This window comes from Meleagris gallopavo, chromosome 5 (assembly GCF_905368555.1).
Source record: "Meleagris gallopavo chromosome 5, MGAL_WU_HG_1.1, whole genome shotgun sequence".
Classification (NCBI taxonomy): Eukaryota; Metazoa; Chordata; class Aves; order Galliformes; family Phasianidae; genus Meleagris; species Meleagris gallopavo.
This window is the reverse complement of record NC_139408.1, coordinates 3,089,311-3,233,489: the sequence shown is the minus strand read 5'-3', so window position 1 is coordinate 3,233,489 and position 144,179 is coordinate 3,089,311. Positions and strand designations below refer to the sequence as shown.

At 36.5% G+C, this 144,179-nt stretch overlaps 1 protein-coding gene across 3 annotated transcripts; it reads left to right on the top strand.

Annotated features, from left to right (window-relative positions):
• The first annotated feature begins 23,091 nt into the window (after positions 1-23,091).
• LUZP2 (leucine zipper protein 2) lies at positions 23,092-140,122 on the top strand. Of its 3 annotated transcripts, none has more exons than XM_085223904.1 (12): positions 23,092-23,388; positions 74,275-74,380; positions 75,427-75,497; positions 77,310-77,391; positions 84,156-84,218; positions 94,573-94,635; positions 96,471-96,533; positions 107,672-107,746; positions 110,687-110,851; positions 132,136-132,222; positions 138,866-138,943; positions 139,448-140,122. In XM_085223904.1, exons 1-12 carry the CDS (start codon positions 23,327-23,329, stop codon positions 139,550-139,552), a joined length of 1,020 nt encoding a protein of 339 aa, XP_085080030.1. In that variant the 5' UTR covers positions 23,092-23,326; the 3' UTR covers positions 139,553-140,122. The 3 variants fall into 3 exon arrangements, with proteins under 3 accessions (XP_085080030.1, XP_010709007.2, XP_010709008.2); XM_010710705.4 differs by having other exon boundaries at positions 23,093-23,388; positions 74,275-74,392; XM_010710706.4 differs by lacking the exon at positions 23,092-23,388 and adding an exon at positions 67,564-67,826 and having other exon boundaries at positions 74,275-74,392.
• Positions 140,123-144,179: the final 4,057 nt, after the last annotated feature.

Genomic DNA, 144,179 nt, shown 5'->3' with positions numbered 1-144,179 from the left:
ATTTTCATTTTGTCTAGAGTAAATCCTGATTACAGAAACTGATACTAGATTGAAGGAGTCTTTTGCTTCTATAACTCTACATGACAAAGTATATGAAGCCTATTTTTTATACTGATAAATAGGTGAACTCTTGTGTGGATACAATCACGGTACTTATGCACTAGTTCCAGTACATCCAAATCATTTCATGAAGAGTAAAGAAAATGACTTTTTTCTCCTTACCTGACATAATATTTAGGTTATTATACACTATGCAATATAGGCCATGCTGTTGTCCCATCTGATCTACATAGATTTTACGGAAATTTTTAGGAATGAGGTTTTAGGGGATGGAGGTTTCTTCTCATTTGTTATTTAACTTATTTTGTCATCTGGCAAGGGGCGAGTACCAGGCCCCTTCACAGGACCACTTTTCACTTTGGATTGCATATGTCAGATTAAAGGCAGCAGCATTATGGCACAGCAACAGAGGATTTAGCATTTGTAATGTTCTTCTTAAAGGAGTAGGGATCTCATCAGAATCTCTGCAGTATTTTGATGGTTGTTTTGTTTCACTCTGTTCAGTGACAAGACTTCACACATGTCAAAATTAGTAAGGATAATTGTTTGCTTTTCATAACAACTGTTCTTATTTGTTATTAAAAAAAGAGCTCTCTGGTCACCTATGCCCATAGCTGTCAATACCTCCTATGAAAAAGAACTTTCTTTCTTTATCTAAATTGTATTAGCCAGGTGAATGTAGGTAATCTTTTAATGATCCTGTCATTTAATTTTAATGGTAACAACCAGTTACATGCATTCCATAAATTAAAACATAAGAGTTCTCTTTTCCTGACAAATATGCTTATTAAAGAAATCAGTTAGCATGGTGTGTCCAGCATCAGTCCAGTTTTTGGCACAGTTCCCAGCAAAAGAGAGATGTTGTTGGAGTTCTTTCATTTTGTGTCGAGTGGTACAAAACAGACTGAGAGAACAGGTAATCCTTTGCTTAGCAGAGAAGTGGCTCTTTTCTCTAATTTGGCACCTGAGTTTCATCTGCCATCTCAAAAGCCTATCACCTGTGGTGAAAACAGTGTTGGTTCTCTGCTAAATTCATTCTTAATGGAGTAATTGAAATATAATTCCTATAGAAATCTATAGAGCTTCTATTACAAGACTTCAGTAATCACTGGATTATATGCCTGGCATTTTTATCTTAATAAAAAATAAAAAAATAAAGGAATCACCACTTGCATATGAAAAGCAGAGTGTATTCTTAAAAAAAAAAAAAAAGAAAGAAAGAAAAAGGCAGCAGTTCAAGGTAATTGAGCATAAACATCTTCTTGAATGAGGAATTCATAAGCCTTGAATCGATAAAAATATTTCTCTGCTGTGTTATGCTGCAAGGTATGTGAATTTTGGCATCAAGTTTACTATGAGTCTGCAGCCTATGAATAAGAGAACAGTTGTGAACTCTTCATTTATTTCATTATTTTAGCAGGTTATTTATTTTAAAGAGTGAGGGACAGGAAAATAAAAGGGTGCTGAATGGAAGTATGGAAATATGGAAGTGCAGTGCCGTGAGGAATGGGGTAATGAGGGTATTACTCTGAATTTCAATGTATAGGACTGTAAGAAAAGATCACACACTTCTGAATCCCTACTTGCAGTTGTCCAGCTGTTATTTTGCTTTATTGTCTCTCCTGGAATGTTCACAATAATTAACAATTTGTTTTAGGCAATCACGGCAACCTTCTTAGACAACCTTCTAAGATCCAGACATTCAGTACTTGCTGGTAAAATACCCGTGCTTATGCCTATCTTGAAACAAAGTCCCACCACTGCCTAGGCAGAGAAAACATGTCGCTGAGGCTGGGGATGTGCTCAGCACCCAAACACATCTGTTTTCTACCATCTACCAGCAGAAAAATGTAAAAACAGGCCCAAGACCAGTGTGTGAGTTGAAAAGAAAGACTTAGATTATATCTTTGTAGTAAGTGGGATATCTTTTTGTGCCAGTGGTGCTATTCTTAACATCCTATCCTAAGTGCTTTTGAGGAGCTTCTTTTTCTCCATTAACATTTCCTTCATGTACTTTCTAAGTAGAGATATAAGTTCACCTTGTCTTGTTTTGACCCTTGGGAGTACTACCAAAATGTCACTTCAGGTCTGTAAATTCTTTTGTGGATCTTAGCCTTTGCTTTTAAAATGTCATGGAACTGAGAGCTGACCTTATCACGCATTGATTCTGTCTGGTGTAATTATTGATGCAGTAGTTGCAGCATTTGATCAGAAGTCATATTTTAGAAAGTTTGCAGTGGTTTCTCAACTCAAGGTGATATCACTCTATTTATGGTTGAGAAAGAAAAAAGTAAGAAAAAAATGCCATCATTCATTGAAGTGATGGTATAATCAAGTATATCTGATTATTTTAATGCATCTGCATTTCTATCAGTAAACACGTTTCTAAGTTCTGTTGGCTCAAATCCAGGCATTGCTGAATTTAAAGGCATTTTTGCTATTAATTTCAACAGAAAGTATGTTTGTGCCTAAACTTTTTTTCTATAAAAATTAAATCTTGTAAAAGGTTTATTCTAACAAACCTACAGCAGGAGTAAGTTTGGTCCCAAGAATGTAAAGGATTTGACTTAGCAATAAGTCTTCCTCTGATAGATGCTATTACATCATGAAGTCAGTGATAGTTGTGAGAGTGAATCTTATTTGGGAACTTCTGCTTAAACAGCTAAGAGCCATACTATTGCTTTTAAACTGTTTCACATTTAGTCTTCTTACATGCATAACTATAACTATGAAATTAAGAGTGAAATTTTGTTTACTTCAAGTTATTTAATGTTTACTGCGGGTTTTTTAGCTTTTCTTAATCTGCTGGTTTTTGTGAATGAAGCTGGGATAGTTCTAGTGTATCTTCTTGAGCACTGGCTCTTGGATTTTATATTGTATGACAGTATGACAGAACTGATTGTTAGATGTATCAAATGAGATTTTCTGCTTGCAGATACTAAGACACCTCTTCAGAAAAAAAAAAAAGATAAAATAGTTTTACTTGTGCTACTGTCCTAGAAAAAGAAAGTGATCATACTTCAAACCAGAGCCAAAAGATGAACAAAGGAAATTAGTGAAATGCAAAACCAGTTCAGCAAAATTAATTAAGTGGGAGAAGTTATCAGACAACTCCTGGCCTTAGGTTGTGTGGTTACTATAGTATGCTGTGACAGTCAAGAGAAAGGAAGTGGACTATGAATACACAGTAGACTCTAAAGTGCTGTAAATAGTATTTTTGTTGTCACCAGCAATTAAACTGAATAGTTTTGGTGACTATTAATGTGACAGTAGTTCTATAGCACTTAATAATACCCAAATCTGAACCTGTTTGAAAGGGCTGATCTTCCACAACCGAGTTAAGAGAATATTGTATCTCTGGTACACACTGCAAAATTTTTATTTTACCATTCTCTTCCTTACAGATCTCTCAGTCTTAAAAGTCCTGTAGTTAGAGTGAATGATTCTTGCTTCCTACGAAAGAAGGTGAAAAACTCTTGGTTTCCAGGTGTGAGTATACCTGTAGTTTTATGTCCTTGGGTATATCTAGGTGCTACTGCTAAATGAATTATTCAGTGAGAAAGACAAATTAGTATCCAATCAAATATACCAGCTGTGTGCACTTGATGAGAATACAGGGAATACTAGTATTTAAATGCTTTAAATCACAATTAATTGTACAAAATATTGAGACATTTTTTTCTCCTTAAGAATTTGTATCCTAAACCTGTCTCTGTTCCCTCAAAGGGTAATGAGAGGACAAAACCAGGTATCTGTACCTAGGAGATTGAAATCGATTTCTTGAGAGTCAGTCTGCAGTCAGGGCAGGAATCAAACCTTCATCTGAAATTACTGCTTTTACTATCAGGGCACCTGCTCTCTTGATTCCACTAGTAATTTTCTCCAACTTTGTGGACTATTTCAAAGGTTTCCTTGAAAGTTAACACTCTTTGTAGCTTTGACAAGATTTCAAGAAAAGAAATGCTGAAGGAAAACTTTAATTACTGTTCAATTAAGTTTGGTAATGACCCCTTTAGATTTGAACAGGCTGTATTTAAATATGCATGGCAAATAGATCTCCATCTGCTGTGACTTACACAGAGTCAATGAGCTGGAATAGATGGCCTCTATAGGTCTGTTTCCAGCTACAGTATTCTTTAAGAATCTTTTGGGTAAATAGTTAAAACTCTGAAAATGTTAAGTGATCCTGCAATTGAGCCTTACCTTTTTATAGTTAGATGATGCATCTTTAGGAGGAGCTCCTGTGATGTAGTCTTGAGTGTTTTGTATTGAGTGTACAAAATGGCTTGGCTGATTTACTCATTTTCTAACGTAATTTATATGGAATGACTCTGTGGTCTATTAATTTTTTTTAAATTGTCTGTTGAAGTCTTGAAGACTTTCAGAGTCATTTCAAAAAACAACCAAAACTGCTTGCAGGCAGATAAACAGTTTGATCAATCTTGAAAGTGAGTGCTAGATGGGAGAGGGCTACCCTCCTCCATGGGAATGATTTTGCTACCTAGTTCAGAAACAAGAGTGAACTGAGGAGAACTGTGCATCAGAAAAATGCACAGAGCAGAACATCCTTATCTGAAGGATATGACAGATACAGCTTTTTAATCTTAAAGATTCATTGACAGAGCTCTGATCTTTTTGCATTGTGGGTGCAGAAGTAAATGGGAATGAGTGTTGAAATATTCTTCCAAAGTCTTTTCTTGATTTACAAGATGGTCTGATGAAAAAGGTAGCTCTTGATTGCTTGATTTTCTTCATGCTGACAGTTTAGTCATAAATTACTTGTGTGGCCGATCAGTAGTGAAAGTTTTCTAGATACCTGATGAGCTAATTAAGAAGGCTACCTTTAAATTGACTCACAAGTCAAATTTAGTATAAAAGAAAGGATGATGCGGTTTGGCAAGCAAGGTGCACTGCAGAACTAAGACAGTCATTGTAGATGCTAACAACCTTTTATACCCTCTTAACAACCCCTTGATCACATGTACTCGCCAGGCACCTCATGTGCATTTAGGTCTGGCACAAGTAGCTGCTGAGCTTGTTTACTCATTTGCGAGGTCTGTTGTTCATAATGTCTTTGTTTGCCCCACATATCCCTCTCGTTATTAGTTTGAACAACAAGCATGTGGTTGATTGCCTTATTAATATAAAGAATATATACCAACAAACGTGCAAAAACTGAACACGTTAATCCACGTCACCTTTTATACCTATGGTCCCAAACATTGATACTACCCATCAAACTGACCCCATGAGTTTAGGAAAGTAGCTTTTGCCCAGTAAATAATTTTCTGAGGTAATTGTCTCATTGCTTGATGTTGACAGATTGGCTGCAGTATCCTCATCTCCCTGATTGATTAAGATTTGTAATAAACTGGTTGGGCCTACATTTGAACCGTTATTTCTTAGTCTCACATTGGGTATACATATATTAAAGAAACTCCTCTCCCTCCCATTAGAGCGAGACAGCACTCTGCATTTTTCCCCTGCTAATTAGTCACAGTTGCAGTGTAAAAGCTACACAGCTTGGATGTCTGAAAGTGGGATCTCTTTCTCTCTATTCCACATTTCATTTTTTTTGGTAGAGTAGTACAATCTAAGTCAAGTAAATGGTATGATTAGTACCTAGTCCTTCTCCCCATCAATTATACAGGTAGCTTCTGTCCTCCACTTGAAATCAGACAGTTTTCAAGGCTAATTTCTGATTGTATGGCTTGTTGGCATGTAAATAAATCAAAATATTAAAGGCTTGTGGAAACTTGATGGATGGTCTAGATTAAAAAAAAAAATAGCTGTGTCAAGATATGCTGAATTTATTTCATTCTCTTTGCATTTTCTGAAGATGTGGAAACCTAATATAAAAACATGGCAAGACGTATTCCGTTGAACAGTGAAATACTTTATTTAGCACAGCTGGCTGGCATGGCTTCAGATTTACACCTACCTTGTTATAGTGACCCTCATCTTCACCTTCTCTGTGTGAAGGTTTTTAGGCTGGCAATGCTGTCCTGAGCTTAGTGGTGGGAATGGAAGAATGGGTGAGGAGCACAAAGCTGGATTCTCTCAGAAGTTCTAATTAAGGGGAGGCATATGAACCAAGAGGCCCCACACAGTTACATTTCCTTCTATAGGATCTCTTTGTGGACAGGAACAGCTGCTTGGATTTCTACTCAGCAGCTTTACTGTGAGCTTTTTGAAGGGTTCTTGGGCTCCCTCATGTACATCCTGAGTATCAAGCTGGAAGGTTTTCTGATAAGGTTAATGAAATGTTGAGAGTGGATACCAACAGAGAATAGAACATTTGAATTGAATGTGCTGTGGAACAGGGAATAATTGGAAACCATGTATCTAAATACTTGTTTTCTTCTAGCAAAAAAAAAAAGAAAAAATATTTCTTATTTCTCATGTTGTTCCTCCTGAGAAGTGGAGGATCCAGTCAGGCAATTATAAATAAAACTGAGCAACTAATAGGCTATATTATTTGAAGAGAAATCAGAAATGAACATGATATAAGTACCTTCCTGGCCAGTACTTGGAAATGTTTTTCCTTTTTCCATCTTATGGCATTTCTAAATGTAGGAATAATACCATGTCTGTTTACCCTGCTTCTCAGTCTCAGCAATGCCCCATATCTAACCAAAGAGTACTCTTGGATCTCATCGATCTGATTAATGTTTTTTTGGTATTCAGGTAAGTTTACCACAGTGACAGTTAGCAAGACTGTACAAGAAAGCAGAGGTGAAAGACAAAGGGATAATTGCAGAAGATGTTATGGTAAATAGTAAGAAATCTACAAGCAACAAAAGGTCAACATGAAAAAGACAGCCAGGTCTCTGTTTGATAGCAGCAGTAAATTACTGACAGAAGAAAGTAGAGGGCTAAATGAATTCCATTGCAGTGCTTGCAAAGGAGAACCAGGTTGACATGCCAGAAGTAGTCATAAAGTTTTCCAGAGCGCAGAGCAGTAGTGGATAAAATAGAGGTTGTACCAAAACAGTGCTCTGGAAATTAGTGTCTGATCCAGAGATTGTACAGCTGAAGGTTGTGAATGGAACAAGAGATTATGTTGGAGAACTGAGCTTGATGGCAGTGTGACAGGAGCATTGTGCTTTGTCCTGCTGATGCCAAACTTCTTATTTTTGAAGCAGAAGCTTAAACTTCTGACCTTTGCAATGTATGTAATCGTGTTCCTGTCAGTTATGTAGAAGTGCTAGAGCTTGTTCAGGGCTAGGGACGCTGTAGGAAATGAATTGTTTATGTGAGAAGCCAATCCTCTATGCATGGCTATTTCCATTGACTATATAATTACAGCAAGGCCGTAGACACAGCAGTAGGTTTTTACAGTGTTTCCACTGTGTCCATTGAGATAGGATGAATATCACAGTGATAGATCTTTGTGGAATAAGAGGAATGGAGTCTGCCTTGCTTTTGAAGCTACCTTTTTATTTTTATTTTTTTTTGTAATGACTACCCTGCTTCACATAGGTTGTGTTTCAAGATTACTAAACAGATGTAGCAGAGGATTAAGAAGAAGAATTTTTTCTTCTGTAGCACCCTCACATCGAGTGAAACCACTTCTTCCCTTCCTGTTTTTATTCTTGCACTTGGATTTTTCTCATCTCTCTTAGTTTTCTTTCCTCTCTGTTCTTTTTGCCTGTTTTCTTCTCCTGCCCCTTACTGGTTCTGCTTGATGGAACATCTGAAGAGTTATTTTTAATCAGTGAGGATCTGATAAATAAAATGCAGCCTATTCTTTGCAAAATCAAACATGCGTATGTGCCATGAAGGATGTCGCTGGGAAGTCTGTGGATGCTATTTCAGTCACTTCAATAAATGCAGCTTTGTGTGCAGCTAGCAAATAGCTTGGATTTCCTTCTCAGTGCTGCGGGGGAGCTGGGGGGTTGGGGTGGTTATTGTACAGTGTTTCTTCCCCCAAGAACAGCCAGAAGACCGTAGTATCTAATATTTCAACTTTCTCATCACAGATGCTTAAAAGCTCTTATATTTGATTTGTGTTATTTCGGATATTGTTTTCAGTAAGGAAAGATTTAATCCATCTCTGGTTTCTAATACATTTTCTGTTTTGGCAGCTGAGCTCAGAGTTTCAATTTAGCTTTGACAGCACTGATTGGGAAGCTGCTGCCCCTACCACATACTAATGTCTGTCAAACACTCAGTTTATTCTGTGGCTTGACAAAGTTGGAGCTCTGCCTGTGTGCCAATGTTACCAGAGCGCTGTGAGTTCTCATTCAAAGGAGCTGTCATGCCACATGCCATGTTCAGCTCTTGTACATCCAGCTGCATCCCTTGTGATCGTCTCCTTTGAGAATGAGCTTCCAGTTGGCAGCACCTGTTCCTCAGCACCAGAGGCTCCGCTGAAAGAAAGCTGGCAGTGAAACATTAGCCAAGAATTTTAAATGCAGAAATCACAATTGAAGAGCAAATTGTGCTTGGAGAAGGAATATACTGTTTTGTTCCAATGCAAAAGCTTTACTCACATCCCTGTGGAAGGTATTAGGTGCTAGTTAACTCACTTGAAAAAAGTACAATATACAGGTCAGCTGAAATAAAAACCTGAGAAGATGGCTGGAACTTTGCAGTGTTACATGCTATCGTGTCCAGCTTGCAATTAGAATGTAGAGACTTGATGGAGCTGACCTACAAGAAAGGAAGAAGTGTCATCAACATTGGAAAAATCCACCTTACCACGATACAAACTTCTCGTATCCACCTGAAAGTTCTTAATATTAAGCTGTGATAGATGGTCTCAGCAGAAGATGCTGTTAATGTGTTGCCAGGCCTTTTCAGAGCTTGCCACATGCAGTAATGAATAGTAAAGAATAATCTCACTAGCTTTTTAATCCTTAAAGCATTTCTGTGGGACTTAATTGCTTAAGGCCTGATCCATTGCAATAATTATTTTGGCAGATTCAGATGTTGAGCATATTTGTTGATAATTTTTTTAGCCTCAATAAAGGGTCTCAAAAGTTTTTTTCAGTAAAGGCATCACAGAAGTGTTAAAAATATTACTGCATAATAATGGAAATGTTCTTTAAGGTTAATCCTATATTTGAATTCCTCAGTAATGATAAATCTCTACTTAAGTAATGACATTTCTCTACTTATGTAGGGAGGAACTTCAAAGCAGGTTCATTTATCTCTGAAATTGTCATTTTAATGACAGTAAGCAGAAGGGCAGAGAGGGAATATTAAGGATAAATTTCAAGCTTAGGACAACATACCCAATAAGTTTTTTAAATCTGGTGATAGCAACTTTAATTTGATGATGCCAAAAAAGAAAATTAAGATGCTGATTAATGATTTGGCAGTGTTCTACTCAGGAATGCACGGTGCTGAAAATATGTGCGCCAAATCCTTTTGAATCTGGTTGAAGAGCGAGCTTTGATTAATGAATGGGGTTATTTTATTAATTTAACAGGAGGTCCTTCCCCTCTGTCTGCTTTTTCTTCAGCATTGCTGGCCTTAGTTCTCTGACTGGCATGTTGTGAGCTGATAGCATTGAGTGAGGACAGCAGAGAACTTCTGCAGAAGCTGTGCATCAAAGCTGTCAGCAACTTCTGCATGGTCCTTTGGGAGAAAAAAGAAACCTCCCTAGTAGCTTTCAATGATAAAGAAGGGGTATTTTTGTTTCCTACAGTAGATTTTCCTCCTCTCCAACTTATTTAGTGAATTAAATAAGTTACAGTATTCCAATGTGCGAGGCCAGACTGTCTGCTTCAGTTTGCTTGCTTATGCCTTTATAAGGGCTTAAAATATGTCATCTCTGTTTTGTTTGATATCTTGGATGAAAAAGGCCTAAAAATAGTTCTTATGCTGCCAGGTCATGTCTAGAAGGACATGGCTCAGTCCAAAAAAAGAAAATGTGTTACTAGGATGTAAATTTATTGTGAGCAGAGCTAGGCAGTCACTGCATTGAGGAGAAGCTGGACGTTTCAGTGTCATTCTGACAGTGGGTTTTCAGTTCTGTCTAAGGAACTTAAAGGAAGAACGCCTGTTGGGAGTCAAATCGAGATTAAGGTGTATCCATCTTCTCAATACAAATATGGCAAAAAGTGCATCAGCAGTGATTTTGTAACAAGTCTAAATAAGGATATAATAAGTTCTGATGATTGCTGAATAATGTGTTAGACTAGCTGGATCCCTCAGAATCATTGCTAGATTTAGGCGAACTAATTTTAAGCAAAATTTTACTGTCAGTATTTCTTTGCAACCAGAGATGCATCTATATTGTAATTAGGCACCTTGCTTTTTTTTTTTTTAAATTAAGGTTTTATACTACTTTAAGTGGCTCTGAGAACACCAGTTGAAACCAAGAGCTTTCTTCAACTATAATTTGTACTGGTCGTGCTATCTATACCAAGTGAATCTATACCATGCTATGGTATAGTGCTATCTATACCATGTGAATGTGCAGCTGACTGGTAGAGTCAACTGGCTTGCTATTTGTATGTAGCACGCTTTAATCTATTCCTCTGTCATTTTAAAGGCAGCAATGTTATGATGAACCATACAAGAAAGAAATAATGTGGCATGTATCCCACATAAAAAAATAATGATACCTGAGAGTTGTTGTACATTGCCTTCCAGCATCTTTGATTTGCAAGATTTTCTCAGCAAGCTTATCCCTTGTGACTACTAACACCAGTGTGCTTAGGAGGTACCATTTGATTAATGAAGGCTTATTTTGAGTTATTCATTAGATTTCTTGCCTTTGAGACTGTTTTAATTAGCTAAATGCAAAGGCCCTCCTATCGGTACACAGACAGATTGTGATATTTTAAAACAAAAGTAGGATGAAAAGGATGCTAATCATGTTCAAGTAACTAGTGAAAGGATGGCAGACTGTTCAGTGTGTTATACTTTTGGGACACTTCGTTCCACATAGCTCTTCTATTTTGCATAACTTTCACATAAAAGTGGTTAAACACGGTAAAGACATTTGATGTATCAGTCATGTCCTGGAAAGTTGGTGGAAAAAAAATGGAGTGTGCTTGAAATGTCTGGGGCTTTTCCAAAAATGGAACCAAATCTATGACTGGTCCAAATCTTAAATCCTAACCTAGGGACATAAAGGCAAATTTGACAAGGAGTAGTACCACGCTTTTCAGTATTGCCAGTGGGATGAAGGAAACCAAAATCCAATTCAAGCGGATAACAACCTTGACTTCATGAGAAAGACTAGGGCTACTTTATTATTAGGTTTAATTATGTTTGCTAATTTATTTTGAATATTGAATCTAGTCTTGAAATAGAAAAAGGTAAAGTTGCTTTTACTTGATGTAAATTGCTTTTTTTCTTTTCATATTGAGGGTGGGAGTAAATTCCTTAGGACAATGCAGAAGTGAAAATCCACAGAAGTTTTGAAGGATCTTGGCATTTCTACAGTCATCCTATACAATTCTAGTGACATATCCAGGCATTTAAGTAGCAATTCTGATTTCCAGGCATTTACAAGAATGTGTACAATACAAGAACCTTGACATAAGTCTTTATCTGCCAGAAGAACTCTTCACCTTGACTGGTTTTTTTTTTGGTTTTACTGGCACATGCTATGAGAAGTGTCTGTATTGAAGAATCTTTAATTCATTGCCACTCATACATTGCTCACTATTCCCTCAGCCATATTTTTTATTTTACATCATGCATCAATTTTGAACTCAAACTGGTATAAATGTCTCAAACACATTTGGTACGTTGCTAGTAGCTGAAATCACTTTTTTTAAAATGGATGCATTTCTCTTAACTTAAACCAGTTTTATTTATTTCACAAATACATGAAAGTGTGCCAGAAATTTGAGTGAAGATTCTGATGAGCTTGCAATTTACAACCTCAGTTGAACACTTATTCTGAAATCAAAGGCTTTTGAAATCGTTATCATTGGAAATGAGAGCAAAGCATTTGCTGCTTTGCTCTTCATTAGGCTGAGGAAGTTAATCTTCTTTTAATGACTTATCTCCTTGGTTTTATCTCTATTTGGAGCTGGAAGAAAGGCAAGCTGCTAGACATTTTTGAGGCGTTATCACCACCTTTCTACCAGTAATAATGCAAAAATAGTACAATTATTGGCTGTACTGAATGTGGTTGGAAGAAGAGTAGGCACTCTCTCGTTGCAACTTTTCTTAAATCAGTTGCATGGAGGTGCAGAATGTATACAGTGGAAATACTGTTTTTAGTCAGGGAGGTTTCAGTCAGTGCTGAGTTCTCGGGGGATGGGAGGCATCAACATCAGTGTCTTGTTTGCTTCCCACCTGTCTTACTCCAACAGGAGGGAGAGGAAGTTCTTTGATACATGTATACCCAATGTGAGATTAAGAAACAACGGTTCAAATGTTGATCCGACCAGTTTATTACAGATCCTGATCAATCAGGGAGATGTGGAAGGGGAGGACAGTGACTATTACGAATTAGGGTGATGGGGAAGGGAAAGCGGGCAATAGGAAAGATAGGAAAGAAGCAAGAATTACATAAAGTGGGGATAGTCACCACCAAGATCCAGCAGCATCCTGTTGCACACCAATCTGATGGTTCAAGGCAAAAATGCAGGGGGAGAGCTGCAGCAGAGTGGCCAGCATTAGGCAGCAAGCAGGCAAGCAATAGAAGGGAGAAAAGTGACAATAATGCATTTAACGATAAACTATAAAATGGTTCCATAGACTTATAAGAGGTCAGTAAGTTGTGGAATTAAAGGATAATTGCAGCAGAAAGTACACTAATCATTGGTGACAACTCTTTTTTATCCCTGTTATAGTTGTAATTTCCTAAAATTGGCTAATGATTTTATGAATTAACTTCAGAAGATCAGACTGGAGTCTCCTTTACTCAAAGTATTTGGAAATGATAAGCTTTCTTACTGAAGGTGTTTGAGACTGATGAAGTACAAAAGGAAAAATAAACCTTTAGGTATCAGAGGACTGGAAAACTAATGAAAGTGAAATTAAAAATACAGAAAGGGTAATATACTGAAAGTGAAGCATAACAGCAAACCTATAGTGGTTCATGTAGCCATGAAAGAAATATACTGACTGTCAGAATCCAAGGTCCTTCAGGAAAAAAATGTAGAATGAAATAGATTAATAATTAGCAAGGAAGTCAGCAAGTGCTTTCCATCTGACTTTGTAAAGTCTGCCTGACTTTCATATAGGAATAGAGAGAAAGCTTATCTTCATTAGTCTGAAATACCTGTTGTATTTTATTATGTTATCTCACATTCTGCTATCATATTTAGTAAATTAGTTTTCTTCCTAAGCTCATTGCTGCTGGCTTTTTTTTTTTTTAGGCCCATCTCCCTACCTTTTCCCTACCCTCTACTGCAATGTATTTTCTTCTTCCCTAGGAAATTTATTATTTTGAGAAGTAATGGCTGAGACTTTCAAACAAGCTGTAAAGTACCCATTTTCCCTTAATGTAACTTTCAGTGTGGGTGGAGTCATGACCAAAACCACATAAAGACTTTGAAGCCCTCAGAAAGTCTGCTCTGGATGAGGATTATAGATTTTCAGGGTTAGCACGAAGCCAGCTACTTCGTTTCACTGATAACAAGTAGTGAAAAGAGGCATTAGCTTCATTTAAATAATAAATATTTAAAAATATCCTAAACCTATTTTCTTGGATTCTTGGATTTTTCATTATTTGTAATTGATGCACAATAAGCTAATAATAAAATTTGTCTTATATGAGGGCTACTCCAGAAGTAATGCCTTTTATTTTAAGGTATTTGTCCACGATGTCAGAGGTGGCTGTGGCAATGGCAATAGAGGTTGAACTGTCCCAGTGATACTCCCTTACATGCTGTTGCTGTGTGATAGATGGCAGCAGAAGGGCAGTCTGACAGAATGGTGTCTGACATGAAGTGCGTAAGACGCAAAGGATTGTCACTGAATTCTGCCATGCAGGAAAAAAAAATGATAATTTACAAGTACACATTGTTTACAATGAGATCATTGTGACCAGAGATCTATGGCTGTGCTGAGGAAGCTGCACAGAAGTGTTTATTTCTCGCCACCTGCTGCTTTGTGAGTAGCAAGATGTAGAGCTGGTACATGGCTGAGGAGCATGGATGCCCCAAAAGGAGAGTGATTACAGAAGGAATACATAAAGAATGTGAATCACATGTTATGTCATCAGTAACATGCCAGTTGGACTGGAAAGATGTATTGCAAGGGTGTGGGGAAAATACAAGCGCTATCACTTTGTTTAAAATCAAATATTTCAGTCTAAATTTCTCTATAGAGCTTATTAAGTTAAGGCAAAAAACGCCAAGGTTTTTAATGTATAATTTCGAAATGCTTATGCTTTCAGATCACTCCCCAGAGATTTCTGACCCTCTTTCTTTGCAAAAAAAAAAAAAAAAAAAAAAAAAAAAAGATACACTCTTATTACAAGACATAAGATGCTTTTGACTGTTCAACTGTCTAATATATGGCACAGTTGTGCCAGTTGGTTTGTTTGGAACTGGGGCTGCTGTTTTAGTGGGCGTGGTACAGTACTGGTCTAACATGCAAGTATACAGCATCTGAACCTCTTCCTTGGGCCTGTCTGCTTCTAGCAAGAGCTATACTGAAATGCAACTTGAGCACTTAAAGTCCAGCAAGGCACTGCTTTACCTGTGATGGGAAAGTAGTTGTTATCAAATCTGAATTTTTAGAAACTTGAGGAAAATAGATGTCTTCAGAAAGTGATTTTAGGCTGGATAAAGGTATCCAAAGGTATCAGACCTAAACTGCAGATGTTTGTACTCTAAGTCATGTTTATCTATGTGTTCTGTGTATTACTCTCTGTATGGGAACTGTTGAATCACAGCCTGAACTTCTGATTGATCACCTGAGACAAGCAGGGAGTCAGCCCTGGGAGCACAGGTGAAGGCAATTCAGCTGTGTGACCAGAAGGGGTGGAGCCTGGCTGCGCCTCTCAGACCCTATTTAAGGGCTGACTGTCCCTGAGGAAGGGTCTCTTTCTGGAGATTGCTCCCTTTGGAGTTTTTCTCTGAGCCTGGGACGTGGGTGAATATTTTCATTTATTTCTGATTATCCCTTTCCGCCTTGATAATCCTCTTAGTTATACAACCTGTAAAATACCACCCTAATCATCCCATTCTGCTAATTGTGTACCTGTAAATTTTACACTCTATTTGTTAAGAGCTGGATTAGTCATTGCCATAGATCAGAGTTTTGTGTAGTCCAACAGCTCAGGAAATCAGAGAACTACCTAATGGACCTCAGTTTTTTTTCATTCTTTTGATAAGCATGGTTTTTTTGCTGCTACTTTGAAAATTATATATATAGATATATATATTTATATTAAATTAATTAAACGTGAGTGCTTCCGTAAAAGGGAATAGTATTAAAAGTAGGATTTGATTGTTTTCTTTATAAGGTGTTATAATCACCCTTAGTATGAGTATAGATAAAATAAGTGCAATAGTTGACACACGTTATATGAAAGCTACGGTGGTTACCTAAGCTATATAATATTTACTTGCATCACAGATACTGCAGTCAGACTCCGCAAAATCTACAGAAACTGTAGCTGTAAATGTTTGCACAAGTTTGGGAAGAAAAGGTAACGTACTATTGAATGTGAGGATAATCTGTGGAAGTAAAAATGTGGGTCTAAGGCTCTTGTGCTCAGTGCTATTAAAGATTCTGCAGCAGGCTGAATAGTTGGAAGGATGCCAATGAGGAGAAGTTTAAAAAAAAAAAAAAGTATTGAAGAGTATAAAGGTCAGTATAATTCTATATGGAAGATCTTGGTAAAGGAAGGGACCTTCCCTGGACTATAGTAAGCACAGAATGGAAAGCTTACTTCCCCAAACCCTGTATATTGTGGTTGTTAGTCGTGTAGTCTGCTATCAAATTAACCTTTTGATGGGCTTTGTGTGACTGGTGTTGATGCTCTGCAAGATTGTAATTAAAGACAACTATATGCCTGCTTTCTGTCCTGCAAAACCTATTGTTGTTAAAATACAAACCTAAATGAAGATACGGTAAGAATATTTCACACCATCGAACACTGAAGTTAATTTAGCATGAAAGTATAAAGGTCAAGGAAATATAGGAAAACTATCAGAGGGGATTTAACTACTTAATGTGGGATGGTATATGTTGTCATTTATTTATGTGAATGAGTAAATGTAAGAAAACAAAGTATTAATTTGCATTTGGTAGATACATAATGCTTTCTGAAGATATTCACAGCATTTTCAGAGTGTTCCACTGTGAAGTATTGATTTAAAAAAGAATAGCACTTAAACACGTCAGTGTCACTAGCTAATGAAAAGGAATCAGATCAAGAATGATATTTAAATTCTTTGTAAACATTATTTATTATACTATAGAGGGCAGCCCTTTAAAATGTCATTGTTTGTCCTAGGTTAGTGAGAAATCTCAGTGGAGATACTGTAATAATGTATTGAGTGAGCTAGCTGAGTGCCTCAGCCCACTACTTTCCTGTTTTCTAAAGATAAAAATGGAAAAATAATCTTCTGATAAACCTTCCATTACAGACAAAGTATAAGGCTGAAAGGTAAGAAGAAATATGATTTGACTTGTAGACAGTGTGATCATCAAATATAAGGATGAGAGCAACTACAAAAAGCAATTTACCTCTAAGGGTTTATCTTACCTTTCTTAATTTAATTTTCCCATTTTAGGTCATTGCTACAGGCCAGCCTTCTGCTGGTTCCTTGGCTACTAGTAAATGATAAAAATATCTAGAAAGATAAAACAATGTGTTACCTTTAATTTAGAGGGATTTGCTCTCTGAGAATCTCAGAACACAACCCTATAGAGTTAGAACTGGCAGAGAAGTGCTTGGTTTTGTTTCATGTTCATTTTTCTAGGGAAGTTTACGTTGAAAAGTCAGTATCAACAAAAGCATGGGTGAAAATGGATTCAGATATTTGTGAATATCTGATTTCACAGTGGTATGTTTTTTAACTTGTAGAGAAATTGAAACATGCCTTTAAGCAGAGCTTTACAAAGCTTGCTATTAATGAACTGAGTATATCACCTTCAAAGGTCTGTCCGAACTTGTTCAGTCTTCATGTCAGATAGCTTATGCACTCAGTTCCATTGCCATACCTTGATAGTATTTTATATTGTGGTAGGTATCATTAGCTGGCATGTCTTTTTTTCAGCTTAATCCAGAATGAAGATTTGGTTTTCCTGGTGAAGTACGCTGCCAAATGCTTTTCCTAGTGGTTGTTATTGAAATGTAAGAGTGCTTGGGGCCATGTCTGCCTATCTCATGCAGAGTTCAAATAAATGGCTTTTCCATAGAACACACTGCGGTTAAAGAGAGGGATTTGAAAGGTGCACATGTGGATGCCATCTTCTGTGGTGTGCTTTAATGAGTCCATTGTGACCCAGCCTGGATGTAATGAAAGAATCATATCCCTTTTCCAACCTTTTAGGCAATGGTAATAAAGATAGAATAGCTGTTAGGCATATTGGCCATTGCAAGAATTCGTGTTTCTCGAAAGAAAAGCAGTGATCACCCAGCCATAATGTTAAGGTTTAGAGCTTCTCTTTTACTCTGTACCCTTACACAGTCCTCTGTCACTCTTTCCCTCTGATTTAGCTTCACAGATTAATATTGATCCATTTTCCTTCTACTAGAAAATTAGGTTAGAGCAGAGAGGTGGGAAAGGACAAAGCATCTGTAGAGATGAGTGTTGCACTATTGTATTACTCTGCAGTGACTTACACATGACCATTTGTACAGATATTTCTTTCAAAATCTGAAATATAATACAAGAATATGTGCTAACTCATAATTATGAATGGAAGTAACGAAGCAAGAGTTCCTCTGAATAGACTCTATGTATTTAGAGTGATTTATTTTTCTTCTATATGTTCATCTAAATGGTAATCAGAGTTTGTGTTACAGTTATTGCATCCATTTAAGTACAAGAATTGCAACAGGATTTGGGTATTTCGTCTACTTAACTTTTCTGAAGTGAGTATGCATGAAAATGTGTGTTTGGCACTTGTGACTGCATTTCCTTTCTGTCCTGAAACAAGCTGCATGCAGTTCTTTCCTTTGCCTTTCTCAGTATGAGTCTCCCAGATCAGTCCTGTAGGTTTTTCCATCTTTTAAAATTACTTATTTGCTTTTTAACATCTTTTCTATTTATATGAACACAATTTTGTATTCTACTCCACCTAAAGAATTGGGGACAGTGTATTGGATGCCTGTTAAAACCTCTTCCCTTCTCACCTTTTTAGTTGGAGAGACAAAGAGGTTAAGGAATGCAGCTTTAGGATCTGGACTGTGCTGAAATACAGTAATGGAATCAAGGTCTAATTGAGGATAGGTTTTCAGAGTCAAATATGGCATAAACTAGATTTGACCAGATTCTTGATAGTGAACTTTACAAAATGAAAAATGATGCTAAAAGGTAAACAGAACGTGAAAACTTTAGGTGGTTAATTATGTGTGCATTAAATGTTTATACAACTAATACCAGAAATAAATTTAATGCTGTGGCAGACTGACACAACCCCTTCAGGCTGCATTTACTTTGTTTAGAAGAAGAAAGTGCAATTGTGCCACTATAATATAGGATGTACAAGAATTTTAAACTATGCAATTATAATATACTATCAGCATGACAATCTTACTGCTCATATAAAGTTTTTCTCTGAGTTTCCATTAATTCTGTATTAATAACATTTTAATACGATCTTGATAGTGTAATTCTAACGCATATCATATTTAATAAAACTTGAATTAGATCTGCACTTAGCTTTCAAAAATGAGTTTTTTAATAGGGTATAACATAAAACAATTTGAAATATTAGGAAAATCTCATTATTTCATCAAGGATATCCAGTTATTGCTCAGTGCCTTACTATATTCCTGCGGTATTGAGAGAAGTAATGTAGACTTTTTTGAGGGACGGGATGCCAAGGCACTTCATCACTGGTGCAAATGAGATCAGGCAATGTTCTCTACTGTAATTCTGTGGAAGGATGCCATGAGAAATTCTCCTTTGTTCACAGTCTATTGCGGTATCCTCTATTTGATACATAAAAGCAGTATAACTACCTGCATATCACAAAACAACACAGTAAAACAAACCAAGTACAGAGCTAAGTGGAGAACATATTTATGATGATCATAAATAGCTGTTAAGTTTCAGAATGATGCAATAAATGTATGGTTTATGCATGTGCTTTACACACTGCTGGTAATTATATTGCATGTTATTGGAAGATCCATTTATACTTCTTATCATGAGCAGTCCCTGATGTGTCGCATGAGGCTACAGATACTAAGTGTAATGAGGAATTCCTCGTGGAGAATCTTGTCAATAGCATCCTAAGTGTGATTCACCCCACACCAAATGGATGTAGATGTCTCACATCATGAGTTCCCAACAGGTAAGTAGTGCTTAAATTGTGTGGTAATCTATCAAAAACGCATACATACTTTGCTTATACAAGTTTCAGTAGTACGATCATCTTTAACGTTTGCATCATTAGGATAGGGATATTTGTAAAGACAGAAATATTCTAATGATTTAATTATAATAATTCTTTCTTGGATCACATTCAATCTCATTAGAGCTTTAAACGTTGAAACACTATTCAACTCATCTAATCAGATTTATTTCTACACACAGCTTTCTTTTTTTAAATTGATGATGAGTGAAGATCCAAATATAGTACTGGGAGAGGAGAGGTGTTCAAGGCTGGATTGGATGGGGCCCTGGGCAGCCTGGTCTAGTATTAAATGTCGAGGTTGGTGGCCCTGCATGTGATGGGGAGGATTGGAGATTAGTGATCCTTGAGGTCCCTTCCAACCCTGGCCATTCTGTGATACAGGTAAGTGTGGGTAAATGAGTGAAAACTGATGCTCAAATGGGTCAGTGCTAACTGAATTGATGCTCTGCTGAGTTGGTGCTCATTATGCTGTATTCTAATCAAGGAAAGAATTCTTGAAAACTTTTTGTTAACAAAAACTGTTCTGTTCTTTAACAACGTCACCCATATTTAATAAAAAATGCATTGTGGAAATCGTCTTGAAGTACAGACAGACTTAAAAATGGACGAACATTTAATTTAAAACATGAAAGATTCTTAAAGCAACTCAGCATACTTAAGTATGTTGAACCTGATACCTGGAACATGTTATTGTTCTATAAAATGGCTCAGTCAAGACTTTCTGTCACTTCCAGGCTTACTGCAGGTCTAATATTGCCTGAAATGTAGGCCTGCAGAGTGTAACTAAGCTGGGTGGACTGGATATGGTAACTATGTAATAGAGAATGATTGCTGTTTTGAATGGTGGAAAAAGAGGTTTCACAGAATGATATCAAACTATTATTTCTTTTTAACAATCATCTGGGTGACGCTGGTGTGATGTGGCACTTCTAAGGAAATACACTATTTTTGAAATACACCATAATAGTTCCATTCTTGTAGTCTTGCCTATACTTAAGATGTCTTTGTATGTAGAAGTGCATATATATTCACCTTAATTCTTACTAAACTAGGAATAGTCATATACTTAGACTGTCAATGAATTCAAGCAAAAAAGGGAAAATGTTTCACTGTGTGAAAATACAATATTTCTTGATCTGTATTTCTAATGTATTTGTAGAGAATATTTGTATTCAAAGTCTTAGAAGTTGCTGTTTGTCAATATGTTCTCCATTTAAGAATGCATAGACACCAAGTAAATTATATACAGCTAAGAAAAGTTGTAAATATTCTTTCCTTTTTATAGGAATTGGATTCTTTTCTGAAGAAGCACTTCATACTCTTTAAAAGTCATCTCTGCTTTAAAAGATAAAAAAAAAAAAAAAAAAACCCAAAATCTCCAAAGCTTCAGATCTAGGTAAGTTAGTTGTGAGGGGTAAATGGATGTCTTCTCACATGCCTTCAGGCAAACAGCTTGAGCATAATAATGCTGTCAGTCTTGAATGTTGAAGATTAAGTGCCTAGTTCTTAATTGAAGAACTTAGTCTCTAAAAAATGCAATTTTAAGTCCTACCTTCATTTACAGCTGAGTATTTCTCTTAACAGTAACACAGCTCATCTGTGCATGTGGTAACAATATTAGTGTTGTGATCTCCTAATGGCCTGGAAGTGTACAGGCTTTGCCCAAATGGATTGTTACCCTCCATTCCCATACCGTGATCTGAGATGGGAAGCTTTACTTTTTGAGGTGTTCAGAAGCTGAGACTGAGCTGGGGCCATCTGACTGGAGTATTCATATACAAGTGAGACTAAAGGACGAGTGTTGGAAAAGCTTAAAGAGTTTGTACTTGCTGAGTCAGTTCTGATCAGAGTGAGGAAAAACTAGGGGAAAGGGGCGGGGGGGAGGTTAAGGTGAAGTCTGAGTGCAGCAGAGGTAGTTCAGGTTGGTTGTTATTAAAAATTTCTTCCGTGGTGGAAGAGGCAAGTGGAAAAGAGTAACAGCAAAATTGAAAAACAGTTACCAAAGTTGCAGAGTTCTGTGGGATTTGTTGAACTTGCACTGTATAATTGAGCATAAATTACTCCTTAGTGCCTTCTCTTTGTCCCTTTTCCACCCTGTATGGGTGCATATAAGGAAAGGATGGAAGAAGGTGTAGCTGCCAATAGATGGCTGGAAGGTACCTGGGAGAGTTAGTTGTTTTTTTTTTTTTTTCTGGAAGAGGAAATAAGAAACTGACTGCACTTTTTATGACCTTTTTACTGTTCTGCCATAAGTATCCATGGCAACACGACTGTTTCTGTTGCTGGTACTGTAGCATCAAAATAACAATAAATGCTGAGTTAAATTACTGTGGTCAAATACAACTTGCTGCCAGGTGTGCCAGGAAAATAACATAGTTGGGACGCAGAGTTGTTTTCAGGCATTATTTTAGTCGTCTTCTGTACATTCTTTTTCCTATGTATATTCCTTTTCTTTTTCTCCCTTTCTCTCCCTTCCCTCTCTCTTTATGGTGTTGTGTATGTAATTTATTCCATCTCTATGCCACATGAAATCTTAATAAGGGTCAAATCTAATTTCAAAGAAGTTTCCATTTCTATTGGCTTTGATACAACCTGCATGTATTCTTCAAACAGTTGAATGCAATGATGCGCCATACTAGAATGTGGAAACTTTTTATTTTATGCATGTCTTGTGTAGTTTCTGGATGCCTTTCATTTAACCTGACAGGTACACAGACAGCCAGAATTCTGTCTTCTAATGATCAGAGCTCATTCCTTACTCAGAGGGTGGCGAGGTGTTGGCACAGGCTGCCCAGAGAGCTGTGGGTGCCTCGTTCCTGGAGGCAGTGAAGGCCAGGCTGGGTACCTGGGCAGCCTGAGCTGGTGTGGGAGCAACCAGTCTATGGCAGGGGCTTGGATCTTGATGATCTTGAAAGTCCCTTCCAACGTAAGCTATTCTATGATTCACTTGTAGACAAGTTTGTGGGTTTTTTTTCTGTTGCATAGAAAGTTAATTTTTGTTTCAGTGTTCTACGGCTCTATGATTTGCCGACTTCACTTGTGACAGAGTAAAGAATACTTGGATTTTGAAAGCATTTTTGGTTGACAGTGCATTTTACTTATATTTTTACAATCGAGGTCAAGATCAGATGAAACAAAAACACTTAAAGCAGAAAAAAGAGTCTGAGATGCTCTTGAAGACTTCTGAGTTGCTTCTGCTAGTGAAGGGTTTTTAGAGATGACATCAATATTTCAAAAGTATTTTTTGGGATCTGTTTCCCCTCTTCCTTTCAACTTGAAGTGCTAGTGGGGTGAATTAATATCTAATTGACATAATGATTTCTGAATTCTTGCTGTGCAGAGGTGATACCTCTCCAGCTCCAGTCTGTCAAGCTGATTTGCTACCTGCTGCTTGCTTCTAGCAAATCCTTTGTACCACAACCTTGTATAGATGCATTTTGAACAAATGAAGACTTTAATTAGAAAATGATGTTATTTTCATTCCATCTTCTTTTTCCATGCGGAATCCCTAAGCCCTGCTCTGCTACAACCTCAAAGCCAAGCACCAGCTGCTGCCTGCCTGTCCCTCCCCATCCACCACTACCAAACCCTCCAGGACGTGGCTGGAGGCAGCACGCTGACTGATCGCCTCAAGCAGGCTGTGGGCTCGCAGCAGCAGCAGCTCGCTGCCTCTGACATCACTCCTGGAGCTCACGTCCCACTCCGAGCTCCCTTCGTTAGTCGGTCTGTCGGTCGGTAGAGGAGGCAGGAGACGCTGCGAAGAGGATCGGTGAGGAACAGAACGAAACAGAGGGGCTACATCATGAAATTCTCCCCTGCTTATTACTTGCTGCTGCTTTTTCCTGCACTGGTCTTCAGTGCTAGGTGAGTACAGAGAGCTATTTTGCTTGCAGTTCTGTTTGCTATTTATTCTTTTAGTCTAGTAATTGCGAGAGGAATAACACAGATTTCAGCTTCTGCTGGGGTAGGAAGTTTAAAGCATGGGTATCTTTTCTGATTCTTGTTTTCCTCCTCCCCCTTCTGATCCTCTAAGACGCACTGAATCTTTTACTTGTTCTCTCTGGGCTTTTATATGCTGTTAAAGAGCTGCTCCTGTGTAAGTTGACCCAGAGCTCAGAAGGTGAAACGAGACAGTTATCAAATATAAGCTTCATATACACAGCAGCAATAGCACATACTGTGCTTTATATGAAATATGGAAGACTGAAACTAAGGATGTGCTAATATATCCTCCTGTTCAGTGCAGGAAAATAAACGCTTAGATAATCTTATCCCAGCTCAGGCTTTTGCATCTGAACCTATGGCTTATCCTCTAAGACCCTGAGGTTTATGGCTTATCTTCTTGACTGTGAAATACAGGTGAGATGTTGCAGTGTTATCTCAATGCCAGGTAATGTTGAAAAGTTGCTGCAATCCAGAAGCAGTACAGCATGTTGCTGAGAAAGTGAACAAAACCTTTTGCAGCCTGAAAATAACAACTACTCTGACTGTTCAGTGCTCTGATAAAATAGTGTTCACTTGCTCAGAGATGATGTTTTCTGTGCTGTGGGCATGACACGCTCAGCCAAGGAAGGACACAGCTGCTACACTCCTCTGAACAAGACAATGGGATGAGTTAATGCTGGCTGCTGAGTAGATATGTCCTAATGACACTGCTCTCAGTCCAGGCTTCCTAAATTCCCATTGCTGATTAGAAAATCCAGATTTAAAGCATTTCTCTGCTTGGTAGTAATAAGTACACAATCAACTTCTAAACCTGGAAAGCATTTTCTCAGAGCATGTGTGTTTGTCATGAAAATGTTGGTTACTTTAGTCTTCCTCTTTTGTAAAATGCCTGTCTTTTTTTGTTTTTGGTTTGTGCTTTTTTTTTTTTTAACTTTTTGCAGGAAAAACAAAACATTTCAAGCCTGAATTTCTTATGGACTTTTATAAAAGAAAAAGTCTGTCTGCTAGCTATTCAAAGTGAAGTGTACCAGGGGCATATCTCAGTGCATATGCAAACATGAAAATGTTAACTGGAAAAGCTGGGTGGGAAAAGATCTGAATGCTGGAAGAAGTGAGGAGTATCACAGTGTTTCCATTATCTTCCTACTGCACCTTTTTGAGGGTGTAATTTCTATTTCTCTGTAACACTTGTGATTTAGAGACCACAGTGCCAGTCAATATATAGAACTCCAAGGCTCTTGAAAACATAAATCACAAGAGAATCGCAGCATACAGGTGCTCAATAGCTTTCATCTCTGATTGAATAAGTCTGAGGAAACATTCACTAGCGGCCAAGAACTTAGATTAATAGTTCTACTCATTTAGAAGTGATATATTCTTCACTAAGAAACAGTTGAAAAAGGGAACAAGTGCCACAACAGTTTTGTCAGATGCAGCCCATCTTGCATGGGTTTGCACAGATGAAAATGTCATGAGAAGAGATGCAGAAACTGCTTGAATTTTTCAAAATTTGCAGTTTTCATGAAATGTCAGATCAGTAACTTCTTTGTTCAGGAGACTGAACTGGAACAAGACATGCAGTGTAACACCCAAAAAGCAGGTGCCTCTAATCTTCATGAGAAAATATTTTTTTTTTGTATAGAAACATGACCTGTGGTCATCCTTTATAATAATAGTAAAACTCAGGTCCCTACTTTCCTTCAAAGATAAATGGACAGAATATGAGGAAATTGAAGCTGACCTGTGAATGCAAACTGTGAATGTTTTGACTTGGAGTGCGTATATTCCTAAGAGTATAACTTTTGCACACAATTTGTATTATTTTCTAATTGAGGAGTGAAAATTATGAATGTGAGACAGTCCACTTAAAATTCCACTTGAGCATACCTTACGTGTTAGAAAGTGAAGCTTTGATTATGATATATTTTGAATGGTCATCATGTTCCATAGGACGCTGACCCTCTCCTACAGTGTTAGCGATTTATAATTCTGGAGGTGTTGTACTATCCTGGTCAGCAGCTTCCTTCAGTCACTTAATTTTTAACCTTGTAGAACATGGAGTAATTTCTCAACAACTCATAATAGAAAGTTTAAAAAAAAAAAAAAAAGTTACGGTGCTATCAGTATGCTGCCTATTGGAAAGAGATGATGCTTCATTCTCCCTTCAGCTGAAGATGGTTCTGTCTGCAGCAGTAGTTTTTTTTGTTTTTTTTTTTTTTCTTTTTGGAGACATAGTTAATGCATTTGCTGGACTGAAACATAGCAGGCTGTCAGGAGCAGTGGCGTTAGCACAACGCAGGGTCTTATATTGTGGTATGTGAAATTGCTTAGGTAAGGAGAAGCACCTGCCTTGTGGCGCAGAAAGTTTTCCTCTGTGATTTGCTTTTTACATAAGTTATTAGAGAAGCGAAGTATCACCATTTCATACATTAGTGCTGAAATGAATGTATGCAGCACTTAATGGAGCTGTGGACAACAGGAGTTTTTTCTTCCTTATGTCATGTTTTGTCTTTGCCTTGTGTCACAGTTTTATAGCTTGAGATGGACCTCGGCTTGTCTTCAAGGAGAACTGCAAACAAATATGAATTGATGACTTGAACTATATTGATGCTTCTTATTTTACAATGTTGTTGAAAAGAGAAATACACAGCTATAACTTGTAAGGTTGTGTTCGTAATATACAGCCTTGAAAATCAGAAATTAATCACTAACATCTCAGCACAGACTAAAACAGTACAAATGAACTAAACATCTATTAAACTACAGAAAATCCATATTCTAGAAATGGATGCTTGTCTGTATTACTTAAGCTTGATTTTGATGTGGTTTCCAATCTTGGTTATTACTCTTAGTCATATTTCAAGCTTCTTTGTACTGCAGATGTGCTTAGAAGATTGAGTTATATTAGTCTGTCCAGGTAATGGCATGTTTGGAGACAGAATTAGTAAAAATTACTGCTTGGAGTCCCATAGAAAGTTAAAGAATAGATTTTTTTTTTTGAAGGTGAAATGAACTTGTTTCAAACTCTTCTAAAGCTTGTGGTTTCAGATTTCCTCAGACCATTTGGTTTGGGCAGATGTTAAGTGATGGTTGTATATGTGCTAGTATCTTTTCACACTACATTGAAGACACCTACAGAAACGAGTCCCACTGTATGATCTCTCAGTGAGTGCACAAAGCGTGTAATAGGTAAAGGGCCTCATTCTGCCTGTGTGCTTCTATGGATGTAGATGTCTAAGCCTTCTGACCGGGGAAAATATTATTTGCAGAAGGGAATATCTGCATGAAATTATTCATCTGGGTCAGTAACTGAGATCTGCAGTTCTGATTACCTTGTCAAATGAGACTTGCTTGTTATTAGGCAGAAGGAACCTCTTCTGAATAGTAATTGTTTCAGTTGGAAGGCTAGCTACTGAAGACTTTGGTCACCAACAGTTTTGTTGTCTGAATGGTGAATATCTAACTCCTTCACAGAGCCTTGTTGTGATGTGAAATTTGTCTTTTCATTTAAGTGCTTAAAACAAAGAACTCTTCTGTCCGAGCATGAAATTTGCCAGATGCAAAATTGGATTGAAATAGAATGATATAGTTGAGAATAGACCCAGTAGATGCATTTTAATACTGGTATTAATAATACTAAACAGTAAAACATTAAAAGGATGTATAAATACCAGGGTGGTGAAAGGCAGAATTTACCTTCATGGCAGTGAAATGGCTGACACTTTTTTTCCTAATAGTACAATTCAGTGTCTGCCTTATGATGCTGATGTTAGAAGACAATCCATAATTCAGGTGTTAACCTGCAGTTAACAGCAGGACGAGGGGAAGTGGTTTTAAGTTAAGGGAAGGAAGATTTAGGTTGGATGTCAGGGAGAAGTTCTTTACAGAGAGAGTGGTGAGTTGCTGGAACAGCTGTCCAGAGAGGCTGTGGATGCACCGTCCATCCCTGGAGGCGTTCAAGGCCAGGTTGGATGGGGCCCTCAGCAGCCTGGGCTGGTATTAAATGTGGAGGTAGGTGGCCCTGCATGTGGCAGGGGGTTGGAGCTTTGTGATCCTTGAAGTCCCTTCCAACCCTGGCCATTCTGTGAAATGCCCCCTTTTGTTTTATATCAGGAGAAAAGCAGTATGGTCACTTTCTGGTAGGTGGGTGCTTCATAATGAAGATATGGGACTTGGTCTGGTGCATGCCTATTGTTGGAAGAAATGGAAGTAACTTCAAACCACTTGCCATATGAAAAGTAAGAACTTGACTCAGAGGCTTGCTTTTTCCTTGTAACATATTTTTGAGGACAACTCTCTTCTTTACAGCATTCTTTTGGTTTTGGTATCTTTTTTTTAAGTGCACAAAATATGGCTACTTTCTCTCAGATAAAGTTGTGTGAAAGACTTCATCTGAGATTTGATGATGGGCAAAGGGGAATGTACAATACCAGGGTTTGGGAAAACAAAAGAAATACTGAAAGAAATCCTCGTTTGCTAGTTCTTGTACTCCTTTTCATCTCAGATGCACTTCAGGCTACAGACAGATGTTCCAAGTGACTGCTATTGAGATTGACAGAAAAGTAGGAATCCTGCCCTTTGCTGGATTTTGAGGTGGAAAAGTGAGAATTACTTGTGGTAATAACCCCACTTGTAGCCATATTGCTGCTATGTGCTCAAGCAGGTGGCCAAAAGCAATCTTCCCTTCTGGGATTTTAGGCTGAGGTCTAGCAGTGTTCTTCCTTTTTCTTACGTCTGAGTGTGAATTGTGAAAAGTGGTAGTTTGATGTGCAATGCTTTAGCAGAAAAGAACATGGATTTTCATGTAAGCTGGATAGACAACAAAAACAGTTTTATTATTTTGCTTTCTGAATTCTTCAAGAAATGTAGGGCACTTATTCAATCCTGTGTCTCCTGCTCAGAATTTGTGCCTGCTTTAACAATCTGAGTTTCCTAAATTGTGGAAATATTCCAGTTTTTATAAAGCTTGGATGATTTTTCACACTAGGCTGACATTTTGCAAGTGCCTGTTTTGTAGAAGTGTCTTTCAACATATGGCTTGGGATGTTGTTATACCTGAAGAAAGCATGAGCTTTGCTGTGGATTGTGTTTAAAAACAAAGGGACAAGTTTACTTGCAATATAATCTAGCTCTAGGAATGTATTTGGCTTAATTTCTCTATTTTTATGCATAGATGAGAGTCTAAGCCAGCAACCTGCTGGGTATTGCTATTAGGTGAACCAAAGTCTTTTCCTTTGAGAAATTTTGAGGTTTGGTTTTATTAAAAATAATAAAATAAACTTGAAAAATGAATAAATGTTGGGAAAAAACAAAAACAACCCACTGATAATCCTGAAATAGCAAACAAGCCAACAAACTCCCCAGCACGCTCTAATATAGTGCAGACATATTCAAGGTAGTTTTTAAATAAAGGAGTTGGGGCACATCCATCTTTCATAGAAAAGTAAAGCAAGACCTGCTCCGGATGGAGTTCTTGGCATCAAAGTGAAATTGCTTTAGGTTAATTAAGGAATCCCTGTGCTTGTGCTATGGTTTACTCTGTAGATATATCCTTGATGTGTGCAACAGATTTACATCTCCATGTTTGCAGTTTATTTATAGTGGGACAACCACATGTTTAATCAGTTTGTCTCCCACTTGAAGAGAAGGGGTGGGAAAGCAGTAGATTCTTGTCCAAGCTTAGAAATGTAGTGGTATTTTCTGCTATGACGTGGGACTAGTTTCTGATGAAGAATGATGACCTTGGAATTAGTATGCAGTAAATGTTTTATCTCAGACAATGATAACATGGTGAAATGCTCCTCAAAGTTAAGCCAACCAGCAAAAATTAGAAATCTGGGTGGTAAATCTTTTGTAACTGCAGCCAGAAAATGAATTATTTTGTGGTACTTGTATATAAATGTTGAATCTGAAAAGGAAAAGTAGAAAAGATGAGGGGAATGGAAGAATGGGGAAGAGGGTAGGGGGTGGGGAACAAAAAAAAAATAATCAAAACATGTCATTTTCAGGAGAAACTTAAATTATCTGTAGATTTGATCAAATCAAAGTTCCATGTAATAGCTGTATCTCAAGGCTTCCTAGGATTCAGTCTTAAAATTATAATAGAACGGTTGGACTTCTGCTTATTACACCATGCACAATGCATTTCTGCTCAGGACAATTGGAATGGAGATACTTCTGTACTTTTTAACGTATTCCTTGTTTTCAGGGAAATTATAATGCTGACATTTCCGTTTTTCTCATCTCCTAGTTCAGCCGAATGCAAGGATATCAAACTAAATTTGAAATCTCTCCTACAAAAATGCATTTAACAGCAACCTGTTCCCAGACAGTGATCCTTTTGGTATACCAATCTGCAGACAAATTTCTTATGCAACTTGTCAGAAGGCATCGCTCCTTGTTGTCTGTTTTTTGCCCAGTGGGTTCACTGAATGTCTTGTAAGGTCAGGTCTGTAAGAATGGAAAACAAGTTGTGTTTTTCTCTGAAAGAAGATAGTTCAGGCTATCCTTCAATCTCAATATTGCGCCAGTGTTTAAGATGCATGTTGTTATATATGCTATTTCAGTCATATTAGAATGTCAAATGACTTTGAGAAGTGGAGTGGGATAGGATAAATTGAAAAATTTGTTGTTGCATCAAATAACATCTTAACTCCAACTCTGCCTGCTTATCTTCTTGTCCTGTTACTTCTTCCTTTGCCCCATTTCATTCCTATGTTTGTTAATCTTTTACTGCATATTAGCAGGAACACACACACACACAAAAACCTTCTGAAATCTCTGCTGTATTCACTGAAACAGTCTATTTCAGTGAATCACAAGAGCAATCAATGCTGATATTTTTGAGCTCAAGAAATAAGCTGGTGTGGAATTCATCAATATCTTATTCACTGGTATTAATTGATAGCTTCCATACAAAGTAATGCAGGGAAATGTCAAATTCCTGATGTGCTCTGTCTATGCCTGCTATCTGAAGAAGGTGAGGTCAGTATTCTGCCTGCTGCTGTATTTTGCCTAAATGGTTAATGATTCCAGCTGTTTGAAGCATACTTCTGTTGTTGCTTCTAATGAATGCTCGTGTTTTCAATTTATGTTCACAACTTCCCTGCAGGATATGTAGATAAGCTTGTTTTTCATTTACGTAGTAGGAAAGTGGAAGCTGGTTTAAAAACTAGCCTGATGGTCAGACAAGTAGAAAGGAAAGAATGCATGTCTGCTGAATTCTATCTGACTGCAGAACTGACACCTTTCCCTTGTAGTTGGAGATAGTTCTCTGCATGAACTTCATGAGGTTACCATGCCAAACACTGTACCACACCATAGGCTTTGCTACACCTTCAAAATACCTTCTGTTAAAGGACTTGTGTTTATCATACTGTAAACTCCACGTAATCTCATTATGCTAATAACTCTTTAGGATCTATGCAGTTACTGTTATGAGCCTTTGTAAAAATAAAACTTGGTTGAATAACAGAAGGGGGTAGGAGGGGAAAAAACTGCCAGGCATTAAGGTGATCAGGGGGCTGGAGCATCTCTCCTATGAAGAAAGGTTGAGGGAACTAGGCTTGTTTAGCTTGGAAGAAAAGAAGGCTCTGGGGAGACCTCATTGTGGCCTTCCAATATTTGAAGGGAGTGCATAAACAAGAGGGGGTATGACTGTTTATGAGAGTGGGTACTGATAGGACAAGGGGATATGGTTTTAAAGTAAGATGGGATGTTTAGGTTAGATATTAGGAGGATGTTTTTTCACTCAGAGAGTAGTGACAGACTGGAGCAGGTTGCCCAAGGAGGTTGTGGATGCCCCATTCCTGGAAGCATTCAAGGCCAGGCTGGATGTGGCTCTGGGCAGCCTGGTCTAGTAGTTGGCACTGCCATAGGCACATGGCAGGGGAGTTGAAACTAGATGATCTTTGAGGTCCTGTCATAGTTTTTTTTTTTTTTTTTGTGTGTGTGTGTGTGTGTGTCTGTGTGTCAGTATTCTGCATTATAACATCAGGTAAAGCAGTAGGAGTTAATGTTTTGGTTCTGTGGACTGCCTTTTTTGGGTATTTGGTTCTTGGGGGAGGAGGGGGAAAGAGCAAAATTCCCTGGAGGATTTTGTGCCCACAAGAAGAAAGGTGGAGCACCTGGTAGATCATGAGTGTCTGTCTCTTGGTTCGTGGTGGATAAGCACGTGGTCCCTCTGCAATCTATAGAGTAAGGCTTTGCTTTTAGATGCTTCCTCATTCTGTTTGGTTTGTTGGCCTCAGTTTCGATAGTATTGTGTTGTACTATCTTGCGTTCTGAGGTTGTACTTTGTAAATTAACATTCTTCTTTAGATTGTTGCCACTGCTCTGTTTTTTGTTTTGTTTTTTTTTTTGACCCATCTACTATCTCCTTACCCTTCTCCCTCTCACCCTTTCCTGAGGCATGGATCCGCAAGTTCCCTGCTTCATTAACCAAATTGCTGGGCCGGTCTGGCTGTAAAGAAAGAAAGTGAGACTCACTGAAAAGCAGATGAGAAGAGAAATGTGTGTGCAAATGGAATTGCTGAGACTGTACTCTGTATGGCATCCGGAGATGTACTCTGGATGGCATTAGATGGAATGTAGAACAAGTTTATTCCTGCTGATGCAGCATAGTGAAATGTGTGCTAATGATATGCTAAGACTTATGTCTGTCATGACATAGGGTTTTTTCCCTCTAAATGGAGAAATAAAATGAATTTTACTCATACCTGCCTTACACCTTTTTCTAAGAACAAATACTTTTTAGACAGAATGAAATTGAGCCATGATACGAATCAAACACCTGTGTTCAATAAATAGCTGAATTTTTGAGCAGCTTTGCTGAAACTGATCAGTTCATGATTAGTTCTCATCTTCTGTACCCAAGTACTCAATATAATTGCTGTATTCTTTCTGCTAATTAGTGATTGAGTCCATCAGTCCCACTGCAGGTCTACTCCTCTATTTTTGCAGTGTGTGTTCCTGACACGTTCTCTCCTGAAAATATGCACTGTGGCTTCTTTTATTCCATGTGAAGTGAGACAGCTTTTGTCAAGGAACCAGAGATTTTGAAAGACTCAATACCTATGATCTGCATTGTATTTTCTTTAAGTGTGCGGAATGAGTCTAATCTTGATGCCTATTGAATTTCAAATGGGGGACAGCATGATGGCTCCACTAACACTCTGAATATCTGAGATAATAAATAAATGAAATCTATGCACTTAAAAATGAGACAGGTATTCAGCTATTGAGTTATATATTCATGTTTGTTAGAAATCCATTCTGATAGCTTTCAGAAAGTCTAGCTTTGCAGCTTTCTTTGTTTCTCTGGGAGCTGAGGAATAAGGCTGTTTGGCTAAATCTAGAGGTTAAGGCCTGGGAAGTAACCATGGTGCCCCATAACAATGTGGTGAGAGGGCTCTCAGAATCCACAGCATCCTTGTGCTTTCCTTGTGTTGCCTTCATTAAGCATCTTTAAATGTGTGATCAGTACAGCCTGTACTACTTAACTTGGTGGAAAACTCAGGCTCAAGTACTGTTTGCTGTGAAATCTCTGTATTCATGTATGACATGAAAAAAATAAACTCAAGTGTGTAGACAGTGAATAGACACTTCACAGTTGCTCCTCTATTTACTTGGAAAACAAATATCTGCTGTTTAGTATTCACAGATGTTGCTCTGTTTGGTTCAGAAAAGCTTATGAAAGCAGACATAAAATTTAGTATCTTTAACTCATACTTTCCTTTTTTCCTGTCTCAAATATTCTAGTTCTTTCCCGAATTTCTAATTCACTGGAGGTCTCTTATCTCAGGGGGGATTGCTTTTCTGAGTCCATTTGAAGAACTGATTAATAATTCCTTAAAACAGATCTCACTACTCAGTTTTTACAGGAATTTATTTTTATCTGTTTCATGACAGTATTTGGTATTGCCCCTTTCACGTGTAACGAAGACAGGCAAAATGCAAATAGTTTCTGAAATCGCTAAGAAATATGAGAAAATGCATATACATGAAGTGAGTCCTTAGGGAATATAGAATACTTTTATCTGTGATTTCCACAGCACTTAAACTCTCTGCATTAAATAGACGATGTATGTTAGCTGACCCTGAAGTCAGGGTCAGAATGTTACAATTAAAACACATTGACTCCTTACGGTAAGGGCATCACATGTTTCCTTTACTTCTTAAACTTGATGACTATATCACATGTTAAAAGCATTTTAAATGTAGTATTAAACCTTTCTCAGCAATGTGTCGTATTCCTGTAACCAACAGAAAGTTGCTCTGTTCATAATGCCATTAGTTACTACCATAATGTCATGGGTCTAGCATTCCTGAAAAGGAAACTTGAGAAATGTAGTTACATTAAGTAAGCATTCAAAACTTTTTTTCTGTACTGTCTTCTAGAAATGTTGATTTATAACTGTAACCTGTTGTAACTTGACAGTTGCTGGAAGCTATTCCAAAGCATTTCTAAAATGCACATGAAACAAAATGGGTGCTGTTGTGTGCTCTCCTCTCAGTTTGCCCTGCAGCTTTCACCAATGCTGCATGCTAGGTAACTCTCCCATCCTAATTTACAGAAAAATCTGAATTGTTTTGGCCCTCAGATTCTGAATCCTTTTGTGTCTCCTCTGGGTGATTTTTCTCTGGGACGTTCACTTTTTTTTTTGTATTATGTTGATATAAGTTGCAGCTTGTTACCTTGTAGTGCGTTTAAATATTGGGTATGTCTTTGCATTGAAAAGATTAGGAAGGTTCCTGAGACTTTATATAGGTAACCAAGATTCCAGGAGCCTTTGTATGGAAGGCCTCTGAATATATGTGAACTGAAGACCTTATTGTGCAAGGTATGTGCGATAGGAGGAGAATGTCCCCCATGCATCCAGCGCTAATATTAAAGAATGTATACTTCCTAGCTCTCCAGTTTGAGTCTTAAAGAGTTTGATTGCTTGTGATACTCAAGGTCAAGTTGCCTGGTGTCCTCCCATGATTAATAGGTTCGTATGATGTTCAATGACTGAGAATTGAATACAGCTTTATGATGTTGGAATTGCTTTCTCCTTCCAATACTCGAGCCTTTTTAACCCAAGATGCAGTACTCTGTTCTCGAAGGGGGAAAAAATAAAGGAAACTTTCAGTTAATGATTAGTGCTTTACTTACAGAAAGTGCTATGATTAGAAGCTATTGATCTTGTATTGAACAGTAGTAATGCTACCTTATACAAGACAAAAATCCAAAGTCAAGAGTGGTCATTCTCTAGCCACCATTCTTGTGCCTTGCAATTTCGTTTTCAATAGAGATAATTCTGAATGAAGTGTTCTGCTATGGTTCAAATTTATCTCTCTGAGAAGGAGGAAATTTTGAAGACTTATATTTTGCTTGCCTTTAACTTATTTTTTTTTCCCCATCCAAAACCATTATGGAATCTAGAACATAAATCTTGGTTAAAGTAGAATAAAGATGCAGTTTTCACTGGGGGTGGGAGGGAAATGTGATGTGGATCTTTTTGACATTGTTTTTATCAAGGGTGCTTCATTTGGAATAAAAGAAAATCACTGGTGGTTTTAGCACGATTCTGCCTAAACTGAACAGAAATTATCCCTGGTTAAACCCATGCAGTGAGGAATTGTGCTTGTTGCTACAGCCTAGAATATATAGAATGAGTGGAGAATACTTGTGAAATTTGGGTTGTTTTCCACATGTTGAAACAGGAAAAATAGAAAAGCATTTCAGTAATATATGAGAAAACACGTATCACATCAAAATGTAGTATTTTCAAGATTAATATTGAGAGAAAGTAACCTCTAAAAATGAAGTGATCACTTAGATACAATTTAGTTAGAAATGTGTCCTGAAAACTTCATCTGTTAATGTTTTTCACGAAATATTTTCTCCATCTCCAATGTCTCCTTTAAATTAGGAATATAATGTAATTAGTTCTTGTGTATGAGATAGTACTTATCTTTTCTGAATGTACTGCTTTGAAAGAAAAAAAAAAATTGAAAAAATTTTTAGTAATTATCAGAACATTACCTCCTCATTGCTTAATGATTGCTTTGGCACTTGAACACTATGGTTTTATAAACACAGCCTGAAGTTTTCATGTGGATAGACCTGTTCCTATGTGATACTTGGATGAAATTGATTTGAGAAGAAGAGCATCTTCAGTCCTAAGTGAATCCATTTATAGATCCTCAGAATGCCATAGTTTTTTTTTTTCCCAGTTCTTTATTGAATTACTGTTTCTGTGATACAGAAACCATTCCAAGCACTTGCAGCACCTCTTGCATGGGAGACTGAGGGTTTTGATACCTGCTTTCAAATGTCAAGAAGTTTCTCCATGATAAGAAAGAGCAACTGATTTGTAATAGTCTCTATTGCAACAAGGCAAGACCGTGAGCTGCAAAATAGCTTTATAAGGATTCTGATGGTTTTGCAGTCTTCATGGACATTTGCCTTCTTCGAGTGACCTTCGGAATACTGAATGACTTGGCAGGATTCCACTGGAGTAAAACTGGAAATGGTCTGTAGCTTTAAAACAATTATTTGATCACTTTCAGTCATGGCTAAGAACGGTCTGTTTATCACTTTTGGAGTCATAGTCCCATCCACAGAATTCACTGAATCACCATGTCTCAGTGGGATCTTTACAGCATCTATATTAGCAAAGAGAGTAAGAAATTGGGGAGTTGAAGGATGGCTCAGTTCAAAACGATCTGCCTATTCTGGTGGTTGAAGTTATGGCTGAAACTATAATACCAAGAAAGGAAGGAAAAAATACTCTCAATTTAAGAGCCTCTCTCTAAGGTTAGTGACTACACAGCAGTGTGAAAATCAGTGTTCCCTACCAACACATAAAGAAATGCAGTACTATTTCAGATGGAGCCACCTCAGACCATCAGCTGGCGTCTGCATCTTTATTTCTGCTGTGGATCTGGCCATGCACCAAATGGAAACATCTTTTAATTGTGAGTATTATATCTTTGCCAGCTCATTTCTTCTTTGTGCAGAAGACATGACGATGGAGAAAATTGTGTTTATATGGGGCATAAGGTCTATTTAATATATCTCTTTGCTGTCACTCACTGTTTTTCACTAACAAAGGAAATTGATGTTACTCAGTTGGATTCTTAGTTTATGCAGACTGCAGTAACTAAGCTTACTTTTGTGGATGATGCTTTCCTTTTGTGTTTACCTGATTAAATTAATTAAAGGGTTTAAGTACTTGATAAATCTTAAAAATAATAATAGTAATGGTTAGCTCGTCAGAATTATTCCTGGTAAGTGTTAGGCACTACTGTGTTGTATGCTTCGAGTCCACAGGATTTGGGAAGTTATGGGGAAAAATGGTATTATAACACTACTGTATATCTTGGGAGCTGTATTCAAAATATCTGTTCCAGCTTTCATTCCAGGATGAAAGGAACAGAGGTAGAAAATGAGTTCAAACTGAGAAAAGAGAAGACTGGAAATGGAGTGAGAAATCCCATTAACTGAGCTTGAATTCCATTTATTTCCCTCAGTGCTGTGATATGCTGATGTATAATATATAAAATATTAGTGTCAGCAAATATTCTCAAAGTTTCCTCAGATGACTGGCATATTCTGACATGAAACATATAACTTCATCTATGAAAGAGAGACTAAAACTGTGGATTTTAATTCCTCTATGAGCTGAAGTGTGGCTTGTTGTAGAACTTGGTAAATGAGGCACAACTGAAACAGTGGGACTGCAAAGGGAAATGTCCTGTTCATTGATCTCCTGTGTCCTCAGCTAAATAGTTTGTGCAGCTCTGAAGGGAAGCAGTGTGTCTGGAGCCTGTGCAGTCAATACTTACCAGTTTTGACTGGTAAGTGTGAAAGGTTTGCTCAGCTGTTGCCTGGAGAAGGAATAGCTGCTGGAAACTGAACTTGTAGAAACTTGCAGCTGTCATCACAGAGTGGAATTACTGTTTCCAACAGCTAACAGAGTGCAGTGGTGCTTCTGGAGGGACAAATAAGTAGAAAAGGATGCAGATTGCTTGACAGAAATAGATATCTGGAAAGATGGGACTTGTAATGGACTGAACTTATAATACTGGAGTTTCCTTAGAGATTGACTGTAACATTGAAGGGAGAAGTTGCAGAAATAAGGTGGAGAAAGAACTGAAATGTGCAATACATTTGTATGCAATACAAGCATACATCTTTCCAATTCAGACAGTGAATGGCTGTGGAAGTTTTGTCGTTTTCAGGCAAAATAGCTGAAGATCCATTTTCTGCTTTTCTTTTCTAATATTGAGATATTAGACCAAAGCATACCTGTCTTTGCTACAGATCCTTGTCTTTGTGACTTTATAACACAAAATCATGGTCGTACAGCTGTAACTGAAGGAACTGCATCTCGTTCCCATGCAGTTGTTTTCCAGTGCACTGCAGCTGGGCACATGGTCTCAAGTTTGTCTGCATCAAAAACACTGTTATTTTTGTGATATTTAGTGTAATAAAACTGCTTTCTCCTTCAAAGGTACTTCTAGGAAGAGGACATGAGGGTGAGGCTTTGAATGAGCACAGTATGCAACTTTATTCCAAAAATTCTGAGGGTCATATGCTGATGAAAATGAATTATTTTTCTCTTGGACTATTCCACTGGCCTGAGGAAACAATCTTTCTGGATGCTTTTCAGTAAGCATTGACAGAAGAATCTGAGCAGTTTCATTAGAGTTACGCTTGGAGGATAAGGAGCAAAAAGAATGGGACTTGTAGAGAGAGACATAAAAAAAATTATGCTGCTTAAAAGCAGAAAAACGCTTTCTTCAGGAGAGGAGGGGAAAAAAAAAAAGTGAAATCAATATCATGGAGTAACAACTTCACCAGAAAGGTGATTCAGACGTTTGGCAGTACCATCAGGTAATGCCTGCCTGGGTGAGATGCTACAGAGAATGGGGCATTTGCCACTTTGAAGATGTTTACTGTGTGCTTGCTTGCCTACTGTGTTTCTCAATATTATACCTACACCCAAAACAAAACCCACTTTAGTAGCAGATAGACTTTAACTCCATCCTCAATCTAGCACAGTCAGAATCCCCTGACAGAACAACTGCTGCACTTGGTCATGAAAGCCTGCACTGTAATTGAAGGTATTAGTTTTACTGTCGATGCAGCCCTCAGAAGGCTTTTGCAGTGGTTGAGTCAGGAGAACGCTGCAGGGAAAATGATGCAGCTGAAAGGCTGTCTTTCAGACTAATTACTGTTTAGCTGGTGTATTTGTAAAGGTTGGCAATGTATTAGCTGCTTCTACATTGCCTCAATATTTTCTTAGAGATTTCTAGTTCAAAATCGTATTTCTGCAAGATTTTGTGAAGCTATTAAGAAAATCTACCCATGTCAAGTCACTGCACCTGACTATTAAAAATTGAATATTCTGTTAAATAAAGGAATAAAGGCCTTCTGTGTAATTTCATAAATTTTTTAATTGTTTTTTTTAGTAGAAAATACATGAATGTTTCTGTGGGGAGATTCCTTAAGCAGCTGTGTAATGGATAAATAGAAGTTAACTAGGAGGAATTGAGACCTGAACCTGTATTGATCATAGCTGTTCTTATCCTAGTCTAAAAATTGTTGTTAAAAATGACTTGTTTGTACTTTCAAACGAAGGTGTTTCTGTTTTATGCATCTTTTCATTCTCTTCATAGGCCCTTTGTTGAAGCTTATGTTCTTATCATGAAGATTGTGCTATCATTATCATTGTTGTTGGTACCATTTTTCAGGCTTCATTAATTTATTTTTTTATCCTTTGTTTACTCGATCATAATGAAGACAATACTTTCTAAGGGTGAGAAAGGTAAACTGAAAAAGAAAACCTTGAAACAGTAGCAACTAGTAACACTTTGAATTTGATAGGTTTATTTCTAGAGGAACTCATAGGCATCTGTAAGCCCCCTTAGGTGCATGAGTAGAAATGGCAAAAAATGATGAAAAGGCACTTAAAAAGTAATACTTTGTTTTTATGTTTTGTGTACTGAACATTGTTACTACTTGAAACGAAGAATGAAGCTGTACCATTATTTTACTGAAATCAGTGCTTGTGCATGTCGTAAAGAACTATTTTTAAACAGATAGTGAATTCCTCCAGAGAATAGGTGAGTAATTACAATGTAAATGCTTGTTTTCAATTTTATTGAAGACAAAATAAGATTTCAGCTCAAGATTTCTCCTTTCTTATGCCATCAAGAGATGTTTCAGACAACAAAATTGGAGTGCTTCATTTACTTTGCTGTTGTGTTACAGTCACAGAGTTGAAAACTAAAGAATGCTTGCATCCACTCCCAGTGGGGGGGGAAAAAGAATTGACCATTATTGCTATCTGGATTTCAAGCAGCCTTGATAGATGCAAAATGTTAAAAGGTTCCATCAGCCTTGCTAACCCTTAATGTGAGATAGGAGGTTACTTTCTAAATGTGAGCGTATCTAACTCATGGTATTGTTCTACAGTCTTGAAAAAAAGAGTGTAGCAGGTCTTATAATTCATCTGGCCTGAAGTATTTTTATACCCTGACCTAGTAGAAACAAGAGTCAGTTGGATCAAAGGTTTGTTGTTTTACAGTCTCCTGTTATATCCAGCTTAAGAGAGATTTTCTATAGATGGGTCACCAAGAAAAATAGTAGTTCTTTTAAGTCAAACTGTTGTATTTTGGCTACTAGTTGTATATAGTTTCCAAGCACTTAGAGATCAAATCTGCAAAAATGTAAATGTTTACTTTTACTTGTTTTATTGAGAAATAGTTTTCTGCAGTTAAGATTTTCCCCCCCCCTTTTTTTTTTTTCCATTCTGTTTGTCATATGTAGTGATCTGTGATGTAGTAATCAGGGTCACTTTCCAATGAAAATGCCAACTGGATTTAATATTTCCTCGTTAAGAGAATTTGCCTATGACTTCGGGCAAATCTGGCTGCTCTGCTCCTCAGTGTTCTGACAGTAAAACTGTGATGGGAACTACCTTTCTTTGTCAGCATCTTTTAATTCATCAAGTCTTTGTTTAAAACTCGATGGAAACCAGTGCTCTTTCTGCATGCGTAGTGGTGAGATCCAGCAATCTTACATCACATGTAGTTCCATATGCTGTAGATTTGCATGAAATACACTTGTTAAGTATCCCTTTAGAATGATTTTGACTTTAATTACATACTTGGAAGGTAAGCCAAATGGCTGATAGTCCCATAGATTAGACTTCACATTGTAACCCATTTCTGCCCCTTGTGAAAATAGAAAATTCATTTTTAGTTCTCTACCATGTCGTAGTTTGGCTACAAAAACATTATGAAGTTATGAGAAAAATTACAGTAATTATAAGTTAGAAAAACTGTTAGGTGAGAGAAATTACTGTTTCAAAGATTGACTAACAAAATGACAACATGCTAGCAAAGTCTACAGATGCAATAATCACGTCTGTGCATAAAGACAGTAAAATTTTTTATTAATAGTGCAGATTCAGACCAGTGACATTGCTATGGATGTCAAGTAGAGGAAAAAATACACCCACAAACCTGTCAAGCTACTATTTGTGCTGTGCATATAACCTGCCCAGAATTCAAGCTGCAGAGAGGACAGGACAAGCCTCTTAAGTGAATTTACAGTGAAAGAATCTGCCTTTTAATATCAGGAATTCAACAGTTTTTAAATCACCCACTCACTCGTTGATTTTAATGCAAATACATTCTGGTAAAATAGCCAGTGGTCAGATATTTTCATAATGTCACATGCAACAGTACCCAATGAAACAGCTTCTACTTCGTATAGGCTGGTTTGCTTAGCAGTAGGAATTAGTGCATTAGTTTAAAAACCAATATATTAGTTTAGCTAAAGGAAACCATAAGTGATAGTTCTAAAACTTTAGATAGTTAGTTTAGATAGTTCTAAAACTTTCAACATTTGTGGGTGAGCAGTCCTTCTTTTCTCAATTTTGCACTGGGGGCATAATGATTTTGCCTCATGAGAAATACTGGTGTCACAATAGAATACTTTTATCTTCTGCCTTAAAACATGCAAGGACATTTTCCTTGGGTTCCACATACGTTGTTTTTAAAAAGTGGTTCACTATGGTCTAAAAAACAATGGAAATCTTCCAATCTGGGGAGAAGTGAATGAAAGTGAGTCAAAGAGTTCAGTGATGAAGCTGATGGTGAAAAGGGGGAAAGAAGTAGGTGGGCACTCGACTACCCTGAATACCACTGAGCATGCACAAAGGGACATATGAGACCTTGAAACAGAGTGAATATATATGGTAAAGTACTGCATATATGCCTTTTCTGTATAAATGTACAACCTGAAATCTGAGAGCATGTGCTTGCTTGTCAAGTTGCCTGGTGTGCGTTGTGAGGAATAAAGGAATGCCACTTTCTAACACCACATTGGAGATGGAGAGTTTTCTTACCAGATTTAGGATGGCATCCTGCTTTAAGTAAATGGAAAAATGTAGTGATAAAAGCAAAATACTGTGGATACTGTGAATTTTCAGGCTGCTATGACACAGAAGAGTGGCCCAGACCCACTTTACTTGGTTTTCAGCATTAATGGTTATGGATATGGGATAGTTAATGATCTTTACAATGTGTAGTGCACTGGAAGATTTTGTTTGAATTAGTGAAATAATTCATTTTCCTGTAGATATAAAAATATGACTTTAGGTGACTATCCTATAGAAATAAAGGATTGAGTAAATATGAGTAGTTTTTTCCTTATTTCTTAATGCCACATCAAAGCTATTCCTTGTATTTTTCCTTCCAGATGTAATTCTGAGCTGTAGTTAAATTTGGCAGGGAAAAAACCAAAACTTTAAGGAGAATGATTTCTTATTTTCTTGACTAAAATGCCACCAGACTAAGAAGTTATACTTGTTCAGTAGAAATATATACTCACTGTTGAAAAAACAGTGTGAATCACTTTTATTTTTTCCTATTCAAGTGTGGCCTTAAATGATCCCATACCAATTTTGCTTGATTTTTTTATCTATTGGAAAACACCAACTCCTAGAAAAATTAGTGAATGATAAATGACTCTATGAAAAACTTTCTGCCTGTGTCATAAGCGAGCGAAGTCTTCTGTGTCTGTTCTTGGTGAATTTAGTCACAGCTTTAGTATAGTCAAGGAAGTGACAGCAGTATTTTTTGCTTTCAGTGCATTACTCTTTACAGCCACTTCTGCTGACAGGTGAAGTATGTGAGAGGACTTTTTCCCAACTGCAACTACAAAGCTACATATATTGTGACCAAAAGTGTCCAAGTCATGTCAGCAGGACTGAATTGGTCTTGTATCTGTCTGTACAAGATTTATATGGTTTGGGGAACAGTGGAAGGAGGATGTAATGATTTCAGTTCTTGACAGCAGCACTGGACTGGCACCTGAAATATATCAAACAAGAGTTGTCCTCCTTAATGTCAAGAAGAAGAAGCAAAGAACTTTGCAATGTGATTTTTACTTCCTGTTGTTTATGAAAGAACACAACCCGTAAAACAGACAAAAAATTATTTGACTTGCCAATTAATTTAACTCGCTCATAATTATCGATGATGATCGTTTAATAGGATTGGTTTTGAATAGTTTAGTTTGTAGATCTTCCTTAACTAGAACTAATTCTCTTCACTGTGAACAGGCTGCCCAGAGAGGCTGTGGATGCCCAGTCCATCCCTGGAGATGGTCAAGGCCAGACTGGATGGGGCCTTGGGCAGCCTGGTCTGGTATTAAATGTGGAGGTTGATGTCCCTGCAAGTGGCAGGGGGTTGGATCCTTGATCCTTGAGGGTTCCTCCAAACCCTGGCCATTCTGTGGTTCTGCATGACTTTTGGCTGACCTTGAGCTGTTTTTCCCCAATTTGGTAAATTTCCATTGCTTGTTATGCCACAATGAATGACTTGCTTTGGGTTATAGTGCACCAAGAGAGAAATACGTGTGAAATGCAAGGCAAAAGTTCCTGCACCTGGTGAATGCAAATATAAAAGAAGTCTATTGTGATTCAATGCCTTTGTGAAGGCAGGATCGTTGAGAAAAACAAGGCTGTTGACACACCAAGCAAAGCTGAATTGGAAAATTTTAGAATGAGGACCCGCTGGTTCCTTTTGCTAAACTAATATATCGATCCTTACGCTAACACGCTTATCCCTATTGCCAAACCAGCCCATATCAGTGAGATGAAAATAATAAATGAATCTGACTGCTTTCCGCTATATCCGTTTATTTCTGAGGCTTTCAGCTTGTCTGAGGCTGGTAAGGAAAGCATTGTCTCAAAACCACACGACACAATCAACAACTCTTTGTGGACGGTTTTGCATTCGAAAGCATTTCTTCGGAGCTGTTTGCTTTTGAATGGGAAGGCTCGGGAGTGTTTTGCTGTTGAAGACTTAGCCTGGAGCAAATGTTTCAAATGGAGGAAAGGCTGGGAGATGATACCGCTGTATCCTGTGAAGGCAAAATAGAAGCCGGCATCTCTAGGCTGCTTCTTTTCTATGCTGATTTAAATCTGCAAAGCCTGGAAGACAGGAACCAAAGATTTCCTGCTGAGCTCCCCGAAGCTGTCATTCTAAAGAGAATGCTCAACCACCGTGGGCTCTAGCATAGTATGTATGTCCGTCGTTGTTAGGATGCTCTCAACAAATTCATTTGCGTTATTCCTGAGTCTTGCATTACTGTATCGCGATAGTGTCCCCTGCTGACTAGGGGAGACACGACTCAGGAAGCAGAAAAAGATTGACCTCCTTGAAATCCGCTGAGTAGGATGAGACACAGCTCTCTCTCAGGACTACAGGAAACGTGGGAGGTGGCTGGACCGAGTAGGACTGTGGAAGTTCTGGACAGGATGGTAGGTTACTGATGTGGGAATGTGCCTTGCTATGAATCCCAGCAGACCTGAAATAGGCTGGAGAGTTCATTGAGAGGTCTAATGAAGGAGGGCAGGAAAATAGTTTTGTTGCATTTTGCTTTTCCACAATTTACGATTCTTAAAGTAGATTCTTTCATTTATGGAGGTAAACTGCGTTAAGTAACATGCAAAGATTTTTTGTGTTGCAAAATATACAGCATATATGGGCATGCAACAGAGTCAACAAACGGTTAATAAAGAATAATCCTAAAATCACTTTTTTTTTATTATTTTTTTATTTAAGGTAGGAACAGACATAGCTGAAAAACTTCATGAATAGTTACAGGTGCTTCCAGTAGTGGTGGATATAATTGTGATGTGATCATTGATGGGATTCTGTAGTACCCCAGCAAGATACTGGTACATGTGCAGTGGTGATGTCTAACGATGCTAGTGTTTTTCATATCAGATGAATGTTTGCCTGGAGATGTATATAGTGAATGTATGTAGGAATGGTTTACACTCACAGCTGTAGCTGAATTAATGTCAGTGGAACAGCGATTAGTAGGCAGACAATTTGTAACTTGATAGAAGAAAAGTATTTGCTTTATAGTTGTTCAGAGCGTAGTTCACATAATTTAAGCTTTATCTTGGAAGGAACAATGACAGTGTGCTTGCTCAACGCTGAATGAATGCAACTCATTTGATTTTGTAGTAAATTTTTTTAATCTCTGAATTGTTTCTTCTTTATGGGAAGAGCCGCCTCAATTCTTTTGCCATAGGTGTATTTTTAAAGTTGATTCTTCCTGTATTTATGAGGCTCTATTTATCTTGGAGTGTTTTCTTATTCATGAACGTTTTGTTCTCGCAATAACACAGAGAAGATCTTGGAGGTTCTCTAGTTTGTAGCATTCTCTTTAAAGAAGAAATATTTTATGCTTAAAAATGTCTGTATTAAAAAAGAAATGCTAGTGATGTTGAGCATTAAGTAATTGAAAGATTCTTCTGAGAATCTCTGATATTCTTTTAGCATTTAGTACTTTGCTCTTACTTCTTCAGGGTTTTGGAAAGACTCCAGTAAAAAGACAAGTTGCCATTCTGTGCTTTAATGGGCTGGCTCTTCTGAGTATTTTGTGTGGGAATGGAGTTAGCTTTCTGCGTAGCAGTTCTTATAGTGCTGTAGAATCACTAAGATTGGAAAAGACCCCTAAGATCATCAAGTCTAGTGCCAATCCATTCCCACCATGCCCACTGACCACGTCCCTCAGTGCCACAACTCCACAGTTCTTGAACACCTCCAGGAACAGTGACTTTACCATACCCCTGGCCAACCTGTTCTTATACCTGTTTTTGCTGCTGAAACAGTGCTGATAGCCCACTAATGTTTTCATTCTTGTGGAACAATACTCGCAGAGTGCCAAAACAAAGTTTTTCTTTTACCACTTGGCCCCAGAACAGCAGTCGTGTCAGGGTTGTGCAGCACAGCCAGGGTTGCTGTCCTGTATTGCTTGAGATATTTCATGACATATGGCATGTGCTGGTGTCAGTCCCCTCTGTCATTGCCAAAGTGTGCATCCTGCTCAGCAATGAGTAAGGCAGAAGTGGAGGATGATCTTGCAGGGCAGCTGTTGCTTGGGAACTGGGCATAAATCTGCTGGTGGAAGGCAGTCAGTGCATTGCTTTCCTTTGCATTGCATTCCATCAACTTATTTGTTTTGTTTTCCCCTTCTTTCCTTGACCTATTAAATTGCCTTAATCTTGAGACACAGGTTAGTCAGTTCAGCTTTTTCTGTTCACCCCGAGGACTGACTGTGGTATCAGTCCACACCACAAGGATAAGGACAGTCTGAACAAAATGCTTGCAGTCTGAAAGCTTCAAGGTTTTATTTAGAGACAAACATTTAAAGTGAAGGCGGAAAAGAAAAAAAAATATATTAATATTTCAGGAAATTGTATATCTCTGTATATCTTTATTCATATGCTGTAGCATTTTACTCTGTGATGTTATGTGTTGTTTCTGTTCTATGCGGTATTCAGCAAGGCAAGTGCTGCCTTTATAAATAAGAGACAGTTTAGTGTCAGAGTTTTACTTATAGTCCACAGTCTATGGATTTCTTTTGGACCAAATATGTTTCTCCAAGCTGCTTCATTGGGACGAGGTGGGATCTGGGGTCTGTGGGAGACAAGTTTTTTACTGAGGACTTTTTACTTAAGGGCTGGCAATCCTTGTCAGCTGTATTCTGAAGAATTCAAGCTCAGATACAGTAGGTGCTCCTTTTAAGTTGTGCTAAATACGAAATTATTCCTATTGTAACGTTTCTTTCTTTGTAGTTGCTCAGCAGCTTTTCTAGGAGCAGTGTGCTAATTAGGGCTAATTCAGGGCTGCTTATAACTTTCTCTTTACTGGGAATCAATGATAGGGAAAGGCCAACTATACACATTGTGATTACATTTACTTGAAAGTGTCTGCGTGATATGTATATGTCTGTATTTATATTTTTCAAACCCAAATTGGAAACACTATTGGGGAATTAAATTATTGTCTGGAAAAAATGTTTGCAGGATATAATGATGAAACTGTATCTCAGAATTTGAAAACTCCTTGTAAATATGGTGGCAGAGGGTATTGTCTTGTAGATTTTGTTGAAGTAATTTGATTTTTTAGTATCTTCCTGTTTATCCCTGATTTCAACTTGCTAGCACAATATTGTTGCAGAGTTGAAAGGTTCAAGCACAGAAAGTGTACAAAACAACCTGTGGATAAAGGAAAACCAGACAGATGTTTTTATCCTAGTCATATCATGTTCAACTCGGTAAAACTTTATATTTAACATGAGGTTGCTTTATTTATTTATTTATTTATTTGTTTTTTGTTTGTTTGTGAAAGATCTCAGATGCACCTTAAATTATACCTTAAATTTATTCCAAGACGAAAATAAGTTTTCCTGATTTTTTTTTTTTTTTTTAATTTTGATTTAAGTAATCTTCTCATCAGGAAGTTTTTTGTTGTTTTTTTTTTTTGTGGTTGTTGTCATTCTATATTGGAGCACACAGATACAGTAAGGAACACTTGTAACTCAGCTAGATAAAAGTTTCTAACGCGACAAGGAATTATATTCCAAGAATGCAATGATATTTAGCATGTAAAGAGCAGTATTTCAGAAGTCTTTGTTTTTTTTCTCCTGTCATATTACTTGTCCTTTGAAATATTTGTAGTAAAACATTCAAGTGTAATGAGTACGTGGTCTTATTCTGTAACTCCACAGAATGATTTGCCTGTGCACCGCCGTCTTGCAACAAAAGTATCTCAACATCTTTGGATGGAGATAGATAGGGAGGAATGACTGTGGAAAAGACTTGTTAAAGAGGAAAATGTCTTTCTCGAACCATTTTCTGTGGATTCTAGCAATGGAAAGCCCTTCTTTTTCACACGTGTTTATCTTGGATCCATAACAGAAATTGCATCTCAAATTCCAGTGATCATAGAATCATAGAAAATTTGAATTGCTTAAAAAGCAACCCTTAAAGGTCATCTAGTCCAGCTACTCTGCAACCTGCAGCTTGACCAGGTTGCTCAGAGCCTGGTCCAGTCTGACCTTGCACGTCTCCAAGGATGAGGCATCCACAATGTCTCTGAGCAACCTATTCCAGTGTCTCCCCATCCTTATTGTAAACAAACAAACAAACAAAAAAAAACCAACAAAAAACTTGTTATATCCAATCTAAATCCCCCCTACTTTAGTTTGAAACTATTTCCTCTTGTCCTAGTGTATGATATACTCTAGTTACTGTCAAAGAAGCAGTGTAGTAAGATTTTCAAAGTGAGGAACTATGTAAAAATTTGCCAAAAAATGATCAGATATCAATTGAAAATACAGAGCTTTTGCATCTCTAAAGTGGGATTGCTACTGATACAAAAACTGCATTCTTCTGCTTTTAATGCAGAAGATATCTTGAGAACCACAGTTGCAGAATTATAAAGTGTATTACAAATGACTTATGTAACTTGATATATAGTATCTGAGATCAAATCAGAGGGTTTTCCACAAATATTTGCTCTTAGGATTTCATTAGATACCGGTTCTGTTCATGCTATTGTGTAGGAATGTAAAATATGCATTTGTAATTCCTCCAAAAATAATACAGCCACTAAAAGCTTATGGAGTGGGCAGGCATCAAGTGTAAAACTAGATTTCTTTGCACTAAGTGTGCTTCCAGAGTAATTCAAACATTGTCTGAGAATCAGGAAATCGCTTAAAGAGGTGCCAGGATGTATTTGATTTTAAAGTTCCATCTAAAACTGCTTGAGGCAGTTTGTAGATCCGTTCTCACATGAGCATATATTGGAATTTACTTTATACTATAGTTTTATTGCAAGCGTGTGTCTGTTGTGGTGTCTTCCTGCCAGCTTTACTGCCTCTCACCTGCTGTTGTCCAGTGCTGTGAATAATGGCAGTCACATCAGCCTTAGGCAGAAGTAGCAAATGAATGTGACTGAAAGCATCACAACATTTAATTTCTGTTAGCTACTAGAAATTTTAACCAGCCTAGTAGAACGACTCTTCAGAACATTATTATGTATTTATCACAGTGTCATTTAATACAAAGCAGTTATTTCTGCTTTTCCTCTCCCATACTGTTATAGTAGGTTCCTTTCTTCAACCTCGTATCAGAGGCGATAGAGGACAACAGGTGTTTTTGTGATTCTGCAAAACATCTTTCTAGGAATGTTTTGGTATCTCAACAAGAAAGAATTAAGTCTGACTTGGCATGTTATAGATAAACAGCCTTGTTCCAACATGTTTTCATGTTTTCTACTCAGGGCTTAGTCATCTTGCCAAATGCCTTGTTTAATTTTACTAGTGTTTCCTAGTTGTTAAGAACACTTCCTGGGTTGCTGAACCCTCCTGAGATTAAAATGTAGTTACTTGAGATTAAAAGAACCCAACCAACCAAAAAAAATAAAATAAAATAAACAAACCACAAACAGATGTTAATCCTTCGGTTCGTGGATTATTATTTGATTTTTGGTGGATTTACAGGGCTGTGGGTTCTCTTTGTTTTTGTTCTGTTTGATTTCTCTTGATTTTTGGAGGATTTTACTCTATATTGAAGGAGAGTTTGCTGTCTGGTGATGGGGAGAATGTTTTGCTTTCTGGATGGATTTTGTTGTTGTCATTCATCCTTATGAAATAAATGCTTAAAAAAAAGATGAAGCTGAATAATTTTCTGGTCTTTAAAGGTAGTAACATGAATGGCTTCTGGAAGTGATCTAACTCCTGGAAGGTATGTTTACAAGTTAGTACAAAGGCAGTATACTTCAGGCCAACTTTGCAAGCTTAAGCACCTTGACTCTTTTGAATTACTGTAATTAGGTGTGAGAGTAGAAATGAACTGCTCAGATACTTCTGTTAATCCAGCTCATTGGAAGTGCTAGAAATGTTCAGCAGTACTCCTGTCATGTTTCTCTGGTGACATTAACCAAGTTAGATTTGGCTTTTCATGTGAGACTTGACCTTGTTTTTGTCTTCTGAGTTAGCTTTAATTTAACCACAAAAATGCTCTACTAATATGACATGCACTTAGGCTTTTAATATCATAAGTGAGAAATAGCAGGAGGCCAGCCAACCAGTTTTGCTTTTATGTGTATTATTCATTGCGCTTTTGTTCTGCACTTGCTTTAAACAACAGTGGATAAAATTTACTTCATAGAAGACTGTGAGCATTTAAACCTCTTAAGATAATAGCACAGTACAAGAAAAACATCAGACATTCCACAAAGGACGTTTAAAAAAGCAAGATTTATTCCCAATTCTACGTTTCTTTTTCTGTAATCTTGTTTTCTTTCTGCTCTCCTCTCTCTAGTTCATTAGACTGTGTGGCTGAATAATGTTTGAGCATTCAGTAGCATTACTAAACCAGTCAAAGTTCTTTACAGGGGAGAGAAAATATGCTTTTTAGCAATACCACTGAGCTTAGTGGGTCAGTTGAAAACTGAGCTATAAAACTGCCTGAAAGATAGAAGGCTACTTCGAGAACTGAAACCAAGTTGCTGTTAGGTTCTGAGGTTAGTCTGAAGTCTCTACATTACTACTGCAGGAAAGCAGACATTTCTCATCCTGAACCCACTCTCAGGACTTACAGACATTGTTTGGATTGAAATACTATTGAGAATGCTGAATAAAATGGTTAATGGTTCTCTTCATACACAGTGAACTGAGAAACAAAGTGCCACCAGGCTTGATGGCAATTTCTATTTGCAATTACCGCAGAGCAGACTGCCTCCGAAACTCTTTTTAGGTAGTGTAAACTCTGTATTACAGGGTCAAACCAGCATGTCAGAAAATGTAAGAAGTTTATGCAACAATACTTGGCAATGACTCTGTATGAAGCACAGAAGAATATGAAGTGTAAAGCTGTGACACAGACATTTCAGGAAGAAAAAGTCAGTAGTTATCAAATCAATGCAACAGTTTTTTGTGTTGTTTTTTTTTTTTTTTCATTTATTAATGAGATCCAGCCAGATGGCATGAGTAACGACTATAAATATAAAGCAACTGATATTTGTAGGAGATGTGCTAATTTAATGTTACTCACCTCAATTATTTTGTTTGATGGTTTTAAAAAGTGGCACAACTACAATACCTGAAATTGTGCGCTCTTGAGATTTTTGACAGAAGAAGTCAGAAAATGAAGATAAAGCATACAACGTAGCGTGGAACATAGTCTCATTTGTTGAATGTTTGTCTTTAGAGATATGAATTATGTAAAATAAAAAAAAAATCCACCACAATAAAACCTAAAATCCATTGGTTTAATTATTGAATTCTTGTCGTTTTTAGTGTCAAGTTGCATTCTGGAATATTCACGTTACAAATTCTTAGCTCATGCAGAAAGCTAATGAGAGAAACTGATTCATGTCAGGATTAAAGAAATATGCTTTACTTTGATCATTATTCTTCAAGCAGAATTTTGTACCAGTGGAAGTTTGAATATACCATGCCTTAGTGGGTATTTTTGTAAACTCTTAGAGTAGGTGTATTCTGAGGTATAATTTTTCTTGTTGTAATTAGATGTGAATGACTGACAGTCAGCGTGAAGGGCTGTTGTGACAGATTATCACTGTATATTCACAAGAAACTGAAAAAAAATACTTGGAAATGGAAATTTTGTAAAAAAACAAAACAAACGAACAAAAAAACCTTGATTCTAAATGTAGAATTGATGATTTGCTCTGATTTAAGAGCATGCGGTCACTGTATCTACAGCTTTTTCAAGCTGGCTGCCTGACTCTGGAAAGAGATCTCCAAACTATTAATTAAAAGCATGCTATGTATTCTACTGATGCAGCTATCAACTGATATCATGTATCATGCAGAGGTCATACTTGCAAATGGCGTGACTTTGTGCAGCTTTAAACAAAATATTTAATGTGTATTGGATCTTTTAGCAAATCTTTCCTGTGTTAACAGTAGTTACTTGGGTTTTAACCTTGCCTACCTATGTACGTAGCCTTTTTAAAGCAAGTTGAACACAGCTGGTCAGGAAAGAACTAGGTGTGGGTGGCCTGCAACATGAATACATAAGAAATGCCTGATGTTCCTCTTTTTACAGAGTGATGTGCAGGTGTAGAAGTGTCTTATAAACTTAGATCACACTTAGATTTTGCAGCTGTAAGGAAATGGGTATTGTAAAGACAAAAATCCCAGTTTGCTTGACGCTAGCACATCACGAATAGTGGTTACTGGAATAGTACTCTATATTTTTCTTAAATAAAATCTTCATCTGAATGATGCTACACAGAAGTGCAAGTGACTCTATGGCATGAGGAAAAGCACATAGGCAGGAAGTAGGCAGGAATCAGAAAAATCCACACAAGCAGTCTGCCTGCTCAACACTGCTCTGTAGGAAGGAATGTCTAATGCTGTTATTTAGTAAGATCTTAAATCATCCGATATTTAGCAAAGCAGACAAAGCAAACACTGAAAAGAGAAAAAGAAGCTTAGGCAAAAACTGTAACTATGCAGCAATTGTTACTGAGGTTTATATATATATATATATTTTACTTTAAAGAAGACATCACTGGCTTTATATGCCGTTCAGTTCTTTAACACTTGCTACTCATAGACTCAGAGTGTGGCTTGGGTTTGGAGGGACCTTGAGCAGCATCCTGTTCAATCCACATGCAAGACCATAACATGCTCTCAAAGGAAAAGACGCTGTCACCTTACCAAATGTATTCAGAAATCTGTGTAGTGCCAAAAACACAAGCCTGAAACTAAGGGAAATAGAAAATACTTTACATGGTGGCATAGAACAGATAGGTATGAATGTAGCTGACACAGTTTAACTGATGTTACTTGCTTTGGGGCTATTTTAAAAGGATAGTCTCTGACCTAAAAAATCATTAAATATGGGTTCTTTTTCCATTGCAGATCTCCTATGGGGTTTGGGTCATGTGTGTCTGTGGAACTGAAGTCACTGCTTGTACTGTTTGTCATCTCAAAAGAGTAGCACTATGGTTCTGCAGTAATGCATTTAGTGAAAACCTGATCCAGGACATAATAGTATGCAAGGTTTCCATGAACAGCAGCAGTAGTAGTATGTGAGATTGAGAGGATAGAATAGTTGTAAGAGGAAATTGTTCTCTTGAAGTAAATATCAGTTATATAGAGAAATAGATACATAGGAAAAAAAAATTACCTTCCCTTTATAACACTATATTCTATATCATACAACTCCAAATTAAAAACGTGGGACCTGATAGAAGGCTGAATTCTTTCAAAGACACTTCCTTTGAAGGTTACTGATACAGAAAAGATTCCCCACAATTTAATCTCCCATTTACTGCTATATAGGACTCCAATTTTGTCTATATATTATGTGTACTGCTTAGGAAAGTATTTTGCATGTTTCAATCCTCTTGTGAGAAAATAGAAATGCATGACTGCGTATTCTGGGGTGGAATATGGTCTGCAATGATATGGCAAAACCATGAGAAAATTTCTAGTATGCAACTAGAAACTTGAAAGTCTAGAGTTTGTTCCAGTCTAATAATTTTATATGAGAATAGCCAGTTTCTTGATAACTCATTACTTCAATTTGAGGTTTTTTAGTGGTGGATGTGATCTAGAATTTTTTTCTATTTTTTAATCTAACATTTAGTACAAATGAAGGCCATTTTTGTGTTTTGAATCGTTATTACAGTCAGGTAACATTCTCTAATAAAAGATACTAATAATTTTATCTTGTCTAAGTGTTGTCCCCTAAGAGAGAAATGTACTGGAAGACACAAAACCTGAGACTTCAGAATCACCATTCAGTGGGAACAAGACATGGAAAGCCCTCTAATTGCTGAGATTAGATGGGTAGCAAACAGTCTGTTGCTTTCTTTGCCTTCTAGCTGTCTTATACTCTTTTCTCTTTGTTGGTATTTTCTGACAGATTTTGTGTTCTTGATGGCCAAGGTTATAAATTAATGGTCTTTGTCACTAATGCTATTTGTGAAGTCAATGATGTTTCATATACAAGGGAAGTGGACTCACGTGTTTAATATCTCAGCATATTTGCATCCATCTTTAAAAAAGTGAATAATTTGGGTCTATTGCATCAGAGCCTATTTTATCACTGATGTACCTGTAAACGAAAGAGAAGACTTATGCAGTGAAACTGTCATTGCTCTGTCAGCTTACATAAGCTGCAGAAAGAAGAATGATTTAGGATCATAAGCAAACGGCTAAAATGTTTATCTACTAACTTACAAAATTTCATTATAAGAAGGGCATATCTTTTAATTACATTTGAACAGCTTGTTTTGGTAAATATGGTAGTCTAGTCAATATCAAGAGACTTGAGTCCTATTGTTAGTTCTGCCACAGACCTACTAATCTGACCTTGAGCAAGTCATTGTGCTAGTGCATGCCTCTCTTGCCCCACTCATATTTTCTTATTTGTCTATTAGATATAAAAAACATGGAGTAGAAATACTTTCTTTTAGTAATATCTGGATTGCAACTTTTATGTAAAAGGTGTTAGTATCAAGGTCAGTGTTTCACTCCTCTGGTACTACTCTTGTGCAAATAAATAATAGATCGTAATGGAATTTTTAGGTAGTAAACCAGGAAGAATTTATGAGCTGTTGATTTTTAGTAATGGAACCCTTATCTTCTTTGTGCTGTGCTTATTAGAAACTGTTATTTCCCATTGCTTTATCTGCAAACCTTGATTATAGGGAAAACAAAATAATGACGTTAATCTCAAAAGCTGGGAAATAACAATATATTTATCAATGAGACACCTCATTCCATGGATGCTTGTTTTAAACTTGTCCAATTAGATTCTGCTTATCTTTTAAGACAATATAAACGTTGTTTATCTGAAATCATAGACAAGCTAAGCTGTAATTGCAATGGCTCCCCTTATAGAAAATGAAAAATTCACTGAGATAAAAGCACCCTCAGCACATGCTGAATCTTCTCTTGTGTTGTATGTCCTCAACAGATTATCTTAAAAACTCTTTGATTTCTAACCTGGACTTGTAATTGATAAGACTAATGAAATGCCAATACCATGAAGTTGTTAGCCACAGCGTTTTCTTAGTTAAAGTGTTCAGTCAGCCTTTATGTAGCATAGAAATGAATGTGACTTCCTTATGGATTTGTGCCATTTATGTTCTAGTACTCCTATAGTTGTTACTTTATCTGAGATAGTGAATAATACTGATTCAATCAAAGTTCTAAAGAATAATATATAGTTCCAGAAGCATATAAACCCTTCTTAAACTTAAGAAGGGTCTTAACTTATTTCCTACTTTTTCTAATGGTGTTTTCTAAAGTACCTGCATCAGATTATCTATACTTAATTTCCTTAGGAAAAATGAATTGTTTTCTCCTGTTTCGTAAAAATAGAAGTAAAGAAGTGACAGAAAGCCTTTGCTTGCTCTAAGGTGCTCTCAAGTTTTGTCACTCTCTGCAGGATATCATTTGCCAGACAGCTCTTGCATGGGCAAACCAAGGCTGAGAAATCTTGGCTCACTTTGTTCTCCATGTTGGAGAGCACAGTCAGGCTGAAATAATATACAGATAGTGAAGGAAGTGTGCTGGTGAAGAGTATAAGTCTGCTACGTATCACTTAGCTGACAGAAAATGTAAAATGAATCCTCTTAAAGCCTGAAAACCTGTGTCCACAGGGAGAGTCCTGTGGTGGTCTTAATAGATGACCTAGGTGGCTTCATGGCTTTGTCTAGAATAGATTTTAAAAGGGAAAAAAACTACCCACAAATGACTTTAGTCTGAAAAGAAAAATATTCCCCTCCACAAGCATCTTGTTACAGGTTGCTTGAAATGATGGTTATTTGCTGTTGCAAGTAAAGACCAGCGCTCTCAGAAGCAGAGGTGAAAGAAAGCAGCTGCTTAGAAAGTAGCTTCATATAGGAAGAATAATTAATTGCTTTCACAAGAAAAAGATATTCCTAGAAAAATCATGATACTGCCAGAATAGTACATCCAGAACAAGTACTGCAAGTGGCAAAAGTGTAGGAGTTGAACTGCATTAGCTATTTGAAGAAAGTGTCTAAACAGAGTAAAATTATCAAAATATATTTATTTTCTTTTTCCTTCATAAGCCACGCTGGTTGAAAACCATACAGCAGTTTCATCTACCTGTTGAGCATGCTTTGTTTGCATGGGTTTCGTGCTTTGACTACAATCACTTCAAGTTTTCTGTCACCCAAGTGATTGGTAGTACGCTGAGTCTCAGCATTAATTTGTTTTCATGTGCAGTTCACCTGCTATTGATTGAGCTTATTTTGAAAGGAGTGTAGGACCAATCTGGTTGGAAGATACTTTCATTAGTGAATATAGTTTTAAGCATTGTGCAGCTGATAGAAATAAGAAGGAATAATTATTGCAAGGCTAAGCTATTAACCAAGATAATAGCTATAATGCTATCTAAACCAGAAAGCCATGCAAGCAGCAGTTCATCTCTAGGAAGTAGAACTTCATGAAACGTGAATCCTCAAATATGGCCCACTTGTGTATTTGGATTTTAAATATGAGTCAGGTCTGACAGTGCATTCTTAGCCAAACACCTTTTTTCTTATTCATAGGCAAACATGTAATTCTACCTTCTGCTCGCAGCTCTTTTCAGGGTGTATTGGGAGCATCTCATGTGAGATACTTTGCAATATTTTTTTCTTTAATTATAAGTTAAATAATTTAAGGATTAATAAATATGCAAATCTCTGGATTGCATATGCAGCTGAATTAACCAGTGTGTAAGATTACATTTGGCCTCAATGTCATAAAAAATGGGCCAGACTCAAAGATGAAGTGTCATTCATTTCAAAAGCGGATTGATAACAACATTTTTAGTCTTAATTATATGACTTGTGAATATCCCATCAGATAGTTATTGTCATTCTAAGAGCACTGTTGAGCTTGTGCTATTATTTTTGTCCCCAGCATCTGGAAGGAAAATGAAGAGAGTGAGATTTTATTATACATATTTTTTTTTGCCTTCTTCTGTATTCTCTAAATCGACTGTCTTAAACTTGCTAGTTGGGGGGGGAAAAAAAAAAAAATGATGTTGTTTGCTGTCATTTTTAATTCACTAAGCTAACTGCCTTGATGTTCCTGTCCATGCATGGACTTGGCAATTCCCTTGCAACAGCACTATGGAAGTTGCACACTGCAGTGTATTTTGTTGGGACTAAGGGAAATAAAAGCTTTCAGGATAGACTTTGGGTGTGTAGCCACTGTGCATGTTTGCACATAACACCACATTCTTTCTGTACCTGTAGCTGTGATGGTACATGGAGCTCATGCTATGCCTTGCAGGGTTACTGCCTCACATCTGCACACACAGTTGGTCTGAAGCCCACTCCATACTGCTGGCTACAGCTTGTGTGTGGCCATAACTGAGCTGTGCTGCTAAGGTGGCCTCTTCATCATGTGGTATTAACGAGCTTCTCATTAACTGTGGCTATGCTCAAGTACTGCAGCAGGTGTTGGTGACCTGCAGTGATGAAGCAGCTTTACTGTCTTGGGTAACTTTCCTTTGGATTTGGAACTCCAGGGAGGGAATGTAAGTAGAATTTCTAGATCTGTGCTGTGAGTTAATTTTTTTACACTGATAACTTTGATAAGTAAAGAAACTTAGCTCCTGAAACTTGTGCATTTTATACTAACTAAAAATGGCCCTTGAAATGATAATATCCATGTAAAAGATAGAAATTCATTTGCAAAAGAGCTTTCATTTAAAGAGTATATAGATAGTTTCTTTAGTTTTATTAGCATTCACTGTTCAGCTGTTTCTTAACTTCACCTTTTTTATTTTCCTCTGGAATTGGTTCCATCCCCTTGGAAAAGTATTTGTTGTGGTGGGGGGTTATTCTTTCAGGCTGAAAGCAACGTTATTAAACTCTTTCCAACTGTTCAGAAACCTGTAAAGATACAATTATTAGTAGAAGACCTTTGTATCTATTGCACACAATGCTGTGAAGATTCGTTTTCATCTTCTATTATCTGCCAGCTCAAATTAATGGTCTGTTAGTATACCTATGATAATTGCACTGTATTTAATGCAATGGAGACAGTCCCTTAATTTGGATACCTAGCATGGTGTCAGCTGAAGTTTGCTTCAGCTGATGTAATTAGCAAAACTCCATGTTAATCAATTTACAATTAAACTTTTGTATGAAATCGTCCAGGAAAAAAAGAATTCTTTCACAGAACAAAAATTAGTTTTTTAATTATTTCAGTGATAGGAGAAATTTACGTGTTCTTCTAGTAAATCTGTTAATGGTTGATGAATTGTTTAACTATAGATGTCTGTAGCAGACTTACAGATTTTGATGAGCTTTCCTAATTTCACTTCCCATATGAAGTTGTACTATTTTTTTTTGCATATTTATTAATTGAAAAGGGTTCACGAGCAAACTACATTCATTGACATATTATCCCTTACTAATTATGACGCTATTTTTCTCATATGCAATGACTTATTCCCTCAGAGATGCAGAAATATATTTTTTTCCTACTAGTTAACTTGTGTGCTAGTTTCTTTATGTGAAGAATGGACTTCTTTGTTCTGACTCCTACTTTCAAAGCTGACATATAGATGTGTTTGGTATTCATCAGTATAGAAAGCAGTTGTAGGTGTTTCTTCTCAGTTGATGCCCTTCTTGCATGAAGTTACTCACATTTCTGTGTTAAGCGAAAGGGATGGGAGTGCTGGGAGGCTAGCACTGAAGTCCCACATTCTCAAAACCTGTCTTTCCTTTTTGGGTGAGATTTTGTGGGCTCTTCTACTTGGTAACGTGGATGGGCTTCAAAGTGTATGAAATCATTGGTTGGTTTAATGTTCATGTGCAGTGTTCAGCACTGTCTGCCTTAGGAAAGTAGATAACCCTGTAAGTAGCATTTCCAATCACTATATAAATAAAATTCCTTTTTCCATTATCTATAGCTTTTTTGCCTATTTTTCTATACACTGACTTAACTCTGGTCAAAAGTGCATGAAACAAAATAATTACATCACATTTTTAGAGATGATTTTTTCCTCTTGAAGCTTGTATTTTATAGTCATGTATGTTCACATACTAAAAAATGTACTTTTTAGTGTAAATCGCTTGTGATATTGGAAAGGTGACTATTGTTAATCTTAAAGACAAAAATAAATCACAGTCCACTTATGTTACTTATGAAGTAAAATAAATCTGAACCAAGGCTTCTATCAGTTTTAACAGAACTAATTCCAGAATCTTGCTCCCTCAAGTACCTCTAAGAGAAGACAAATAGTGAAGTTCTAATACTAGTAGTTTGTAATTTTACTTGTTCATGGAAATATGAAATATCAAGTTGATCTCAGTCACACAGTGTAGCTTTCTCAGGTTCTGCTTTGATGTTCCTGTTTAAGTCATCAACATATGAAATAATCCATCCTGTATATTTCTCACTTCATTTGTCTTAGGAAGTTGGTTGCATTTTTTTAGCATTCCACGTGCTCACAAGTGATAAGAGAAAGAAAGGAGTTCATCAGAAACACTAGAAAGACATGAGAATGAATCCTTATTTCCCCTGACTGTAATTATTGCCTGTCTAATACAGTATGTGTTCCTCAAAAATCAGGGCAGTTATGATTACAAGGACATGCTGATGAGAGATGTGAATTAAATTAAGCTTTCTGCCCAATATTTGGAAGAGCACGGCTAATTACATGCTTAACTGGAATGTTCCAGCAGATTAACCATATGCTTATAATGTGGCTGATCTGAGTTTGTGTGAATTGTTTAATTGAGGATTTGAACGTGGCATAATTTACAGTCAAAATAAATCCACTTCAGTTAGGAAACCACATGTACGCATGCACCAGAGTAGGCTTTTGAATCCTATTAAGGCCTGACTCTGTTTATGCTTATCTGAAATGTGAAGAAGTAAGCTAAGTGTATACAGGTGTCAAATGGGAACATTTGTTTTGCTCATACATCTGTATCTACTCAGGTTCCTTTGATTTCTTAGGGCGTACAGAAATCAAATGAGGAGCTTAGAGTAGTGAGAATCAAAAGTAAATGAACTATTTTCTAAGATTTCCTTTTTCCTCACATATTACTACATCACAACAGAAAACTTCCTCTTTTTATTACTTACAGGATTTATTTTTCTTGTTTGTGATTGTTCTGAATCATTGCTATCTGTGCATGTTGCCATTTCTTTGTTGCTTTCCTTAATCTTCACCCATTCCCCCAGACTTCTTTTCCTTTTGGTGGTGGAGTGGGAGGGGAGCTATTGGACATATAATAAACCAGTAATATTAATAAGAACCTTAAAAATAGATTACCCATTTGAATTCAAGGATGATGAACAGGAGATCAACAACTTTCTGAAGAGCAGAGTCCGTTTAGAACCTCTTCTTTAGCCTCTAGAACCGCATAGATGTTTTGAGGATTATCTCCACACAATGCCCTGCGCCTCGAATCCTTGTGTTGATCATATCTAATTATCATAACTGAGGATATTAATAATTTGCAACTTCACTTGAGATTAGGTGTTCTGCAAACAGGCAGAGATAGTCTCAGGCAGTTTGAGATAAATTCAAAGGATGAAGGTGTTGAGCAGGATCAAAGCAGCTCTGAAGTAGGGTTGTTTCTCTTAAATGCAGATCTGTTCAGAGGTTGCTATTAGGATCATAGAATCATAGCATCACCAAGGTTGGAAAAGACTACATGATGGTGTCCCCCAGGGCTCGGTACTGGGGTGGCTTCCATTTAACATCTTTATTAACTATCTTGACAAGGGGATTGAGTGCACCCTCAGTAAGCTTACGGTCTGAAGCACTTCTTACTATTACAGGCATCTAGAAGTAAGGCTGCATAGGAAAAGTTTCTGTTTGCATATATCTAAAGGTGATATTATTCATGCTAAAACCAGAAATGGAAAAGCAGGATATTGTACTTCAGCAATGATGAAATATTGCTGGGATGACAGTGATACTCAAATTTATGTAAAAAGTGTAATGAAAAGAGTTTCACATCTGATTTTTTTTATACATTGAGGGTTAGCATTATTAATTATATATACATTTTTAATAGCTGCTAAAAACTACAGCTGTCAGAGCAAATGTGTGCTGGTTTGCATAGCTTTGTCGAATCGACTTTCTTGTGTTGATTTGGATAGTATTACAAACTGTGTTTGAATGTCAGCCTTGTGCATATGTATAGTATTATTTATCTCCTAAATCAGTGAAATTGTGCTGTATGTTCACTAAATGAGTAGTCACAGGGTTTTTTTTATTCTAGTGTTCGACAGAGCAGAATCAGCATAATTGTATTCCTTTATAGCTATGGATAGGAACGTGAAATCAGTGTTGTCTCATTTCCAGTGGATCATCAGTTCTTTTGTACTGGGATGTATTTAATGGATAATCACTATTCTGCCTACTTAATGAATTTTAGGAAAAAATAAGCTAGCTGATCAAACCACACTTTGTCAGAAATGGATAAAAGGAACAAAAATACTCAGTGACCTTGCCACTCTGTTCTCAGTTCTTTCAAAGTCATCTGTTTACCCCCAGTAATTGAGAAAAACAGAAATATGTGACTTCACATAGATTTTTAGGAGCATGTAATAGATTTTAGCATGCTAAATGTCATGAAAGCAAGTTATTATGTTTTGGGGATAATTTTTAAAAGAAAATGATATCAGTAGTGGAAAGGTGGAGATTGCACAAGTAGGAAGGGGGAACTAATAGAATTTCACTTCAAACAGATGAAAAAGTTCACCCAGAACTCATTAAATGAAACTTTAGATGGGTCAGCTCTGTAAAATTTCTGGGCCAAGTGAGCTAGAATCCAACACAAATCTGTTCATTAGTTTTAACTGTTCCAGTGCAGCAGAATTTACTGTAACACTGCCCTTGGCCTCCAAAGATTTGTTCTTTTCTCAATAAATGATGTTTTCTCTCTCATGCTGAAAAACAAGGAAGAAGGTACAATAAACCACAGATATATCTGTACTCTGTATTTCAAATACTCTCTAGGTAGGGGATTTTGCAATGAAGTGCAATGGTTTGGAAGGAGAAGAAATATGTTTCCTCTTAACTGGGTGTAAGCTCTCATTCTGCTTCTGCCCTCTTTATTCAGTTTTCTTCCTTTTGACTACCTGACAGATGATGTTCCTGTTTCCCTTTAATAAGTACTATCCATATTTGGTGTGAAGTAAGCAAAGATGAGATTGGGAGATATTAATTGTAAAAACAAACAAAACAAAATAAAAAACCAAAAACATGCTTCTGGTTTAGTCCTTAGGATGGTTTGGTGTTTTTTTTTTTCCACAGATTATACACTGATAATTCAGAGTAATTGATCAAAACTGCATTCAAACTTTTCTAAGGGATGCCTTAGAAATCTTCTATATTTCAGTGAAAATTGTACTTTCCTTAAGTGTGATAGCACATTATGACTCTCATTTTCATTGTGTCTGTTGTCTATGCATATTGTTTCATTTTGGAAGCAAGCAGGTTATACCGTTGTTCTTAGATATTGAAGTAACAATGCCCTTTCTTCTTCATTCAACTATATGCTGTCTTCTGTATTAAAAATAATAATCTAATTTTAGGTCAAATGAAGAATGATATGGGTTTATATTTCATCACTTGAGCTCCTTCCTGGTTTGATCTCAAGCCAGGTAATAGATTCACAGTTAGTGTGGTATCTTCTTGCCCTCCTTGGCCATTTTTGTTTGTCTTCTGAAAGCATGATTCGTTAGTGTGGAGAAGATGAGCATTTTCAATCTAATTGTGTAGAACTTAATTTCTTTTAGGCTTAAATTTCATGTACAGGCTGCAGTGGGTCTGCTAGCAAATTTACCTGGAATACTAATTATAACCAAAATAAAAATGGTCTTTTCCTAACTTAAGAAACAAGATGCTTGACTAGTGGAAACCTGTGGGCTGAGAACGTCCGGAATAGATCTATGTGCAAAATGTTTGAGAGCAAAGATCTGAACCATTAACTAACATATTACAACATCAAAAATTAACTTTTGTGTCTTCAAATATAAAGCTAATGATAACAAATTCCTAGACTGTGGTAGAGTGTGTCTGTGTCTTCAGTTCGGCCACTGGAACCCTGAGGACAACTTATTTCAATACACATTTCTTGTTAGTGTTGTGTGCCTTACTGAGTAGGTCTTAGAATATGATTATAAAGTGAGTTTAATTTTAAAAAGTGCAGTAAACATACTTAGCATAATGCTGTTTTTGATCTATCAGATTTTAAATACGTCTTGGAGATTTACAGCAACTTTGCACTCTGGGAATACAAGTCAAATGGATTATATTTGCTAAAAAGAGCCAGACTTTGCATTGTTTTTAAAATGAGGGCTCATCTTGTTGTTTTGACACAAGGGATTTGCCTGGGTATTGACAGCTCTGCTTCACTGGTGTATGAAGCAAGTAGCTGCAGAAAGGCACTCAGGTCTTGGAGTGATGCTCTCTGTGTCTCGTACCCTGCAGTTTGAATGAGATGCCTTTCTTACCACTTGGCAGGCTACAGATTTCAGAGAAAGCATTTGGAAAGAGGAGGATGGGAAAGCGCTGTGAATGGGCTTCACTGACACAGTTGGCTTCATGGTTGAAGTCAAAAATGGATTTTGACAGCCATGGCAGTTAAATTTTGTAGGAAATATATATATTTATTATTATTATATATGGGAATTATATATGGGAAGAGGAAGATAAGCAGTTCTCAGGGAGTTTCAGTTAGCTAGGCACTGATCTTGTCTTAGGCTAGAAATGCAACTGGAAAATACAGGTTTGTTTCCTGTCCCCTTGAAAGGAACTGGGTAAGAACTATAGATCTTGCCTTTTTTTTTCCTTTTTATCTGAACCCACTTTTGCTGAAGAGCCCTAGTTTCACAGGCTGCTTCAGCCTACGCAAAAGAAAATGAACTGTGGATGATGAGTTAGACATCAGATTTTGAGAACATAGGGTTCAGTGATCATCATTTCCTCAGTTTGGCTGCATAAAAATAGTAGCGTAAAAGCACTTGCAAATATAGACTTTATACTAGACTTGGAAAAACAGACTGTAGTTGAACGGTAAGGGATGAGAATTTACCATATCCTTGGAAACTGGCAGTGGGGAACTATTCAGAGATCTCTCAGGGAAGCACATAAACTTTCTGAATATGGCTGTAATGAAAAGGTTGTAAGACATGGGGGAAGAAATAAGCATGAAGCTAAAATAGAAATTACTTCTTTACAGAAAGCATTCTGTACACAGCGTTCTCCCTCACCTCTTCTCTAATCCTTGGATGTGTGATGGCCTTCCAGTACTTGAAGGGAGTGTAGAAAGAGGAGGGGGAACAATTGTATCAACATGGGTTGATAGTGATAGGACAAGGGGAAATGGTTTGAAACTAAGACAGGGAGATTTAGGTTAGATATAAAGGCAAAGTTTTTCACCCAGAGGGTGGTGACTCACTGAAACAAGGTGCCCAAGGAGGTTGTAGATGCCCCAACCCTGGAGGCATTCAAAACCAAGCTGGATGTGACTCTAGGCAGCCTGGTCTGGTTGTTGGTGACCCTGCACATAGCAGGGAGATCAAAACTTGATGATCTTTGAGGTTCTTTTCAAACCAGGCCATTTTATGATTCTACAATGCAAGCCAAGGGTACCTTGAAAGAGTTAAGCTGTTAGAAATGAATGCTAGTGAATGCCTTTTCTACTGTGTATTTTAAAATGGTTTTATGTTGCTAGAAGTGGAATATTCATGACAGAACCAGTGGCAGCCTTTCCTTCCCTGAAGAAATCTTTCTGTGATGTCAATTTATATTCTGTGTAAATGATTTTGGAGAAGTTCTTCAAGCAACCATGTATGAGAGTCATTCAATATGATGTACAGGAGGTTATCACTTGATAATTTACTGAACTACACAAAAATCTAAGTTGCTGATTTTATAACAGACCTCAGCTTCTAATGTTACTCTCCTGTAGCAATAATTTAATGAAACGAAGTAGTGTGCTTTCTAACTTGCAGATCTGAGTATGAAATAGTGCTTTTTGAGTTTAAACACTTCGTTTTAGTATTTAGGAGAGAGCTATATTTTCCTAGGAAGCTAGAGATGCTTTCCCAGCTGCTAGAGGTGTTCCACAACTGAAGCAGATTTAAAGAATCCTGGATTGTTTTGAGTCATTCCCAAAGGCCCCTCACTGGTCAGGGCTAACATCTTCAGTATGGAGCAATTCTGTGTCTCCAAAATCTGGGAATAAAAAAAAAATTCTACATAAAGGATGGGATCCTACCATCATGAATACTTATCTCTCTGCAGAGCATAAGCAACATCAGCAAATGATGCCAAGAGTTGCTGTGTCACCTCTGGGTGATCTAAGATCTGGCTAAGTGACATTATTATCTGAGATGAGAGCTAAATTAATTGAAAGTGTGACCTCAGATCTCCTGCATACTGATATCTGGGCTGTGGATATGGAGCATGTAGTCTTTGCTATTATTGCACTTCAGTTCTTTGTTCTTAATAACAGCCTTCAGTAATTAAACTGTGTCATAAATATGCTGTTAAAGATAAGTGTATTAATTCCTGAAAAATCCAGATATGAGTGAAGTCTAGCAACAGGAACAAGGAACAGACAATACAGACATTTTTGGCTCAGAGTAAACCTTTAACAACGAGTCTCTTCAAGTTTTGATCATTTTTTGAGCCTTTTTTGAGCTCATGAGTACAGTGCCTCCTAATTCTGCATCTCTTCGTATAAATGATGGCAGAATTGTGCCAGGTGTTGCTTGTAACATAAATGGAGGTGTGAAATGGGAGTTTGAAACATGGTAGTCCAAACTCTTTTACCACAACATCGTTTTTTATTTCTGAGCTACGCAGGAATGTGTAACTCTGTACAGGCATGTTTTCCTAATTCTCCCAACAGGGTAATATAAATATATCATTAAGTCTCTACATTCCCCCTGCTTTCTCTGAAGTCAGTGAAATAAATATAAAGCTCCATTGACACTATGGTAATGAATAGTGCATATAACTAGCAAATAATTTTTTGTTTGTTTGCTTGCTTTTCAAGATTTCAAGTGTTTTTGATTTGATCCTCAAGAGAAAGGTGACTGGATGTGTTTTTAGATATAAATATGAATGCGAGTACGTACAGAGGATTTTCTTGGTTTAATGTGAAGAGGTGTGCCAGTTGGAAGGAGCAATTGCTCTGAAAACAGCTGTTCTGGTTTTGTTCAAGGAATGAACTGCTCACTAGGGAGGGAGTGAAGGATGAGTAGTGGAATTATCAGGAAGTCAATATATCAGATCTTGGTGTTAGCACAAATCGTGAAGTGAGTTGTGTTAAATGCAATTTTCCCTCTGGAAGTAACTAATACACTCTTATATCTAGTTATATCAGCTAATAATTCAGTATAATTATAGTCCTTCATTCATATTTTATTTAGGTACATATTTGGATATGAATACAGCAAGGTAAAATACATCACTCTGAAAAAGTGTGGACTTCTCCTTAGTGAGTTATCACATATATAATTCCCCTTGAGAAAACTCCAATTCAGGTAAAAGTTAAATTAATAAACCCCTTGAATTGCTGCTGGATTCTATAGGTTGTACTCCTTTTCTAAACTTCTTGGGAAGTATAGCAGCAAACAGAAGTGCCTCCTTTCAGCCTCCTGAAAGGCTGACTGCTGTTCACTCTAATTGTGGGAATTTGTAGTTAATCTCTTCTAAAGCTTGGGCTGTTTCTCGCTGGCAGAGTGTCAGTCAATACTCCAACCAAGTGCAGGAGGAAAGGTGTGTCAAGCTGAGTGCTACCATCTGGGGGGATATGATTTTCTTCCCACACCTCTCACGGCATTATTTGAGGTCCAGAAATAGCTAAAACTTGCTTGTCTGTTTCCAGAGCAGTGATCGATATTTTAGCTCTCTCAAGGCTATGACATATCAGTAAGAAGTTGAGTGTAGGGTCAAACTAATGATATAAATTACTGAGCTGATGTCTAAGTGCTTTTTTGACTCTAATCTTGCACAATAGTGCACAGGAGTAAAGTTTTAAGAGAGAAGAAAACATGTAGGCTAGCTGGACATAGTATTCCTATGACCTTTGTCTTTCTTGAGTGGAAAACTAGAGAAGAGGATTTGGAGTAGTGCCTAGAGTTGTTCAAATTTTAATTCCTTAAAGCTTTTGAATTGAAATCTTTTTATTATGTTAATTGCATATGGGGAAAAATCATCTGAATGAAAGGATGAAAGTGGATATCTCGTGAGTTTCAGCAAATTTAACTGTGGTATTTGTAGACTGGAAAATAGTGCGTTTCTATTAGTACCCTGATAACCTGGGAAATCCAGGAGGAGAAGTATAAATTTACATCATTACAGAATTGCTGTAGTAGTGCTAGATCTCACTGATTCCAATATTCCATAGTTGTATTTGATTTTATATGACTGAGGGTCACAAAGATGATACAACCTTCCTTTATTTAATTTTGTGTGTGTGTGTGTGTATGTCATATTAAAATTATGTATGTAGACAGTTGCATGAATTCATATCTGAGCAAAAATAGGCTAAGTGCTTTTTTGCTTTTTTTTTTCTGGGAGAGAAACGATAGCCACTATACAACCAAGTCTCTTAGTTTGCATGCATGGTGGATTTTGGGCATGTCCATTTGTCATCCTCTGAAACAAACCTTTGATCTCACAAAGTGCACTGACAGAGAAGTTTGCTCTGTGACATTTCCTTCCATTGATTTTGAAAATCTTTACAGTGGAAAGTGTGATTCAAAGCAGATAAGGAATCAGAGGAGAAACGTGTGTACGTTCACAGCTGTTCTGTGACAATTAGAAACTCTCTGAGAAGATTCAGTTCACCTAGCTCTTGGTGTTGCTGAAGAAGGGCTTATATCACTGGAAGCCTGATTAAAAATAATAACTTTATGGTGAGGGTAAGAGGTACATTTTGTTCCATCTACAAGACGTACCAGGTGCTGGCTGCTGATGGAGGCATATGTCGAGGTAAGAGTTACTTTCTGAGAAAAGGGAAGTTTGTAGGAAGTGAGATATGCATTTGCTTTCCATGTGTCTTTTCTGTATACGTGTGTGTATGTATATATCTATATATCTGTATTTATACACAGCTAAGAGAAAAAGGAAAAAAATCTATTTCAGTAATCCTGAAGGATTTCTCAGCAGCTGTTCCCTCTCTCCCCCCTTCTCTATGTAATTCTCATTATGATATATTCAGAAAATAAGTATTTTTAAATAATTCAAAAGATCACAGTCAAAGCTGTCAGGAACATTTATAATTGCACTTTGAAATGATTTGCATTATAATTTATGCTGTGAGCTTTGGAAAACTTCTCAGATACTTGCAGTTCTCACAGCCTCTCTAAAAAGCCAAGGGAAAAGCTGTAAAGGTGGTGATACCCTTCTGCTGTTCACTTAATGATGAAGCTGATATGGACTGCATCCAACTGACAGTACAGTATATTCCTGCACGTTCTTCATGTTCTCATTCCCTGTCACAGAAGCATCATGAACTTGCTTTTGACAAGTGGCAAGCAAACAAGAATGAGGAGTGATGAGCCCTGGTATAGGCTGTGGTTTGACTTATGACAACAGAATGGTACCTGTCTCTGCTGGAAACTGTACCATGGTGTTGTATAGGGTTGATCTATCTGTAGGCTTGTACTGACACTACTCAGGCTCAGCTGTGCCCAACACACAAGCAGCATCTCATCCAGATGAATGGAGTGAGTGTATGTATAGCTTCAAGTGTGGCACTTATTCTGGTGCAGCCTATCCCACAATAAACACAAGTGGGAACACCAGCGGAAAGAAGGGAGCAAAGTAACAGAATGCTTTGTCATAGACTTCAACTGTTTTCTGAGATAGTAGTGTTAAAAAAAGTCTTAAAATATTTCACTAGGGAATGCTTCAAATCTCACCTCTGTGCTAGTAAGGCTGGTTTCAGAATGGATGGAGAACATGGTGATAAGTAAGTAATTCATAATAAATTAGGATTTATATCATAAACAGGAAAGTTTATATGTAACTTTTTGGAAATAAAGATTTGCCATAGAAGAAAAGTACAAGAGGAAGAAGAAATAAACGCTTTCATTCTTCAGGTTTATGTTTTGCTTATCTGTTCTGTCCTGTTACCCATTAGTTAATTTATTCACATGTAATTCTGTTTTTTTGAGATACATTACCAATGAATCAGCAAGCTGTGAATATCACAGGCAATTTTTATTAAGCAGATATATTTTATTAAACTTAACAGTACAAATATTAACTTCACACGTAAAGGGAAAAATCAATGTGGCTTTAGTCGGTCTAATGGCAATATCAGTTGTTAAGAAATATTGCAAGTATCTTTTTTTTTATGTGTATGAAATACATATTACTTTGCATATTGCATATTAAAAGGAGAGCCACAAAGTAGATACTGCTTACATGATGCAATGATTTCTACATAGACTTGTTTATCTGTAATTTTTTATTGTTGAAATGAGGAATGTGTCTCTGACGCATACATTTTGGCAATATATTATGACATACATTGTTTTGGAACGAGTTAAGTAAAGAAATTGTTTTACTTTTGCATCCCTTTCATTTGTTTTGCATCTACCTTTTTAAAAATCTACCTAGCTTGTTCTTTTCTGCATTTCTCTTCAATGTTTCAGAAGCGAGCATCTTTTTGGAACTGCAGTTCTCAACTTCCCAAGTAGGAAGGGATATTCTTGGTGATTTGCATTCACAAACTGTACACTTGGTTATTCCTGGTTTCCCTTCTGTAGCCTGTGCTGAAAGCAGACCTCTCAGTGTTTTGTTGTTAAAGAGTTGGAGATGCAGCAGTAGACATTAAAGTGTTCATTTATCTCTCTTAATTGCTTGGTGAGGACTTGCCACTTCTTTTGAGCTGTTCAGGTGTTTGTCTCTTGTTTAGATGTCAGCCTGAACTTCAGAACTTCATACTTATTTTCTGCTGCCATTATATCTTTTGAACTCCATTTCTTTTCATGCTGTTAATCTTTATGTAATCCATGTTCTCTACTGTGGGAGTATCGCTCGATGCTTAGCGTATACAGCAGTATTTTCCTCTTGGAAAGGAAAGAACCCAATGATTTGATGATCATATTGCATTGAAACACAAAAGAAGGGATATTACGGTAAAGCAGTTTTCCTTTGTCAGTCAGTGTATGATCCTAATGAGCAGTGCTCTTTGATTTAGTATTTGTTTGTATATGAAATAGAAACGTAGCACACTTGAATAATTTAGTTCCAGAAAAATAGATGTTGTAGCAGCAGAAAGTTCAAGTGTTCTCAACAGAACAGAGGCCTCCAGTAAAGCACAGCTTTATAAGAATATGGATTTTGTACAGAACATTACTTTTTGGATTCACAAGAAATAAGTCTGACGTATAATAAATAATCAGCAATATTTCAGAATGCATTATCCTGTGTTTTGCACAAGAACACAAGACAATAGTATTTTGAGATGATCTCTTTTCACAGTGGATTGAACAATGTTAAAGACGACTTGATACAAAAAAGAAAAATTTAATTTAAAATGATCAGAGTTGTCCTTCTTGGCATAAAAATGAACTGTACAATTGCTTCTGTTAATCCCGCTTATTCTTCTGGTGCCACTTAACAGGGTGAAGAGAATATGCAGGGCAGAACTGCTGGCAGAATTGCCAAGCAGGTGAATTATTTGTTATAAGGAGATGATGCTTTTTTTTCTTTTCTTCTTTCCTTCCCTCAATTTCAACTCCTCAACAGGTTTCTGGTGTTGTGATAAGAATAGAATTTTGCTACTGTTTTTCTTTTCTTTTCTTTTTTTTTCTTTCCTGTGAGGAAGAAGTCTTCTGCAGCGTTTATGTTTGTATAATTATCTAGAAGATGGATTTAAAACCAGTGAAACAACAGGAGCAATACAGGGAGGTTTGCCACAACAAACTACACCTACGCCTAGTTTTGAAAAGTTCATTGAGAATCCAAGGTAGTGTTCCCCTGGATTAGTGTTTAATATTGGAAGACTGAAAGTGTTGTTGTGTGATAATAGCATTCCAGCTTAAATTTAAAAAGAATGTTCCCCATAGTGTTTGTGCTTAGAAATAATTAATTGATTTATGTAGCTGAGACAGAATATTTAACCCAACTGTATTGTCAGAGATGCTGGAGAAAAGCATTGCTGTTTATCTGATGAGAGTAGTGAAAGTGTAGTGTATTTAAGGGTAATAACACTGAGGTCATAGTCAAAAGTGTTAGAGTTCCAGTAGAAAACTAAAGCAGAAGCAATATTGTGGATATAAACGATGAAGAATATCAGAATTGAAAACAAGTAATGTTACTTATCAAAAAGGGAGAAGGGATATATTTCCTATTAAAGACCAAATCCTGTAGAACTGTGAGATGAAAGGTGAGCTCTTCCTGCAGAGGACAAGTGTGTATTTATGCAGTCTATATTTGAATAGTTGTGAAGAATTTCACAACTTAGAGAAGATTTAAGTGCCTGTTTCTTATTACAGCTGTATGAATTCAATAAAGATGCATTGCCCTAGGTAAAGAGACTACTGACTGATGAATTGAAGAAATAAAAAGGCTTGTCCCACCTGTGTTTGGAAGAAGGAGTTACTTTAGTGTGGAATCAGTCACAGGGTTTTGTACTGTCCTTTCTCATGTCATGAGCTCTGTTTTTGTGACCTCTGCAGTTTTAAGCAGATCAATCAAGTTTTTTTTTCCCTGTGGATCATCACGGTCATCAAGTTATACATGACAAGTCAACTTGCTGTTCCCCTTCCCAGGGCAGTGTTTCTAAGCCAACTACAAGTTTTCAAAAGCTTCTTTTTGCTCCTTTGGTGGGAACTTGCATTTTTGTGCTTTCCCTGGTAGGGATGTTGTTGATTCTATACAGCCAAGTGTCTGTGAAAGAGAAGCCAGGTTGTTTTTGTTTTATTTACGATGGATGCATTAACAAGTCAGAGGAAATAGATGGTAAGGGCTGATTCTCTACCTGCTAGTTGTGTGGAACCCCATAAAATGCATCAGAGCTGCAACCATTTTTGTGGGCTATTACACTTAGAGTACTTAGGATCCTTAAGCCTTTTTAGAAGAGATATAAGTATTAACTAAGTGATTTTATTTGAATTGTCATTAAACCAAGCCTAGGCAATGTATTTATTCATGATTCTCAGTAGGCAGGGATGGAACATTCCAAACAAATGTTTTGTGCACATCGGGTTTTAAATGTCATTGAGTGCAATGAAAAACTTCTGTACCATAAGTAATTGAAATCTTTATAGAAGTTGTGTTTCTCAGATAGGCTTTGTAAGCATAGTTGTTGTAGATGGAAAAGAAAATCTGTTTTCCTGTGTCCTGCCATTGTACATATTATTCAGGGAAAACCTCAATCTTTATTCTAAAGACTAAAAGCTGACCTTACGAAGTTTAAGGAAATAACAGAGGTGGAGTGATGGAGAAATGGAGTTATGAAGCATTTCTCCACACACCAAAAACTAGAATATTTTGAAACATTTCCTATACTGTGCTCTCTTCTGTCAGTAAGAGCAGTGGAAGAGCCAAATTAACTGACTAAGCTTAAAAGTATCTGGGAATATTATATTACAACAAATCAATAGACTGATGGTATAAGCAAAACAGCTTGCAGTTACTGAAGACCTGAAAGTGCAAATTTTTGCTGAATTGTTCTGCTTTGTAATCTAGATCTTAAAACTTCTAAAAATGAATTTGCTCCATTCCCAGATGTGTATGGTGAAAATGGCACTTATTTTTGGTTTATTTTTGGTTTTATTATTTAGGTGTTACCTAATGTTTGGAGAACAGATTTAGTATGTATGTAATTACACAGTGGAAATCCTAGGAATGGGTTTAAATTTGATTTGTCCACATATAATTATATTGAAAAGGGAGTAGGAAACCTTGATGGTTTTTGAGTATTGGAAGATTTCAAAAAGTCGCTAGGATTTTGTATTTTTTATGGTATGGTACGATGCCTCACATCTGAGTCAACTTCCACCCAAATTCTCCTGTAGTACAAAATTGGCATCCAAGTTTGTCGTATTTCAAAGTAGAAAGTGAGGTCATGACCTATAGCTAGGTTAATTCAAGGATTATTTTGTTATCACACAAGTGCAGAGTGGTTTTTCACTCTCTTCAGATACATGCACACTGCCCCAGGACACAGTGCAAAGTTTGGTGGCAGAGGTAAGCTTGTCCTCAATTAAAAACCTTTGTGGATCTAATGATTAATAGATCTAATATAGCTATGGCTTATGTACTCATTCTTCTTCTTTTTTTTCCCTTCTAACAGTTCAGAGGGTTTAGCTTTTAGATACTGGCAACTGGGTTAGCTTTTTGTGTCCTCCTTGATGCATGTTGTGACATAACATATAAAACAAAGGAAAGTCAGTACATGCATACTTAAAGTAAACTTAATTTAAAAACAAGGAAAATACCCTAATTAATTTAATTTTTATTTAAGGCAGTGTTACTGCTTGGACAGATTTTTTAATGCAACGTTTAACTTCAAACAAAAATATGACAATTCAGTGGCAAAAGGCTAATACACATGTTGTGCTGCTTAAGAAGGGATGAACGTGGTGACCTTAATAAAACTGCATTATTACCTTAGCAGGAGGAAATTCCTGCTTGATTTCCATTCATTATTAATTTAAAATGGAACTACTTTGGAAGTATATGAATTTTCTTGTAAATGATGCATCAGTGGTCTGCACTGGATGATTTATTTCTGTGTTGTTAGTTCTGTGTGTCAAGGATAATCACCTTGAGGTGCTGTCTAGTTACTACTTATGTTACATGTGACCAAGTCCTGACTTTACCTCTGCAAGTGATCTTTATCCTATGCATTCATAAAGTCATTCTAAGAGGTTTCCAACAAGACCTACAGTTTTTCATTTTCTTTTGTAGATGAACATATCATAAATGGTATGACCATTTCTTGCAAAATAAAATTTATTCACAAATGGAGAGAGTAACAGAAACAAAATGTACCAAGAGAATGCAATATTTTGCTGACAGTTGAACTTGGTATCTATCAGGTACAGAAAGTATTAAATCTCAGTTTGAATTCTTCTGTCCTTGGAAAATTTGTTTTTTGTTTGGCAGACACTTGTTACTCTGTATATCATCATCCATGTTAAATATATCCATTCTGTGTCTTGTTCATCACAAACAATTCACCATTGCTGATGTTTCATTTGAATTTGTATACTTAGATGCATCAGTTTGGCATTCAACACATCTGTTTACCTATATTAGGAGAAAACAAGTTGTTATGTAGGGAGACCAATCTCACATTCCAATTTAGAATCTAGATATTGTACAGTTGTAGTTAATTAAATTTGAGTGAACTAATACTGTTTTGAAGAGCACTGAGGAATGTTTTAGGAGAATCTTTTGCTTTTGTTTTCTATGTTAGACAGGGTTATGAAGAACTGGAGAGACAACTGAAAGAAGTCTTTAAGGAAAGAAGCAATATTCTTCGTCAGCTGTTAAAAACTTCCAAAGAACTTGAGGGAATTAAGGTAAATCTCCAGGTAAGATTATGTCTGGGTTCCTTTGGCTTAGAATTACTTGGGTTTTTCATACTACTGTCTATTTCGTGAGAGGGAAAAAAAAATCCATTGTTATTGCTGATTTCATGAAGTGAAAATAGTTCTTTTGATCTTGCACTAAAGTATTGTTTTCAAGGGAAGTGTAGTCTGAATGAGTTGGGCTCTTTGTCCACTTATTCAAAATAAAAAACAAAAGAGAGGAAGGAAATGTGAAAACAAAATACAGTAGATCAAAAGAAGAAACAGGAAAGAATAAGCTGTCTTAGTTGACAGCTTATTTATCGACAGCTGCATTTATCCTGGCAGCTACTAAGAAAGGATTTCCTTTCCTTCTGTAGGCTTCCTCTTTACTCTTGAGCTGCATACATGCAGCTTGGAGTAGCTGCTCACTTTACCTAGCTTACATGCAATCTGGATTTACTGCAGGGGATTACTTCACAAGTTTAACTGACAAACTGTTTTAGGAGAGCTGCCGGCCAGCCGTTCAGAGTTGAGATACCTCTACATCTAACTGAGGGAGGTTTTCTGGCTGAAAGGACACTGGTCAAATTAAATCTGTGATCAAATCTGAGCAAAAAGCAGAGACCCTACTCTGCATCCAAAGTATTGAAATGATCAGATGATTCCTTAAGAGCACGCCTATCTACCTGATACAGCCTGTTGGTCTAGTAAAGACTCATTTTCAGTTGAGAGTTTCGGTATTGCATGCCATTTTAAAGGACAGTGTTCTCATGACATTGGGTATTTTCCATCATATTGATGTAAGCTAAGTGGGAAAAATATATCGAGTAGCATCTTTTATACATTTCATAGAATACAGGTACTGTGTCTCAGTGCTATATTGTAGTATGCTGTGCTACATTTTTCTATACACCAGAATCCTCTCCTTCTAATCAATGTGTACTGTGCGCTATAGAACACTTTCCCCATTTTACAAAAGAGTAACCAATCAATCATTTCACTACTGAGTAACACTAATGATGTCTTGAGTAACTGATTTCTTGCTTTGCTATCAGTCTTTGAAAAACGATGAAGCATCAGCCAGAAGTGATGTGCAGAAACTTCTGGAACTGGGCCAAAAGCAAAGGTGAGAATACCTCCTCCCTTTTCTTTCACTTTCTAGAATGAAAGCAGTAACATTAGAAAATGCCACCTTTCCTTTTGCCTTAAATTTTAGACAGTCATGTAGTCTGGATTCTGCTGATCATAACATTAACAGTAAAATAAAGGCAAGGAACTCTATCTTGTGAAAAGAACTTGAAACAAATGGCATGTGCGCTGATACTGGACAGACATTAAAAATGCTGCGTGGAGATACCTGCTAAGGAAAAGGATTTTGAATTTCTCAGGAAGATTTAGGTATGAAACTTTCTGTTTCTGTCATTGTTCAGCACTGTGACCCACTTAGTCATTGGAGTTTGGACCAGTAAATCGTGTCATTAATGTAACTTCAATCACAAGTAAACATAACTAGTATAGAGATCACCTTATTTCAAACAATATTATATAAAGGATGCATCTATATCTCATACTTTCCTCTGGAGAACACCACACATAAATTACAGTATTTAGTTCCTTCAATGTTAGAAATGCACGACTTAAATCCCTTGGCCCTCTTATTGCTGGCATTTTATGTATTTAGTAGAAGCACGTATGGCAATGCAGGAAGGCTTGTGACAAGAACCTTCCATTCTTCAACAGAAAGCAAGTTGGAGCCATATAAAATACCACAGAGTTTTTGGAGGCTACCAGGCTACTGGAAAACCATGGTATAGTTTCCATCACTAAAACCTGGTGGGATGATTCCCATGATTGGAGTCCGCTATCAATGCCTAAAAGCTGTTCAGAAGGGACAGACAAGGAAGGAGGGAAGGAGGCATTGCCCTCTATGTCAAGAAGGAATAGAGTGTGAAGAGCTGCTTGAAACATCAGTATTTCAGAATGATTACTTTAGTTAGTACAATAAGGGAGTTGATTTGTGCTGATGATGCACTGGTTCCATGCTGCTCGATCTCTATTTCAAATCAGTATGTTTCAACCTAGCATTGTACAAATTGCTGTAGTAATAGAGGCCTGAACAAACAAAAAATTGATCCAGTAGCACACAAATTCTGTTCTGGTACGAGTTTAGGTGCTTTCCACTCCAGATTAATTTTCTTTGAGTTGAATTGCCAGCTGAATGTCAGCTCAGTTCTGTGTTGCTCCTTTTTCATGAAAGATTACTGCAAGAAACAGCTCTGAAAACTCTCAACAGAAGTTCTGAAATATGTCAGTCTTGTACTATGTGACAGCTCCAAAATGTGTCATGTGGGTAGAAGGAGATCACCAGCAGAGGATCTCAGCCTGCTGCAATCACTTGGAAGAAATTCTGTGATTGCATCTGAAATGCAAAAATGTTTTGATTCAAATAATGCCTAGTCCAAACTATTACCTTGTTTTTTCTCATCCATTTTTATGCCAGAATTTTCTACTGACTTTTCTGTTGTTTCTTTCTAGAAAGAGACGTGAAAGTTGAATTTTATTATGAAGTGTTTTTATAACGTTTTTTGAAGTTGTCCTTGATAACTGTGTTGTTTCAGTCTGATATATTTTCAGAAGCCAAATTACCTTGATTTTATTGTGAAAATCTATTTTCCTAGAAAGTATACACTGGTAGATATTCTCTACAACAAATTATTCGGTGAATGATGGTGCCAGACAAAAATTGTCTGATGGAATTCGGTACACTTTACATGTAGTTCATGAGGTTTTCTTAATTCTATTAGTAAGACACCTAGCACATGCAGCACATCTGTCAGTTACTCTTATAATTAAAAAAAAATAAAAATCTATTCTTGAAGCTGATAAGTGAATTCTTAATGGACACTTGGGATGAAGTTTGTTTTGTGTTTTCGACTAGGGAAGAAATGAAATCTCTCCAGGAAGCCTTTCAAAAGCAGCTTAATGAGGCAGCTGAGAAAGCAGAAAAGCAGCAGGCTACTGTGAGTCTCTGTCCCTTTTCCAATTTTTGAGTTCTTTCTTTCTGTCTTTTTAAAATTCCTTCTAACATAGAGACTTTGTCATCATCTCATGTAAAAACAAAATCTTAGGTTTGAGGTATGTAGTACTCTATAAGAATCAGAAGAAAGGAGTGGAGAAAATTCATATGTTTGGAAAAACTAATATGTTTGTCTAATTTCTGTGAGCTTTGGGAATATTTACCCAGTATCTTGAAGATTTGGGCCCAAGTCCTTATGCCAGTGAGGTACTTTTAAAGATCCTCATGTCTTACCTGTACCAGAGTACACTGTCATACTGCCATTGACATTTATTTAATTGCTGCTGATTGTAGTATGTGGTACAGTATATATAGTTGTGTATTTGACACTGATCTCACTATCACTAGAAAAAATTCAAAGCATGAATAGCCAAATTTTGCTATTGCAGGAGGAAAAAAAAGGATCATTCTTTGTTTAATTCTTCAATATAAGCATGAACATGTTCTTATGTTGGTCAGTGGTATTCTTATAGCATGAACATAAATTGACTAGATAATATCCAGAGATTCCTTCAGCCCTCAAGTATTCTGTGATTCTCATTCTGGGCTTGTAAACAATCTGCTAGAAGATTTTGTAGGTGTATTTTTAGTTTCACATTGTGTAATCACTGGTATATTTGGTAATATTTTATTGGTTTTGAGACTCAATAAACTAGAGTGTTCCCAAGACAGAGATTTAAAATGAATTGCATAATTCAGTGAATATTCAGAAATGCCTTCTTTTTCCTTCACGTGTCTTTTGTGTGTGTTTATGTCCTTGGTATGCAACATATGAGCTCGTTATTTTAATGATTATTTTAAATATTTATGATTTAAGAAGTAAAATATTGCTATTGAATGTAATGAATGTCTGCAATGTGTTCAGTAAGAGAAGAGATCTTTGTTCCAATTCATCAGTTGACCCAAGGTGAATAGTCATGATGATCAAACTACATGTTAGGTGCTTAAATTGGAATATTTGAATTCTTAGTATCTAAAGCAGATTCTAGTGTCTTCGGCAGCTGTCACAGTGCACTGCTACTAGCACTCTCAGGTTCCTGTGAGAGTATTACCATCAAATGTAGGATCTGGAGGTTAGTGGAACACACAAGTACTCCCTTGATATGCAGTTGGGATGCAAGAAGGAGCTGGCTAGATTCTGGAGTTGGGAAGGCAAATGCAGGTCCCTCCATTTGGACTTGATCATTGATGTCACAAATGTCTAACATAAAAGCCATCTAGTATTGAATTATGATTTATGTGGGTCATTTGTACTTGGGTTATAAACAGATATATGTACTCTCTTTCCCTTTGTTAATCAGAAATCAGAACTGTAGAGGTAACGTTTTACCAGTTCCTTTGTCTCTCACAAAGTATAATTACTAGATTGTTAATACATGTAGGCTTAATGAGAGAATAAAAGCCCTCTTCTGTTCTTGAGGGGAAAAAATAAATAGTATGCTGTACTGAACTTAAAAAGAATGAACTATACTTGAGTCTTTCTCAATAGTCAGGCCAGAGTGTATATAGAAATTGCAATCTACACTTGTATGAGTTTTCTCATTAAGAAACTTATGCTGAAATAAAGGAATAAAGCCACGTTCTCTCTCTTGGATATAATCAAAACAGGCTATTCTAACATTGTCTTAATTGTCTTTTTACAGATACATTGACAAATTCTCGCTAGCTTTTGTGGCTGAGCAAATTTTAGGCCCTGCAAATTAAATGTGGAAAATGTATTTTGTCATTTTGTCTCTGTATTCCATCTTGAGACATGAGATGAACTCAGCTGTGGGTTAAATAAATCTCAGCTATAGCAGACGGATTATTGGCTCTGTTCTTCATGACACAGTGCTGTCTTTTTAACTTGAGCACTGGTGCCTTGCACGAATTCAGCCCCCAGAATAGTGCTTTGGAAGAGCATAAAACAACAGAAACAAAACAAAACCAACAAAAAATAAGACACAAGGAAAAAAAATCCCTGAGTTATTAATAGAACTGGGAGTGTTGCCATGTGGTTAGAGAAACTGAATTCTTGAACTGTATTCTTAAAGTTGCCAATAATAGAATACTTAATTGGCCACTGATTTTAAGGAAGGCTGCGATGAATCCTTGGTTTGTGACACTTATTTCCATATGCCTGAGGGTAAAATGTACATGTTCACAAATAATGAGACTGAATGAATATTCCAAAAGTGCTTTGGGGTCCTCAGATGAAAGCTGCAATAGAAACAGAAATAAATATTATTACTGTCACACAGAGTTACTCTACACCCGATTTCTCCCATATTTTTGAAAACAATATGAATTTTGAAAGAAGGTCTAGTGTTACTTTGAGGCAAGCCTAGCTTGAGTTTAATTCTAATTTAATGAATTGAGTTTAATTCTAATCAAGCTTAAGCACACTTTATCCTACAGGATTTGGTGAATTAAGTCTGTATTTTCTATCTGAGTAAATAAGCATAAGGTTACATTTCTCAGCACCATGTGCACTAAATGCTGAGGAGGGGTTGCAAACACAGAGCCCTTTTGTTCTCTCGCATAAGGCAATATATATAGATGCTAATGTTTGTGTTCAAGAGGGAACAACAGTGAGATGGTGATGTCTATTACATAAAAGCAAAGTGTATGCAAGAGGATGAGGATTCTCTTTCTCCAAGAAGTGAAGAAACAGAATTCAGGTTGGAGGACTGATTTTTTACAGTTGCTAACAGAGAAGTAGAAAACAATGCATTTGTGTAACTTTTTCAGTGAACTTTCTTTTTTTTTCAGTGAACTTGAATACAGAAGATAGTAGTGATTCTTGCTTCTGCCTTAGGTTAACAGGCTCTTGAGAGCTTTTTGAAAGCTGGCTGTTCGTTTGACTGTGTTTCATACTAACTGCTTGCATTTTCTCAGCTAGCTACTATTTTAGGAAGTCACTTTGAGTCTGTAAAGTTGGTTCCCATAAATTTCTCTCAAAGTGTATGAAACCAGCTGGACTGCTTTAGATGAGAGAGACAGTGAAGAATGAAGCAGGGAAATTATGACAGGGGCTGGAAGGGGACAGAAAAAAAAAAACAACAGCGAAACTAGAGTGGGTAGACTAATTTTAGACTGCCTTTCTCATTTTGCTCCTGCTGCTATCGTATATCATGGTAATAGTTTTTAGAAAGGTGTGGTGATGGGATTGTTTGACAGTATAATTATTCTACGGCCTGTCAAAATGAAGGTGAAAATATGTCTGCAGAAAATCCCACTGTGATTTGTTAAAAAATAAAAACAATATGATTAATTGGATATCAGTATGGATAAGGATGTTCTTAGTAATAAAGCACAAATATAATGCTCAGGATTAAATTCTGATATATCTATCACCAAACAGGAATCCTAAGAAATATTACAAACTCATAAGAAGATAGGATATCCATTTCACTCCAACCTGTTTTATTTATTAGCAGTTCTTGTGACAAAGTCGTAAATGCCTCTATGACAAAAATGTTTCTTCATTAAATTACAGCTTAACATTGAAAAGTTGTTCGTGCAAGGAATCCTGGCAGACAAGATATGTTTAGCTTTGGTTTCAGAGATATTGGACACTTTGTAGATTATTCTCTCCTTTTACCAAATGATAGAATATTTTCTATGTTTTATAGTCTCAGTCACTTTCTCTGGCTTTTAGAATCATTTTCTACATAGTAATTTGAAAATGAGACCATGACAGTCAGTGTTGAGTATGTTAGGTTTACTTACTTAGTCAACGGTGTCAATGAATGTATTTCAGTCCCATCTTAACTGTTCTGATGTTAGTCCTGAGCAATGTTGATGATGTCTGTAGGTAAGCAATAAGTGTATAGCTGAGCTCTGACTGTGCAGTAATGACTTTGTTGGTATTCCTCCACTTTCTGTCCATGGTAAATATCTGTCTCATAGAATTAGGTCACAGCCACCTGCTAAAGCATTTTGTATTTCAGTGGGGAAATATCTAATTTGAACATTTCAAGTTCACACACTGTGAGTAAAGGCTACTGGGTGAAAACTGTTGCCTTTAATAAATGTAATGAGCTCTGAAGCACTCAAAGCTCTGAGTACCTTGGATATTTGTCTCCAGAAGAACATGAAAAGTTCATTCTTAGAACCACCAATACATTTTCATTATGTGTTTTCATAATTACTGCTAGATAGTGATTAAAGACAGCCAACAGTAGGAAAGATCTGAAAGTCAAACAAGAACAAAGAGCAGATAGAAAGTGGAAAAGCTGCAGAAAGATTCATAGTTTATTATTTCATTTAGTACACCTCTCCTCTAACAAAGAAAAGCACTCAAAAGCTTACTATGCTAGCAGGATCTGGAGGATGAAAGCAGAACTTGTACTGTTCTTGAAAGCAGTTTCTGCACTGTTGTCATTTGTGCTTTAAACTCCACTTTTCAACTTGAGATTCTGAAGCAGTGTTGTAGTCCGTTACTATGCCTTGACATTAGGAGTAAAACCATCACACAAATTGCTGGTTAAATTAACAGCCCTGTGGTGTCTGTCAATGGTTTACGGGCAGGTTTGGCCCAGTTCAGTGACTTGCAGGGCAGAGGGATTCATGAAACCGCGCCTCTGGAGTGGGGAAACGGGAGATCTGAAATAATTAAAAACAGTGGCAATGATCCGAGGAGAAACAAACTAATTCACTAAATGCAGCACTGGAATGCAGGATAACACTATAATGCAATATAATTAGAATTGAAGCTAATAAATCAAATATAATGAGAGAGAAAGTGTCCGAGAACTGAAGGCATCACCATAACACTGAGGTGAGATGTGCAGTTGGGTTGAGCAGCAGGGAAGAGCTGAAGAAAAAGGGAACATCAGATGACCTTGCCAGGGGTTATATCTCCTCTCTGAATGCAAAGTCCTCTGGGGTATGTAGTTCTTCTGTTCTAGACAGGTGCCCAGAACTGGAGCATTAATTCTTTAACTCCCAGTGCACTACATGATGTTATGATGTGAAATAATAAATCATAAATCCATGACAGATGTCATAAAAATATCTTCTCCAGAAAAGATTGCTAGTTTCAGGTTTTGTATGGAGAGCACACAGTCAACAAATCCAGTACCATACCTTTTTCAGTTTTTCATATGTATTTGGACATAGGATGTGCTTTGAGGAAGCATTAACATTCTTATGAGAGGATTAGTGCTAAGAACAAGAATGCTCTTTAACGAAGAACGATTAATGTTTGCTGTCAGTTTTCAATGGTAACTTGCTAATCTTTTGAACAGCAAGAAGTACACTATTTCTTAATTCTCAGTTAATCATAAATTTCTACTCTGATTGTGACCTCAATTTATTGTTATACAAAAGTGTTTTCTTTGTTGTACAATGCATGTAAATTGAATTCATTTATGGATGTCATCTCTAGGCAAGTACTGAGTATACTCATTTTCTGCTAAAGAATGATCCTCAGTAGTATCTACAGGTAACTAGTATTTCCCTTAACCAAATCATTAGGCAAAATCTGGGAAGGATTTTGGAAGTTCTAATACATCTATCTGTTGATATTTGTCTCATATACCCCATACAGACTTTCTTAAGTTAAGCTGGTGGTCTCTCATCTATCTTTTGATATTGATAAGAGCAGTGTCAAGACCAGTAATGTTTTCTCAAGTAATGACATGTGCTTAATTATTTTTTCTTCTTTCTTAATGAGTCTACAGCAATGTCAGATAAACTAGTTTCCCATGGATGTAGGCAGTAATTGTATCAGAGATGGAGAGAAAAACACATGGGGCATTGGATATACAGGAATGAGAATTTAGTGAACTGTAGGTGGATGCTTATGGATGAAAGCACTGTGCTAATTTAATGCTAGTTGTTATAATTAAAGCATTCTTTTTCCATTGAAGTTTTTTAAGACTGAAGGAAAACTCATTCCTAAGTGAAACTTAGATGAGTAAAAAATAGTTTTAAAACTGCTTACTAAACTAAGATTGAGAGCGTTACCTTGCAGGACAAATGTTACAAATGAATATGGACAAAAGAGTACATTCAACCACTTCCATGTATAAATTAGGCTTTATTTCACAGGTAAGTCTGATGGAAATTGTCAGTCTCACCTCCTCAGGACCAATAGCTGTTAGAACCCTGTTATGATAGATGTGGTATCTTAGAGGGTTCAAAAATTATAAGCTAATAGTTTTATACAAATCCTTACCTCTGAAGATCACTTTGGACTTCATTAGAAAAACAAACACTGTATCTCCTAGTACAAAAGTAAAGTGAGGATTTGTTTTTTTTTTCCTCTCAATTCTGAGTTTCTCACCAAGTAATGTGTATCCGTTCACAGGTTTATCAGGTTATTCAGAACTGCAACCTATACCTGTTGGTACAAAACCAGTAGCTTTCTAAGATATATTGTTTTTATGCATGATTTACTTATTTTTTTCTTTGAAGGCTGTGAATAAGGTTAAAAGAGGAAAAAAAGAAGTTTAAGGTGATGAGGTGCTGGCACAGGCTGCCCAGAGAGGCTGTGGGTGCCCCATTCCTGGAGGTGTTCGAGATCAGGTTAAATGGGGCTGCCCTGGGCAGCCTGGTCTAGTACCAGATCTGGAGGGTGGTGGCCCTGCCTGTGGCAGAGGAGTTGGAATTCAGTGATCCTCTGGGTCCCTTCTAATCTCAGCCACTCTATGATTATATGATGTTTAGCTACCTTTCAGAAACCCAATTTTTTCTTTTTTTTTTTTTTTTTTCCACCTGTAGATTAACTTTTTGAAGACTGAAATGGAAAGAAAGAGCAAAATGATCCGTGCCCTCCAAAACGAGGTAAGAAGAATGCTTAAGTGTTGGCAATATATGCGTGAAGTCAGTTTCAAAGAAGTTTCAGAAGTTGACTGTGTTCTGGTTTGGGTTGGGAAACAGTTTTTTTCCTACTAGCGGGTGTGGTACTCTGCTTTGCATTTAGGATGTGAGTAATGTTGATAATGCACTGATGGTTTAGTTGTTGAATATATCCACATCTACCTAAACTGAGTGGTCAACGAAGATTCTCAGCGTTCCTTTGATTCAAAACATGAGTAAGTTGATGGGGATGTCAATAGATGTACTGCTTCACTTCTCCATCCAGAACACAAAATAATTCACTGCGAAACTATGGGGTACCATCAATGAGATGAGTTTTGCTCCATCAGAAATGCATACAGGTCAGTGGAGTGCCAAGAAGTTGCTGTAATGTTGCAGATGATGCTCTGAGTGAGGCACAGAGGTATTGTCAATGCTACCACCTTGTAAATTAAAAGAATATAAAGAAATGCTCAGTGATTCATGGATCACAGTATCTCCTGTGACAGTGACAGTCCCAAATGGTATGATAGTAGATTGTGTTAGCCTGCCTCACTGCAGACACTGGGATTTGGGAGTTTGAGGATGTATTAGTGCATATGCCCCATAATGTATGTTTATGAACCAGTTGTACATTGATTTTCTAGGCCCCTTCCTGATACCAAACACTTCCACAACTTATATTATCAAATTCCTTCTTACTTCAGTGCTTAACTTGATTATTTTTAATAGTTTTTCCTGATCTCCTCTCAGCAGATTTTTCTCAGTTGTTCCCTGTGGTCTTAGTTTTATTAGGTTTATTCAGGGCTTTGGGGATTTCTGATACAGTGTTTTTGAACAGCTCCTGGGCTGTTTGTATGTTTTTTTTGTTTGTTTGTCTGACTGCTCCTTTCAGAAGTTTTTACCATATGCCTTATTTTTAACACTTGTTCACAAAATTGAATTCTGTACACAGGCTTTATGTTGGTTTTGCTCTCCTGATACCCTTGTACTCATTATTGCTCTTGACTAGCAGTTGCACATATTGTCTGCCATGAATTCCCTCCAAGCTCAGCCCAAGAAAACGCACGAGGAAAAAAAAACCAACACAGTCAAAAACAGTGCAGTAGCTGTGCAGCTTCTTTCAGTCATGGACTTTGTGGTGTTGTGATTGTCAGGCACTAAGTGCACCTTCAGCTTGACTGGGATCTCTAGTTACTACACTATGTGAAGATGATGATTTTTTTTTTTCTAACTTGTAAAATGATTGGAGAATAGATAAACGCTCAGGGAAAAGCATGTAAGTTGACATTCATAATATCGTAAATGTTTTAGGGGTATTTCTCATACATAGGTATTTATGTCTCTGATGTCATTGTGATTCTCTCTGTTTTCACTAAAGCGCTTTGACTACAAACTAGAGAAGATGCACAGGCATGATACCAGCCACTGAGTGAGCAGTTTCTGGATTTCTACATAGATTTATCTGGGGCATCCATGCAATTGGTGCTTCTCACATAGCACATATTCTTTAGTCAACTAAATTTGCCTTGGAAGAAATTTGGTTTGAGAGAATTGCATTGCTCTCCTGTGCATCAGTCAGTGTGTGAGAAAGGAACAAGCGGTTATCCCTACTTAATGGCTCTTTGTAGAATCTCTACACTACATGGTCAGTTCCCTATATGCCCACTAACAGCTTTTCTGGAATTTCAGTAATTGATATAGGCCTTTTCAACAAGGACCTCATATTTTCTTAATTAGATTGACAAAATGAATTGTACTTTTTTGAGGAAGCATTGTTTATCCGTGCCTTGTCTCCAATCACTGAATATGCATTATGGTTATACAAAATACAAAAATGGTTTGTAAGAGTAAATATGATGTACATTTAATGGATAGTGCTCCTATATAATTTTAAAGGCTCTATGTTCACACAAATAGAGGTGCATAGTGTAAATGGAATTCCATTCACAGCTACTGTTGTCCCTCTTTCAAATATTGCATTTACCCCCTATTTGTATTGGCAAATATTGAATGCAGCAATCTCAGATTCCCCCATAACTATAAAAATAATTCCCTATTTTTTTCCATCCTTTCAGCACATGCCTTACTGCCATTCATCTTGACAATTCAGAGATAAGAATAGACAACAACAGCTTTCCAGCTGAATGTAGCAGCTGTGCTGTAGCACATGAGGAGAAGCCAATGTACAGAAATGTAATTTTCAGGCTATTCAAGGCTTTGTCAAAAAAAATAAAAGTGTGGAGGGAAAAACAGAAGTGCTGTATACAATGAGTACTGTTGTGTTTAAAAATTCCTCTGTTAGAGGTCCCTAAATGTTTCCTGAAAAAATCTGTAAGACCTCCAGCTGATGTTTGCCTGTATATAATTTCCTTGAGATAAGGAATAAGTTAGGGATTTCTCCCAAAATGTAATAAATGGTATCATTAACTATATTCTGTAACCAAGAAGTTATTCAGCTCTGTCACATGGATGCTGCAATTGCCACACATTAGACAAAAGGTATCTGTATTAAAAAATACAGAATAATACTCTTATTTAAATAATATTATTACAGTGTGAGTAGAGAGAATATGACTACTGTTTCAGGTAATATCTGTGGGCAAGGTGTTTTATTATAACTATGTATACTTACATTAAAGTATGTTAAAGTCTTTACATGTACTATTTTACCACAATCCCATGTATTTATTAAGCTGGCAAAGGGTTTATATCAGGCTGTATATTTCTTGGCTGTTTAGACTGTGACAGTATTTTGAAAAATATGGATTACATAAAAGACAAAGTAGTACAGGCAAACCAGGAGAGGAAAATGAATTTGATAGCTCCCAGTAATACGTATTCTTCCTGCTAAGAAGCATTGTTTCAAATAAGTACCTTGTAAGCAAGAGTTTGGTATTACTCATATATAAACTGTGGTTATATAGCTTTAGTGTCAAGTAAATCATCCTAAACAGAATTTTCTTCAGTCTTCCTGTGTATAGTTGCACTAATAGAAGATGAAGTCAAGGCAGTTTGAAGTCCCTGATCTATTGAGAATTTCATGCTCTGCAGGGTGAATTCAATTGAACTGCACTGAAAGATGGTGGGGTGAAAAAATATGTTCTCGTAGTAAAGCAGAAATGAAATTTTAAGGCTTTGACACTTGGCACTATTCTATAAAGGAGGACATTTTATTTCTTCTGTCTTTGTACTCTGGAGATAAAATTAACTCTTATCCTGTGAATTTTCTAAGTATAAAAATCTGTTCCCGTGCAGAAGGAAGGTGAGTCAAGCCTCATTTCCTTTTTGGATGGTTCTCCAATTCAGAAGAAATCATCCATAAGTATCAGAGGCAGCAGCACTGCCAGGGAAAACATACATAAGCAGGAAGAATAGAATAGAAGCAGCTTCTAACAGCAGGCAGGTAAAGGCCTTTGAATCTTCATTTGAGGGTTAAAAAAAATATATCCTTTTTTCCTTCCCCAATTAATGACTGTCTTAAATTTTTCCAGTGTGATTTGTACAGAAAGTGAAAAGTTGGAAATGCTGTTTAATCAGTTGAACTGGGAAAGAAATATGCTGATCCAATTTATTCTTGTGATGTGGATGAGTGGGAACGTTGGCTTTTAGCACTATGATGTTAAAATTGCCTCCTGGGAAGACTATTTCAAAGGGAGTAACAATGATCTGTGTCATTAAAAGCAGGACATACATTGATAATGGAAAAAAATTAGTAAAAAATTAGTGCCAAACTATTCTTTAGCTCTGAAAACACTACACCATATTTTAGAGTATAATAATTATAAAGACAGAAAACCCCCAAACGAATCATGTTATGTTATAATATTAAAGATAGAATAGAACGTAAGGATTCCTAATGCACATTTGCAGTGCTCTGAATATCTTAGTCATGCTGAAGTGAAGGTGGGACAAGGGGGCAGCTATCTCTTTCCTACTGTGCAGATTTTGTTCTATTTTAGCATGAAAATGTTTGTTGAATTGATATCAAAGTCATTGATGTTAGGATTTTAATGTCTCTATTCTATCAGGTAAAATAGCAATCATCATATATACAACTTTTTCATTTACCTGATGACAGAAAATTCCTTAGCCCTGCATTTGCAGGAATTGACCATAGCCAGCAGGTGAGATGGATGTTCTGAGCTCTGTTATTAGGTTTAGTGGAAGTTTTTCTATCAAGTGGTCTGAAATTTTGTTATGGAATTCGTTTGTAACTAAGTGTGAGATTGAGTGTATAAAGCATATTGTGTGCTTGGATAACTGAAGTGTTCGAGGTGTTGTCCTTCTTAATATGATACAGAAATGTGTTGATGTGTTTGAACGCAACTTCTGTTGATAATCTACCTCAGATCATATGCAATTTAACCATAATTCCTCTTCAGCTTGGCTAAATATCAAAGATGAATCAAGTCATCAACATGGAAGAAATGCAGAACTTTTATCCACCAAGAGAATTACATTTTGTAGTAATAATTTCAGAGAACATTTTATTGTCAGTGCTCATGTGTCAGAAAGACCCTTTTGAAAATAGTTCTCTTTCTAACAAAATGTTGACTTCATGACACGAAATTGTTTACCACTCTAGGGCACAACTCCAAATCCTGCTGAAGCTGTCTCTTAATTTGGAGATAGTCACTCAACTCCCTATCTATGGCAGTGCTGTTGAACAGGAGATATTTGTAATGATGTGAATTCATTCACAGATGACCAGGCAGAGGCCCATTCCAAATGTTCTTGGCAAAAGGATATCTCGTGTCATCTTGACTGCTTAGGCTCATTTAAAAGTACTGGGAAAATTTGTCTGCAACTTTTGTTCCTTTTTTGCATCTGTCATGGTAGTCTTTAATATCCTAAGGTCAGAATTTCGCTGAAATTATTTTTTTTCTGGAAATATTTTTTTATATTTATATGTTATTTGCTCCTATAAAGCAATTAAGTTGAACTGCACTGGAATAATTTTCATTACGGCCCTTAACAGTTCAGTATGATTGATCTGTATATGTTGTTTTACTTAACTAAAAAAAGAGCAAACTTTTTTGGGGGGATCCTGAAAGCATAGTCCAATTTAAGTTAGAATATTCTTATTTCTTTTTCCTCACCAAGAGGAAGTATCCTAGCAAAAATAATTTCATATGATGATTCAGGAAGGAATAGTGTTAATGATTCACAAAATATCAGTGTTGTGCTCTGAATTCTCACTGAATGAATTCTAGGAAATATTGAGAAGTTAATGAAGCTTTGGCTAGAGTTCTATGCCAGTGGAGTAAGAATACCCCTGTCTATGCAAATTGTCCTAAGCCTACATTTGTGTTATGAAGTGAAATGTTTACTGATCAGTTGCACACTGGTTACACAGAGGACGGTCACCCTGCCAATGCAATCTGGCCACTTCAGTGCCAGAAAGATCTCACATCAGCTGTATTCTTTGTGCTTTATTGTTTTGCTACACGTAACTTATGGTAGTAGATTGCTACCTTGATTTTCATAACAAGGCATAAGTAAATATGAGCCCAGTTGTACTGCATCTATTTCAAATATTAAGCCAGCGTTGCATTGCTTCATGGTATGAACCCCATCCCTGCAAGAAGTCTCACTTTTCTAATCTTGTTGTACTGGTGACAACATCTGAGTAGTATGTAAAATAATAGTTTAAAAAATACTGGAACATCCTAACATACAAATTATTGTATTCTGAAAATCACTTTAAGTCAGGACACACCATACCAGGACAGGGGCAAGGAGCTCTTATCTAGTGTTTATTATCTAGGCATAGAAATGGGCATAGGATGGTGGAAAATGTGTTTAATTTTTGAATCAATCTGGTAGAACAGCCCCAGGGATATCTGTTTCCCAATTGAAAGACACTGTGGTGACAGCTCTGAAACCACAGATGTATGTTCTCAATATTTTTAGATTCTTCCAGACTGCTGCTTTAAAAAAAATAAATAAATAAACATATTGACTGAAAATTCTGTAACAGCAAGACTCAGGGCACTGCTACTGAGAGAATTCACGAGACAGAGCCTATTAATATTAAAGTGATCTTGAGTGATATGATTCCTCAGAGAGCTGCATACATGTACGCTTTAGTCGTATCCTGCCCTCCTCCTTTCATAACTATGTCACTTATGTTCTAAGGCAGATATTGGCAATTCTGAGATGCAAATGTGCAAGGATCTAAGACGTGCTTAATGCAGTATTTCACCTCTTCCTACTGGTACAGGAGAGAAAGAGAATCTGTAGGGCTGAGTGTGACCGCTGTGACCCTTCAATCTTGCAGTGAGAGAGAGCCTGGTTCTTTGGAAGTAACAAATGCATTTAATTTTTCATTTTCCTCGTCTTATCTTGATAGGGCTGTCAGTGGAATTTTAATTCCCTTTTTCTCCTAACCTGTAGCTCACAGCTGTTTTAGCTCCTTTTTACCCTTCTTTTCAAACTTATGAGAGAGAGGAACTTCAGGGCAGATATCTACCTAAGGAGGGGCTCTGCTTTGCTGATTCCACTAACTGTCCCTGGAGCACTCATACAACTCTGCCAAAGGGAATGTTTAAAGAGTAATCAGGGCTCTGCTGTAGATAATCCTGCATCGAAAAGGCAGTTACCCCGTTTGAGATTCACGTCCTGTTAAATGGGATTCTGCATTCAACACGCTGCTGTGTTTTTAATTAAAACTTAGAAAGAATTAGAAATGTGAGGTAGCAGCAGGACATCAGCTGTGAAAGTCCATTTGAAATGACTGGAAAGGTGTGATTGAAAATTACATCAAATTACATCTGTCCAATGTGTGCCTCTTTGTATCACTTTTTCGTATTGAATTGTCTTTACTCAGGGATAAAGAAAATAAATGACCCTGGTCTCTTGAAATTGCAAAGGAGAAAATACACTGAAGAAAAAAATAGTTGGCCCTGTGCACTGGCTTTTTACTGTAACAGGAGAATTCACTCCAAACGATGAGAGGTTGAAGGAACTTTTTTTCATTTAGCTATTTAAGACATTCACCAAAAAGACTGCATGTACCATTATTTGACACTGTTTTGTAATCTTATAAATAGCATTAATTCAAGAACTTGTCTTTTTTTTTTTTTTTTTTTCTAAAATCAGTAGTTATTTCATTGCTGTTTGGTTTTTTGTCTTGTTTCCTGTGGAAGTGCATGTTTGTAAACTCTGTCTGAATATTAACATTTAGATGTGTGTTTTAGTCTAAAATGTCATCAAATTTCAGTTATTTCAGATAAAAGTAACGACTTTAGATTAGGGAAGGCTGAAGCAAAGCAGAGTATAAGGTTTTTTTCTAAAAGCCCTCAGACAGTAGAGTGCAGGAAACTCAATTTATCCATCTTAGAAAAATGAAGGGCTGAGTAGACCTAGCTGGGATTAAAGCTTTCACCCTGTTTTGTGCTATATCAAACAGTTTTTCATCATCTTGAAAATATAAAGCTAATATCCAAACCAAAATGGATTCCAGTATATTCTGATATCAAATACTTTCAGATATTTCATTTTGGTTAGTTGCTGCCTTCTGATTTTCCCTCAAAAAGGCTCAGTGAGCAACTTTTGTTTAACAGGAAATGGCAGAGTATTCATCTTGGCAATTGGCTCTGGCACTCTCGCTGAGTACAGTCCAGAGCTTTTTGTTGTTTAGGAGTGTATTTTGTTGTGTTGGTTGCATTTGGGTTTTGTTGTTGTTGCTTTTGTTGATGATTTTTATAGAATGTCCATAAGAGAGAAAGGCTGCAGTGATGAGCTGGAGCTCATCATATGAATGAGTTCATATGTGCTATTCATCAAAGGGAGGCAGAGCCAGATATATCTTGTATACAACAAACTATTGCTGTCAGACCTCAGATAAAATGTCTGAAGTGAAATGAATTGCTTGGAATAATTTTCTGAGGGAAAGTGATTTTCTTTGCTTGAACATGTTCTGTCCTCATGCTTCAGAAGGCTAGCAGGTAAAGGAAACATGCCTTGAATTAACGATGTCTAAGTTGTACAGTTTGTTCATCCACAGCTGATGCCCTGCTGCTATCTCAAAGAGATAATATAGGTGCTATATATTACAAAATGTCAGCATCAGAATATTAAACCAGTTCTCTAGGTGGCTAGAGGTCAACGTGACCTTTTATGATGGTGTCACTGCATCAGTGGACAAAAGAAGAGACACTGATGTCACCTGTCTGGACTTCATAAAGCCTTTGGCAGAATACCCCACAACATCCTTCTCTCCAAAATGGAGAGAGATGGATTTGATGGGCAGACTGTAAGATCGTGAAGTCCAACCCAAACCCATCCTCACCATGCCAACTAACCACATCTCTCATTTGGAATATCATGGTATCCTTTCTGTAAATCTAAAAGACCGTATCTAACTAAAATCATTACTGTACATCATTTTAAGACAGCCCGTTGAAGACATGGTTACTTAATTCATTCTTTAAATATATTGGGTTTTAAACTTGAAATTTTTCTGTTAAAGAAATTTAAAACATATACGATGTTTTAAACAAATTAAAAATGTCCAGTTAAACTTAGCTTTTTGTTGTTATTTGAATAGGAAATTAAGACCCATCATCTTGAATTCTTGTCTAAAACTTAAGCATGAGATATTGTGTCTTGCTATGCATTTTTAACCTAAAAATCTTTGATTGAATTCATTTTGAATAGCTCCTTTCTAGCAAATCTATGGGACATATACATGAGAACACACCTCATTTGGCAATGTTCAGAATGAGGATCAAATCCTTCTCTTTTTCATTTTTGCAGGCTTTTATTGGTATACTTCATGTTCTGCTGTAAAAAAAAAAAAAAAAAAAAAAAAAAAAGAATATTAGTCAGGAAGTCAGGAGACAAAGCTGTACTTAGTAGCAACATGCAATTTCCTAAGTACTAAAAAGCACTCCAACATTTAACAGAAGTTGTCAGCTCCCTCTGGCAAGCTCCAAATTTTTATGCTCCCAGTAACTGTGACCTTTAAATGCCTGCACTTGGCCTTATTAAACCTCATCAGGTTTTCATGGGCCCACTTTTCCAGCCTGTCCAGGGCCCTCTGGATGGTTTCTCTTCCTTCCAATCATGTCTCGAGTTGATGCAGGGCCTCTGCAAAACTGCATATAGAAGTTGATTATGAACACTTTAATAGTATTTAATAGAAGCATTTCTTATGGTACCTTTCACTTGGCAAAAGGAATAGAAGGGAGTAAAAATGTAAAGATTGCATCTCACCCTTAAAAACATTGTCAGATTATAGGGAAATTGGAGAATAATGGGTGCAGTTTAGTAAAACATAGAGATGATCTGAATTTCTAGATTAACTAGCACACTTTCCTAATGAGATGTTGCCTTTGGCACATCTGTTTGTCCATCAGCCCAAGAAATGACGCTGACCTTTTATGTGAGTCCAGTTACATCTGATGTGTGATTACATTACAGTATATCTCTTTGTATTTACCCCTTGTGAGAAATAGCTGTGCTGAATGTAATTCATCTTTTTGGGATTTTTTTTTTAAATTTACTTTTGATCACTTTGCATCTGCTATCTAGCTTTCATAGCATAGAATCTAGTCCTGTGTTTCAGCGTTGGTGAATGCAAGAAGTTTCTCCTCTGGAGCCCCAGCCCCCACATACTTATCAAAGAACAAAATTCATTCAAACATGAGGCTTATGAGAATATTTGTTCTCCTTCCCTTCACATGCAGCATTTTGCACATCAATTTTTGTTCAAGGCAGAATCTGGATTGTCTTACTGCAAGTAAAGCCCAAATGGCTTTTTGTTTTGCATCCCAAAACTGTGGATGCATATGTCAGCTTGAAAAGATTTTTCTGCAGCACTGTGCACAGTACTCACATACTCACAGTTATTTGGCCTTTAAAAGGTTTTGATTACTTGCCCTTTTAAATTGGGAAGTTTAATCAAGAGTTCCCATGCACTTCTTCACCTTGGCTAAGTGTGGACATCTTTGACTCAATTGTTACAGTGATCCACTAAAAATGATATTGAGCTAAGCACTGATGTCAGGTAAATATTATAGTGGTTTTTTTTTCTGCATTTCTACCTCAGCATATCCAATCAAAGTTTCCTGCAGTTGCTGGCATGGTTTGAAATCTGTGTGCATTCCTCTTTCTGCAAAAGAATGTTTTAATACAAAGCTGTAGGCTTTCAGAATTTTCTAAGAGAAGTTGCTGCACCTTGGTGCTGCTACTGTCTTTTATTATATACGTTTTTTCCGGTCACTTGAAGATGTTGTTCGTGTATAAAATAAAACCAGATTGATAAAATATTCAAAAGATCACTCAAAATGTCACTAAGTCTCAGTAATAAAACAACTTTTTTTCTCCTCAGAACAAAAGCCTCAAAAACAAGCTCCTGTCAGGAAACAAGCTTTGTGGTATTCACACAGAAGAGGTAAGGAAGGTTCCTCTCTATTCTAAACTTAACATATCCAGAAAAACTTTGTGTCAGACTCTTTTGTACTGAGGTTTTGGCATAGATGATATATTGAGTATGTGTGATGAGTGTTTATAAAGCACACATCTGAACTGAACATCTGAATGTCTGTGACTTCTCAGAGGCAACTCAAATATGTTAGCAGTCTGCAAACTCAGATATTAGGCCTATACAGTAAAATTTGGGAATGGTTATTTAATGTACATATAGCATTTTAAGTATAGATTATGGTCTTTAACAAGATGTTAAACTGATTTTCATTCCCTGCTCCTTCATGCCTGGAATAAGATAGGAGTAGCTAAGTGCCTTCTTAAAGTAATTTGTAGAGACTTGAAAGGTTTTTTACTATTGACCTCTATAATTTTTCATTATTTCAAGGAAAAAGTGTCATATTATAAAATATTCCCTCTACAGAAACACTAGCAAAGATAGCTGATGATACAACCCCCCCACTATTTCAAACACCTAAATGCCCAAGTAAAATGTAGTAATTGGAACATTCCTTTGGCTATTTACCTTTCCATGTGAGTGGTTATTACTGTATATGAATATCACTTCTCACATGGATTTCATCTGCACAAATAAATACCAGAATTGAACAGAAGCATAAAGCTTCTTGACTAAAATTCTCATTGTTGAGGTCAGTCGTAATTCCTTCAAAGACTACATTTAAAAGTAAACAGCAAAACATATGAGGTCAAAGCAGAGACTTGTATTAGTTAATTAGCCTCACTGAAGATCTGCAAACACTCTTTCTGAGAAATCCTTAACAGTAGGAAATAATGGATATTTTTTTTGCTGGTTATCAGAATCTGATATTTTCCTCAGACATCACTTTTTTGGTTGTTTTTTTTTTTTTTTTTTCCTAACATACCAGAGTATTTGAGTACAATGAAAGGTTTGTGTATAGTGTCTATATGTATATGTATATATGTATGTGTATATATATATATATACATACGTATATACACACTCTTCCCTTGTTTACTGCTTTAAGAATTGGCTGTATTCAATGTTACTTCCCATATACATTCCATTTTTCGAGTTTGTTTTTCCTAGCTGTGCAACATCTTGATCGTTAGGTAATTAACCTGAACCTTTTTGCTGTATATTTAATATTTGCAACACAAATGTCTGTAAGTCTTAAGGTGAAATCTAAAATTGAATGAAGTTCACTGTAGCATGGCAAGCATTGCTGGCAGAGAATTTCAGGAAACTAAACCTAAGCTAATCAGCACTCAAAGCAGCAGATGTGAGCATGTCTTAAACCCTAAGAATTTTAGATTTGATGAATCACTGTGGTAAATATATGAATTTTAAGTGGGTCAGTGCCATGAGAATAATTTTTTTTTTGTTATTTTTGTTATTTTTGCCTGATTTAAGTGCTGGAAGCCAGAGAGATACAGTATGTTTGCTACTCTTTAAGTGGATTCCATACACCAAAGATCATAAATATGCGAAAGCAATATTCTTTTAATCAAACATCTTTCACAGATAGGCTTGCCTCAGGAAGATCATGCTTCATAGTGCTCTCCCAGACTGTGTGCACTGAGTGATGTCTCTAGTGGGCATGGTGATGATGGGCTGATGGTTGAACTAGATGACCTTAGTGGTCTTTGCAACCTTTATGATTCTATGATTCAAACAGTTTTAATCTGTGCTGAAGGTTGTTTTGAAGGTGACACTTCCAGTTCTGCTTTCATACTGTCAGAACTTGCTAGTCTTATTCTGATTTTAAAAGCAAATATTTTAAAGACATAAAAATGCTGATTCTGTTCTCCTCGCTATTTCAGTCAAAAAAGATCCAAGCCCAGCTGAAAGAACTTCGTTATGGGAAAAAAGATTTGATTTTTAAGGTGAGTTTATTTCAACATAGTTTAGATACTAGAGTTGCTATTAAGTTGAAGTAAGCTGAGAGTATGATAACTGCCTTCATTAGTTTTAAGGAATAATTTAATTCTCTCTATACTGAAAAAAGCTCAAAAGACCAAAGACAATTTTAATGCCATAATGTAATTTCAGAAATACTATGGATTTTTGTGGATTTATTTTTTTGCAGACCACTCTAACTGGGATGGTATTTTCTATTATACTGCTTTCTAGGGCAAAGAGAAGCTTCAAAGCCTAAAATAGTATTTGATATCTTTCTAACTAGGCAAGATGAATGGAAAACACTTTATGAATGTCTATATGCATGCTCAGATAAAGAAATGTTCTAGTTCCCTGTTGGTGACTAAAATCTGTTGCCCTACTCCACTCTATGTATTTTTCAGCTTTCTAACTGAACAGTAGAGTACAGGTGGATATTCTTCTTCCTTTGACATCCATGGCAAAATAAATTTATGATCAGCATTTAGAATGAAGTTTGAAATTTGTAATAAGCTTAGGTCTCTGGAGTGAAATTCCAGTGATGCTCTGGGATATCTTTACAAGAACTGATGATTCTAGGAAAAAAGAAAATAGAAGAAATGCCTGTTGGATATACAAACCAAATAAATAGTCAATCTATGTAGCTCATTAAAGAAAAAAAAAAGCTAATTGGAAGGGCAGAGCGCACAGACTTTTCTCTGGAGGATATCAAGTCCATGTTAACACAAGGGAGGAGAAGTTATGCTCAATAAAAATTGAGGTCACGTGACTGGAGGCTGCTAATTGAGTAGTGCTTTTATTCCTTGCATCAAAGATGGAGATAAGTAGTCATTTTCAAAGTGCATAGAGCTAGAGTTACTTACAAAGTAACTAAACTCAGTACCAAATTTCTTCTGGAAGGCATGGGAAGGAATACTAGAGATACCAGATACAAAATGTGTCCCAGGATAGTCATGATGAATTCCGCTCTCAGAGCTCTGACTTGTAAAACAGAGAAAATGTTTACTTGCCCTCTGGGGAGACTATGAACTGATTTATTTAAAAGCTCTTTGAGAACATTAGATGAACGATATTCATGAATTGTGAAAATGATTCTGTAGTCCTGTCTCCTGAGAAGTTTGCATGCAAATACCTGAAACACCTCTCCACTTTTCAGTTCTGTCTGTGATAGATAGCTGATTTCCTCGTTTGATAAATCCTTTGTTTGCAGTCAGAAATATCTTGATTAGCCATTTTCCTGACAAAAGAAAATTTCATTTAGAAAGAAAATGGAACAAAAAACCTTGTGTTACCCTTCTAAGTAGCTATGGAAGATGTGGGAAAGAGAAGAATGCATTTGCTAATTTGTATTTATTTCAGTTCTGAAGGCGCACTGAGTGGAGTTGAAGCTGTGTGGTAAGAGAAGAGTGGAAAGTTTTTCAAAACTCAGCCCGATCTGAGAGAGGCTACAAAATCAGAACAAGAGCAGACGCTTTTTCATTTTGTATCTGGTTGCTTTGATACCAGCTGGACAGATTCCATGCTATCATTGCTGTCTGAGGCAATGTGTTGTGATGCTCTAATGCTTTGTGATCAAATCAAGAAAATGATTTCCTAGTTCCTGTTATGTCAGAGGACTTCTACTCTTTCTCCCTCCCACTGGGATCCTATTCCATTACATCTTATGCTTTCTGCCTGCTTTCCTGGGGAATGATAATTTGGGGAATTGTATTCTCTGTGTAACTCTGAACATTGCAAGCTTCTGATTGCTGCTCAGTGGAAGGATGCATACTTGGGTTCGTGTGATCTCTAGAGGATATGAAGGAGCTCTTCAGTCGTGCGTGCTTATGGAACTGATGCTTACTGTGGTAGAATTAATTGTGAAGATGTTTACAAAGAGAGAGTTTTATTGATGGTGTTTTTTTTTTTTTGTTTCGCTTTTTGTAATCAACACTGAGAAACAGGTTCTTAATGAGCTTTACATTGTCAGAGTACTGATTAGAGCTTTGGGGAATGAGTGGGAAAGAAAGAGGAAGAGCAGGGGGGGAGATGATCAGAGGTTTGGAGCACCTCCCCTACAAAGACAGGGTGAGGGTGCTGGGTTTGTTCAGCCTGGAGAAGAGAAGGCTGCAAGGACACCTCATTGCAGCCTTCCAGTATTTAAAAGGGGATTGTAAACAGGAGGCGAATCAACTTTTTACAAGGTTAGATAGTGATAGGACAAGGGGAAATGGTTTTAAGCTCAAGTAGGGAAGCTTTAGATAGGATGTCAAGGGAAAGTTATTTACAGAGTGGTGAGGTTCTGAAATAGGCTGCCCAGAGAGACTGAGAATGCTCTGCCCCTGGTTGTGTTCAAGACCAGGTTGGATGGGGCCCTGGGCAACTTGGTCTAGCACCAGATCTAGAGGCTGGTGGCCCTGCCTGTGTTAGAGGAGTTGGAACATGATCATCCTGGTGTCCCTTCTAACCTAAGCCATTCTATGGTTCTATGAAGGCAAGTGTCTCCCGTAATACTCAGTGAATTATGTCTAGCTTTAACATTGTGTGACAGTAACTTAACAAGCAGTAGTAAATAAAACACCAGTTCTTCGTATTTGACTTGTGTTCTCTCTTCTTATGATTCAAAGAGATCTGTATAAGAAAGTGAAGGCAGCTTAAAAATAATATTTCTTTATTCTAGCACTTCTTACAAGAAATTCCTAAGAAACAGCTGAACTGACATTATACAGATGGACAAAGAATGTGTTTAAAAGACTTAATTGAAGTCAAAACAATTTTCCAAATTCCTTAAAAGGCATCATGCTACACCAGTCATTTCATTATTTGGATGTATGAAAAGCATTCTAAACTATGCTCATGGTAAGGTAAATGGACTCAAAGTAAAACAAAATTGTGAAATTGCTTTTGCCTCACACTGGTGGGTGCAGTAAATATTTATACCACTCCTCTTTCTAAAGAATAAAAGGATTTTTCTACAGAATCACAGAATTGCAGGGGTTGGAAGGGACCTCAAGAGATCATCAAGCCCAACTATATGCGTTTTGATCCACATTAGCAGTATTTAACCACATGCCACAATAAACCTGTATCCTGGAGCTGGAAAGTATGTATTTCCTCCATGTGGTTCTGCGACGGAGGTGGAATGATTAAAGAATAAAGGAGGGACACAGATACTGGATACAGAATTTAGCAGAGAAATCTTATGTTAAACATATAAATAAAAATGGCATTGTTGTGTGGACTTGAAATAAATTAGATAAGTAATTTTATACCTTTGGGAACAGTCATGGTTTAATGATGTTTGGTTATTGGTATTCCACATCATAACATCATGTAGTGCTCTGGGAATTAAAGAGTTAATGCTCCAATTTCGGGTACCTGTCCCAGAAGAGAATAAGAACTATGTACCCCAGAGGGCTTTGCATTCAGAAAGGAGATAAAACACCTGGCAAAGTCATGAGACCTCACATTCTTCTTTTCTGCTGGCCATGGCCGCATGACTAGCCTCAGCATTACAGTAAGGCCTTTGGTTTTCAGACACTCTCATTTAATTTGATTTATTAGCTTCAGTTCTAATTATGTTGTATTACATTGTATTTATAGTGTGTTACCTTGCATTCCGATATCTTATTTAGTAAATTAGTTTGTTTCTTCTCGGATCGTTGCCACTGGTTCTGTCTTTAGGCTCATCTCTCTACCCTTTTCCCCTTTTTCACTTTTTTCCCTTTCCTGGGAAATCCTAGTCTCAGAACTGGGCTGAACCAGCCCGTAAGCCATTGACAGGAAACTTTTTCAGAAGTGTTCTATTTGCCAGTGTTCGTACAAAGATGCAAGAGTGTTTGGTTTTCCAGCACAGTTCTGCTACCTGTTTTTATAGGTAGTCAAGCCTGGCTGAAATCCATCCATTTCATAATATGCATTCACTTTTCCAATGATTTACATCTCCTGTTATTAATATTATCAACTATAGAATTCAGTTGGAGCCATGTTGAGAAATGAGATCATTTTAACACACTGTAAGGTATTCTTCATTATGTTCAACATCTCAAAATGCCTGTATTTCTTTTTAAAAAGCCTTTTTGGGGAAAAGAAAAAAAAATGTTGCTTTCTTTAAACTTTACACCTAGATTTATATAGCACAAAAACAATTATTTCATTTTTGATGGTGTTTTCCCACTGCCCTGTAACACTAAATGCAATTTCTGTATCTCAGTGTTAAAAGATGATAAGAGGATACAGAGGACAGTTTCAAATGGACATGTCATGGCTAATTTTTCTGAGAGGGTATGACAGCTCTTCTCACTTTCAGTCAATCTCTGGCCTGCTGTGTGTTTGTTCATCCAGTGCATTTCCTTAGCATCCGTATCTCCTGCAACCTCCCTGGGGAAATTTAGCAGTGCTGCTTAGAAGTGAAACAAATAGCTGCTATAAACATAATGTAATATGAAACATTCAACTCTGTTTTGGCTTGCTTTTTTTGAGTGAGATTTTTAACTATTGACTTTATTAGGGCTAAGTTCTATAAGCTGCAGATTGGCTTCATTGCATAAAGTAAATGAGTAGGATGTGGAAGAAACATTCAGGTTATTAAGCATCTAATGTATAGCATTTTTAAGCATTTTCTGGGAGAATGACTATCAAAGACTTCAGATATATTCTCCAACAGATTTGCTTTGACTTTGCCAGAAGGAGAAGGTAGCAAAAGGAAATGCCTTTTAAAAGTATCAATGACACAGCTGAAGTCCAGTGTAGTAGAAGAATACATCTGAAAACATTCTTACTGATTTTTCCTATTAAATACACAAATAAGCAGGATTTTTTAATAATTACTAAGATTGTGAAGTACATTTTTAAATATATGCGGTGATTCCATCAGCAATTGAGTTCTGTTAAAAACTCAGGAAGGTATGGAAATCACAGAGGACATTCCTTATTTTCTTATGCTGGAGAAGGTTTGATTATGTGCTTGTTATTTCTTCATAATGTTCATCCAGTTTGTTTTAAGAAGCCTGCAGCAGTTCAACCTACGTATTTCTACTGCTTTGGTCTATTAGCCTGAAAAGTAAGAAGTGCTTTCTAATATCTCACTTGGATCTACCCTACTGAAATGGAAATCGACTAGCTCTACCATATCATTTTACATAGACTTAGAAAGTAATTTTATTTTCCCTTCCCTTTATAGCCATATTTTGCAATTCTCACCCTGCAACCCTCCCAGAGTTCCTACTTTTTAAAATAACATATGTAGGGATTGGGTTTTATGATGGTGGGTTTTTTCCCACGTTCTTCTTAGTATTAATTTGCATACAATTAATGCAGGGCATTATTCTCATCTGAACACATTTCCTTTGATCTGTGCCCACTTACAATGCCCTGAAGTTGCAGCGGAGAGAAAGGTGAAGAGAAAACAGAGTGTCAAAGATATCCTGTGGATTTGGCCCCAGACCTTGAGAGACAACCCTAGTAGTAGGATTTTGAGTAATTATTTTGAGCTATGATTTGTGCTCTTGTAGCGAGTACCTCTGAGTTAGAAGGAGAATGCATCATGACTACAGGTATTGCAAAATGTTCTTCTTCATCTGTAGCTCAGGCATAAATGTCTTTGTGTTTTTATTACTAAAGATTTTTGAGTATTAGACCAAGTGATTTTGTGATTGTAAGTGTTGAGGTACTCTGCAGGCCTTACAGGAACTTACAGCGTGGTTTGCATTCCATGCTGTAATTCCATTTGTATACACTGTTTTATGGAAAGTCAGATAGTAAGATTGATGTCATTCCTTTTCTGAAGCATTTGCAATATGAGGTAATTAATCAATCAGTGAAGTTAGATACTTAATAGCTTAATCAGTATTTAATGCTCTTCCACTAAAGTCGCCGTGCCTGGTGATGTATGACAGCCAGGATCATGTTGCTGGGAAGAGCTGATTTTTCTTGCTGAAGCACGATAATTAATAATTGTTATTTTCACAATTTGCTAGAAAATAGGTGTATTTTATTCAAGGACTATCCTTGTTTGTGAAAAGTCATTGTAATGACAGGAAGGAAATTGTAAGTGTATTCCTCAAAGCAGCTCTATTGATGGCTGAGGAAGTATATTGCAGATTTTATTTCTATTTGAAGCTGTTCTTACATGAAAACTCACCTATTTTGTCCATTGACTTCTAGAACGGGATACTGTAATAGAATTCAGTTTTTTTGGAATTTGGGAATAGTAGGGTTGAGTACACACTTTGTCACCACATTGTTCTGTTTGTTTTTTGTTTTTGTTTTTGTTTTTTTTTACTTTGCCAATGAAATTGCAGCCTGCATCTTTAAATGTATGGTTTTTAGGTTGGACTGTGAAGGATTTTATGGGTTATCATGTAGAGGGAGAGTTGGAAGATGAAGAGATTATGGGGTCTTCCTTGAGGTACTTCTACTCCATAGCAATTGGACTAATTCACGTTTGAATTAAGTATTGGATTTAGTCTATGTAGTTTAGGGTCCCTGTTCTTGCTGCTTGCCATAGCTCAGTCTTTGAAGCTGCTAGTTATCTTCTTTTTTGAAGTGGCAAAGCTTATTATACTTTTATCAAAAAGTATTTGTTGATTATTCACATAAGGATTTTTTTCTTCATGAAGTCATGCTTTACTATACTTTTACTATATTTTTAGATATGTAGAGGGATGTTACCCACTACTGAACATAAAAATTTGTTTCTTGGCTGATCAATTATTTGCAAAGATCACATAGGCATGCTTTCTGTTTTGATAAATGAATTTGAAAATTGTATCATAGAATCCTTAGATTTTGAAGGGACCTTTAAAGATTATCTTGTCTAACTCCCTTGCTGTGAGTTAGGACACCTGCAGCTCAATCAGGTGCCCAAAGCTGCCTCCAGTCTTACCTTGAATATCTTAAAGGACAGGGCTTCCACCACCTCTGGACAACCTGTTCTAATGCCTCACCACCCTCACTGTAAAAGTCTTTTTCCTTATATCCAACCTAAATCTCTCCTCTTTAAGTTTGAAACCACTCCTTGGATTTGAGCATAGTGAGGCAGTGGGTGGTACACTTCAGCACTGGTGACAGTGGGTCACCTCTGCTGCTGCAGGTTCCAATGGGCACATGCATGCTCTTGTTCATTGCAGTTGAAAATGCATAGTTAATGGCGGTAACTATGTTGAAAAATAGTGTTTTGCAGCTGAGATTTTCTCTATCAAACAGTGTTACTGTGCTCTTTGTAGCTGTTGTAAAATTTCCACGGGGAAAAAAAAAGGAGGCATTACTTACGGAGCAACCTACGTATATGCTACCCGAGACAATTTCTATTCACTAAATCTGGCCCAGGCAAGCTAAAAGGATGGACACGTGTGATATATGGCTTTAGGTGCACACATAATTAAATGGAATAGCTGCCAAGAGGGGTTATTTTCAATTACATGCAGTACTGTAGTACAATCAGCAGTACAACTCAGAAGCACAAATCTGTGTATTTCTAAGATACAAATAATGCTTACAGAAATACAGAATAATAAGCACAGACATTTCTGTTTGCTGGATAATGTATTCGATTAAGCAGTTTTCCATTTTCTGGTTAAGTGGTTTCCAATTAAAAAGTTTTCCTATTCAAACAATGTAAATTATAAAATGAAAATTTATACACTAAATAATTTTAAGCAGTTATTTGAAGCCTATTGTAAAATAAAATGGAGTTCAAAACATCCCATCTATTTCATGTGTTGCTAAATATCAATTAGTCATGTTTTCTCATTAAGCAGGGGTTGTTTTGTCTTCAATAAGCAGGAATTCTTGGTATGAAAAGAAAAAAAAAAAAGGTCGAAGGGATTTATAATGAATTGCCAATTAAAATCCAAATATATATTCCCTTGAAGAAAAAGCCACAAATAAGGAGAATGCAGTAAATGCTAGTAAACATACAAAAAAAATGTATTTTTCTATTTGTAAACATGCTGTCTTGTCTCTCACCTCATCTGAAACTTGACCCTAAGTTATTCTGGGTATGTTCATCCCAAGAAAGATGGTAGAAAAGATCTCTTTATTAGAATAAAACCTAGAACTTCTCCAAAGGCATTCAAAAGGCCATTAATGAAGGTTTATATTCTTTTTTTCTGATGTCACTAATGTGTCTTACAAAGCTGATGGAATTTAAATAATTCAGCAATCTATACTGTATAAATATGATAACTGTAAATTCTTGAGCATTCAAAATTATCAGAACAAAGACATGCAGACATTGCCTCACACACACACACACATATATATATATAAAATATATGTTATTCTTGTTAAAAATTCACTCTGGTCTCAATTAATTGCTTGAAATAAATTTTAAATCATTTTCGATTTCTCTCTACTTGAAAATCATATTTATCCCTTCTGGATTTCTTTTTTTTTTCCCCCCTTAATTCTTTTTTTCCCCTCTTGTCCTCCCTTCCTCCCCTCTTATTCCTTTTTTTCCTTTTTTTGCATGATACTTACTATGCCTGGAATAATTTAAATATGGGCATTGTGTGTAATGTAATTCGGGTAATTCGAGTATAGGTAAGTACATCCCTTTGATCTGGAGAAGTGCACTTCACAGGCAGAAATTGCTCAGCGCATTCTTTCAGGGGATGAGGAATTCATTTATCTCAGTTTTGTCAGTAAGTCTGGATTCTATAAGAAAAGATATTTTGACATTTTCCCAGACCAAGCTTTGCAAAGGTCTTTTCCTCCTCCTGAAAAGTGGCTGTGTGTAGTCCTACTGGCATTTTGCACTTGTACTTCATAAGCTACCTAAACCACATAAATTGAACAGGCTCCTTAAAAATGTTTTTAATTAAAACAGCAGTGGCACTATTGTAATAAGAATTCAGGCTTTGTGGATAGAAAGATTTGAGAGGAAAAAAAAATTGATTATTCTACTGTTTGAGGAATAAGTTTAAATAGTCATCACTATTGTTAAGTGAGCAGTTCATCATTCCAGAACAGAAACGTTTTTAATGTCAAAATTTTTTATTGCTTGATTTCTGCTTAGTCAGTGGCCTTTGGGTTCAGTAATCTGTGACATAAAATAAATATACATGAAAGATGCAGATAAAGTCAATCGAGTGCAATACTACGGTGTGTCCAAAAATAAGGGTAAGATTTGATAAATGATGCCCATAGGAAGACTTTACTAACACACTAGCCTGTCTTCTGGAAGAAAACTGTTCTTGCCATAAACGGAAAATGTTTTGCTTGATGTGAGCAGTGTTATTATTCTGTGAAAGATTACTTCATTCTTTTTACCAGGAGGACCTAGAAATGAAATCAACTACTTGTCCTCAAACTTGATTCTAATGTGACTGGCTTTCCACTGAGAAGAGTGAATGATGTTTCAGCAGACATTGCCCTGGTGTGAAGGAAGCAGCTGATGCCTGTCGCTCTGGTTACCTGTTAGATATCAGTTACCCAGTTTTTCAGCCACCTCAGTAATTCGTGTGCCTGAGAAAAGCAGATACTCTGAAATTTGCATCTTCAGCTCTGGTGTTTCACAGATGGTGATGAATGGAGAAGCTGCCTGGCTCACACCAAGCGACGATCCATCATCCTCTGTATAATCCTAAGCCTTTAGAAATATGCACCATAAGAGCTGCCATCCTGACCTCTCGTCTATCATAGCAATGCTATTTTGTATAATTTCCTTCTTAATGGCAATGAAAATTATCTAGTATAATATACATATAATATATAATAATATACTGGTTTTCAAATTCTGCTTCTCATTCACTGAAAGTGTATTAATCTGTATAACTGTAGTGGGAAAAATATTTTAATATGTAGCAATAATTACAGTGTTATTGATGTGAGAAATTACTTCGCTCAATCCTAGTATCAAATGAGAACTGTCTCTGTGTAAAAGCCAAATATTATTTTCAGTCTTTCAAACAAAGCAATGAGCTTATTGGCAGAGTTATGTACTATATTTAGTAGCAAGCATAAATGTTGCTGAACTCTAGGAAAATTCTTACACAAAATTACCTTTTTTCCCCTTAACAGCCAGTGTGGTTACTCCATTTAAACTGCAGAAAATGAGATCAAAAAAACTCTTCCAATATTGGCTGCTCTGCTGCACGCTGATGAGCCACGCCAGGGGTCCATTCTCTTTTGTGTGTGAGACCGTGACTCTAAGTAATGGGATACAGTGGGTATTATGGAATGCATTCACAAGGGACTTCCCTTCATCTGAGCAAATGACTTCTGCTTTGAGGCAATATTGTCTCATGGTACAGGTTTTTTGACTAATGAAAGCGTGACTGCTCTGATTAATCCACAGATGGAGGTGTAATCCTGTTGTAAAATGTGACTAAGTAGTTCTTTACATGTTCAGGGAAATACTGACAGACTTTTGTCATTTTATGAACCACTACAGCCTATGCCTAATGCTGAACAATGGCATCTCTTGAGCTATCTCCTCCCGAAGGACCCTGCAGGCAAATTGCATCGAGCTGTGTCAAAGCCAGCAGTCCTCCCACACGTGGGCTTGGGTGCACGACGCTGACTTCAAACGCACAACTCCCCACTTTCTCCCTGTGCAGCTCCATAGCTTGCTATTCCCACGACTTTTCCTTTTATATCTCCAGGGAAAAATGCAGAGAAATAAACTGGGAGTTAACACCTTGTGTACCAGCAGAGAGTAGCGTCTTATAAGGGACAAATATGTATGAATGTTTGAATGTTTCCTAGTTTCTCTATTTATGCTTAGTTACGTTGATGTTTATACCTCAGTGTTTAAAAAAATTAACATGTCAGATTACAAGCAGAAATGAGATAGATGAGCAAAACAATTAAAAGTTTGAATATTTTCATGTTTTCAAAATAATACAGTGGTATGATTACAAATACTTCCTAGTGAGGAATTATCTGTGCTACTGACATTGAAATTAAAGAGTAAATTTGCAGTAACACAAATGGTACAGATCTAAGCCTAGTTCCCACATAAAAATACATTTTTTTTCTGCAAGGAAAATAGTATCCCATGAGGCCTGTTTTTTTGGTAAGTATTTCTGACCCAATTCATACATATTACTGAGAATCTCTCCCTCTCTCTCAGGCACTGCGTGAAAAATTATGGGAAAAAAATACACTGTAGATGACATCAGCTTTCTCTTTATTCCCACAGGCACAACAGCTAACAGATCTAGAGCAGAAACTAGCAGTAGCAAAAGACGAATTGGAAAAGGCCGCCCTTGATGAAGTAAGAAGTGTAACGTGATGTAAGCATGTTTATCAGCTGTGAACGTTTCAGTGTTATTAGACAAAAAACAAGTGGAAGTCTTGCAGAATTTGAGATGCAGTTAATGTGTATACCTGGGACTATTTCCACCAAAGTCAGAGGGAGTAATTATGCTGCATGAAATACATCTGCATGTTATTTAAGAGGAGGAAAAGCAAGCTGAAAAGATCCCGAAAAGACTCCTAAAAAAGTATTACTCGTGCACTAAAATATTTTTCCTTGTTGGTCAGTATTGCAGTAACTGAAGTCCTCCTTTTGACTGAGGGTTTTGCCTTCAGCGTTGCAAAATGCCACCAGCATAAACAATGATCACAGCAGCATTATCCAAAGCTGTGTGTTTCTGGTGACATAGCAGGTGTTTCTTGCTGGTATGCTCAGCTGTTCCAAACATTAATTAAAAATTTAAGTGCATACTCTCCTCACATGCATGTGCACACACTAGTGCCCATGTGCTGTCTGTGGCAATGACAAGAGGACAATGCTTGTGCTAAATATCTTCTGAATGCAGCTATTCATTACAATGCAGAGAGTTGGGAAGGAGAAAGCAAAGAACATTTCACATCAGGAGCTTCTAATGAGAAAGCTATTAAGGAACTCAGTCTGCATGTTAAAAGGGATTTGCAGCACACCCGACTGACTTCTCTGACCCTATGTTTCTTTCCTGGTAAATATTATGGAATTTTAATTTAGGGCTAGGTTATGATTTTGTAGGCTTTCCAGAAGCGTGGAATCATCTGGCAAATTATCATTGAGGAAGTCCTTGGATGGCATCATTGTTTGCATGCTGTGAAGGTGATGTGGAAATGAAGCACTGTAAGTGAAGGAAAAGGAAAAGTTCATACAGGAGGAGCTGTGAAAGAACTCTGTGAGACACAGCGTCCATAATTACTCTAAATGCAGACTAATACAACCATTTAAGTTTCTACAAATCTTTTTGGCCTTGGTTGAGGGCTTTTCTCTATGAACTAAAAATATGTGGAGATGACCACAGTAAAGACTTTACCTTCACTGCTTTGACAGTTCTTGCATGTGTAGTAGGAATGGGATACATGTAAAAAGCAGCACATCTTTTTGGAACATGAGCTGTTTTGGATATGAATAATTGAGTTTGAGATTGAGTCTCAAACTGTGACTATAAATAGGCATAAAAAGTGAATTTTTCTTTTGGGAGGATATCAGGCTTCTCTTTTTATTATTTGTTTTAAAATATTGCTTGTGTAGATGGTAGACTATGCTATATGTCAAGAGTATAATCGGGGGAAAAAAAAAGATATGCATAGTATCTTGACACTACTTTTGACAGACAGACAGTTGATACATCCAAGGTCGTTGAGAACTTTGTCAGACAACATCTTTGGTTGTTTCCCTAAACTGAACACTTGTGCTGGTGATGATTCAATCAATTGGACTTCATACAATTCAGGATTTTGATGATGATTGGCATGGCATTATCCATTTTTAATGATTTCACACATCAGTTTTCTCAGATGCAGTGATATTTTATCAAACATGAGTTGCCAGTGGCAATTGCATCATCTATTAATTTTGTAAGCCCTCCTCTTTTACCATCACCAAGGTGATATGAATAGCTGTACTCCATGTTGATAAGAGATAATGACAATCACTTTAATGTAATTTTTCCTTGCTCCATACAAAAAAAGGTACTTTAGTTGTGTATTTTAATGGCACAAAAGCAGCCATTACTGTAGTGACATTATATCCATCATCGATACCTCAAATGAAAATGGCAAGTTGAACTGTATCTATAGCATAAGTACTATTACCAAAGCACAACATTTGGAATTAGCAGCTTTATTCTCCAAATTTATTTTGATAGATTTTCTCTTTTGTTCAGTTTATCTGGTGAAACAAAATGATTTTAGAAAAATCCATTTATTTTTTTTAATCAGGGTTATATCTGCCATGCTTTCTAAACATTACTTAATCACCATCAGTAAATGATTTTGAGTTTTTTGCAATCAGATTTGCTACCACATAACTAACGTTTGTAACAGAGTCGGTTTGAGTTTTAATTTTGTTGACGTGGCAGACATTTTTCAATTCCACTATTTTGTCTTTACATTCCTTGATATGCACCAAATTTGGCTGCAATTTTTGCAGATAATGTCTTCTCAAATGGTAATCTTTCAAAACTGACATATTTTCCTTACAATTTAAGCACAGTGCTATATTGTTTGTCTTGACAAAAAGGTGCTCATCTTTCAGGGTTTTTTTTAGTAACTGATTGCTGCACTTGTTAATACATCTATATAGAAATCTACTAAAAAAATAACAGTACTCTAGATCATGTTGCAAACACAACCGTGCAATCACAAGAACAGCATTCACTAATAAAAAGGTTTAACTTGGTTTAAAGTACAATCATACTCTTAGCAGGTGGAAAGGACTACGGTTTACCTACTCTACAGTGCAACAACATAATATGCACATGTATGTACGTGAGGGAAGTCATCCTTCTGTTGGATTGAAATCAACTTTTAGAATGTGGAAAATTACTAATTATTCTGAATATTATGAACAAACTTCCATGCAGAGTTTGTGTCTATTTGCAATACTTGCAAATATCTGCTGCTCTCTGCTAATTATTATAAGCTAGAAACTGGATTCAGTATCGCTTGGAAGGTTACATACTTGTTCCTTTAATGATAACATAAGTATGAACGATAATTGATAAAATGCAGGAGTGAGGACCTCTTAGTACATAATGCACATAACTTATTCATATAAAAACTACATATATCTGTCTTAATTCTTGTACTAAAAAAAAAAATAAAAACAGCTACTGTTTGTAAATGTTTGCTTTGATACAGGCAGGTGAAGCAAGTAATTCTGTTCATAATAGCTCATCTCGGAGAACAGATGATTTCTTATTTTCCTCAGGAGTCACAGCTGAAAGCTCTGAAGGAGACTGTGAAGCTTTGCCTGTCCTTCGTTCTGCATAATCAGCCTCCTGCCAACCATCGAGTCCCTACAAAACCAGTAGAGAAGCTGACATCTGTGGCTACAAAGGGCTCAAAAGTTCAATTTCCAGTGACAAGCACCAAGGTATGGTTTCTCCCTCACTTTATTTTCAAGCATCTCTGAAAGTGTGCCCCGTAAGAGCATCAAACTGGAACTAAGGAGGATTTAAAATTCGCTGCAAGATTACAATGATTTTTGAAGATTCTAGGCCTCTTGCTGATGTCAGTAAACTCATACAAAGTTGGGAACTGGGTTCTTATTTTGCTGAGAAACAGAATTCTCTGTTGCTCGCTAACTTGACCGTGCCTGCATGACAAATCTACAAGGGAGAAAGATTAACACCTAAAAATAAACAAGAATGCTATGCTAATAAATAAGATGGTTTACCTGCTGGACACCAATAATGTGTTTGTAGTAATACAACACTGAACAGTGAGTTCAGTGTTACGTTTCTCAAAGAAACCCACTACAAAAGCCAATATAGAAGTCTAAAGCAGGTTGGGACACACATTCAGAATTTGCCAAAAGGGATGCTATAATAGACATGGGAATATCTATTCAGGAAACAGGAATGGCAGAGAAAGTATGGAGAGAAAGTATGATTCAGTAGATTAAAGCATTTTTTTACAGTTAAAATTTACAACGAGTGATGGATATCCCTATAGTTTCCATCTCCGGGGTTGCATTTTGTTCACTGTTCAAGTGATTCAATAAGTTTAGACCAAGTCTAAGGAAGAAAATTTTACAGCAGTGAAAGGATGGAGGGAGAATTTCATCTCCTCCTTAAATTCTGAAGGTCTTTCCTGAAATGTAAAAAGGAATTGCCAACTCACAGCCAATTTGTAATTTTTATGTAGCAGCTGTTGATATGCACTATTAGTACAGAGATTGAAGCCAAAAATCTGTAATTAAAACTGACATATAATTTCAGAACTTTGAATACAATTATAAAACTGAATCTCGTGTTGCTACTCTTACCATAATGATTGTAGGTTCCTTAACTATTTAATACTAAGAAACCTCCATTTCCAAAACCATTACCTCTGGAAACAATTCAGTGTATTAATTAATAACAGCCTATTAGAATATGAGCTCACATTTGAATTAAGATTATTAATTCCATGTTCTGAAGGAGAGTGGACTCTTATTGCGTGACATACAGATTGAGTTTTACCCTGGGATTTCAGGAGCCCATTTTCCCTAGTGAACCTGGCTATGAATTGTCTGTTTTCTTCCCATTGCCCTCCTCTTCAGGTTGCAAATGTTGGCACCTCTGTCATGAGAACACTAGTTCTCTGAAAGGTGGGACCTATCATATCACTGTGTCTGTGTTTGAGATTGGTATGGGCTCAGGGACTTTGAAGTGTCCTTGGTTTTATGACTATTCCTGTAGCACAAAACAGGAATGCAATTTAAAGATTGGAGCTGAATTTTTAATGCTTGTTTGAAAGGCAAAATAGTCTTCATTCTTTTTCCGTAATCAATTACATTTTGTGTTTAATGTACTTTTTATTAACTGTAGGAGTATTTCCTTGCTCCAATCTGACTTCTCAGGCAATATTGGGATGCAGAGTAAGTTATACTGCCTCTTTAATAGACATTGCTCACATTGCTATGCACATGGCATATGCCATGAAAATGTCAACAAAAATAACGATTTGCAGTCCTGCTCTTCCCCATATTGACACCTCATTGTTATAAGTCTGTGCATTATCTGTGATTATAAAACCACTGAAATCTGTTACTGTAAAATAGGCTGTCAAGTCATCGTAGGAAGTCCTAAATTATACTCTCTACATCTCAGCCATATGATAGAAGGTTTTTTATTTTATTTTAAGAATGACTCCCGTCCTTGTGTATCTTCTTTTTGGCAGTTTTTTTTGATCTTATAAACCAGCTCAATCTAACTATTGTTGTATACTGTTCTTTCTCTATTACATTTGCACAATCGTTACAACATAGCAGTCTTATATTTAGATGAATATAAGTGTGTTTGGTTACTTTAAATATTTTTTCCTACTTGAAAATAGCAACTTAAGCATTTTGTCATGTTTGATAAGCAGCAGTCAAAACTTTGGGGAAAGAAACGATCATTTGTCTGGTAAAAATCTTCAAAGATATTCTCATCCAATTTAAAAATGTTATTCTAAAATTGTTCAACTCATTTAAATCTATTGTATGCGTCTGTATTGCTTTGATACACGTTTATCTGTGGGATTGGGATACTTAATAGAACCAGTGAAAATAAGAAGGTTATATTTTTATATTCATGGTTGACAATCACAATATCAGAGTGCTTGTCAGAGAACATATTTAAGATAAGAGTACAACGCAGAATTGGGAAAATATGCTACCAAAATTCTTGTGAAGGTTCACTATAAAAATCTGATTTGCTAAGGAGGTATTTTATTCTTTTAAGAGATTGGAATATAATTATTATAATTATACGTAGTTTCAAAAATCAATGCATAAAAGTGAATAAGTCTAAAAAATAAACAAAAAAATAAGAAAAAAACCCAACAACACACTTGTTGATCGGATGTGAGAAATTTAGAAATCTTAAGGGACGTGTGAGATATGGAGGTGATCTGATCAGCCAGCATGGCTTCCCAAAGGGCAGACTGTGCCTGATCAATCTGGTGGCCTTCTGTGTTGGAGTGACAGCACTGGTGGAAAAAGGAAGGACAACTGATGTCATCTACTTAGATTTCTGCAAGGCTTTTGATGCGGTCCTGCACCACATCCTTATCTTTAAATTGGAGAAATCAGTATTTGAAGGGTGGACAATTCGGTGGATAAGGTATTGGTTGTACGTAGCCAGAGGGTTCTTGTCAATGGCTCTATGTCTGGGCAGAGGCTGGTCACAACTGGTGTCCCCCAGGGGTCTGTCTTGGGGAGCAGCACTCTTTACCATCTTTATCAATGACACAGAGAGCGGGATCAAGTCTACTCCCAGCAGGTTTGCTGGTGACACCAAGCTGAATGTTTCAGTTGACACTGTTAATGGATGTTAATTGGTGGAAATGGTAATGTTTGCCAGGCTACTTGAATCATGAGTTGGAAAAATCTGTGGATTCTAGCACTGGTATTGACTTCCTATTGAGGCCTTTTCTACACTAACTGTAGCTTGACAATACCAAACAACTCAGAAGTTATAGAGTCATTAGATGGAACACTTTCTTACTCTGTTTGCTTTAATTCTCCTTTCTGGAAAGTGCTAACATTCTACTTAATAGATATTTTATAATGATAGTTGTCGTTCAAATATCTTTGTGCAGTGTAAATATACCGGTGCCCCAAATGTAAAACAAGCAAACAAACAAACAAAAAAAAAAAAAAAAAACAAACCAAAAAAAGCCAACTTCAACAATTTGAAATATTAATGGCAAAGCAAAATCAGACGTGATACATAGAGACAGACTCTATTTGCAGTAGCAAGGTAGAATACACAGATAATGGGGAATGCAATGAAAAAGATATTGGAATAACAGCAACTGGTTTGCTCTAGGGAGATTTTGTCTAATGTTGTTTCACATATTCCCCAAATGAATTCTTTCATTACAAATGCCCTGTGGTTTTTGTGTATTTTGTGAACTGCAGTATTTTAAGAGTAGAAATAGCCAAGAATTTCAAGCTCTGAAGAAGAAAATAACACCCTCATCTCATCCTGCACAGGCTTGAATAAAAGACCACCTACAAACATCACATCTGTGACCTCGTCTTGATAGAGGAGACACATGCTGAATGACAGTTATCCTTCTGTAAAAATGGTAATACTGTAGGATATTATAATGATAATTGACTATAAATTTGAAAAGAATTTTTAATTACACCCATGCAGTTCTTCAAAATATACATAAACATGTTGGTAGAATAAATAAAACTTTAGAGTGCTTAAGTTGTGCCTGCCTAGTCCACATTTTTGAGGACTAAGCAGCTTATTTTTTGGTCATATTTTAGAATCATGTTGCATAGCATAGAAAACTAGTACAGTAGGTTCAAATTCATAAAAAAAAAATAGCCAGCTGAGTGTGGCAATTTATCTTCTCATCTTTGTCTCGAGGTAGGTGAAGAAAAAAACTAAATCAGAACAAATTATATGAGAAAATTATGTCTATTTTCTAAAATTAGAGCTATTATCTATCAGATCATGTATCATAATATTCCAAGATAAATGAAGGTTCTGACCTTTGGACAAAACAGTTTTTTGTTTTTCTTTCTGTCTTCATAGGAAAGATTAAGATTCTAAAGTCTTTTTTAATTCATCTGATTTATTTTTACTCGGGGTGACCTCTACTACAACACCTTGAAAACTTAACTTGGGAATTATTTTTCTTCAGGCACTAAACTTCAAGCTGATATTATGGCACTGTGTCAGGAAGAACTCCCAATTCTGTCAGTAATAACCTCACTCTAGAGACCAAATGATAGGTAAAAGGGCTTTATTTGTAAAAGAAAAGAGGTTTTGCTGAATTTAAAAAGAAGATAGTGATAGAGATTGCATATTTGAGATATATGCTTTTTGCTAATACAGTCTTTCTCTGACAAACTTTGAAAACCAAAGCTCTGTAAAGCAAAATATTTACAATGATTGTTTTGCAATTTTCTGTTGATTTTGCTGAATACTTCCTTGATGTTACCCAGTCCGCTCTCTGCCCCTTCCTGGTAGTTTGGCTCATGATATTTCAAGTAGTCAAGTTTTTTCCTCTTGCTCTATTTTTTTCATGTTAATTTTCTTCATTTCTAAATAATGAACTTTTGTTACTTGTGTTTTTCACGGTCACATAGAGCAAAGTTTATTTCGTGTTAAATTTAACTCCAGGATGATACAAACCAATGTAGCTACGGCAATGGATGCTCAGATCTCTTCAGAAAGTAACTGTTTCATGACTGAGGAGAAAAAATTAGTGGGCATTCTCATAACTTTACCAGAAGAAAAAGAAGTTGGTACTAAGAATGAAAAATAACACATCCGTGGTCATTAATGAGTAAGAACATCAAGGACAGTGGACAAGACTGGGGGCTTTAGGGCCTTAGGAGGACTGCCATCTTTGGTACCTTTCTGCTTTTCTACATATTGCATTCCTCCACCTTTGCTTCTGACATTTAATGAGGTATCACTGGCATGTGGAGTTACAGTTCATTGCATTAAGCACTGGGATTGGGAAACAGTAAGTAAAAAAGAAGGTAATTACTAAATGCAGACAGCGTAAAATGGTATTGGAAAGGGATGCCTTCCACTGTTTTAGAATTTAATTTCAGAGTGAGTGAGGAATGCTTGTGTCCTTCTAAGGTTCTTATGGAGAAATCTCAGGTAGTAAGAGTATCTGTAAGCCTAACATAGTAAAAAATTTGTTTTGAAAAAGATAAAAGGTAATGCAATTTTAGAATTCCTAGCATGACCTATACCTTCAAGAAATGTTCTCCTTTTTTTTTTTTATTCTCTTTAGGCTCATAGATTTTGATTATCATTATGGGTTGGCATTCAGTTCATCACAGTCTTGTATTATTTTTTCTTTAATGATGATTTGTAAGAGTATGGCAACCCTTCCGCTTATATTTTATTTTCTGAATTTGCCTTGGGTTGAGTACAATATTTGCTCTGAAAGCTTCCACAGACCTTTTTCTAGAGTTCTTCAGTGACTGATTTTTAACAAAATTTTATTGCATGCTGGAAAAGATATCATGCCAGAGATCATTAAATTGAAAGCTCAAATTCCTTGATTTTATTGCTTACTTTAAAGAAGTCTCCATTATTAGCACATTCCCTTGATATTAAATTAGTTTTAGATTCGTTTGTTTGTTTTTCACTAAGTACAATCAATGGAAACTAGGGGGATGGGGGGAGAGCACCTGGCATCTCTTTAGTTCATATCCCAAAATAATAACATTTTCATGTAGTAATGTCACTATAATTAATATCATTGAAGTTTTTGTGACATTATCTTTTATAGATTAGTTTTTTGACCTCTTTTAATCTTGTTATGGGCTACAAGTAGCTGATGATAATTACTGATATAGGTTTCCTATGTGCAGCATCTATTACTAATCTACTGTTACAAAGCTTCACTTTATATGTATATGTAAAGCCTACTGACAAACATTAGAGATAGTTGTTATTTTTCTTTTATTTGAAGAAAGATGCGATTTGGAAAATTTTTAAAAAGATGCATCACTGATTGATTCTTGAGAACTGAGTATTTGGGGTATACTGGATAATCTAGTGATTTGATTAAAACCATTGCACTGAACCATCAAGCATAAAGTAAAAAAAAAAGCAGAGTAGACCTAAGGCATTCAAGTTCAATTTAGTTTTGAGTAATTTATGAAATTACTTATTGACCTAAAGCTGACATTTCATTCCAGAATTTTTAAGCTATGCCTTCTTAATTTATTGTGGTATATATCTGAAATGTCATATATTTCATTTTGGATAAGAGAGTAATAGTGTGAAGGAATGTGCCGTTCAATCATGGAATAGCTCACATTCAATTAAAACAATTAAACAAAAGCTTTTTAGTATTAAGCCTAAGCTTGTTAAAATCTGAAAGTTAAGAGGACGGTGGTTAAACTGAATGTTTGAAGTGATGACAAATGAGTTTTAATGTTGATATTGAATCTTTTTCATTACTATATATTATGAGATAGTTCTTTAAAAGCGGTAGCCCTAGTTTCTGTTCATACACCTGTGGTCATGAGGACAACTGCTTTGTCAAGGACTTTCTTATGAGGATTGGCTTTAGAAGAAGAGCTCAAAGAAACAGAGACTTGGAAGAAAAGTTTATTCTGGGGAAGTCGGGTTCAGTCGGGTTTCTTGCTTTCTTTTAAATTCTAAAATCTTCTCTGTGAACTCAGATCTGAAACTTAGCTCCTGCTTCAGAAACATTCCAGCTTTGCTGAGTCCATCCTTCTGGGGTCTATAACTCATCTGGCACTGAGTTTTGTCTTCCTGAAAATGCAAGTGCCTGCGTTTGGAACTGTAACTTCAGTGTCTGCGTATGCTCATCTGAGAAGGCTGTAATTACCTATAAAGCATATCCTGACTCAATGTACTACTGCTGCTCTGGAATGTAAGAAGTGTTAGACAGTGTTAATTGTCCCTCAGCTAATTGCTTTTTTCCTTTGTGGTCGATGCAGAGAACCAAGACTATTATGGAATCAATGCGTTCATTTTGTTGCTTCAGTTTAAGTACTATAAAGTCGAAAACCAAGCAACTAATGAAAAATCAAGTCTAAGATACTTAGGTATGTTACATTTTGTAAAACTTTGAAGGTTTTTTTTTTTCTTCATGAGTGGATAGCCTGTTTTCAAACATCAGAAATATTAGAAAATTGGGGAAACAAGAAAAAAAAAATACAAACAGTTAAAGGAATCTGTACTTTATTCTCAAAACCATAAAGGAAATCAGTGCAAAGTTCCCACTGTCTATGGCTCTGGGGAACCACCAGCTGCATGTGAAGTCATGGTGGGACACAGAGGTGGTGATTGGTGAGGAGATCCCTTTGTCCACGGTTTTGGGGAGCATTCATCTTCCTGGACCGTGATTCATTAGGGACTGTGTCTGTCCTTCCTCATTCTTAGGTCACTGTCCTCATAGAAAGGTTCTGGCTGAGAGGTGGAGGCCATAGTCTGATGATGTCTGCCTGGCTGCAGCAGTAGAAGACAGGAGAATTGGCAACAGTTATTCCCTTTTACCAAGGACGGCTTCTGTCTCCTTGCCTGGAGCTCTCCTAGCCTCGTGCCAAGGCTGTCCATCCCATGTCAAGCTTCTCAGCAATCAGGAGTACATTATTTTAAAATGAAATTCAAAGGAGTTTTCAAAGCTATGCATGAAGTCAGAGAGAGAAGATTTGTTTATCTATTTATCTCTACTCATGAACATAAATCTCTCTCTCTTTAACTATCCTTGAACTTTCCATACTACAAAATATTAGGTATCATAGTTTGCCCAATAAATGAGAAAACAGATGTTAAAATTTGATAATAATTAAGGGAATGACAAATTATAAGTTTAGATCATAAATATGTATGTGGCTGTTAATAAATTTTTCTCCAATAATACTGATTATATATATATGATGATATAACAAAAATCTCTTCCATTTTAAGCTTAGTTAATTCTATTTTCTTGTTTTATCTGCAGATAAATTTACAGTAGACATCTAGAGCTACTGCTAAACAAATGACTATTAGAAGAAATAAGAAGTGAAAAGATCCATATCAAGTAAGCTAATTGCATTCTGGCTTTAGACATATGTGCTCACGAGTAATTAGACCACTAAAAATAAAAATTCTACCTTTCTACCAGCAGTCTCTGAACATGCTGTTGGACTCACATTTGCAGTTAGCCAATGCTGGCATCCACTATGAGTTTATTTTATACAATTTAAAGACAGAGGAAACACTTGTGGGCACCTAATTTTGGTAAATATATTTCCCACAAATGTTTTCTGTAAATAATTTGTTGTGTTCTTTGAGAATATCTTAATCTGCCATTTTACCACTGATATAAAAACTTTGCAATTTAATGCTTTTCTTCATGTTTTCAGCATACCACATGGAAAGATGCATTCTGTAGTTTTAAGAGTCCAAAGAAAGACGTCTTTCTCTTTTGAGCCAATACATCACAACTGATTTCAGTTCACTGCTGACAAACTACATACTGTGATCATTCATCTTCTACAGAGAAGAAAAAGGACACAGCTAAGCACATAGCATATTACTGAGTTAAAATTTACTAAGCCAAAATGTTTACTGGCTTTATTTTATTACTCCACTTATTTCTTTAATGTGGAAACAGGTTCACTCATTAGTGAGCAGCATATCCAACAGTTGATTTTTTTCCCTTGTAAACCCTGCCTGTTTGCCATTATGAAGATTGGCACTATATTTGTGAAATTTGGGTTTAGACTACTTTGAGATACCATTCAGAGAGACTTTGATAGGCTCAAGGAGTGGGCCAAGGAGTACCTCATGAAATTCAACAAAGCCAAGTGCAAGGTCTTGCACATGGGTCCTGGCAACCACCATTATCAATACAAGGTGAGGGAGAAAAAACTCCAAGGAGATCTGTGAACAGCTTTTCAGTATCTACAGGAGGAGCTATAAGAAAGAAGGGGGCAGACTCTTTAGAAGGATCTGTTTTGATAGGACAAGGAGAAATGATTTGAAACTAAAAGAGGGGAGATTTAGATTGGATTGGCCTTTAAAGGTCCCTTCCATGTCAAATAATTCTATGATTCTACGTTCTGTTATTCTAAACTATTAGCAAAGGGAATCATTAAGCATAGGATTCAAGAATTGTGGAAAATTTTGAAAGGAGGACATCTTAAATCCCTAGCTCTTCCAATTTCAGTGCTCCCATGGTTTTAAAGTATTCTATTTGGATTCAAGTTTAGCAGTGACTATTGCCTGCTCAGTATTTCACAAATCGCTTAAAGTAAATGTTCCTAGGAGTGCTAGGTTGATCATCTGTATTTGGTAGAGTGATTTTAAAAATCATTTATGGGAATATAAATGTATATATAAGGTATTTATAATCTGTCAGAAATATACTTACCCTCCCAAACAGAAGTGCTATAAACTACAACTGATGTCACTTATCTTGACTGAAGTTATTTAGAAGTTCTGCAGTGCTGTTTATTTAGGCATCCTACTAACATGACTGTGTAACTGTCAGCTTGGAAATATGTGGTGGCATTCTAGAAGGAAAACATTTTTTAGTTTTAGTACCCCTCGAATACTGACTAAATACTGACTAGAATGGGAGTGAAAGGTGTGATTCTTAGTACATTGGTGTAATCATAGAGAGCAGCAAGGGGGTTATGATTTTTATTTTTCCCCTCACAAGTTATGTTCCCATTATAGTAATGAAGTATAAAAAAATAATCCCAGCTCTCTTTAATTTAGCTGTCCTGAGCATTCAGAGCATTTAACCTTCAGCTGATAGCCTATAGTAAATACAACAGGAACTGCTGAAGAAGCAAGAAGTAGTAGCCTTCTAGGTTGCTTCTAGCTGTGTATAGTGGTAACAAACATGGCAACCCATGGTTGGACTAGATGATCCTAGTGTCTTTCCACCCTTGTGGTTCTATGATTCTAAACTGTGTCCCATTGTCAACAGCCAACTTGTAGCAGGTTGTTGATCATAGGTTATTTAGGGAAAAAGTTGAATAAGAGAAAAACTTTATTTAGTCGCATATATTCATACTGTAAAACTATTTTAATGGATGAATGTCAGATGTGCCTCGCCTCTGGGCCAGAATTCCATTAGCTGCTCATAGAATCTAATACAGCAAAGCAGCAAAATATACTTGAAAATGGTGCTGGAATGGCTCATACAGAGAGTTGCTCAAAAAGATCAACTAACCTGAGGAAAATATACTTTCATATTTTGCAGATAGTCCTCTCACAACAAGTAAATGATAAATGCAAAGAGATATGCAAACTGTATTTCATCTGATTCATCACTAAAATCTAAGCTTTAATATCAGCTTCCTGTGGAAAAAAAAAACAACAACTGTGCTGAGTGATGAATGCATGGTTGATTCAGGAAATTAGAAAAGAAAAAATGTGTGGAGTAGTGAAGCTGTCTTGAGAATCTAACATTGGAAGGGCAACATTTTAGCTTTAAGGATCATTATGTATTGTGAATAAATCAGAAAACTTGAATTTCGACTCTATTTTCCTTGTGGAATGATTGATATATTGCTATTGAACACATTAACACTAAGTAAACACTAATAGTAAAAAACTAAATAATTTGTGGTTGTAAAGCAGATGATAATCAAAAGAATCAAAGGGTAGTTGGTTATTAAACTTAGTAGTTTTATTCCGTCAAATACTGGCAGAATACTCATGGAAAGCACTGAAGTAGACATGTAAGTGTGCGTTGTGTATGTTTCTAATGCTGTTTTTTTTGTTTGTTTGTTTGTTTGTTTTGTTTTTAGCCAGTGCCTCTCTGTATTTTGTGCCCTGGGTGTATAGGGCTAATATGAACAGCTCTGTAAACCTTCTGGATTAAAGTATGTTTAACAGTGCAGGAATTCAATGTTTTGCATTGCAGCTGTATACATCATATCAGTATTTTCCCTACCAAAATCCACACTGCTTAACTTCAGTGAGCAGTGTTCTTCACAAACAAGTTTTCCCCAGAAGAAAGGTGTATATGATAATAAATGTTTTTCAAAGTCATGATTTCTTTTCCTCATTATTTGCTGAACCAACCTATTAAAAATTGGCTAAAGCCCTGAAGATTTTTTTTCCTGCAGAAAGCACAACTTGCAACATTCCCTTTTCCACGTACTCCAAAATCCTACAAAATCCATACAAAAGGAGCTTGTAAGCATTTTGGAGCATTTTGTACACAGTCAAAACTACAGATGTGTTTTATCTAGATGAAAATCCTACCTTTCTAAATATGTTAACTTTGTATAAAAATTCAGTGAGATTTCAAGTTGCTTGATTTGTTTCAGTGATTTCATGATTAAGCTGAAAAATCAGCTTAATCTCCAGGCATATTGTTTATAGTTTAAAAAGTACATATCCTTTATTGATGAAGTTTTTTGTTTCTTTTTATTTTTTCAAAGTGTGCATTAGTATTTCACTGGGGCTCAAGAGAAATAAAGAATACTGATCTTAGCACATAACACAAATAGATGTCTGGAGCTCTTGTGCTGCACACAGTAGCATTTGTACAAACGCTGTACAAGCTGTGCTTTGCAGTTGAATATTTTTAATTGCTTAATATGGAATATTTACAAAGTGTTCCTATTCCTTTGCGGAATGTATACTACAGTTTACTTGCCATCCTGAGTTATATTTGTTCCCATCTTAGTGTTTTAAATGCATGCAGAGCCTTAGAATTTCTGAAATGCATTCACTCACTTCACATGCTTAGAGCACAAAAGAAAACTTGCATTTATTGGCAGATAATTTCTGTATTCTACCACAATATTCTTAATTTTGATTGACAGTTACTTATTATTCCTCTGTGAGGCAAGTCATGTAAGATTCAGCACAACCGACATAAGGAAAGGAAGTTCTTTTCCATTAATTTCCACTAATTAAGTGATCCTGTAGTTTGCCACGTTGTACTTCTGTTTCATCACCTATGAAATAAGTGGCATTGCCTACTGAAAAGCACTGTGGGAGAGCTCTTTGGAACATGCTGATTGTTATGACATCCATGCTTTTTCATCGTTTCAGATAAATTCCAATACGTAATGTGACCAGCAGCAATTAGAAATAGGAAAATGAGATGAAGATAACCTCAAAGGAATAACTATCTTCTGTCGCTGATGTCATGTAGATGTGTTATCAGAATATATTTCATCTTTTTATTTGTTATTTGTGTTTATTGCTTCTTCCATTTTTTATGTTATTATATAAGGTGTAGAATAATGGTTGCCTCTTTTCATATATGTCTTTAATACCTTATCTCAATAATAATAATAATTTCTGCTTTTTTTTTCATGTTGTTTTTTGCTGTTGTTTAATCTGTAGTGCTATCTGGGTGATGAATTTTCAGCAACCATAAGGCTCTGATTTGTGTAGGTCAGTCAGCTAAAGTTCTGTATCTCTGTGTCGTTATGTGATCTTTCAGGTATTCCAACTGCTAAATTGTTCATGAATTTGAATTGCTCTTTGCAGATCACAGCAGAAGTAGGTAGAAAATAGAACATTCAGAAACAGAGTGTTCTGACAGTACTGAGAGCACCTATAAGGGGATTCTATAGCCTCAAGTTATGTTCTCAGGACAATTGTCTTGAAGGTACACTATGGAAAAAATATTTTTTTAACTGTTGTTTATACTTAGAAACAAATGAATTTCTTACAGAATTTCACCAGACGCTCCTAGAAGATGTGGAAAGTCATGTCAAAAATCTGTTCTCTATTGGAGTTCAAAAATGTACTTGAAAAAAAGATTTGAAGAATGTTTTTGTTAGATAGTATAAGGCAGTAAAATGCAGTGGAGTCATTACTATAAAAGCCTATAAAATTATTGGAACATTATCTAAGTGTTTCATAGCAAGCCTATAGAATAGACAACATGTCACAGAACGATGGGATACAGAAAATAGATATATCTTTTACACTGTACACAGCCATCATTCCTCAGATTGCCTCCAATTACTTTTCTTGACATAGAGAAACAGAAAGGTAAAAGTTTATAATTGGAATGGAAATGATTAATGGCATGGATGCCAGAAGTCTATTAGAAAGTCCATCAACAGTACAATAATTCAAGGAAGTCTCGATGTGCTGTGTAACAAATCCACTTGTATTTTTAGGCCAATGGTTTAGCAGCTCTACTGACTTCTCAGACTGAATTCCACACCACTTGCTGATGATAATGCTGGAATCTTGTGTTGCTTTTTACTGATAAGATGTTCTTTTCAATGCTCTCGTTTTATAAATTCTTAAATACTCAGAATTTTTAGCTTGTTGTTTGTACTAGTATAGTTTAAGTTTATGAATAACTTAAAACATGAATTTGCATAGCAAGTTTGGATGTTCTTTAGCAAAGACAGATATGCTTGGGTTTGTATGGTTATGAGAGAAGTTTCCTTTAAATTCACTTTGCAATCATGTTCTCTTTTGTAGAATGAACAAACAGCAGGCTAACAATGGCAGTAAATGAGAAATTACATCAGCACTCGATGCTGCAAGTAGCATTTTTCATTGAATAAGCATAAAAATAACTGGGCACAGGTGTTTTTGTAATTGGGACTAATTTGGAAAATTTTACAGTGGTCAGTGACCCTCAAAGCTGAATAGCAGTTTCTTTTTGTGGTGTTATTGTGATGAGATGCCATTTCAAGTAATGTCGGAATGCCATCTGTCCTCAAATTTCATAGTTGTTTATTGCAGATGTCCTCATATATTTAGCTGCAGAACTCAGTTCTGTTATCTGAAGGGAACTATAAATGTATTTTTTATTAAGAATTTTTCTTCTAACTGCACTAGTTGTCAGCACCTAAAAGTATGTGGCAGAGTTGCCCTACGGTACACAGAATGTGGCTGAGGGTCCTCTATAGTCGAATATGAATACATTTTGGACTAATACAGGTTAGTTCTTTTATCTCTAAAGTTAAGCTACATTTTCAAGACAATTTTCTTTCTTTGTTTGTTTGGTTTGGTCTTTATTTATAGAGCATCACACTGCAGAAAAGTGCAGGCAAGAGAAATCTGGCAGCCAGAATGATCTTGTAGAGCAAATGTCAGAATGTACCCAGAATTAAATTCTACTGGGTTATTACTGGGTTTTATGTAGAACAAATGGGAGTGATAAAAGATTTCTAAGGCAGCAAGAGCTTTCAAAAAATGTCATGTGCTTGGCTCTGGACTTGAGGCTGCTCTTTGGCTGTGAGTAATGAAACAGATGCCCACGTTCTGCACTCAGGTTATTACATGCTAATACAAACTCAGAGAATATTGGCCACAATTCTAGACCTTTCAGCCTCTGCAGAGAGGAGTAGAAATTCTGTTATTCTGTCTGCTATACTTCTATTTTGGGTATTGGACATTATACACATTTACATTGGAAACTTGCAAAGACTTGTATAACTTGAGAACATAGCATGTGGTTCACAGCAAAGAGGTAGTTAACCTGTTTAACATTTCTGTTTTCCTCTTAGCTGAATTATTCGCAAATACCTACAAGTAATTTGTTCTTGCTTCTGTTATTAGTGTTAGGAGATATTCTAAGATGTAGCGGCTGTTAAACTGTAAGAGTAAAAACAACAGGAAATTGTTTTCTTGCCATCCTTGTGCAAGTGAACATCTATTCTGATAAATGCAGAGCACTTGAAAATATAAATTTAATGCCATTAAAAATAAAAATAAAAATGCTTCAGAGAAACTGCAGTGACCTTCAACTCTAAAGATACCAGCAAGTGTAATAACATTTTGTTTAATAATAATTGCTAGAATAGAATGTAGGAAAGCAGGCATACAAAGAAGAACAAACTCATCACTGCCTCTGACTCTGCTGAATCTGTCACGTTATTATGGTGCTGAGGGATGTGAGCTAATGGACATGGTGATAGGTTAATAATGGTTGGACTTCGTGGTCTTATTGGTCTTTTCCAACCTTCTGTGATTATGAAATGATCAGATTAATAATAATTAGTAATTAGACCAATGACACTTAGTCTCAGTCTTCTGTTGTCTCACACTGGAGTGCAGACACATACACAGACACACAATTATATCTCAGTGAATGCATTGCACAGCAAGAAATACGGTGGTGATGGGCTGGTAGGTGGACTAGATGATCTTAGTGGTCTTTTCCAATCTTAATAATTCTGTTATATAATCTTGATTATATATGTAATATATAAATGACTACTCACACTTGTGGTGTATTATACATTACTTAGACTTTTGTAGGATAACATTACTGATATAAGTTTTAATGTGGATGGTCAGTGCTTTGGACCAGAGTCCAAAATTTTGCGATATGTATGTGGTTGTCTTTGTGCTTAATTTTCCTGAATAGCCAAACAGCTGTTTCCAATAGTTTCCATGTTTTTCTAATGAGCATGTGTATAATTGCTGTATGACAACGAGATGGTGATGTTTTGTCTTCAGCTTGATGTGCATTATTTTTTATGGATTTCACAAAGTCAGTCTGAGGAATAGTATTTTCTAACTTCTATGTTCCCTTACATTCGGTAATTTTAGCTTTTTTTGCTGTTAAATCTGACTGGAAATGGTTTATTTTTAATTTGTTTATTAAGTATCCTTTATCATGAGTCCTTGTTTGCAGTTAAATGTAGGTAAATGCATCTTTTCAACTATCTTACAAACTGAGGTACAGTGAATCATTACTGTTAACTTCTTGTTGATCCAGAGAAAATTGATTTCGTCCATTTTCATGAGCCTTTTTCTGTTCTTTTTCCCCCCAAATGGTGTAAATATAAATAAGAAAATGCATGTGTTATGAGTGAGGCAACTGAAAATGTTTAAGGTTCTACTAGAAAACATTTGGTTAAATTATGTGAAATATACAACACTCTCAAAATGAGCTGTAGTAGAAAAAGAACTGCAGAATTCAGAGCACAATAACACAGTGGACAGATGTGGCATCTTTCTGTTAGCCTGTAGCTTTGTATTTTGGAAATTGCTTTAAATAGCCATCTGCCACCTAATTAGATGCCCTAGAATAGCTCTCCAGCTATTTCTGAAGAAGGATGTTGCTCTCCCATTGGAGGTATTTGAGCAGAAACTTAAACACTAGTCTGCTGTGCATAGGTAAAGGATTTCCACCATTCTGAAAATGCAAGTATATTTTGTATATTAGCAGAGGAAGGTAAATTATCATTATTTTATCTTTTGAGGGTATTTCTTGTCTGTATTATAACCACTTCTGAGAGTTTGCTACACATGGTGCCTAGCTCCCCTGGGTGTTTTACTGTGTTTCTGAGAGCAGACCATCATATTCCATCTACCCAGAGTTCTAGGAGCACTGTACTGGCTCTGCCACAGAAACAGTGCTCAGTTTAGAGATTAATTACACTACTTTGAGGTAGCTAGTAATTATGCATTTCTTCTCTTGAGGAGACTCACTTTGATTGGGAAAATTAATTATGATGTAGTAGGAAATACTACAAACGATGCTTGCAATCTCCACAACATCCTCCCTGGCTCTTAACAATAAATGAAGTCTTCTTTTTTTCCATCTTCTAGAGTAGTTACTTTCCATGAGAAGAAGAATCCACTAGCAGAGTCTCATTAAGAAAAATGTAAAACTTGTAATGCCCATATTATGACCAACATAATATAACATTGAGATAGGCAGGTGCAAGCATGAGGGAAAATTACACACTCATAGTAAAGTTTTGAAAAGGATGATTCATGCAATTAGATATTTGTTATTATAGATGTGATGGTATTTGAAAGAATATATCCTCTTCTTCCAATGCATGTTCAGCCACGTGAGCTTATCATGAGCACTGGTCTTAGAGAAATTCCATTACAAGCAACACAAATACATGTGAAATGGGAAGAAAGAAAAATGTATTTTTTCAGTATCCATGTTAAAGATGTGCCAACAACTCTCAGTTTTAATGGTAGTGAGTTTTTCTTAGTAAAAGCTTTGCTTGTTGTTGCTCAATGTTCAGTGTTGGCATAACGAATACCAGAAAGAAAATATTTTCCACCTCAAAGGTGTTTGAATATAACGCAAATTAAAAATAAAAATCAAGGGAATTCTGTATGCTTAAGAAGTAGCATGGAGAAATTTAAACATCTGGTATGCTGTAGGATTTGCAGTCCTTTGAGATGAATGGCCATGCATAAATGTAACTGTAGTTGTGGATTAAATAGAAATAAGAAGTGAGCTATGTCTTTTCCTCCTGTTGGTGAATGATATTGACTGCCTTATAGAGTAAAGTTAGTTACCTCTCCTGAATATACACGTATGCACAAATATGCACATACAAATATGTATATAATGTGTGTGTTTGGTGACCATCATAGAAATACTCAGGGTAGTGTATTGTTATTAGAATTGGACTTCTCATGTATTTATTCTATTATGTATAAGTGTGAAGTTGGGATATTAGAAAGTGTGATACAATGGTTTGCTTTGTACTCTCCGCAGGAAGTCATACATATTTATCTGTGATTTCTGTTGCTGAAAAGTTTAACAGATTGCTCCCTTTAAAGCATCTCAAATTTATAGGATTAGGAGAGCAGGTAAAAAGTCTATTGTACAATGTAAAAAAAAATAATAATAACTGTACTTCTACAACTGCATATGATGCAGCCAAAAGGGGGGGAAGGGAAAGATGACAGGATCAACTCATTTTTCTTGAACAAAGGATGTGAGGTATCATGTGGCTGCTGGCCTGTGTGTGCAAGTGATGTGCCGACAAAGTCTGTGGTTTCCAGGAGCAATCAAGTAGAACTGATGCTGGAAAGGAAATATTTCTGGCTCTTGCACTATGTACCTTGCCCAAAAATCTCTGACATCTTCATCTGCTTGCTACATTCAGAACTGCTCTACTTTTTCACAGTACGACAAATCCTTGAGCAAGTTTGGATTTCCTAGGTGTGACAATAAATCATTTTGTATCCCATAAGAATAAGAAGTCTCCCAGAAGAGACAAACTCTTGAGTTTGCTGCAAAGCAGGAACAGCTCAGGTGCTGATTATTTTATGGGTGGTGATATATTGGTGGTCCCTTTGAGGAGCCCTAGTTAGCAGCCCGTCTTGAAGCAGCTGAATGTCAGAATCCCCAGCCTGGGGGCATCACTCCATGCACCAGCCTGATGTCACCAATACAGCCAGATGGGGCAGGCTTTTCTGTGCATGATTTTGAGTTGGGCCAGTAAAAGTCGTTTCTGGGTAAAATCCAGTGATTTCTCAACTTAAAGTCCAGGCTGATATGCTTATCATAATGATTCTGAGAGGTAGATTGTGTTTTTGCAGTGGAAATTTCCAGTATTTCTGTATATAGAGTAGGATAAGTTGTTTTCCACAAAGAAAGCTGCTGAACAGAGTAAAGTTGAGACTGGGGCGTTTCAACCTAGGTAGAATTGGCACAGGCACAGGTAAGGTAATTATATAGGGTAGGGAAGAGTCTGGTACAGAACAAAACAGGTGTGCTAATTTTGAAAATATTTTTATTGCCATAAAAAGTACAGAACCAACCCAAAGACAATGGATTGGTAATAGACATTGTATGGAAATGTAAGGTAGCAACAGTGTCGAAAGATTGTGAGCCTGAGACACTCAACCAGTGAGTGCCAGGAGAGGCTTCGGACCCAGGATATATAACAGGATGGATTTCACTGACTAGTCGTGCAATTTCTCCCTTGTCAGAAGGGGGTGTGCACCCAGTATTGCAATAATAAATAAACTGCTCTACACAGAGATCTTTGACTGATTAGAAATTTTTATCTTGAGCGTGTTTCTCACATGATGATGTCTGTCATCGGAGAAAAATTATCTTGATTCTCAAGCAAATTATTTATTCATGTACTGATTGTACCATGAATGTCTACTGAGCAAAAAACTGCTTTGTTTGCTTACATTCAAAATGCTATACAATCCCTTCACTTGATCTATAAGAGTACTTGACTGGAGATCTTTAACATGGAAATTGAATATCACTAGAAACTCTTAGTGTAGAAAAGAACAATCTGCTGGTCTCAGTGAAAGGAATTAAATGTGCTGGTTTCTGTGGGCAAATCATCTGGCAAGTAGACCTGTCAGTGGAATTGTGGGAAAACGTATCACCAAATAATGACTGGAGAGTGGTGCAGTGATGCTGAAAAGCCATGTGGGAAGATGGATTGGATGACATTATCACAGCACTCCAGTAGGAGCTAGATGATCTTTGAGGTTCCATCCAACCCAAGCCATTCTACGACTACAGCAGGAAAAAATTCAACTATGTATCAAAGTCAAAAGATTATGAAAGGTGGGATGTTGTTGATCTAACTTTCTGATCTCTGTCAGTTCTTCAGTACAGACTTTGAAAGAGAACTGAATGAACTAATGAGTTTGGATTGCTTTTTCAGTTATTAGCATTTTGAAATTTTGGCCACAAGCAAAGCATACTCCAGTGGGTTCCATCAGCAAGTATATGTGCTAAGTGTATTCTAAAAATTTTATTTATTTCAAGTATCTGAAATTCAAAGTTTTTAGTCAGGCTTGTCGGGAAGATTCTGCAATTTAAAAACTACTTAAAAAACAATTAAAAAAAAAAGGGTTAATGATCCTTGAAAAAGTATTTACATGTGAAATCCTGGATTGAAAATCTTTGAGGGAGAATTCAGAAAGCTCTAGGCAAACTGGGAAGGAGTTGAGAAACTGTTTCCAAAGCAGTTTGCTCCAGAGTGCTTGGTGGCCGTTCCATGAGGTTATATATCAATCTAGTAAATAGGCTTCATTCAGGCAAAGAATGGCATCTCACTTTTTTGTTAGGAGAAAGTACTTTTGATAACAAAGCCTACTTCAAAGCCTCCCATATCATCAGCAAACAGATAAGCCTTCAGAAGGGTAAATTATTTTTAATATTGGCTTTTTTCCCTCATTTCATGTAAAAAGCCAACTTTAATTTCAAAATGTTATAGATTAAAGGTACACAGATAAAACACAAGAACACCTTATGCCATTCTGGCTTCAGTGAACTCAAATCTCCTGGAACCAGCCTGCACCTGGCAAGACGTCTTTCCACCCTTCACCCTTGTCTGAAAGACAAGACTTTCTGTGACCTGTGCAAGAAGCTTTGTGGCATTTCAGTCTAGAACATTAGGTATTATGCTTTCAGTAACAATATGAAAAGAAATTGCAGCTGATGGTTGTGTAATAGCTGGAGTGATGTGATGCCTATCAAGTAGAAATCAGACCAAATGAAGCAGAGCTGTTGCAGTTCCCTGGTTTGGTGTCTTGAGCAGTGCTGGCAGCTACAGAATCTGATCCTACTGGTTAAGGCAATTCCATGAAAATCGAAACACTTTGAAAAATGTTATATTTTGTTTGTGAGAGGAGAAAAAAAGAGGATGCTTCTATGATAAAGCATGACATCTCAGGCATTTTGAGTTTTAAAGAAGAAGAGAGTGAGAATTTTTTTTATCTTCATTTTCCTAGAAATAGTATTTGAAAACAAGACACTGGGGAAATGCTTCCTTGATGGCAGACTCCCCTGCATATCTCAGACTTCCCCTGGTTTTGAAGAAATGTGTACAACATGCTGAGAAATCTGGTATCTGTGCAGAGACCTTTATTTTACTGTGTTAATAAGGGCTCAAGCTGACTGCTTTTCCTGGCCTCCTATGTAGATTTACTGCTGCAGGTAGTCAAGAAATCAAATTGATGTATCTTCTACAGGTACTGTGAATCATTCCATGTACATGCACCTGTGTCATTCAACAGGAAGAAATTTAAATTTGTAGAACTGTAATCTCGTGATTGCAATCCAAACAGGCAAATCACTCAGTAAAGATAAAAGACCAGTTGTGAAATGATATTCATTATTTCACAGAACACTTTCTTTACACTTCTCATCCCCTCCACCAAAACGTTGGTGCTAGAGAAAATGTAGTTTAACTTGCATTGCATTATGAAGTTTTGATCTTGGTTAGTAACAAACAAGACAATATACAACCAAGTCACTTCTGTGTGGTCAGTTTCAGACTGAAAGTCTTGATTATTTATGCAGTAGAAACCTTTTCTAAGGGAATGATATAATGAAAATATGTATTAAAATATTTCTTTTTATAAAATATACTGAAAATGCAGCGTATGAGGTAGTTTACAGTTTGTAATACCTGATCGTTGCAGTTCTCCTGATTTTATACTTTGACTTTTATGAAGTTTTATCTATAGGTTTATTTTTTTTTCTTTTCTTCAGCAAAATACCTCAGTGGAGAAAGAGAGTCTTCACATGACCTCAAGAAAGGAAGAAAATCAGAGCATCCAGGAGTGCGATTCTCAAGATGTAAGCTGAGCTCACCTAGAAATCAGGTTTTAATCTAGATTGTATGAAAACATTGAAACCCTAGGTAACTATGTGATTTACTTCTCCTAAACAAGCTGATGCATATATTTTATAAGCTATTTTCTACTTTAAAGTGCTGAAGAGAAAACGCACCTCACAGCCAATCCTTGCAGGTATATCCCCAGGTTCTATTACTCTGTAGGATTTGTAGAGCTATTGTGGGAAGAAAAGCAGTGGAAAAAGATATGATGTGAACTGTTTCGAGAATGGGTTTGTTCATACAGCAGCATGGTTAATGAGCTGCTGCAACAGAGCAAGATGCAGAACGTTGTTTACACAACGATTCCACTAATGATCTAACACCACTGTCACAGGAGCTTCCTTTAGTACAAACAAAACTTTCAGGGAGGTGGTTAGCTTGTTAGCTTGAGAAATAAGAGATGACAGTGTGATACTGGAAGTGGACAATCCCAACCACTGCCAGTCTGGGCAAGCTACAAGCTTTTTTCTTCTTATGACACGTCTACCTGCTGCTTTTACTGAGTCACATCTTCCATCCAGGCAACATGCTGGGACCTGGAGACAAGGACAAATACTTAAACACAAAAATGTACTTTGTCTGTTTTTCATTTAAAATACTTCTTATGCATATCATTTAAAACCATTTACTTGGTTGTGTTAAAAGCTAACAGTTCATAAAATGTTTCTTTGTTCTCTTATCATCTCAGGTTTCTTGTTCTGTGTCCCTGTACAGTTTCTCTGATAAATAAAAGTGATAATGCTTTTATTTACTGCTTTAATTTCCTGCAGTAAACAAACACTGCATGCTCATTAATCATTCAGTAGCAAAGGACACTGAGTATCGGACCAAAACTTATCCATGTTTCTAAGCAACCACAGAATTTGCCTTCATTTCTGTCTTCTGATTTCAATTGCAGGACTTTAATTCCGTGTTCTCCCATTGCTTTTTCAAGGAGGTACAGAGAGAGAAAAAAGAAATCATTATTTAAGCAGAATTTCAATGATAGAAATCATGGTAAAATTTTTGAGGTGATTTCAGTAATGCTGCTTCTTAAATGAGCACTATGCAGGTCAGAAGACATTACATCAGTTTTATTTAGCCATCCTCTAAGTGCATTGTGCATTAAAATAGGAGAAGAGTATGAAGAGCAGCAGAAGTGTCTTATGAACACAGATGTGCACACTTTACAAACTTAGAATCATGGAATCAGTGAGACTGGAAGAGATCTCTAAGATAACCTAGTCTGACACCCACCTACTTTCAGTATTGCTCACTGACTGTGTCCCTCAGTGCCACATCTCCATGATTCTGGAACACCTCCAGGGACGGTGACTCCTCCAATAAAATGTAGACCTAACTTGCCTAATAACATCTTTTTCACAGCAGAATGGCATTTTAATAGTTTATCTGGTTAATTGTTGGCGCTCAGTCGAGTTGGAGAGCTCTCTCAGTTTTCCTGTAGCATCAGAATAGATCTCTTTATTGTGCTCAACATACATCTTATATACCATCCACTTACAAACAGTAAGTTCCAGTAACAGTTAATTGGCCCTAACTTCTCCCAAAAAACAGTGAAAAAGGATGAAAGGTTTATCAATTGTGACAACACTGGCAGTGCATACAAAAGAACCTCCTGTTTATCCTCTGACTCTGTTTGCTCTTTGTCTTACATTCCAGTCTCCCAAGTCTCCCAGTGACAAGATCTATCAAGGAGTCTGTTAAGCTCTTTGGTGACTTGCTCAATTACATCTTCCCTCACAGTTAATGATATGGTTAGTGTCCAAGTTCAAAAATTGGAAAAGCCGTATTATTATGAGAAAAATATATAAGAAATCAAAATATCCGTATTCAGTGTAGGGAAAAAATCACACGTCAGAGAAGTGTGTAATGCATATAGCAGAGAACTAAAATCTTGTGACATGATGAATTTCAGCCTGAAGTACAAGTTGTAATGATAGGTTATATGAACATCTAGAATGTTGCACTTTTACCACTAATGGGCTTGCTGCATAACAGTAAATTAAAAAGCAGGTTGTTGACAAAGTGTGGATTAATAACAATTCAAACCTCAAATTAATTGCAGTATTAGAGATACGATTTGCATTGTGTGAGAAAATACAGTGGGTTTTTTTTCTGCGTTAAATATGTATTAATTTTTTTCAATTTAACATGAAAAGTTTTAGCTAATTTTAGCTAAGTTTTTCTTTTAAGCATTTCAGATTTTTTGAACCAATAATGCAAAAATTTGGAAATAGGAAATGATTTATTCCTTTAGCAGAGGTGGGTGTATTTTCTTGGTTTCTTGTCCACATGTGATAAGAGGTATGATTCCTTGAGTAACAAAAGCAACTCTTACTCCCTGCGTAGGTACAGCGGGATACCCTTGTAGTTACACGGTTCAGCAGTTTGCAGATGAAATTGCATATTTTAATAGCCAAGGGACATGTTGAATTTTAATTGGCTTTTTGAAAATTCTTTTTAAATGAAGATGCACACTTGGCTGACCCACCTTTATAATTTATACATACAGCTGTGAACCTCTCCTACTCTACTGTATAGTTCACAAGCTGAACTGAATACCATAACTCCTGAAATTCTGCATGTTTTACTGAGCAGTCTGCTGATTTTATTACCAGAATTTCATATAAACATACTTAGCTAATAAAATTGCAAACTAAACTAATCAGAATGGAACAATATTTCAAGGCATGTACCCCACCTCAATTATCATGCCTTGTTAAATTTCTCTCTTCACTGTTGCAGATGGCTTTTTTCCTGTTGCATACACAAAATGTGTTGCTTAAGGCACCATTAAGAATGCATTTGTAGTTATTGCTTTTCAGAATTCTCACTGCTGTGTACTAGAGCTGTTGAAATTAAGTGCTCAGACATTAGATACTTCCTGATGTCTTTCAATAAAAATGCAGCACGTATAATGTAATGAGGAAAATATTTCTCTTAAAAATAAGCCCATAAATAATATGGCAGACATCCTTGACAAATCAGTGGTAGCAACTAAACGACAAGGCAAAGAATCCTTCCACACATAAAACATGGAGATTGCTGTGTACGAGTAATTTATTCGTGAGTGAAATTCTGATGTGTGTTGCTAATGGTGACATATTAAGTTACTGTTTTTTATTAAAATAAGGTAATATTAAGAAAGGGAGAAAACAGAAAACAGCTCTCAGAATGGTTCAGAGGAATGCATTGAGGCTTTTCAGTATCAAGAAGGGAGCTACAAGAAGGAATGGGATGAGCTCTTTAGCAGGGACTGTGATGAGACAAGGGGAACTGGTTTCAAATTAGACAATGGGAGATTCAGGTTGGTTGTAAGGAAGAAGTTTTTTACAATAAGAGTGGTGAAGTATTGGCACAGGTTGCCCAGAGAGTGGTGGAAACCCTGTCCTTAAAGACATTCAGGGTCAGGCTGAAGGGGGCTCTGAGCATCTGATAGAGCTGTAGCTGTCCCTGTTTGTTACAGGGGAGTTGGGCCAGATGACCTTTAAAGGTCTCTTACAATTCTATGGATTCTGTGATCTATCTGCCTCACTTCATTGCCATTTCAAAGATTAGTCATAGTTTATTTAATAACTTGTATATATATTTTATTTAATAGCTTGTATAAATACGAACTATGATTATAAACAGTGAAAGCTTTTCTTTCTGAATCTAGAAAGAAAGAGTTGCTTCTGTGGGCACATGCTAATGAAACTAGGATGAAAGGTCCTTGATTTGAGAAATCTTCAGGTTAATAAATATAGCAGAATTCCTCCTCATCTCTAATGAACCTGTAAATGTGATGGTCATTCTTAAAGATTTAATAATTTAACTGGCTGAGGAAAACAAGAAAACAGCCTGAAAGCTCCTCCCAGCTGAGCTGGTGTGTTGAAGTCTTAATGCTAAGCATGGCCAAAATCCCAGTATCTTCCAGGAGAGATTCATAAAATCTCACTATCATGAGACAGGAAACAACACAATGGTGACAATTCAGCCCTTTATTTTATAAAAGCAATTATCTTTGTTTTGTGCTAGTTTCCATCAAACTATTGTTCTCTATTTTTGTAATTAGCGACCTCACAAAGGAGCAAGTGGGATAGGAAGAGACATGAGAGAGCAAACAAAAAAATCATCCTGCTACTTGACATAAAGAGACCTAGTAAAATGTATATGTATATTTGTGAATATGCTTATTTATTTGCTTTAATCTGTATATCAGCCATAAGCATCTGCATTACGGAATGTCTGTAGGAGCCTATGTGATTGTATGCACATATACTCAGACAAATGTATGCCTGTGCATGGATACACAGACATGTATGTGTGGGGATGTATATGCATGAGACTTAAGCTGGGCTGCTTCTAGCCTGGTTTATGCTTATGGTGGGAGATGCTGTTATACTTGTCCATCTCAACTTTAGGAACTGTCCTGACTTAAAACTGAGAGCTCAAAGTGACCAGTTACAATCCTGGCTATGGTACTTCTGCTGACTGATGCCATGATGAAGGTCATTGCTGGCACTCAATATCTAATTTATTTGTTAATAATACACACGTTTTCACAGTGACAAGAGAAAAATAATTCTTTATGATTTAACAACGTAATAAAGATGTAGGAGTTGCTTTGCTTAGAAGAGTGTACCAGATGATGTATTGCTAAAAAGGAAAACACCTGTGAGTGGAAAAATTTAGAATGCTACAAACACAAACCTTCACTTTTTTTTTCCTACCAACAACACCTTTCTTACCTGGTCTATGGAAAGAATGTTTGTAAATGATACTGTATGCCGCTCCTAAAACTTGTATTGAAAGCCTGGAACAGGCTGCCCAGAGAGGTTTTGAAGTCTCCTTCTATGGAGATATTCAAGACCCATCTGGATGTCTACCTGTGTGACTTATTGTAGCGTGCCTTCTTTAGCAGGGGTGTTGGACTCAAGGATCTCCCCTTCCAGCCCCAGGGATTCTGTAATTAGTGTGTGGTGGAAATAACATCTTCATTACACAGCTTGACACGCTGTGCCTTTTTTGACCTGCAACATCACTTGTCCTGAGACTCCTGGCTTGCAAGGCCCTGAAACCCTCACATTTATCTCAGCGTGACTAAGCCGAAAAGAATATTTTATCTAACTTACTAGGAAATACACTAAAAACAAGTTCTGTCAGACCTACACTTTTTGTAGATCAACTTGGTCACAGATGAGGGACGGTCAGAATTCCTCAAGTGCAAAAACATAATGAAATTTCCTCCTCCTTGTCAATCTCTGACTTTTAAATTAACTTCAATCTAATGTAATTTGTACTGAAAGGATATTGATAAAATTTCTTGACATTTAATTTCCATGAGAGTGTTGATTTTCAACATTCTCTGCTGAGAGAGGTAATTTTTAACCTACCGTGATTTAAAATGCTGTGGGATTCATTCAGGCTTTTTTTTTTTTCAAGCAAAAATTCTCCAAGAAAAGAGGCTCAAGGCATACTACTTAGACGTAGTCTTTTTCTTTTGGGTTGCTTTATTTCTTTTCTTGTATTCTATCTAGATAGTATTCTATTCTAGAAAAATATTCTCAATCATAATTTTTGAAAAACAAGTATCTAAAAGAAATTGCAGAAATGCCAGTGGAATTTGTAATGGTTGTTACTGGTTCCTTTTTGTATGTGTCCATTTATATACTAAAGAATTGTATGCCTTTTTTCACCAATATATCTGATGTGTAAAAATATTATAATGAGACTTCAAAAACTTTCCAGATTATTATGCTAGAAATGAACAATTTCAGGGGAAAGCACGTTAAAATTTAAAGTAAGTAAAATCACTGTTAGTTTGGAGTCTTTATGACTTAAAATTTGATATATGTGCATATATTTAATTTTCACTCCATTTGCACGCATCAATTTCTATTAACAAAAAAAAAAAAAAAAAAAAAAAAAATCAGATCACCGACATGAGCAATTTCAAAGCAATGACCAAAGATTATCTGTACCTATATTTCACATTTTCTTTGCCTATGTTGTCTTGGTCATAGTCCTGACGGACTTTTAATTTAATTTCAGTAGAAATTTCAGTGCTATTAAGACTTAAGACTTACAACGCAAGATCTTTTGCATTTATAACCCACTCCATAATTCTTCCAGCATTTTATTTATACTGTTCGGCTCTGTTTTCTGTCACGTTGAAGAGCATACTTGCAAGGAAAATGACATTTTTGCTGTAATAAAATGACAGTGATGAATCTAACCAGCCGTCCCATACCTTGAAAATTTTCTGACTTCTCCATTCAATAAGCTCAATGATTATTATGCAGAAGAGATCTAGCAAATCAGTCAAGAAAATATCAATAAAGGAGTCCTCAAATTTAATGCTAGCTTTCAGCTTTTCATTACTATTTCCCCACTCACAACAGAAGATTATAATTACTATCCTCTTCGACAGGTCAATTGTGGGAATAAACTTGACCACTTCTACTGAGAGGAGAATAAGTATTAAATTGCTAAACTTGTACAGCCACATCAGACACAGGGAAATGTTACCAGTGGCTGTTACCAGAGTATTTAAAAAAAAAAACACATGAGTATTTTAGAAAAAAAATCCACAGAAGTTACCTGTGATATCTCCGTTGACAGGTTGGCAAGACGTGTTTGGGGAATCGCAGTAATTCAGCATCTCAATTGAAGACAGCAGAAACAGAGTCAAGCTTTCAGGTATTCAGTTCCCAAGAAATTCTCAGATTTTTTTTATTATAAAAACTCTTGTAAGGCATGCAGTTACTTGAAGTATGTTTACATGTTTTATTCAATGCTTTGGAGAGAGAACTGCTTACTCAGTTCACGAACTTGTACTCTTCAGTTTGTCTTTTCAAAATGACTCCTGGCTATCATCAGCATTGCTCCAAACTGTTCCATACTTGAATTGGAGTAGCCTAGTCATCAAATGACTGAATTTAATACATGTCAGCAGTTTTGGGAAGGGGAGGGAGGGGGAAATGATCAAAACAGTTATACATCTGCAAATATGCCAAAGTGTACTCAGCAATCTTACCAATGAATGGAAAAATCTTAAATGAGTAGTGCACCTGTGCTTTTATTCTGATAGACCAAAACGGCTGAGCAAGATAATAATAATAATAATAAAATAATGATTCAGATTAGCATGATTTTTTCACTGTCAAAGGATATTTGCATTGATGCTGTTTTCACCCTCATCAGATGTTGCGCAACCCTCTGTGGATTAAACCTGAAGAGGAAAAATTACCTGAAAGAAATGAGAAAAAGTCTGAAGATTCTGTAAGCGCAAAAGAAAAGAAACTCTAATTACTACTAATACTCTAAATACTACTTTGAAAATGTTCATCACTTGCTACCATCTTCGTATTCTTTTGAGACCAGAGGCATGAATAGTACCAGTTTTCTAAAGCATGCATTTCCACCATTTTATGAATGTTTGTAAACTAGTCCAGAATAGACCAATCAATACCTTTCAGCAATAATCCAAAATGGATGTTTGGAAAAATGCTTTGTAATATAGTCCAGTTTTTCAACTGCTATTCTACCTGACTAGTAATTGCAGACAGTATATTAGTTTATTTCTTTAAAAAAACAAAACAAAAAAAGAAAAAAAAAACTATTCTTGGGTATTCTCTCAGCCTGATCTATTTCATGAAACTTTGTTGCAGCTAAAGTTTTAAATCAAGAATTAAAGGGTGGTGAATGTTGAAAAAAAAAAAGACAAATCTGTGTAAACCTAGTTGAAGTGCAATGTAATTCTTAAGATCAAATGTGATAATGGGACAGTAATGCTCCATGTATACTTAACTTTGAGTGATACCATTTCAAATCTGCTTACTTATACAATAAAACACATTTGGTTGCTATTTTTTCTAACTTGTTGTCACTGCTAGTTCTATTTTGATCACTGAGCTGTTGGCAAAAATGCACAGTCCAAAAACAGAGAAAGGAAGAGCTGCTTGTTTTAGAATTCAAGCAAACATTTTTGCAAGTGGAATCTTGTTAAGATTACTTAGTTTGGGTGCCTGTCATAGGATTTCGGTTCCATCGTTTGTAATTGCACTCACCTCAGTAACATAAATAGATTTTAAATCGTGGAAAGACATTCTGACCACAGCAGGTGGGGTGTTGGGCGTTACAGCAGTGTTTTGGGTAAGGTGTGCTCTGTGACTCTTAGGGTTCTTCTGGTTTCTCATGGGCCACACACTCTATGGCAGGGTTTCAAAGTAGAAAGGAAAGGGGAAGAAGAAAGAGAGCACATCTCCTTGAGTATGTGCCATTGTCAGTATGTGCTTCATACAATTGAATTGCAAATCTTCAAAAACTAGTGCCTTAGGAACAATTTATTGCTTTTATGCTCTCCTTCTGCATGAAATATTTTAAGCAGCTGTAACTTGTAAGCTCCCATTTCCCTCCTATTACTCACAGCAGTGTATTACAACTGTTACTGGACCGAAAGCAATTTACTTAAATTAGTTTGCTTTTCTTTGCTTCTGAATCAGTTTAAAAATCAAACATACGATCTTTCATTTCATTTAGTGGTATTCTCTGTTCTGGTTTTACCTATCAGCAATTTCATCAAGTTACTCTCTGTTCCTTCCTGACATTAAACTCATTCCACTTCGACATTTTGCTTCTGCTTCCCTACTCAGGAGTGAATGCTGCAGAATGGTAAGTTTTGTTGTGTGGGTTTTTTTGTTTGTTTGCTTTTTGCTGGGAGAAATCTCAAGAATTCTGAAAAGAAACTTGTGAACTGAGTGATGTGACAATACCACTCAATAAAGTCAAATATCATAAAAAATAATATCCATGTCAAATGTTGAAAGAAGTGAAATCCCAGATACAAAGACCTCAGAACTGAGCTGTGGGTTTTCACAGCCAAACCTGACCACTCTCATCAAATGGTATCTATCAAATTCAGTAATGTTTTGTTTAAGGCAGTCTGGGCCATGTACCAGAGATTTGATTTATTTCAGTTACAGCCACAACAAACTGTGTCTGAAGACAATTTCAAAATATCCAGTGGATAAGAGAGTCATGATCTAATCATAGCTACTGCCAGTTCCTAGTTTCTGTTACATGCCAAAATCAGATATTTTTGTGCAAGAAATTAAAATATCTGGGGTATGGACTGAAAAGGCCACTGAAACTGTTTCAAGCATCTCTCTAGAAAGGATATTTATCTTCAAGAGCACATCCCAAAGGAATGAGGTAAGGTGTCCTACTTAGCATTCATTTCTTCTTTCTGAAGAATTCAGCAGTTGTAGTGATACAGCTACTGCTAATATAGCATCACATTGCATTCTGTTTCAAGAGATACCTTAATGTTAATGTCCACAATATGGAAAAAAAAAAAAAAAAGCCTTACAAATCAGCAACAATCTACCTTTTTATACTTGCATGCATATGACATGTGTATGTCCCTTTCTCTAAGCAGTGAAGATCAGGTGAGACAGAACTGAATAAAGCAGTGTTGGTGGGGAGAATTTATCCATATGCTTAAAGTTTTGGAAATTGACTTTGTCTTCTCCAAGAATTATTTGACTACATTCATACAGGACATAGGCTGCTGCTCATTTTTCATGTGATTAAGTTTGACATCTTGGAGATGACGACAGGGAATCCTTGCTTATCTTCGCACCGATGATTTTTAGAATAATTCACATAATGATTCAGGATGAAGAAAAAATAACAATGGAAAAAATCATCTTCTGCCTGTGTTTGGCATGAGAATATTTCGTGTATTCTTTTGGCATGGCTTAAAATATACTGCTGTTGTGAGGATTCTAATTTTGCACCAAGAGGGGAGTATGCATCTTATGAGATGTCTGTCCTTCGTGGTTATACCCCAAAGAATTCTGTTCAAAAACTTGTATTTTTTCGTTTGAGAGGAAACTTATGTTCAATTTACAGATTACATACATATGTATTTTAGAAAATATTTGAATGTTGAAAAAAAATGAAGATAAAGGAAAAAAGACCTCACAAGGATGCCTCCATGTACTGACAATGTTTTTTGCCAGAAAAGGTGTACATATTTTCCCTCAGTGGATCAGTAACCATTCTTTCATTCCAGCCATTAGTGTGAGTAATTTGACATCCCAGTGCTGGGATGGAGGTGAATAGATGTTGGCATTTCTTCTGATGTCTGACTACTCGAGGTTACAAAGAACGTGGTCATAAAGGAGCTTCAGTTTATAAAATTTCAGTTGCAGTTATACTCGATCTCCCTAGAATACTCCAAAACTCTTTTTATGACCAGCTTCACAGAGAACTGAGAGTCTGGGTCTACTTCCCTATCACACATCACACCACAGAGCAGCACATCTTAGGAAAATATTTTGCAGTTCTGTGCAGTTGCCTGGCAACTAGGTCATACACCATATCCTTTTCTTTGCACATAAAGATTGCTTAAGAGGCTTTTATTAGATACTCCAGTGTCTAATGGCTAAAAGCAATTTCCAGCCTAAGAATATTCAATTTTAAACTACTGTTTGAGTTTTCCTTTTGCAGCGTAGACTTCATCTCTAAGTTTCTCTCTCTTTCTATCAATACGTGTTTGTAAATGTGAAAATGCATATTATGTTTGTATCTGTTAGATGTACTTGTGTATATATCCCTATGAGTGAGCATGTGAGTAAATAAAAAAGTCTGAAGTGAAATTTCATCCCTGATAAGGTATTACTTAGGATCATAAAACTTGAAACTAAGAAGTGCTCAATTTACCCAAAAGGACAAAAGTCGTGGTCATGGCTTTATACAAAAAAGAAACGTTAAATTTGGCTAATTTCCTTGTTAAAAATACTTTACAAGTGTCTGAGCTTATCTGTGTTTAAAATGGGTCATTTTCTGCAGTTAAATGGGCATATCATTCTGTTAGACTGAGCATACATATTTCATGACAAAATTTTAGTTATCAGGAAGCATGAAAGTAAGTCTTAATTGTTCCCTACTTGAAAAACTAGATCAAGTCCAGTGTTGACCTTTCATAGTGGATGTTATATAGCAAGGGCATTTTTATTTAGTTATCCAGTAACTTCTGAAGTCTGTAATTCTTGACAGTAATAACAGGTAGTGGAAAGCCAGAAATTATAGTGGTAGTCCACTTCAGATGTATGTGTTACAATGCACTCTGAAGGACCAGCTGTTCTATTTAAACAAGAATCTGTTGGGATGGAGACAGGAAGATGTTCTTAGCGAGGCTTAGAAAGCTAAGGATGTGTCAAATTATGTCTTCACTGGACCGTGTGACTCCAGGGGAAGCAGCCTCACTTTTCTAAGTACTTCAGTAAGAACGATACAACACATTACTTACTAGAATGTCAATTAAAAATGGTCAGTTTTTACTCCAATTAATTGTGTTTTCGAGTGAATAGTTAAAATAAGTATTAGTCATACCCAGAGTTTATTAACTTGATCTTACAAAATAATTCCAAGTAGTACCGTCAATCAAGATTATACAAATTGATGGTCAATAAAACACTTCAGTGTGATTCTACTGTACTCTTTTTAAAGTGGTTTATGTAATATATTAATTATATAATTTTCACTTTAAATGAAACCATGAAACAACTCATGTGCCTGATGTAAATCACATGTGTAAATTACCAGTCCAACAAAACCATCGTAACAGTCACTGACTTTATGTTCTTTAACTGAAAAAGATTTTGCTTAATTTCTGGTAGATTATTTTCAAGTGTAGTGGTATCAGAGATCTACTTCAATGCTTTCAACCTTGCTTCAATGGGGGGATGAAAATGCCCCACAATTCTTTATCCACTGTTGCAGAAAGAGCGAAAAGTAACAAGGATTTTATTTTTCCAGAGTACATTCAAATTTATCTTCAGTAATTGATTCCTTTGTTTTACACAGTGATTAATAATTGAACATTGTAGATTCACATACTGTAATTAACACAAGAGATGAGGATTGT

Bases quoted from the DNA above. Each gene is read 5' to 3' on its own strand.
- LUZP2 (XM_010710705.4), top strand. From the start codon at position 23,327: ATGAAATTCTCCCCTGCTTATTACTTGCTGCTGCTTTTTCCTGCACTG. The intron at 84,219-94,572 runs GTAAGAAGAATG...TTTTCTCCTCAG, and splicing joins TCCGTGCCCTCCAAAACGAG to AACAAAAGCCTCAAAAACAA. The intron at 110,852-132,135 runs GTATGGTTTCTC...TCTTTTCTTCAG, and splicing joins TTCCAGTGACAAGCACCAAG to CAAAATACCTCAGTGGAGAA.